This window comes from Drosophila simulans, chromosome X, assembly GCF_016746395.2.
Source record: "Drosophila simulans strain w501 chromosome X, Prin_Dsim_3.1, whole genome shotgun sequence".
Lineage (NCBI taxonomy): Eukaryota > Metazoa > Arthropoda > Insecta > Diptera > Drosophilidae > Drosophila > Drosophila simulans.
In genome coordinates, this window is record NC_052525.2 from 1 (window position 1) to 106,189 (window position 106,189).

Sequence of the window (106,189 nt, forward strand, 5' to 3'; positions counted from 1 at the left end):
ATCTCGAAGGGGAAATCGCCATCTTCTCCTCCACTCTCTTCACAAATACACAAGCGAAATTCACTCCCCACAATGACTCACACAAACACAGCCGCACTCACAAACACCCGCTCTACTCAAAGAGAGTTCAAATCCACCACAGCGACCTGCACTAACGCAGCTGCAGCCACTAATACGGACACAGAATTAAGAGGCCAAACCGAGCGACGCTATGGAAATTTTCCCCTCTCTTCCCACACACCGACAGCGCAGAGAAAAATCTCAGCTCATCCACCAAAATTGGACGTAATGCTTCTTCCCTCCTTCTTATACCACACACAAATAAATAAAGCCGCCGAAACAAATTTAGAAAGCTGCTCTAAATCTCCCGCGCTTGCCAATTCAAAAACTCAACCAACAAAGCCAATGATATTGACAGTGGTGAAATTGCTCCACCACTTATACAAATTAACGAAAGCAAGCAGGAGGAAAGACCAAGTACAACTGCCAAAGCTTTCTGGTCTATTTTTAACCCTAAACCGGACACTTCTAAACTCAGCCTAAGCAAAAAACCCACCATTCGCTCTGTAAATACTGGGAAAAGAAGCATTTCCCCTCATCAAAGGAGTGCTTCTTTACGCCCTGAAGCTCAGGGTGATTTAAAATTAAAATCCAGCAACAGATCCATGCCCACTGTGGTGAATTTAACAACAGCTCGCACCCTTAGTCGGCCTGCTGCCAAGCGGGACTTATTCAAATCTCCGTCCAGGAGCCCAGACGAGCAGCTCATGAGTTTCTCGGAAATGGTTGCTGGAACTGGTCCAATCTTTGTGGCACCCACAGTTCCGGCTCCTCTAACGAAAACTCCGGCCAAGAGGACAAACGATGACTTGGACTGCTCCAGTTTCAAGACGCCAAATAAACGATTATGTGTGACCACCAATTTCAAATCTCCCAGCATTTTTCCACCCCTCACCACACCCGTTTTCCAAAGCAAGGCAGCCAAATCTGTATACGAGGAATCCAAAACCAGGAATCGACTCTCACACCAGCCGTTACCCTGCAGCACCAATGCTCCTGCACGCAGCGCAACGACGGCACCTCCTCAAAATACAGAAGCTGAGCTGCCACCTTGGAAACTTGTGCCACTAAGCTGCAGAGCGCCACCCATACTCGTTGACGATGTCAAAGAAATTGTCCCGCTCCTGGAAAAGCTAAACTATACAGCAGGAGTCTCCAGCTACACTACCAGGGCAACTGAAGGGAACGGGGTCAGGATCCAGGCCAAGGACATGACCGCCTACCACAAAATCAAAGATGTCCTTATAGCAAACGGCTTTCCTCTATTCACCAACCAGCCAAAGTCCGAGAGGGGCTTCCGAGTTGTAATCAGACATCTCCACCACTCCACTCCATGCTCGTGGATTGTCAAGGAGTTGCTTACGCTCGGATTCACAGCTCGCTTCGTCAGAAATATGACGAACCCGGCTACAGGTGGGCCCATGCGCATGTTTGAAGTTGAGATCGTCATGGCCAAGGACGGCAGTCATGACAAAATTATCTCACTCAAACAAATCGGTGGGCAAAGAGTGGATATTGAAAGGAAAAACAGGACACGGGAGCCGGTCCAGTGCTACAGATGCCAGGGCTTCAGGCATGCCAAGAACTCATGCATGAGGCCACCAAGATGCATGAAATGCGCTGGCGACCACCTGTCATCCTGCTGCACCAAGCCAAGAACCACCCCTGCTACCTGCGTCAACTGCTCTGGAGAGCATATTAGTGCATACAAAGGATGCCCCGTTTACAAGGCTGAAAAACAAAAGCTTGCGGCAAATAACATTGACACAAATAAAATACGTACAATTAAAGACGCAACCAACAACTTTTATAGACGTCAAGGCCCTCCTCCACGCAATAACACCCCTCGGCTGCCACACAGCTCAGCAATCTTGAGCAGATCAATCGCTGAAGCACGCCAGGAGGCTGCCAGAAAGTCGGTGTTAAATCCTTTCCGACAAAATATGAACGACAGAAGGCCACGTTTTTCCTCCCACGACTCTGCCATTCAGATGCGGCTGAATAAATGGCGCCGAAACACAAACAACATACCCAAAAAGGGTAGGACAACTTCAAAAAACAACGCAAAGCCAAGACTGGCATCCAAGACAAGCAATCCAGCGCAAAGACATCTGGAAAATTACCAGGACAAGCTCCGAAAGCAAAGGAGTGAAGCAAATTACCAGGAACCTGAAAAAGGTACTTCAAATCCCATGCAAGTTAGCAACGACAGCCCTCCCACCACCAGCAGAGCTGCCAGAGCTAGCTTCAAGCCAAGAATTATTGATGAAGCCACACCAACGCTAATAAACTGCAATCCTGAATTACAAAAAGGCCTCTCGGACGACCACACAACAAACCTAACTAATAGAGTCGACAATTTAGAGAAGAAAATTGACATTTTATTGGCCTTAATCATACAAGGAAGAGATAACAATCATGACATGGAAACATCCAATTAATCCTACATCTACTTATAGTTATATTAACGATATCTATATTCGACGAAAAAGCGCACGTCTGTCTGCTCACAAACTCCTCCACTGTCATCACTTTCCTCGACGCAGCCAAACTCATCTGGAATAATAATTCAATTAGTGGATGGCACAAAAACAATAAACAATACTCTCACCTCAAAGTACCCGGATGAGCAAGCCCAAGACAATGCACTCCAGCTGATCCTGACTAAACGATGCGGAGAAAATCAACAGGACATAAAAGATGAAGCGGTAGATCGATATGAAAAGGATTAGTGTGGCAGAAACATGATGAATAAAAGGCGACTCGCTGCAGCAATTTATGCACAACGTCACTTACCTGAACATTCTTGCCACACGGTCCCGATTAGTATCCCTTATCACCGATGCAATCTACTTGCAGTGCTGCGCTGCAATAGACGGGCCATATAAGCTGCCCACGCTTAGTTCAGGGCACTTAACGCGGAGCTGCAGAATCTATCCTTTCCACTACTCTTAAATTCTCTCAGATCGACGAGCGCCTACATAAGAGACGCTAAAACCTGAAAACAAAACAATAACCCAATAAGAAAATAAACAAAGACAATTAAATAAAGCACTTACCTCAATAAACACAGCCAACTGGCGATCCAACGCAACCAACAAGAGAAGACGAGCCCTGCAAAGAAAAACAAAATCGCCATCTTTCGTGATTATAAACACAAATAATTGACAATCTTACAACGCCGTCTCCACTTCCTGGTGCCACTGCACTAAAAAGGATCACAATCCCGGAGCTGACATCATATTAAAAAGAATTAAAATCCGTCTCCAAATTGTATAAATTTCCTCAGTACCGTTTCTTCAATGATTTCCTGATAATCTGTGTGGAAAGGAAAATTAATAATAACAGAATACAAAATTAATCAAGGACACACAGAAAGATACAAACCGGACAGGCAAACCAGCAAATACAAAAATCCGGCCTCATCCTGCCGATGACGCACACGTAAACCAGGAGACGGGCCCCGTTAAAGCAAAACAAAATCGCCAACTTTTGCGATTATAGATACAAATATCTGACAATTTTATGATGCCGTCTCCACCTCCTGACGCCAATGCATAAATAAAGACCATCTGCGTGGCGCAGATGCCACACCTTTATGCTGCAAAACTTGTCCTCAAATTGTATATTTCTCCCCTGTTCTGCATCATCGACGAATTCTCTCCTAACCTGCAATGAAAGGAAAATAAATAAGAATGCGATACAAAAACTACCCAAGGACACATAAATAACAACAAACCGGACAGACAAAGTAGCAGACGATAACAGTCGGCTCCATCCTGCTGACGTCAAGCACGCAGCTCCAGCTTCCAAGACTTCAACTATTGAAACAAGGGAACACAAGCTATTACTGGGAAATATATATTAATAATATAATACTTATCTAATTGCAAACTTGATGACTCCAAAATCGTGGCATTCTAGCTGCAATAACACAACGACAAGGGCCTCCAATTTAGCCCATACAAAACGTACCTGAAAAGCAAATCAATCAACGCAATTAAAAAAGCAATAAAATACTCACCCCAGACTAGCTTCCTCTTTAAGTACCTGAAAAACAATAATAAACGCAACAATATAAACAAATATACACCAATATAATACTTACCTTAAATTAATTCCACTCAATGTACCTGAAACAACAAAAATTAATGCAATCATAATTAACAAATAGCATATATAATACTCACCAAATACTATTTTTGCATCCATTTCCATGACTATTCCGTTGCGGCGGCTCTCTGCTACAAATCTTAAAACGGCGGCCCCAAGCTGCCAATCCTGACGCTATGGCCACAAGACGCGGCGCACCTGGCTTCCTTCGGTGACAGACCGAGCCACAATCCTCTCTGACGACTTCTTCGCCACGAGACGACTCCACCACCATATAGACAGCAGCTCTCAAAAAATGCAATGACAGCTGCGTGGGGCAACTCATTGCAACTCCTCTTCCTGACGAACGGCAATTTTATCTGCAATATATTCAAACAATTGCATAAAACTGCCACTGACGATACAACTTATACTCACCAAATGACGGCAGCGATGGATGCCGATACCAAGAACAACTAACCTGCAATCGCCGGCCGGACAAAATTGTTGCAAGTGGCCCACTTCCAGCGGCCGCAACAGACCACTGCCATAATGCAACAAAACTTACCTGTGATGACTCCTGAGGCTCTCTGCGACGCGGTGCTCCTGTCCTTCTGATGGGGGTACCTGAAAAGAAATAAATAAAACAATGTTAGTCTAAAATTTTAATGTTTTTTGCAAAATAATTTCATTTTATAAATGTAAACAAAACATGCAAGCTGATAATGTTACCAATCATGTCAATGTCTGAAATCCATGCATATAAAATACTAACTTAAATTTAATACTAACAAAATATGTCCAAGCCCCAAACTCACCCCATGCTATGTTAAACTCAAAAATTCAAATTATTGTACCTACATATTGCATTTATTGTAATCAAAGGCAAAATAAAGTTGTGGATGCGGAACAGAATTCATTCTGTCTCCGTACCTCCACCTACAAAGTTAAAAAAAAATGATTCTCCTGGCGTGATTGAAAATCCATCTCTCCTTTCCAACTGAGGGATCTGCGACTCTTCGGCTCCTGATGGATCCATCTGCTGCTGTAATGGACGCCACACCGGCGGTCCAACCTAAAAGAAAGATAATAGGCATTAGTTTTCTTTCTTTTTTCTAAATATACTAAATCACCAAACCTCTACAACAAAAACAACAGCGCATTGGGCGCTTTAGCTCACCAAGGCAGCAACAACAACAGCAGCAAGGCCAGCAACAGTGGCGGCAGAGACCAAGCGGCGAGCTGAACATTTCGCTGGCCACACCCACCACTCCTGGAGGCCCTGAAAGAGGGAGCTGATTTTCCTTAACTCTGAAGATCCGACTCCAATGTGACGCTCTCAGCTTTGAGCTCAGCGCCGGCGTTGCAAATCCGGCTTTGTAAGGAGAGGATGCTTCAGCTCGTGGCGTTGTCTCTCTCCAGAGGCAGTAGTAGCAGCAACGGTAGCGGCAACGGGATCGGCGGCCAATGCTTGGTCTAGTAAATCCCAGTATCGGTCCTTTGGAGATGAGATGCCGAGTGGCGGTATGCGTCCATAGGGACTGCCTGGATTGATTGGGCAGGAGACGGCAGCGGGCCTGGACATGGGCGTCACCAGCAACATGGCAGCCATGCGCAGTCAATCTCCCGGTGGCAACAGGCTGGAAATGCAGCAACAGCGGCGCATGCAATCTCCGGAATGACGGCAACATCTTCTCACACCAGCGGCAGCAACCCACACACACACCAGCGGCAGCAACTACAGCAACATCGGCAGCAGCAGCATTTAATGTTTTGCAGCAGTCTCCATTTTACAACTTCCGACGACCAGACTCCTCGCTTGCCCCTGGCGACTTGCCCTGGAAGAAAGAAAGAAGCATGGATTAGTTTTTTCCCCTTCAGCTAGTGTATTAAAATTGCTTTCCTGGAAAACCGGCGTTTTCCTGTAGATGACGCTGGACTGTGGAGCATGCTCTCCCTCCCGCCACTGATGGGATGAGCGCATCAGGGCTGACGGGACAGACGACAGGACAGACTCAGGAACTCCTGAGTTAGGATACTGGAGCGCCGTGAGCTAGAGTATCCGCCAGCGGATGCTTACGCAGCGGCGAGGCGTCGGAAAACTGATGGACGGAGCAGCAGCTTGGGTATTCTTGCCCCAGTAGCAGCAGATGGGGCAGCAAAGGCAGTGGTAGCAGTGTTAGCGCTCCTGGCAAACCGGCTTTTCCTTTTGAAGACGCGGGACTGGCATCTGGCGCCTCACCAGCTTTTCCTCCCTGAAAGAAGAGAATATTAGAAGGAGCACGAGACCAACAACAGCCTTAACTTACCATGTCAGCGGAAACAGCAACAGCAGCAGCAAGACCAGAAACAGCAACAACAGAAGCCCGGCAACTTTCTGATAGAAACGGCGGCGCATGCATCTCTCAAAACAGCAGCAGCAACAGATGCGTTTCTTGGGCGCGAGCGGCGGTACTGGTAACAGCCCTCATATATGCAGATCCAATAGACGGCGACACAACCACCAGCATCAGCGTTAGCAGCGGTGGTGGCAGCAGCAGAGAGATCTCACTGCCGCAATAGCCAAATTGCATGCATCCTAGGACTCGACTCATGTTGGCCCTGGCTGTTCTTCATATACCTAAATTGGCGGCCGATTTCACCCTGTAAAATAGAAGCATCGATTATATCGAACTGCACTAGGTGGCGACACACTCACCAGCAGCAGCAACAACAACAACAGCGGCAGCAGTAGCAGGAAATGACCCACCGCATAATCCAATTGGTACTTTCCGAAGCCCGTACTTCTCGCCTGGTCCCTGGCCAGTTACAGGGGCCTGCGCGATGGAAATCATGATGTTCATCTGCCCTGTGGATGGCCACAAGATGGAATCGGCCCTATACTGCCCACCCGACCTGCGCCAGGATAGCAGCAACGGCAGCGGACTATGGACGCGCAGATATAGACGGCAGCAACAGTGGCGGCAGCAGCAGGAAATGTTTGTCTGCAGTCTCCAAATGGCAATTTCTTTCCCAGTTGAAATGGACCTGCAAATGTCAAAAAGATACAAACATTAGACTCGGCTCAAATTGGAACATCAGACAGACTGTACTCACGTATACACACAGACAAACCTAGCCTATAGATGACGCTGACTGCGGCACACTTTCTCCTCCACAAAAGTTTGTGCGTGCAACAAAGTTGACGGGCCACGCCGACCGATGAATGCAGCACACCGACATCTCTGCAGCATCAACGTTACCAGCACCACTGAAAGCAGAAACAGGTTTGACTATGGGCAATGCGCAGAAAAATCAAATATTACAATAAGAAATACACACACAATTTTTCTGCGTCGTTTCCGCTTGGAGAAGTGAGACCCTTTCCTGTATATGCCATTGACACTGACAAGCGCGGGAGAAATACTGGAAATCCAAAAATACTAACCTTAACAATTCCAGTATTTCTGCCCGATAGGCGATAGGCTGGCAGCCGATAAGCCCGCCAAAAAAGGCGCGAAATATCGATAATGAGCTGCAGGGAAATTGGTAGCATATCGATATCCCGCCGTGCTTTTTACTATCGAAAAAGCCTGCCTTCGCGCCTAGCCCACAATTTGCAAGTCAGTTGAGATTATAAAACCGACAGAGGCGCGCGCGCAACAGTAACCAAAAGTGAAGCCAGCAGCAACAACAACAACTAATGGACGGCCAGAACGGGAACCAAAGCGGAGGATGGGCATCGGTTTTATCCATCTCATCAGACGACAGCAACTGCTCATCCTCGCCGCCATCAGCTAGAGTCTCATCGCTGGATACCAAACCATCGTTAAACTTTAGCTTAAAATTACTTACCATAACTATTTTCTCCTATTCCATAAGATATTTCCTAAGTAACATTCAAATTAAATTCCACATTAGAACCATGGCGCGCAAAAACTGCCGCCAAATATTTCAAAAACATGGCGCGCAAAAACTATCGACAAATTTTTCAAAATGTTCTGCAAATTTAAATTATAAATTAATGTAAATCGCCGTCATCAGCTAGAGACTCATCATTGTTAAACATTTTTTAAAAAAATTACTTACCATAACTTTCTTCCCCCATTCCATATGCTATATCCTAATTAATGTAATATTCAAATTTAAATTCCACACTAGAACCATGGCGCGCAAAAATGCCGCCAAGTAATTTCAAAAATGTCTCCCGCAAGTTTTAATGATAAATTTTACTTTAATCTATGGCATGCATATCTGCAGCCAAAAAATCCTAAAATGTAATTTGCCACAAATTGTCACTATATATTTTTTAAGCAAAAATCAGAGGACAATAAAAGGTCAGCGTCATTTGACGTTGAAAATATATATATAAAAAAAAAAAAAAATAAACATACCCACACAACATAATGAAACCAATGCAACCAAATCATCAAAAACCGCCAAAGAAGCTTCTCCCCCCGACACATACTTACGTCAGACAAAACCAATAAAGCCCGCCATAAGCGCATCGCTTTCCGCCCAAGACTCAAACCCCAGCCCAACAATCAGTGACGTCACAGCAATCAGTGCTGTCACAGCTATCAGTGCTGTCATTCACGCAGGCAAACCCACAGCTACTCAGAACATTTTTCCTGTCAAAACTTTTGCAGAATTGGTTAGAGAAAATGCAAAACGCTCTCCAACTCCAATGCAAAATTTACCCAACGCAAAACATGACTCTGCCGCCCTCGGACGCTCACCGAGTGCAGCTAGAAAAAACCTAACAAAAACACTGAGTTCTCCCAAAACTCCTGGGAAGCGCCGTGGGGACTGTCTTGATGAGGGCCTAATTCAAACCTCCAACAAAAAGGTTAGAATACGCGATGACTTCTCTGATGATGATCTGGGGGTCACAAATCTACCTTCCGAAACACCCATATTTAAAAGCAAAGTAGCTATTAAAATTCGGCAAGACTCAAGAAGAGAATCCCTGCAGAAGTCAGCTGAAATGGACACAGCACCAGCAATCAGTCCCTCAAACACAGCAGCTGATCCCGTCCTACAGCCCTGGAAAATGGTTCCAGCTAGCAGAAAACCACCATCAATCTTCTTGTCCAATATACAGCAGATTATCCCGCTAATAGAAAAACTAAACTATAAAGCCGGGGTTAATAGCTTTACCACCAAATCTGAACTTGGCAACAATATTAGAATCCAAGCTAAAACGATGGATGCCTACAATGCAATTCAGAATGTTCTCCTAGAGGCAAACATTCCCTTACACTCCCACCAGCCAAAGAGTGCAAAGGGCTTCCAAATTGTAATTAGGCACCTCCACCAGTCAACCCCGACCAAATGGATTGAAAGCCAACTTCAAGACATCGGTATAGCTACAAAATTTATCAGGGCAATGCATTTTAGGGACACGAGAAATCCTATGCGCATTCACGAGGTGGAGGTTGTACCGAAAGCTGATGGCAGCCATCTCAAGGTCCTTCTACTAACATCCCTTGGAGGTCAAACGGTCAAGGTCGAAAGGAAACGGGCATCGAAGGATCCCACACAATGCCATCGCTGCCAATGTTTTGGGCATACAAGAAATTATTGTAGAAACCCGTTTAAATGTATGAAATGTGGCCAGCTGCACGCCACGGTTTCATGCACTAAACCCAAAAACCTTCCGGCTACTTGTGCAAACTGCAATGGTAGCCACGTAAGCAGCTATAAAGGATGTCCTGCTTTCCAAGAAGCAAAGCAAAGACTATCTATTAACAAGATTCAATCCCTACATTCACAACCCACGCACCTACAGACCCCGCGCAATAAACATCCCTACACAAAACCCACCCACTTACAAACTTCCCACAATAAGCAGCCCTACACACACCCCCCCCCTCAAACATCCGTAAACAACACAAAATTACCTGCCAAAAGAATCCAAGGAAAGAAGATATCGCAAAGGAACATATCTATAAATAAACGCTTAAATAGAATAAGGGCTTTTGACAAGAAACCGAGGAAGGAGACAAGCCCGCCGACAACTAGCAAAAAGGTCCTAGCGTCTCTAGAAGAAAGCAGGAAAAACCCAAACAGCGTCCTAAACCCGGCCAACACACATCTCACCCATTTCCGCCCACCTCCAATAGCACAAAACATCCCTAATGACGAATCCAAGGAGCCGAGTCAGGAACAATACCTACTAAATCGCATTGAAGGGATGGAAAAGAAGCTCAACAACCTCCTAGAAATCGTCACCAGCCTACTAAACCAAAGAAAAGATTGTCCAAAATCTCCAAAAAACCATTTCCGAGATCCAATCTTTGTCTAAGCGCTCTTTCTAGTATCAGCAGAAAGTGACGTTTTTTATGGCTCAGGCAGGAAACAGGGATATCCTTAAAATCGCTTTTTGGAATGCTGGTGGGATTAATAATAAACTAGATGAGCTCAAGCTGTTCATCGTAAATATTGATGCTCACATAGTCATAGTCACTGAAACCAGACTTGACAACAAATCCACCAAACTAGAGCTGCCAGGATTCTTCACATACTTAGCCCAAAATCCTGTCTCTAGCAAGAGAGGAGGAGCCGCCACTATAGTAAACAGCAGTATTCGACATATGGCCTTAAAACCAATTGAAAAAGAATGCATACAGAGTGCACCAATAGTCTTGCTTCCAGACAACAACAGACGCAGTGAAATGATAGTAATAGCATCTGTCTACTGTCCGCCCACACCAAAGTGGTCGTCCCACCACTTTACTGACGTTCTCAATTTTGCTGAGAAAACTTTGGGAGGACAGTCTAAGTTCATCCTATGTGGCGACTGGAATGCAAAACATAGGCAATGGGGCTGTATACGCGCCTGCCAACGTGGCGCTGCACTCTTCGAAGCAGTTAAAGCAGACTCCTTGGCTGAGATCATTGCTACTGGCTGTGCGACACATTTCCCGCACGACACAAGGAAAAACCCGTCAGCAATAGATTTCTCCATCTGTAAAGGGCTTGGAAGATTTGAAAAAAGAATTTCTTCAAGGGCGGATCTATCCTCAGACCATCTTCCCATATTACTAGAGATAAACCTAGATATAAACACTCTCTCCTTGCAAAAACAAAACCACAATATCCTCAAGAAAAACACTAACATTGAGCTTTTTAAGAAAGTCCTGGAAAGAAAGGTACTATTAAACACTGAGATAAGGGTAGCAGAAGATATAAACGACGCCATAAATATCTTCATGAAAAACATAAAGGACTCGGTTGCGGAATCAACTCCCACCCTAAGAACAACTGAAAACTCCAGAAGAAGGCAAGCTAACAGAAAAAGTCATACCCTAGCACTGGACGAAACCACAAGCAGACTGCTGGAGGAAAAACGAACACTAAGCAGAGTTTTTAAAGCTACTAGAACGGACGAGGACAAAGCAAAACTAAAAGCTGCTGAAAATCGACTAAAAAAAGCAATAAAAATCTTGAGAGAAAATAGAATCAATGAGCAAGTTGAAGGAATAGACACAAATAACCCGGACAGAATGAGAAAAATGTGGAAACTGCTAGACGAAGGCAAAAGGACAAATCAGCCTAATTTTCCCCTCAAATTAGAAACCCAAAACGGACCAAAATGGACAAAAACGATAAAGGAGACAACAGAAGCATTTGTCTCCCACTTGGAAGGAAGATTTAAGCCAAATAATAACGTACCTGATTACCACATAAATAGAGTTAATACTGAACTAAGAATAATTAAGGAAAGCATGCAAACCGAACGACATAATCTAAACAAAAACCCACATAACCTACCCATTACTCTAAAAGAATTGAATGACGAAATAAAAAACTTAAAGAACAGTAAAGCACCGGGAAAAGATTTTATAACAAACCAGCTAATAAAAACTCTACCGACTAAAGCTACCCTGTACCTTATCCTAATCTATAACTCCATACTTAGATTAGGATACTACCCTGAAGCCTGGAAGCATGCACAGGTAAAAATGATTCTAAAACCAGGGAAAAGTACTAACGAGCCAAAATCATATAGGCCGATTAGTCTACTTTCGGGACTCTCAAAAATTTTTGAAAGACTACTCTTAAAAAGACTTTTTAAGGTAGACCTATTCAAAAAAGCTATACCTTTGCACCAATTTGGCTTTAGAAAAGAGCACGGAACTGAGCAGCAAATAGCCAGGGTCACACAGTTCATTCTGGAGGCCTTTGAGAAAAAGGAATACTGCTCAGCTGTTTTTCTTGACATAACAGAAGCTTTTGATAGGGTATGGCATGAGGGACTATTACTTAAGCTAGCTAAGATACTACCTTACAACCTATACATCATTCTGGAGAGCTACCTTACAAACAGAACGTTCGAGGTGAAAGACCAAGCTGGAGAGACTTCGAGAACAGGACAAATAGGCGCAGGGGTGCCTCAAGGAAGCAATCTTGGACCACTACTCTATTCTATCTTCTCCTCAGACATGCCTCTTCCATATATCCACAGCCCTTCACCAACAGAAAGAATTATGCTCTCAACTTACGCAGACGACACTATAGTACTCAGCTCAGACATACTACCAACTGCTGCCACAAGAAACAACGAAAACTACCTCAAAACATTTTCGGACTGGGCAGACAGATGGGGTATATCAGTAAATGCTTCCAAAACAGGACATGTCATCTATACATTAAAAAACGACATACCTACAAACCTAAAGACTATGAAGATCAAGGGTCAAGCTGTAAAAAAGGAAAGCAAGCAATCATACCTTGGCGTTATCCTTGACAGCAAACTAACACTTAGTCCTCATGTCACAAAGGTAGTGGGTAAATACTTGACAGCCTATAGAAAAATGTCATGGATCTTAAATGAAAGAAGCAAACTCCCAGCTAATACTAAGATGCTGATCCTCAAATCAGTCCTATCGCCAATATGGCAGTATGCCATAGCAGCATGGGGTCCCCTTGTGACAGATGCACAGATAAGGCGGATTCAAGTTGAGGAAAACAAGAAAATGAGAGACATATGTAGAGCGGGAAGATACACGAAAAACCAAACTATAAGGGACCGCTTTTGTGTCAAAACAGTAGAAGAGTTCTATCAACAGGCTGTCCATAGGTTCTCAGAAACTACAAAATCGCACCCAAATATAGCTGTTCGAAGGATTTTCTCTAGGCACTATATCCCGAATAGGCTAGAAAGAAGCAGGCAGAGATACTTGAAAATGACAAGGGACCATATCACCCTAAAACAGACTGGACTGACTCTCTCACCTAAACTCTTAAAAATCCCTGATCTAGACGACTGCAGAACCCTAAAGAAGCGAAGCGAGAGAGAGAAAATAAGACAAACGCATCTAACTGAACTCCCTACGCTGCTAAGACTAGAGGAAGAGGAGAAAGAGCTCAAAAGAATAAAGAAACAGGAAGAGAGGGAAAGAAAAGAAAGGGAAAACCAAAAGTGGCCTCCAGATAGATGGTGTGAATCGGAAATAAACCTATATAATAGACAATATAGAAATGGCGATTTAACCAGGCAGGAAATTATAGAAAGATTCAAAGGTCAACCATTAAATGTACAACGAATAATCCTACCTGACTACGAAGGCGACTAAAATTAAATCAAAACAAACCAGGGTAGGAGCAGAAGGCAGAAGTAATTAAACTGGCGGAAGGGGTGGCAAAAATATTGAAAAGAAAGGAAAGAAATACAAAAAGGCTAAAGGCTAAGTTCAGGTTACATAAAAAGGGAAATGTGCTTATAGATATAATGGTAAAATTAACTTAACTAAACACCTACTGAATAACAAAATTATGATGGCTGGATGGCTGCGTATTTAAATGATTCTCCTGGCGTGATTGAAAATCCATCTCTCCTTTCCAACTGAGGGATCTGCGACTCTTCGGCTCCTGATGGATCCATCTGCTGCTGTAATGGACGCCACACCGGCGGTCCAACCTAAAAGAAAGATAATAGGCATTAGTTTTCTTTCTTTTTTCTAAATATACTAAATCACCAAACCTCTACAACAAAAACAACAGCGCATTGGGCGCTTTAGCTCACCAAGGCAGCAACAACAACAGCAGCAAGGCCAGCAACAGTGGCGGCAGAGACCAAGCGGCGAGCTGAACATTTCGCTGGCCACACCCACCACTCCTGGAGGCCCTGAAAGAGGGAGCTGATTTTCCTTAACTCTGAAGATCCGACTCCAATGTGACGCTCTCAGCTTTGAGCTCAGCGCCGGCGTTGCAAATCCGGCTTTGTAAGGAGAGGATGCTTCAGCTCGTGGCGTTGTCTCTCTCCAGAGGCAGTAGTAGCAGCAACGGTAGCGGCAACGGGATCGGCGGCCAATGCTTGGTCTAGTAAATCCCAGTATCGGTCCTTTGGAGATGAGATGCCGAGTGGCGGTATGCGTCCATAGGGACTGCCTGGATTGATTGGGCAGGAGACGGCAGCGGGCCTGGACATGGGCGTCACCAGCAACATGGCAGCCATGCGCAGTCAATCTCCCGGTGGCAACAGGCTGGAAATGCAGCAACAGCGGCGCATGCAATCTCCGGAATGACGGCAACATCTTCTCACACCAGCGGCAGCAACCCACACACACACCAGCGGCAGCAACTACAGCAACATCGGCAGCAGCAGCATTTAATGTTTTGCAGCAGTCTCCATTTTACAACTTCCGACGACCAGACTCCTCGCTTGCCCCTGGCGACTTGCCCTGGAAGAAAGAAAGAAGCATGGATTAGTTTTTTCCCCTTCAGCTAGTGTATTAAAATTGCTTTCCTGGAAAACCGGCGTTTTCCTGTAGATGACGCTGGACTGTGGAGCATGCTCTCCCTCCCGCCACTGATGGGATGAGCGCATCAGGGCTGACGGGACAGACGACAGGACAGACTCAGGAACTCCTGAGTTAGGATACTGGAGCGCCGTGAGCTAGAGTATCCGCCAGCGGATGCTTACGCAGCGGCGAGGCGTCGGAAAACTGATGGACGGAGCAGCAGCTTGGGTATTCTTGCCCCAGTAGCAGCAGATGGGGCAGCAAAGGCAGTGGTAGCAGTGTTAGCGCTCCTGGCAAACCGGCTTTTCCTTTTGAAGACGCGGGACTGGCATCTGGCGCCTCACCAGCTTTTCCTCCCTGAAAGAAGAGAATATTAGAAGGAGCACGAGACCAACAACAGCCTTAACTTACCATGTCAGCGGAAACAGCAACAGCAGCAGCAAGACCAGAAACAGCAACAACAGAAGCCCGGCAACTTTCTGATAGAAACGGCGGCGCATGCATCTCTCAAAACAGCAGCAGCAACAGATGCGTTTCTTGGGCGCGAGCGGCGGTACTGGTAACAGCCCTCATATATGCAGATCCAATAGACGGCGACACAACCACCAGCATCAGCGTTAGCAGCGGTGGTGGCAGCAGCAGAGAGATCTCACTGCCGCAATAGCCAAATTGCATGCATCCTAGGACTCGACTCATGTTGGCCCTGGCTGTTCTTCATATACCTAAATTGGCGGCCGATTTCACCCTGTAAAATAGAAGCATCGATTATATCGAACTGCACTAGGTGGCGACACACTCACCAGCAGCAGCAACAACAACAACAGCGGCAGCAGTAGCAGGAAATGACCCACCGCATAATCCAATTGGTACTTTCCGAAGCCCGTACTTCTCGCCTGGTCCCTGGCCAGTTACAGGGGCCTGCGCGATGGAAATCATGATGTTCATCTGCCCTGTGGATGGCCACAAGATGGAATCGGCCCTATACTGCCCACCCGACCTGCGCCAGGATAGCAGCAACGGCAGCGGACTATGGACGCGCAGATATAGACGGCAGCAACAGTGGCGGCAGCAGCAGGAAATGTTTGTCTGCAGTCTCCAAATGGCAATTTCTTTCCCAGTTGAAATGGACCTGCAAATGTCAAAAAGATACAAACATTAGACTCGGCTCAAATTGGAACATCAGACAGACTGTACTCACGTATACACACAGACAAACCTAGCCTATAGATGACGCTGACTGCGGCACACTTTCTCCTCCACAAAAGTTTGTGCGTGCAACAAAGTTGACGGGCCACGCCGACCGATGAATGCAGCACACCGACATCTCTGCAGCATCAACGTTACCAGCACCACTGAAAGCAGAAACAGGTTTGACTATGGGCAATGCGCAGAAAAATCAAATATTACAATAAGAAATACACACACAATTTTTCTGCGTCGTTTCCGCTTGGAGAAGTGAGACCCTTTCCTGTATATGCCATTGACACTGACAAGCGCGGGAGAAATACTGGAAATCCAAAAATACTAACCTTAACAATTCCAGTATTTCTGCCCGATAGGCGATAGGCTGGCAGCCGATAAGCCCGCCAAAAAAGGCGCGAAATATCGATAATGAGCTGCAGGGAAATTGGTAGCATATCGATATCCCGCCGTGCTTTTTACTATCGAAAAAGCCTGCCTTCGCGCCTAGCCCACAATTTGCAAGTCAGTTGAGATTATAAAACCGACAGAGGCGCGCGCGCAACAGTAACCAAAAGTGAAGCCAGCAGCAACAACAACAACTAATGGACGGCCAGAACGGGAACCAAAGCGGAGGATGGGCATCGGTTTTATCCATCTCATCAGACGACAGCAACTGCTCATCCTCGCCGCCATCAGCTAGAGTCTCATCGCTGGATACCAAACCATCGTTAAACTTTAGCTTAAAATTACTTACCATAACTATTTTCTCCTATTCCATAAGATATTTCCTAAGTAACATTCAAATTAAATTCCACATTAGAACCATGGCGCGCAAAAACTGCCGCCAAATATTTCAAAAACATGGCGCGCAAAAACTATCGACAAATTTTTCAAAATGTTCTGCAAATTTAAATTATAAATTAATGTAAATCGCCGTCATCAGCTAGAGACTCATCATTGTTAAACATTTTTTAAAAAAATTACTTACCATAACTTTCTTCCCCCATTCCATATGCTATATCCTAATTAATGTAATATTCAAATTTAAATTCCACACTAGAACCATGGCGCGCAAAAATGCCGCCAAGTAATTTCAAAAATGTCTCCCGCAAGTTTTAATGATAAATTTTACTTTAATCTATGGCATGCATATCTGCAGCCAAAAAATCCTAAAATGTAATTTGCCACAAATTGTCACTATATATTTTTTAAGCAAAAATCAGAGGACAATAAAAGGTCAGCGTCATTTGACGCTGAAAATATATATATAAAAAAAAGCGGAGGATGGGCATCGGTTTTATCCATCTCATCAGACGACAGCAACTGCTCATCCTCGCCGCCATCAGCTAGAGTCTCATCGCTGGATACCAAACCATCGTTAAACTTTAGCTTAAAATTACTTACCATAACTATTTTCTCCTATTCCATAAGATATTTCCTAAGTAACATTCAAATTAAATTCCACATTAGAACCATGGCGCGCAAAAACTGCCGCCAAATATTTCAAAAACATGGCGCGCAAAAACTATCGACAAATTTTTCAAAATGTTCTGCAAATTTAAATTATAAATTAATGTAAATCGCCGTCATCAGCTAGAGACTCATCATTGTTAAACATTTTTTAAAAAAATTACTTACCATAACTTTCTTCCCCCATTCCATATGCTATATCCTAATTAATGTAATATTCAAATTTAAATTCCACACTAGAACCATGGCGCGCAAAAATGCCGCCAAGTAATTTCAAAAATGTCTCCCGCAAGTTTTAATGATAAATTTTACTTTAATCTATGGCATGCATATCTGCAGCCAAAAAATCCTAAAATGTAATTTGCCACAAATTGTCACTATATATTTTTTAAGCAAAAATCAGAGGACAATAAAAGGTCAGCGTCATTTGACGTTGAAAATATATAAAAAAAAAAAAAAAAAAAAAGGCACACATATAAGCGATCAGCGCTTGGCCAGCGTGAGAACTGCTGACCATGCAATTATGTATGTTAGCCCTCAAGTGGGTGCTCGTATTACGCATACACTTGGGCTGGACTGTTTATGTACACATTGCAATATAGGTACAGTGGTTAACCGATATGTGTGCATACTACAATTCAAATTGCCGCTAATCAGAAAGAAATTTATCGCAACGTTAAATGCAGCACAAAATAGGCGCTCAAAATGGGGTTGAATTAATAATGCCTGCCTCTCATTCTGTCTTATATTACCGCAAGCCCAAAATGACAACGCACGACAAGGAGAGCAAGAGAGATAGTCAGATTGCCTCTAATTTTCTCTCCCATATTACCAAGAATGATCGCTTATGCGAGAGGAGTCCCAACATATTGTCCTCTTCGAATTTTTGGCAACCCAAAATGGCGGCGGACGAACGAGATGACAATATATTCTGTAGTTACGCCCCGGGTTGATGACAATGAGAAGGAGGAGGAGTGCTATAGGCACACATATAAGCGATCAGCGCTTGGCCAGCGTGAGAACTGCTGACCATGCAATTATGTATGTTAGCCCTCAAGTGGGTGCTCGTATTACGCATACACTTGGGCTGGACTGTTTATGTACACATTGCAATATAGGTACAGTGGTTAACCGATATGTGTGCATACTACAATTCAAATTGCCGCTAATCAGAAAGAAATTTATCGCAACGTTAAATGCAGCACAAAATAGGCGCTCAAAATGGGGTTGAATTAATAATGCCTGCCTCTCATTCTGTCTTATATTACCGCAAGCCCAAAATGACAACGCACGACAAGGAGAGCAAGAGAGATAGTCAGATTGCCTCTAATTTTCTCTCCCATATTACCAAGAATGATCGCTTATGCGAGAGGAGTCCCAACATATTGTCCTCTTCGAATTTTTGGCAACCCAAAATGGCGGCGGACGAACGAGATGACAATATATTCTGTAGTTACGCCCCGGGTTGATGACAATGAGAAGGAGGAGGAGTGCTATAGGCACACATATAAGCGATCAGCGCTTGGCCAGCGTGAGAACTGCTGACCATGCAATTATGTATGTTAGCCCTCAAGTGGGTGCTCGTATTACGCATACACTTGGGCTGGACTGTTTATGTACACATTGCAATATAGGTACAGTGGTTAACCGATATGTGTGCATACTACAATTCAAATTGCCGCTAATCAGAAAGAAATTTATCGCAACGTTAAATGCAGCACAAAATAGGCGCTCAAAATGGGGTTGAATTAATAATGCCTGCCTCTCATTCTGTCTTATATTACCGCAAGCCCAAAATGACAACGCACGACAAGGAGAGCAAGAGAGATAGTCAGATTGCCTCTAATTTTCTCTCCCATATTACCAAGAATGATCGCTTATGCGAGAGGAGTCCCAACATATTGTCCTCTTCGAATTTTTGGCAACCCAAAATGGCGGCGGACGAACGAGATGACAATATATTCTGTAGTTACGCCCCGGGTTGATGACAATGAGAAGGAGGAGGAGTGCTATAGGCACACATATAAGCGATCAGCGCTTGGCCAGCGTGAGAACTGCTGACCATGCAATTATGTATGTTAGCCCTCAAGTGGGTGCTCGTATTACGCATACACTTGGGCTGGACTGTTTATGTACACATTGCAATATAGGTACAGTGGTTAACCGATATGTGTGCATACTACAATTCAAATTGCCGCTAATCAGAAAGAAATTTATCGCAACGTTAAATGCAGCACAAAATAGGCGCTCAAAATGGGGTTGAATTAATAATGCCTGCCTCTCATTCTGTCTTATATTACCGCAAGCCCAAAATGACAACGCACGACAAGGAGAGCAAGAGAGATAGTCAGATTGCCTCTAATTTTCTCTCCCATATTACCAAGAATGATCGCTTATGCGAGAGGAGTCCCAACATATTGTCCTCTTCGAATTTTTGGCAACCCAAAATGGCGGCGGACGAACGAGATGACAATATATTCTGTAGTTACGCCCCGGGTTGATGACAATGAGAAGGAGGAGGAGTGCTATAGGCACACATATAAGCGATCAGCGCTTGGCCAGCGTGAGAACTGCTGACCATGCAATTATGTATGTTAGCCCTCAAGTGGGTGCTCGTATTACGCATACACTTGGGCTGGACTGTTTATGTACACATTGCAATATAGGTACAGTGGTTAACCGATATGTGTGCATACTACAATTCAAATTGCCGCTAATCAGAAAGAAATTTATCGCAACGTTAAATGCAGCACAAAATAGGCGCTCAAAATGGGGTTGAATTAATAATGCCTGCCTCTCATTCTGTCTTATATTACCGCAAGCCCAAAATGACAACGCACGACAAGGAGAGCAAGAGAGATAGTCAGATTGCCTCTAATTTTCTCTCCCATATTACCAAGAATGATCGCTTATGCGAGAGGAGTCCCAACATATTGTCCTCTTCGAATTTTTGGCAACCCAAAATGGCGGCGGACGAACGAGATGACAATATATTCTGTAGTTACGCCCCGGGTTGATGACAATGAGAAGGAGGAGGAGTGCTATAGGCACACATATAAGCGATCAGCGCTTGGCCAGCGTGAGAACTGCTGACCATGCAATTATGTATGTTAGCCCTCAAGTGGGTGCTCGTATTACGCATACACTTGGGCTGGACTGTTTATGTACACATTGCAATATAGGTACAGTGGTTAACCGATATGTGTGCATACTACAATTCAAATTGCCGCTAATCAGAAAGAAATTTATCGCAACGTTAAATGCAGCACAAAATAGGCGCTCAAAATGGGGTTGAATTAATAATGCCTGCCTCTCATTCTGTCTTATATTACCGCAAGCCCAAAATGACAACGCACGACAAGGAGAGCAAGAGAGATAGTCAGATTGCCTCTAATTTTCTCTCCCATATTACCAAGAATGATCGCTTATGCGAGAGGAGTCCCAACATATTGTCCTCTTCGAATTTTTGGCAACCCAAAATGGCGGCGGACGAACGAGATGACAATATATTCTGTAGTTACGCCCCGGGTTGATGACAATGAGAAGGAGGAGGAGTGCTATAGGCACACATATAAGCGATCAGCGCTTGGCCAGCGTGAGAACTGCTGACCATGCAATTATGTATGTTAGCCCTCAAGTGGGTGCTCGTATTACGCATACACTTGGGCTGGACTGTTTATGTACACATTGCAATATAGGTACAGTGGTTAACCGATATGTGTGCATACTACAATTCAAATTGCCGCTAATCAGAAAGAAATTTATCGCAACGTTAAATGCAGCACAAAATAGGCGCTCAAAATGGGGTTGAATTAATAATGCCTGCCTCTCATTCTGTCTTATATTACCGCAAGCCCAAAATGACAACGCACGACAAGGAGAGCAAGAGAGATAGTCAGATTGCCTCTAATTTTCTCTCCCATATTACCAAGAATGATCGCTTATGCGAGAGGAGTCCCAACATATTGTCCTCTTCGAATTTTTGGCAACCCAAAATGGCGGCGGACGAACGAGATGACAATATATTCTGTAGTTACGCCCCGCGTTGATGACAATGAGAAGGAGGAGGAGTGCTATAGGCACACATATAAGCGATCAGCGCTTGGCCAGCGTGAGAACTGCTGACCATGCAATTATGTATGTTAGCCCTCAAGTGGGTGCTCGTATTACGCATACACTTGGGCTGGACTGTTTATGTACACATTGCAATATAGGTACAGTGGTTAACCGATATGTGTGCATACTACAATTCAAATTGCCGCTAATCAGAAAGAAATTTATCGCAACGTTAAATGCAGCACAAAATAGGCGCTCAAAATGGGGTTGAATTAATAATGCCTGCCTCTCATTCTGTCTTATATTACCGCAAGCCCAAAATGACAACGCACGACAAGGAGAGCAAGAGAGATAGTCAGATTGCCTCTAATTTTCTCTCCCATATTACCAAGAATGATCGCTTATGCGAGAGGAGTCCCAACATATTGTCCTCTTCGAATTTTTGGCAACCCAAAATGGCGGCGGACGAACGAGATGACAATATATTCTGTAGTTACGCCCCGGGTTGATGACAATGAGAAGGAGGAGGAGTGCTATAGGCACACATATAAGCGATCAGCGCTTGGCCAGCGTGAGAACTGCTGACCATGCAATTATGTATGTTAGCCCTCAAGTGGGTGCTCGTATTACGCATACACTTGGGCTGGACTGTTTATGTACACATTGCAATATAGGTACAGTGGTTAACCGATATGTGTGCATACTACAATTCAAATTGCCGCTAATCAGAAAGAAATTTATCGCAACGTTAAATGCAGCACAAAATAGGCGCTCAAAATGGGGTTGAATTAATAATGCCTGCCTCTCATTCTGTCTTATATTACCGCAAGCCCAAAATGACAACGCACGACAAGGAGAGCAAGAGAGATAGTCAGATTGCCTCTAATTTTCTCTCCCATATTACCAAGAATGATCGCTTATGCGAGAGGAGTCCCAACATATTGTCCTCTTCGAATTTTTGGCAACCCAAAATGGCGGCGGACGAACGAGATGACAATATATTCTGTAGTTACGCCCCGGGTTGATGACAATGAGAAGGAGGAGGAGTGCTATAGGCACACATATAAGCGATCAGCGCTTGGCCAGCGTGAGAACTGCTGACCATGCAATTATGTATGTTAGCCCTCAAGTGGGTGCTCGTATTACGCATACACTTGGGCTGGACTGTTTATGTACACATTGCAATATAGGTACAGTGGTTAACCGATATGTGTGCATACTACAATTCAAATTGCCGCTAATCAGAAAGAAATTTATCGCAACGTTAAATGCAGCACAAAATAGGCGCTCAAAATGGGGTTGAATTAATAATGCCTGCCTCTCATTCTGTCTTATATTACCGCAAGCCCAAAATGACAACGCACGACAAGGAGAGCAAGAGAGATAGTCAGATTGCCTCTAATTTTCTCTCCCATATTACCAAGAATGATCGCTTATGCGAGAGGAGTCCCAACATATTGTCCTCTTCGAATTTTTGGCAACCCAAAATGGCGGCGGACGAACGAGATGACAATATATTCTGTAGTTACGCCCCGCGTTGATGACAATGAGAAGGAGGAGGAGTGCTATAGGCACACATATAAGCGATCAGCGCTTGGCCAGCGTGAGAACTGCTGACCATGCAATTATGTATGTTAGCCCTCAAGTGGGTGCTCGTATTACGCATACACTTGGGCTGGACTGTTTATGTACACATTGCAATATAGGTACAGTGGTTAACCGATATGTGTGCATACTACAATTCAAATTGCCGCTAATCAGAAAGAAATTTATCGCAACGTTAAATGCAGCACAAAATAGGCGCTCAAAATGGGGTTGAATTAATAATGCCTGCCTCTCATTCTGTCTTATATTACCGCAAGCCCAAAATGACAACGCACGACAAGGAGAGCAAGAGAGATAGTCAGATTGCCTCTAATTTTCTCTCCCATATTACCAAGAATGATCGCTTATGCGAGAGGAGTCCCAACATATTGTCCTCTTCGAATTTTTGGCAACCCAAAATGGCGGCGGACGAACGAGATGACAATATATTCTGTAGTTACGCCCCGGGTTGATGACAATGAGAAGGAGGAGGAGTGCTATAGGCACACATATAAGCGATCAGCGCTTGGCCAGCGTGAGAACTGCTGACCATGCAATTATGTATGTTAGCCCTCAAGTGGGTGCTCGTATTACGCATACACTTGGGCTGGACTGTTTATGTACACATTGCAATATAGGTACAGTGGTTAACCGATATGTGTGCATACTACAATTCAAATTGCCGCTAATCAGAAAGAAATTTATCGCAACGTTAAATGCAGCACAAAATAGGCGCTCAAAATGGGGTTGAATTAATAATGCCTGCCTCTCATTCTGTCTTATATTACCGCAAGCCCAAAATGACAACGCACGACAAGGAGAGCAAGAGAGATAGTCAGATTGCCTCTAATTTTCTCTCCCATATTACCAAGAATGATCGCTTATGCGAGAGGAGTCCCAACATATTGTCCTCTTCGAATTTTTGGCAACCCAAAATGGCGGCGGACGAACGAGATGACAATATATTCTGTAGTTACGCCCCGGGTTGATGACAATGAGAAGGAGGAGGAGTGCTATAGGCACACATATAAGCGATCAGCGCTTGGCCAGCGTGAGAACTGCTGACCATGCAATTATGTATGTTAGCCCTCAAGTGGGTGCTCGTATTACGCATACACTTGGGCTGGACTGTTTATGTACACATTGCAATATAGGTACAGTGGTTAACCGATATGTGTGCATACTACAATTCAAATTGCCGCTAATCAGAAAGAAATTTATCGCAACGTTAAATGCAGCACAAAATAGGCGCTCAAAATGGGGTTGAATTAATAATGCCTGCCTCTCATTCTGTCTTATATTACCGCAAGCCCAAAATGACAACGCACGACAAGGAGAGCAAGAGAGATAGTCAGATTGCCTCTAATTTTCTCTCCCATATTACCAAGAATGATCGCTTATGCGAGAGGAGTCCCAACATATTGTCCTCTTCGAATTTTTGGCAACCCAAAATGGCGGCGGACGAACGAGATGACAATATATTCTGTAGTTACGCCCCGCGTTGATGACAATGAGAAGGAGGAGGAGTGCTATAGGCACACATATAAGCGATCAGCGCTTGGCCAGCGTGAGAACTGCTGACCATGCAATTATGTATGTTAGCCCTCAAGTGGGTGCTCGTATTACGCATACACTTGGGCTGGACTGTTTATGTACACATTGCAATATAGGTACAGTGGTTAACCGATATGTGTGCATACTACAATTCAAATTGCCGCTAATCAGAAAGAAATTTATCGCAACGTTAAATGCAGCACAAAATAGGCGCTCAAAATGGAGTTGAATTAATAATGCCTGCCTCTCATTCTGTCTTATATTACCGCAAGCCCAAAATGACAACGCACGACAAGGAGAGCAAGAGAGATAGTCAGATTGCCTCTAATTTTCTCTCCCATATTACCAAGAATGATCGCTTATGCGAGAGGAGTCCCAACATATTGTCCTCTTCGAATTTTTGGCAACCCAAAATGGCGGCGGACGAACGAGATGACAATATATTCTGTAGTTACGCCCCGCGTTGATGACAATAAGGAGGAGGAGTGCTATAGGCACACATATAAGCGATCAGCGCTTGGCCAGCGTGAGAACTGCTGACCATGCAATTATGTATGTTAGCCCTCAAGTGGGTGCTCGTATTACGCATACACTTGGGCTGGACTGTTTATGTACACATTGCAACAGAATGCTACAATGTGCTTATTTAATCAAGCACACGGTGCCACTTTGATTTGGCTGATTTCATTTATACTGGCTTGCATTTCAAGCCTTTGGAAAAAGTGACCTAAGTCAATTATTCCATTAGTATATAAATCGCTAACATCATGTCTTGCAATAATTTTCTTACCATGTTTAAAGAAACATAGCATATTTTTTATATGCAAGGTGACTACTTTACGTAATTCGTCATTTTTGATGACTTCATATACGTTGGGCTCTGAAGCTTTTTCTATAGATTGCTTAGGCACTTCTAAGTCTTTATCTCCTGCGCAGGATTTTTGTCTACTTTGATATCTTGTAGTGACTTTCTTTATATTTTTTGTCATTTCTTGTAGTTCTTTGATGGTTATTCTTGATAACGCATCAGCTACATAGTTATCTTTTCCCTTTAGATACTCATTTGTAAAATTATACTCCTCTAATTCAAGTCTCATACGAGTTAGTTTAGAGATCGGATTTATCATAGAGAACAGGTATGTAAGTGGTCTGTGGTCTGTTTTGACAGTGAAATGTCTACCATAAATATATGGTCTGAAATGAGTTATTGCCCAATGAATTGCTGCCAATTCTTCTTCTGTTGTGCTTTTGTTACTTTATCCTTGGTAATCGCTCTTGATGCATATGCCATGGGAAGTTGGAGAGCATTTTTGCATTGAGTTAACACTGCTCCACAAGCTTGCTTACTTGAATCCGTTATAATGCAAAATTCTTTGCTGAAATTTGGGTATTGTAATAAATTGGGATTAACTAGTGCCGATTTGAGATGTTCGAAGACATGCTGGCATTCTTGTTCTGTTGTGCTTTTGTTACTTTATCCTTGGTAATCGCTCTTGATGCATATGCCATGGGAAGTTGGAGAGCATTTTTGCATTGAGTTAACACTGCTCCACAAGCTTGCTTACTTGAATCCGTTATAATGCAAAATTCTTTGCTGAAATTTGGGTATTGTAATAAATTGGGATTAACTAGTGCCGATTTGAGATGTTCGAAGACATGCTGGCATTCAGCTGTCCATTCGAATTTTACATCTTTTTTACATAATCTTGTTATGTGACGAGAATATTTGGTAAAATTTTGGATAAAACGTCTATAGAAATTGCAAAATGCAATAAATCGTCTAGCACTGTCCGCATCATGTGGGACTGTGTAATTTTTGATGACGTCATATTTTTCGTCATCTGGCAAGATTCCTTGATCTGTGCATTTGTGGCCCATAAATGTGACTTCATGCATGAAAAATGAACATTTTTCTGGATGTAGCTTTGGGTTGTATTTCCTACATTTCTCAAAAACATCAGTCAAGTTTTTAACCATATGTTTTTCGGAACAACCAATGACTTTTAAATCATCCATATACAGGAATGCTTGAGAAGGTTTAAGTCCAGAGAAAGCTATAGTCATCATTCTCTGAAAAGAATTTGATGCTATTTAAAAAAAAATAAAATGGCAATCGCGTGAAGCGATATGAACCATTGCTCGTTGAAAAAGACTACATCTCTTGAATTTTCTTCGAGTTTAATTTTATGAAAACCTGACATTAAGTCTAGGCATGAAAAATATTTTGCTCTACCTAGTTGATCTAAAATATCATCAATTCTAGGGAGTGGAAATTTATCGGACAACAATTTTTTATTAATTTGACGATAGTCAATTACTAATCGCCATTTTTTCTTGTCAGAACCAGGAAGAAATTTCTTTGAAACTAACAAAAGTGGGCTGTTATATGGGGACACAGACGGTTCGACTATTTTGTTATCAATTAATTGTTCTACCTGTACTTGAATTTCGTCAAGTTGACTATGAGGATTTCTATAATTTTTAATATATACTGGCTCATCATCTGTCAATCTTAGGTTTTGTTTGTAGAAATTATTTGTTGTGACTAATTCGGTTTCAAGTCCGAATACATCGCCATACTTGGTGCATAAATCGGTTAGTGTAGTTTTGAATTGTGGTGGAAATTTTTTTGTTAATTGAGACATGACAGTTTTTTCTCTCGCTTCGGAATTGGTCTGAACTATGTCATCGTTCGAAAGTGATTCATATTGTAGATCTTTTATATTTACTATTTGATCTTTACTATTTGTATTCAGTAATCGGACAAATGCATTTTTGGTTGTTGCAACATAAATGCCATTTTGAATTTAGTGGTTAGGTATTAAAACACTATCTTCATTTGAGGATAGTTGTATTTTTCGGACAACCTGGGATCTTGCTGGTAGAATTATTGAGTTATTACCAGAGTTGTATATTATTGGAACATATATTGGGAAATTCAAATTATTTGGTCTCATTTTGAGCCAATCTTCTGTTTGATTAAAATCTAATTCACAATTGAATGTCTTTATGAAATCAATGCCTAATATTCTATCACATGGGATTAAGAAATGTGTATCTACTATATGAAAATCGTGTGGAATTATGTAATTGTCTGTCTGTATCTCAATTGAAGTTAATCCTTTGGATTGAATTCATTATTGTCCTATTCCTTGAATATTAGTTTTATTGTTTCCTTGAATATCATTAAAGATATCCGAATTTTTTTTAGAAGAGTAATATCTGCACCTGTGTCTATTAAAAAGATAAGTTTCTTATTTGTTTCTACATTGACAAAACTAACAAATATGTTTTGGATAAGATTAATTGTGTGAACCTTGTAACTATTTATTGTTGAGCAGCTAAAGGTTGTTCGGAGTTTCCCGAGTTATTTTGGGCTACTCTTACATTTCCTTGATTATTGTTATTTTGGCCTGGGTTCGAGTTGCCACGGCCTCTAGAGTTTCTTCTATTAATATTATTATTGGAATTGTAATAACGATGACCGCCTCTGTAATAAGGGCGGCCCCTTGTATCATAACGACCGCGGAACACCGTTGGAATGTCTAGTTGCTTCTGTGCAAATGTCTTTAAATTTAGATATGGCATCGTTCATGCTGTTGAACGTGCCGGTTGCATGATAACTTTTACCTTATCAATTTCTCGTCATTGCTTGCGTGTAGAGGTTGTCTGTTTTCTTCTTTTGCGGCAGATTTAGCAATTTAGCAGAGAGTGCCTTAACAGATTCTCCCTTTACTGTTCGCGAGAGATTATCTTTAATTTCCTGTATTGTGTTTTCTGTGCTAATGAGATACCTAGCATGAACTTTTAGTTTGGTCTTAATGACATTGACTGCTAAAGTCTCATGTTCTCCTTTCATCGAATCTAACAAATTTAGAGCGTCTTTGAAACTCTGTAGGTTTTCGGCTTTGCCGTCGTACTCGATTAATAGAGACGAGGTTGTCTTTAGGAAATCTACTACTGATTGTGCCATCTTGTTTACTATCTTACTTTCTTTTGGCTTACTATTTCTTTCCTCAGCAATTACGTCTAGTAATCAGCTGAGAAATTTAGTGTATTCGGAACAAGTACTTGTAACTTGTGTCTTTGTGACACATATAATATGTTCTCTTTTAATCGAGATATTATATCTTTTATTTGTGTCTGCTGTAACGAAGATAGTTTCGTATTGTGGTCAAGTATTATGACACGGGCCTCGTTTTATTTTCCTAATAGTCTCTCTAACTGTTTTATCTTTGTATCGTTACTTATTAGTGCACTCTTATTGAGGCACTTAAACGATCTATCAAAGTCTTCACGCAGTTTCTTGATTTTAGCTATTATATTTAGCCAATCCATCAAGTTAGAAACTGGGTTGTTAATCAAAAGATTTATTTAATTATATTTTATATTCTGTTTTCATATTTATTTATATGTTCATAACTAGGCTTGTTTCTTGTTTTCTTTTTGAAGCTTTTGACAAGGCAGTTTTATGCTTGCTTACTAAGGCTAAATTTTTTTTGTTTTGTTTTTCGCTTTATTTATTGTCTTTCAGCTATCAAACCCTGTCCCTGTTACTATGCATTTTGTATAGTTTATAACATATATTTATAAACATAATTATTGTCATAATAATTAAACAAATTATTATGTAATCGAGGTTTAAAGGCACAACTTCGACCTTGTTATTTAACACTGACTTAACAACAACTAGACCCATATTTGAAAAGAAGTTTTCTCCTGATACAGTTTTTTCTGAATATATTGGGTCTGGATATAATTTACTTATAGAGTTGTTAAATGACATTTACTTATTGTTTATATATTAATTTTGTCTTTGATTCGTTTTTTTTTTTTAATTTTAAAATATCTATTTGTTGTTGTAAAGACGCCTTGCGGCGGTGAGAAATTTAAAATTAATTCATCCGTATGAATTTACAGGTTTCCTACCTAAATTTTCGTTTGGCTTTACAGGCCGAACTTCTCATCGGGCAGAAAAGGTTCCGCTCAATGTTACAATTGGTTTTTATAATTATTAAAAAAAATATGCATCGCAGTGCAATCAGAAAATATTTTGCACTATTTTTATATATATATATATATATATAGACATGTATATATATATACAGATATGTATATATATATATATATATATTTATAGACATGTATATATATATATATATATATATATATATAGATATGTATATATATATATATAGACACGTATATATACATATAGATATGTATATATATATATATAGATATATATATATATATATATATATATGTGTGTATATATATTCTGCATTCTGCTAAAAAACATTTACTTAATTGAGTGGTAATAAAATCCCTCTGTCCCAGAAATATATAAAATTTCGGCCAGGAAAGTTGCTTAACTCTTCGTGTTACACACATACACACATATTTGTATATATATGTAAGTATGATTCACATATGATTCACGTATGATTCACATATGTTCTTAAATCGGGCATTCTTGTTGAGAATTACGTTGCGCTTTATATTTCCGAGTTCAAAGATTTTCACCCAATATGTTGATGACAAATTACCAACTGAATAACGAAGAATGAGCTCCTTTGCTTTTATGTAGGATTAGCAATGCAATTCAAAACAGTCGTTGCACGCTCTTACTGAACGTGCAAAACAAGTTTTAATTGACATTAAATATGAAATTCTCCTAGGTAGCACCAAAGTCTAGATTTGAAATTGAAAATAATAAAATAATGGTGGGTATTTTATGACAAGACAAAACTGTTAAATTACCTTTTATAATAAAGAAAAAAATAGAGCACATTTGAAAAACGTGTCGATGTACTATTTAATTAATTAATTAATTGTTATTTGTGTGGTGTAAAAATTGGGCCAATATTTTGTAAACAAATAGGTTTTTAAGATAGATAAACATATTTAGTTTAATTTGTTTTAGAAATATCTTATATACAAGGTTTTGGCACCAAACAATACTTCAATAATTATTTTGTAAATAGGTGACGGTTATATATATTTAAGATTCAAAAAAGATTTCCAGAAGGATTAAGTTAAAAAAACAGAATTTATAATTACAATTAAATGACTTTTACTTACATTTAATTAATCAATTTCACAAAAAAATATATATGTACAGCACATACGCGTCGTTACATTTTCGCAATACTTTTTTTCCCGAAAAAAGACAGAGCTAATCAGCACACTTCCGCCTCAGTCAAGAACCGAAAAACAATTGAAAGCCAATACTTTTTTCCCGAAAAAAGACAGAGCTAATCAGCACACTTCCGCCTCAGTCAAGAACCGAAAAACAATTGAAAGCCGATCAACTGGACTAAGTTCTAGATCGCAAAAAGACGACAACGAGCTATGCCCGAAAGCAGGCAGAGAGAATCGTCAAGCACACACATTTCTAAGAGCCCACATTCGTGATATACCGTTTGTTATTACTTGTTTTTCTTTGCGACTTCGTTTTGCACGAAGAGCAGGCCCGAGAGCAGGCAGAGGGAATCGTCAAGCACACAAATTTCTAAGAGCCCACATTCGTGATATACAGTTTGTTATTACTTGTTTTTCTTTGCGACTTCGGGTTCTACATCACAAAAAGACGACCACGAGCTTTGCCCGAGAGCAGGCAGAGAGAATAGTCAAGCACACAAATTTCTAAGAGCCCACATTCGTGATATACCGTTTGTTATTACTTGTTTTTCTTTGCGACTTCGTGTTGCACGAAGAGCAGGCCCGAGAGCAGGCAGAGGGAATCGTCAAGCACACAAATTTCTAAGAGCCCACATTCGTGATATACCGTTTGTTATTACTTGTTTTTCTTTGCGACTTCGTTTTGCACGAAGAGCAGGCCCGAGAGCAGGCAGAGGGAATCGTCAAGCACACAAATTTCTAAGAGCCCACATTCGTGATATACCGTTTGTTATTACTTGTTTTTCTTTGCGACTTCGTTTTGCACGATCTCAGAGAGCGTGCAACGACTTTTTAAATTACATTGCTAATTCTGCGTAAATGCAATGAGCGCATTATTCGATATTCCTTTTTTATTTTGCCATCAGCATATTGGGTGAAAAGCTTTGAACTCAGAAATATAACGCACAACGTAAGTCTCAAAACAAGGATGCCCGATTTATGAACTTATGTACAAACGTACATATAAAAATATGTGTGTATGCGAGGCCAACATGAAGAGTTAAGCAACTTCCATGGCTGAAATTGTATTTATTCTGGGACAGGGGGACAATTTTGTTCGTGATTAGGGCGTTAGAGTGGGCGTGGCAAAACGTTTTTTGGCAAGTCGATAGAGATTTTCAAGACTAGTAAAACTATTAAAAAATATCCAACAAGTTTTCAAAAATGTGGGTGTAACAGTTTCGGGCAGTTGTAGGGCGTTAGAGCAGGCGTGACGAAAAGTTTTTTGTATATTGAAAAAAAATTTACAAGACTAATAATACTATATAAAAATATCCAAACAGAATTTCAAAAACGAGGGCGTGGCAGTTTTGGGCGGTTTGTGCAGTTAGAGTGGGCGTGGCAACATGTGTCAATAAACCTACGCTGCGTCTATGTCTCAAAATCTGTACGCTGAATCACAACCATCTAGCTTTTATAGTTCCTGAGATCGAGACGTTTATACGGACATGACCAGATCGACTCGGCTATTGATCCTGATCAAGAATATATATACTTTATATAGTCGGAAACGCTAAAATTGCATTTACATCATTTTGATGCCATTATTAATATGTTTTCCAATGAAGATTCCAACATTTTGATGCCAGTATTAATATGTTATTTCACAAATATTAATATATATAGTTATACATATATATATGTATATAAATAAAATTAAATTTCTAGTTACGACAAAATTTTTATTATGGAAATGTTGTTTATCTATAAATTTGTTATATTTTTTTCTATATAAATAATCGTTTTGTTTTTTCCGGTGTATAAAAGAAAGAAATTACGTTTGCTTTTTTGAATTTGTGTGTTTTCCTTTGCCTGCTTTTGGGCAGAGATCGTCGTTTTTTTGTGAACTAGAACTTCGTCTAGTTGATCGGCTTTCAGTTTTTTTTCGGTTCTTGACTGGGGCGGAGCGTGAACGCTCAGCTCTGTTTTCTCGGGAAAAATTACAAGCGCGAACTCCGCGTCGTGTTAAAGACATCTATTTTTTTTTAATCTCATTGATCTTTTTTTGCTGTTCTTTGCTTGCGGTTCTCTTAGGAATTAATTGGATTGGAAGTGTGTGCGTTCGGTTCTCTGTTCTCAGTTTTGCGTTTTGTTTTCATTCTCTAGTTCTTTGCTGAGATTGCCAACAAGAACATATTGGACTTTACCGTTAGTTCTCTAACACCAATGTAATTTGTTTCTGGATGTTCATCAGTTCTACACTACTAAAAATATTTGTAAAACTGCATTTACAACATTTTTATGCCATTTTTAATATGTTCTCCTAGGAAGAGTGCAAATTTTTGTAGCCATTATTAATATGTTATATCAGAAATATTAATATATGTATTTATACATATATATATGTATATAAATAAAATTAAATTTCTAGTTACGACAAAATTTTTATTATGGAAATGTTGTTTATCTATAAATTTGTTATATTTTTTTCTATATAAATAATCGTTTTGTTTTTTCCGGTGTATAAAAGAAAGAAATTACGTTTGCTTTTTTGAATTTGTGTGTTTTCCTTTGCCTGCTTTTGGGCAGAGATCGTCGTTTTTTTGTGAACTAGAACTTCGTCTAGTTGATCGGCTTTCAGTTTTTTTTCGGTTCTTGACTGGGGCGGAGCGTGAACGCTCAGCTCTGTTTTCTCGGGAAAAATTACAAGCGCGAACTCCGCGTCGTGTTAAAGACATCTATTTTTTTTTAATCTCATTGATCTTTTTTTGCTGTTCTTTGCTTGCGGTTCTCTTAGGAATTAATTGGATTGGAAGTGTGTGCGTTCGGTTCTCTGTTCTCAGTTTTGCGTTTTGTTTTCATTCTCTAGTTCTTTGCTGAGATTGCCAACAAGAACATATTGGACTTTACCGTTAGTTCTCTAACACCAATGTAATTTGTTTCTGGATGTTCATCAGTTCTACACTACTAAAAATATTTGTAAAACTGCATTTACAACATTTTTATGCCATTTTTAATATGTTCTCCTAGGAAGAGTGCAAATTTTTGTAGCCATTATTAATATGTTATATCAGAAATATTAATATATGTATTTATACATATATATATGTATATAAAGAAAATTTAATATCTAGTTACTACGAAAGTTTTATTATAGAAATGTTGTTTATCTATAAATTTTTTATATTTTTTTCTATATAAATAATCGTTTTGTTTTTTCCGGTGTATAAATGAAAGAAATGACGTATTTTTTTTTGTATTTGTGTGTTTTCCTTTGCCTGCTTTTGGGCAGAGATCGTTGTCGTTTTTTTGTGAACTAGAACTTCGTCTAGTTGATCGGCTTTCAGTTTTTTTCGGTTCTTGACTTGGGCGGAGGTGTAAGCGCTCAGCTCTGTTTTTTCGGGAAAAATTACAAGCGCCAGCTCCGCGTCGTGTTAAACACAACTTTTTTGGCGATGAGTGCCTATGTAATCTCGTTGATCTTTTTGTTTGCTGTTCTTTGCTTGCGGTTCTTTTAGGAATTAATTGGATTGGAAGTGTGTGCGTTCGGTTCTCTGTTCTTTTCGGTGTAAAAATAACGACGCGTACGTGCTGTGCATATATATTTTGATGAAAATGTTTATTCATTAATTAAATGTAAGTAAAAGTCATATAGTTTTAAATTGGGTTTTTTTAAACATTATCCTTCTGGAAATCTTTCCTGAACTTTGATTGAATGTAACCATACAAAAACAACCAACAAAAAACTAAACTAAAATTTTAAATATTAAATTAGTGACGTTTAATACTAAAATTTACAAAAAAAAATTTATGTATTTTTTTTGTTCAAAACCTTTGTTTATAAGATATTTCTAAGACAAATTAAATTCAAAATGTTTATACACTCAAATAACAATAAAATAATAAATTAATTAGTACATCGACAAGTTTTGCAAATGTAGGTTTTTTTTGTTTAACATTAAAGGTAATTGAACAACTTTGTCATAAAATATATATTTTTATAAACAAAATGATTCTTTCAATCAGACTTTATTATATTTTTGTTCATTAGTATGTTGTTAATTAATAATTATCAAATTTAATTTTAATAATACTCGAATTTCAACAAAATTCTCTGTTTTTTTATCTATGTATTTTCATGGCAACTCGATTTCCATAGCTCAAAGAAGCTGGGTTCGGAAAAATCGAATTTTTAAAATTTAAAAGCTGGAATCGTTTGCCCATTTTTTGCCCATGTTTGCCCACCAATTAGTTTTTTTTTGCCCACGTCCAGTTTTTGAGATATGAATTTTCGAACAAGTTTTGTCGTTTACGTTTTAAAAAAATTTTTTTTTGTTTGCCCAATTAAAAATTTTAAAAAAATTTCAAATTAGATTTTTACGTTTGCCCATCCTTCAAAATTAGATTTTAACGTTTGCCCATCCTTTAAAATTATTTTTTTTTTCGTTTTCCCACTCTTAAAAATAAATTATTTCGTTTGCCCAACCTTTAAAATTAGATTTTAACGTTTGCCCATCCTTCAAAACTAGATTTTAATGTTTGCCCATTTTTCTAATTTTACATTTATGTGAATTGGCGCCACAACTTACAGTTATTACATACATATGTACAAATTTAGTTTTAACAGGTGGAAAATCGAAAAAAACACTTCTAAGGGGTGGGCAAACATTTTTAATTGAAAATATTTATTTTTAAGAGTGTGCAAACTAAAAAAACTAATTTCAAAGGGTGGGAAAGCGTTAAAATCTAATTATAAAGGATGGGCAAACGTTAAAATCTAATTTTAAAGGGTGAGCAATCGAAATTATTTATTTTTAAGAGTGAACAAACGAATTTTAAAGGATGGGCAAACGAAATTATTTAGTTTTCAGAGGTGGGCAAACGAAATTATTTATTTTGAAGAGTTGCAAACGAAAAAAAATAATTTTAAAGGATGGGCAAACGTTAAAATCTAATTTTGAAGGATGGGCAAACGTTAAAATCTAATTTAAAAGGGTGGGCAAACGAAATTTTTTAGTTTTAAGAGGAATTGGTTTTAAGTGTGGGCAACAAAAAAAAAAATTTTCAAAGGTATTTTTAAAGGTGGGCAAACGATAAAAACTAATAATAATGCTTGGGCAAACGTTTTTCATGGGTAATATTTCGTTTTATTAGATCGTCAAACGCTTTATTCTCTTAGTAGACCGAGGTAAACTTGAATGTCTTATATTTTTTAAAGTATAATTTTTTTCAACATTCTAAAGGGTGGGCAAACGATGTTATTGCGATTTAAAAAAATTAAATACTGGATGTGGGTAAAAAAAAGTAATTGGTAGGCAAAAAATGGGGAAAAAAATGGGCAAATGATTCCAGCTTTTAAATTTCAAAAATTCGATTTTTCCGAACCCAGCTTCTTGATGAGATGATTTCAATCGCCCATAAGCCGCTCAAAATTGTCGCGCCCCGCTGTTACTAAAACTTTAAAATCAAGGGTGCATGTCAAATTTGTGAACGCTTCACGTGTGGATGGAACCCAATGCTGACAATTTAGTTACCATTATTCCTTGATGTGATCATATAAGCTTTACTAGCTTATATACCCGTTACTCATAGAGAAAAGGGTATACTATATTCGTTAAAAGTATGTCACAGGCAGAAGGAACTGTTTCCGACCTTATAAAGTATATATATTTCTGATCCGGATCAAGAGCCGAGTCGATCTGGCCATGTCTGTCCGTATGAACACCTCAATCTCAGGAACTATTTAAGCTAGGAAAATTAGACATGAATATTCCAGAGGCATAGGCGCAGTTAAAATTTTTGCCATATTGCATGTGTCGCAATTAATATTCACCGACATATTTTTAACGTCCATGCCAATTACTAGCTCTTTTTCCTTGATTTCTTTTAAACATTGAACATTTAAATGACCAAACCGATTGTGCCATGTTGCCATGCGAGAAGAATCATTCAACAAATGAACCGCACCGTTTTTAGAGCTACTTGTAAATAAATACAAATTGTCTTCTTGCATTGCTCTCATCATCACTTCACCTTGTTTGTTTTTTTATCACCGCCGCCTTTTTATCAAAAGTAGTTATGTTTTCGTACTCCGCGGACTTGCTCACTGATAAAAAATTCATATGCAATGATGGAACGTAAATTACATCTCGTAATTCAATGATTACATTTTGTGATTTAAGCATAACAGTCCCGATGCCGCTCGATTTCACGAACTTATCAGCTGCTAGCATAATCGATGTTTCCTTATTAATGAAAGATGTAAACAATCCCTTGTCACAACACATATGCGACGTGGCACCACTATCAACACACCATATGTTTTTCCTTTGAGTGATAGCACTATATGCATCAAGCAGTTTGATTTCTCCTTGCTTTCCCCTAGTTTTTTATGCCTCTCTTTGTTCGGGCATTCTCGTGCTCGGTGACCGAATTTCTCGCAAATGTAGCATTTGCCCTTGAAACTATGTTTTTCAAGGTTATTTTCTTCGCGTTGTTTTTGCTTTGCAGTTCCATGTAATTTTGTATGTACATACACGGCTTGGACAGAACCTTCGCGATCGTCCCTCTCTTGCTTGCGCGCTCCTTCTTCCAGAAGCTTCACTTTTACCGTTTCGAACGTCGGCAGCGTGTCGCGTTTTTCGATCGCTACAACGAAATTTTCCCACGAATTTGGTAAACTGGATAACAACATGATGCTTTTTAATTCATCATTAATTGTTATGTCCATCTCAGCTAATTTGTTGACTGTTTCAGCAAATTTATTGACATATTGAACAACGTTATTCCCTTCAAGCATTCTCAGCCTTGATAGTTTTTGATATAACTGCACTTTTCTGATCGGGCCACCTGGCAATTGTACATCACACAATTTTTTCCATGCGTATGCTGCTGTTGTGCATGCCTTTATATGCATTAACTGCGTTGCTTTTAAATTTAAAAACAAACTTGCCAGGGCCTTTTGATCGAGCATATTCCATCTTTCGGAATCTTCAGAGCCATCTTCTGGCTTTACATATTGGCCACAAACGACTTTCCATAGATCTGCTGTTATAAGCACACTACGCATTAAAATGCTCCATACGTCGTAATTGTCGTCGCCTAATTTTTCTATTTGAATTGACACACTCATTTTGTCGAATTCCGCAAATTAGTTTTTATTTATTTCGAGTTTCAACCGGACGCGTGTTAGTCCATTTAATTACTTTGAATTATTCAAACCGAAAACTTAGCTTGCTGAAGGCCTATAACCAACTGTTAGTTGTTTACCGTACGATCAGGACAACCGTTATGTGCTTCTAGACCGACCGAGCAAATAAACACAAGAACGTAGTGGTGTAGTTGACGGTTTAATTGAAACTGAGTAATAGGAATTTCACAATGACTTCTTAAGCTATAATTGAGCGTTCAGATCAAAACATATAAAGCTTATTTAAATTATAACGTAATTTCAACAGTTAGAGGCGTTAGAGTGGGCGTGCCAAAAGTTTTTTTGAAAATCGATAGAAATTTACAAAACTAATAAAAATGTGAAAAAAATATCAACACATTTTTCAAAAGTGTGGACGCGGTAGTGCTTTGCGGCTTGTGGGCGTGGCAACATGGTTCAACAAACTTGCGCAGCGTCTTTGTCTCCAGAATCTGTATGCTGAATCTCAACCTTTTAACTTGTATAGTTTCTGAGATATCGACGTTCATACGGACAAACGGATATGTTTAGATCGACTCGGCTATTGATCCTGATCAATAATACATATACTTTATATTCTGAGAAACGCTTTCTTTGGTTGTTACAAAATTTTCAAAGAATCAAGTATATCCTTTTACTCTACGAGTAACGTGTATAAATACTACTTAAAATGTGTTAAAGCTACTGAAATTTTAGTATTGCGCGTACTTAAACCATCTTACAATTGTTTCGGAGACTCAAACCATGTAGAATGAAATTAATTTTTTACCTATGAAAGTGATTTTACGTAGAGGCCTTGACAACCAAACCTTTTTATACCCGTTACTCGTTAAAAAGTATGTACCAGGTAAAAACAAGAGCTTCTGACCCTATAAGCATATAAGCATATATTCTTGATCAGGATCGCTAGCCGAGTCCATCTATTCGTCCGTCTGTCTGTATGAACGCCTCGATTCTACAAACTATACCAGCTAGTTGTTGAGATTAAGGTGGCAGATTCCAGATTCATATCCACAGCGCATGTTTGTTTTCAAATATTGCTACCCTAATCTATCGCCCACAAACCCATAACTCCCACGCTTACACTTGTGAAAAATGTTTTGATTATTTTGATTTGGTTGGATTTTTTCGTATTATTATTAGTCGTGTCAATTTCTATGGGTATACCGAAAACAAATCGCCCAAAATTGTGATCGCCTGTGAAAAGTTCGAAACGAGCTACGTTCTAATGGGAGACGTAGATAATTCGACATCAGTGGGATCGCCTATACCTACTTTGAACAGGGAAAATGGTTTGCTGGCAATTTTGGAGTCGCAAAATCGAAATTTTTCTGAACTTTTTAAACAAGTGCAACACTCGCAAAGAGAGCCAAAAGAATTGTTTGCTGTGGTATTGCCCAGGCTTAATCCTGAACGGGCGAGATCAGCCGCGCAATCCTGGTGTTCAACGGTGGACTACATCTTGTCTGAAAACGACCGAGCCACCTTTCAAACGATGGTACATCAGAGCCGCCAGGAAAACGAGCTAAGTCCTACTTCGAGTGTCACAACTGCGGAAAGCCTGGTCATTAATTATTTAAATAAAACCATAATGAGAAAGCACTACTTTTATTTGTGCATTTAATGCTCAACAATACATTTTTTTATACACATTTGTTTTTTATTATTTTTAAAAATATTTCAAAAACTTTAATATGTATTTTACAAATATTAAAAAAAAATATCAGATGGTGCCTTTAGATTTCTAAAGTAATAAAAATGTATAAAATAAATAAAAATATGAAAACAGTTTGTTGCAAAAGTCATATCATGAGGCACGAAGTGCGGACACAAGCACTCAACAATCATTGGCTTATTAATTTTTCTCACGTCGCAAGCTGAATACTCTAATGACAAATATTCCAATATATAAAGTCATTTGTGAAATTTATTTTGGTATATTATGTACATAGATTCGGCTATTACTATTTCTAAGCTATATTTGAATAATAATAACGTTAAGGCAATGCAAACCAAGAATTTTTCACATGGTGTCAATTGATCAAAAATAATATAGATTTAAAGTCTAAGAACTTTTAAGGTGAAGGGCATATCTTGTTTACGATGCATGAGCATACGTGTGCCCACATACAGTTGTCTGCTATCACTGTATGCGCAGAAAAGAGCTGTTCGCTGTAGCGCCATCCGCTCTCTCGCTCTCGAACAAAAACTCGAGAGAGCCTGGAGCCACCTCTAGAGCCACGGCCAAAAAATCGTGTGCCAAAAATTCGTATGGCGTTACGCAACTTGTTATTCTAGTGTCTTTGGTTGATCCGTTGTGTTAAGAAGGAGCAGCGAATAATGAAATTCACGGAAAGCGTTCCGTTATTGAGTGCGCATCATTTGTGTGTGTATCAAATGAGCATGGCGCCTGTTGTTGTTGTTGGTGGAGTTTCGTGGAAACAAAGGATGATGAAGAGAGCGAAAATGAAAATGTTGAAGCCACTGAAGAAAGTGAAGCACACCAATAAAGGTGATGAAAGATTTACTGCTGGCCAAAGAAAATGACAGAGTAACAAGGCCAGATAAATAATGCAAGCACAAGTGCAAAACAAACTGATGTTTGTTTTGATCATGGCGTGTGGGGCATTGAATTTGTAATGTTGAATGAAGAAGAATATTTGATTTTGTTAAAAATTACATTATAGTAAGAATTATGTCAAGATATTGGTTAAGAAGGCTTGATACTGTTTTGTGAAATTAACTTGATAAGTTTGTACGAATTGAAATGGAAATATTAAATCTTTTGTTTATAAAAACACAATTGAATGGAACACGAGGTCGTGTTAGAGTCAGGATGGCCGTGTCGGAGTAGTAGTAGTATTAGTAGTAGAAGATTACGCATGAACTCGAATTATTTCATCATATTATGTTTTGCGTCTTTGCATTGTGGTTGTCCGTCGTTTTTCTGCAAGTACCGTTGGAGCGGGGCGACAACGACGCGTCGCCTGTTTAGTTGCACGACGATGCGTCGCGACGTTGCCGCCGAGTGTGGTTCGAGGGTTCGTATAGGCTGTTAAAAGACGAGCGGGACAGTATGCTTGAGTGATCGCCTGTGAATAGTTAGAAACGCGCTACGCTCTAATGGGAGACGAAGATAATTCGACATATACTTTATATAGTCGGCAACGGTTCCTTCTGCCTGTTACATTCTTTTCAACGAATCTAGTATACCCTTTTACTTTACGAGTAACGGGTATAAAAACGGTGTATTATAAAAGAAAGCATCTAGAAAAGATCTTCCCCGACATTTATTTAATTCAGATTAACACCACAAAAATATTCTAACGGGCTTTCCTAAAACTTAAGATGAAATGAACATCCCTTACATCTATTCTAATCTATCTGGTTCGACTACCACCGCGCTCCCCACTCTTCTACGATCGCAGACGGGGTGTGGTTCAGTGCCCAAGATTCCAATGGCCGTCTGTGCGGAATATGCCTTATCATCTTCCAGAAATCTGATGTCGTGTCCAATAGCACTTAAATAGGCGACAGTATGCCTGGGAACATTTGGTTCCATGTCAATGTGCATTGGCGCCAGTTGGTGATGCAATCGTCCTGAATTCACCGCCTTCTCAATAGGTTCGTGGAGTACAAAGTACCTTAGAATAGTCTGCGCAACAGAGGTGGTAATTTTTGACCCACCGGCACCACCCACAATCAATTTAACATTCCCATGGGTGTCTAAAACGATGCTGGGACAAGTTGAGGACATCGGCCGTTTGCCTGGTTTGATAAAGTTTGCGGGACTGGCGGGTATGCCATAGGCATTTACCTTTCCGGGCGTACTAAAGTCGTCCATTTCGTCGTTGAGTATAAAGCCTGTTTGGCGAGATCTTACTTTGGCTCCCAAATGGCTGTTTATTGTACTGGTCACTGAAATGGCATCGCCATTTGGTGCCAAAACGGATATGTGTGCTGTACCATGATCCTCCTCATTAGCAAAATTGGCTCCGTAGTACGACATGTCCTCGAAGGTCCTGTCGTCTAAAATAAGTTTACGGATCTCTGCGGCAAAGGCCGGATCGATAAGGTTTTCGTACATCTCCTGCACATCTGGTTCATAATGGATGTCGCCCAAATTGGTACGATGCCCGTAAGCGTGCTTAAAAGTCTCGATTAAACGCTGCCAGTACTTGTCCGTATTGCTCGTATACAGCGGTTCCATTACATTCAGCATAAAGGTTAACACGGCCCCGCTCGTGGGCAGTGTCGAGGTGAGTAACTTGTAGCCACCACTGAAGTGGGAGTGGAGCGGCATTTCCCAGCGAACACTACAAAGTCATATATCAATTAAGTTGACTGGTATTCAAATTGATATTCAATATCAGCTAATTAAGGTATTCACTCCATACTCACTTGTAACTTTGCAGATCCTCTTCGGTAACAATGCCACCCATAGCCTGGATATCCTCCACCAGTTTTCTCCCTACCCTGCCGCCGCCATAAATAGCTTTGGCGCCCTCATCCGCTATGATTTCCAGAGTTTCGGCCAAAGTGTGACGGTACATGACCTCGCCCTGCTTGTAGACCTCATCCGTTTTCGGATTAATAAAAATCTCGGCCATGGAGGGTTCGTTTCTGATACGCTCTTCTTCGCGCTGAAGGACTCCGGAGAGATACCTGGAGACCAGGATGCCACGGCGGCAGAGATCAATGGTGGGCTGGAAAAGCGTTTTCCAGGGCAGGCGGCCATATTTATCGTGCAGCTCGGAGTATCCATAAATTTCGGCGGGAACGGCACAGGACAATGCGCCGGTGATTTCTGTTTTGACGAACATGTCCTGCGTGGCCGCAGCTGGAGCGGTTTCTCGGGCAATTAGAACCTCACTAAATTCTGTCTCTCTTGAGTAAATGGTAGCAACAAACCCACCGCCCACGCCCAAGCTGTGGGGCAGCATCACGCCTTCGCACAACATGGTGGCTATAGCCGCATCTGCAGCAGATCCTCCGATATCCAGAATGGAGCCTCCAACCTCCGCACATCCCACGCCATTCGATGCCACGGCGCCAATGCGACGTGGTTCTTCCGCTTTGCTCCGGAGTCCAAAAACCAGACCCAAGGTCACACCCAATGCGGTCACCACCAGGATAATCCAGCATACGGCGTACTTCTTGCAGCACCTAGAATTAGATTGCGGATTGACGGTATGCATTAGTGTTCCCAAATATAGAATACTTAAGTTGGTAAGTGCGATTAATTTCGGGGGGACACTTGCCATCATACCCGACAAATAGGTCACCAAAGGCGTCAAATAGTTCCCCATAAAACATGTTTAAGTGAACTCTGACAGCTTCCGGGCTCACCTTCCATCGGGTACTGCGATCGAAAGGCCCATTCCGTACATATATCATAGACACCTTAAAATAATAAGATTTACGCGTTTTGGCAAAAGAATTAAGTCAAAAAAATATGTACTTTATATTTTCATCCTCTCGCAGTATACTTAATAATAATTTACAGCTTTTTTTTTTATTCATACCATTAGGAACTTACGACATTTATTGTGTGTATCCTTAAACTAGGAACTTAAATTGGAACAAGCTAAAAATTATAAGAATACCAAGAGAAGAATTAATTAAATGAAAATTGCGCGGTATAGGGCGCTTTATATATCCATCCCGTTATCTAGTTTTTATTTGGAGATAAGACAAGAGTCCATCCATCGCCTTAATGTAAGCCGTTAGAATCCATATCCAAAACTGTGAAGCGTCAGAAATAGAAAGTTTGGTGTGACTAAGAGGCCGGCAAGAACTAAAGAAGTAAAGTCAGAAGTAGCGACTTAATTGTATAGCGTATTATTTTATCTGGCAGCTGGTGATAAGCCGACTTAAGGTCGATTTGAAACGTTTTCTTGGCTAAAAATAGGGAACCGCAAGGGTAAAACCGATTTACATAAATGACCAATGATGTCTGCTGGACTTTAACCTTGTATTTAGATTGTTTAATTACATATAATTAATTTTACTTATTATATTATTTATTTAAAAATCTGTTCGAATTCTGGCAACTTTAATTAATATTAATGCCATAAAGAGCTTATCATTAATTTGTATTCAAGCAAGAACTTTTAGGATTAGTTAAATACTAAACCTAAAATTAAGCAATGGTTATTAGGGAAATTTTTTTTCCATTTATGTTATAAATATTCCGGTGTTTTAGTATTTTTTCTAGCATACATCGATACTGGCGATAGTTGCTAGTCCATCTCTAGTATCCACATGCAATCGATAAGCGATATTTTTTGTAAAATCGGCTTCGCTGGAAATCTGCGAAAATATTTCTGTTTTGTCTAATTGTTAAAGTCCAATCAATGTGAAAGTAAATTGTGAGAATGGTGAATAAAACTCGTGTTCGAAAATGAAACGTAAGTGGCGATTTGGAAAACAAGAAATTCCAAAGGAAAAGCAAAGCCGAGTTTTACGCACACCAATGCCAAAACCGCTTATGCTGTATATATGCAAATGTATTTGTGTGTTCGCTTTGAAGTAAATTAAATAAAGTTGTGTATCCAAATTTGTTCTGAGCGGAATTTAATTGTATATAAAACGGAATAGAACACAAAAATACACCTTTGCGTGTATTAAAGCACAACTTTATTTAAGTGGAACGTGTATAAAATGAATTTTTTGCGGCTGCAACGCCCACTGATTTTGTTTCTAAAAAGAGAAAAGACAAAAGAAGACAAGTGTAATAAGGAGTAGGTTAAATATAAACCACAAAAGAAAAACAACATTTATCAAAGGAATCACTTATTTTCTGTGCGTCTGTGCGCTATATGTTTGTGTTACGCTTTTGTTGTAGTTTTGATAAATAACAAAAACGAAGAATATCTCCTAAACTCTTGTGACTGCACGCGTAAACCATTTGTATAAATATCAAGGAGAAAACTATTTAGATATAAGGAATACAAATAAAAACAAATACAAGGGAGCGAAACACGATAGGATTGTCAAGGATTCAGAAAAGCAACAGTACTACTATTGCATCTGCAACTGGACAACAATAACAAAAAATAAGACAAAATAATAAAAAAAATAAGCAAGTGCAAGAACAAACTGATACAATTTTAAGACCACTTTTCTTTATTTCTAACCCAAACTAGAGAGCGTTAACTACCTTTTAATCCCATTATAATTAAAATCTTACATTTTAGATTCTCAAAACTCATCCCATTTTTGAATTGGAAATCTTAATATTTACCTATTCTGATTAAACATTATTTTAATATATATTTTTTAAAACCACTAAGAATATATTTATCTGTCTTTCCCATGTTAAATACGTCTTGATAAAATCAAAATATATATATCTTTTATTGTTAGTATTGTAATGATCCAAAAATATTTAAATATTATACACCATCGAACGACTTATGCCTCGGATAATTAAATTTCATAACATCAAGCAAAGACCAAAACTAGATTTCGAGTTCTTTGACTGTCAGATACCCCTTACACAGGTAGTAGGATAAATTTAGGTTGCTTATTGCTTTAATAGTAACGTGTACAAAGAAACGCAGTTCAGGGTAGGATACAAACTTAAATTCTCATTGCCGCTTTAAAAGGGTATTACAAATAATTTGTGGTTCATGAAGTACTTTAAACATTTATATAAAAGCCCGAGAAATAAACTTATTCTAACGATGTTTCGATGCTTAAATCAATATAGTGTGCTTGACACACGGTTTTTATGACACCTTAATTATTGGTAAGTTATTCACAGTTATTCAATGGAACTCATAAAGGTACTCTTCCTGTGGTTGTATGTGTCTGCTTATTTGAGAGTATATTTAAGATTTCTACTGTGGAAATTAAAATACGGACACATTTACTTAACTTAAACATTTTTTTGCAGGGGAAAAAGGCGACAACGCACAGCTGGTGCTTGTTGTTACATAAAAGGCAACAACGGCCTCTCCGCGTCATCATCTTGAATAATCATCATCCGCATCTTTTGAATTAATAAAGAAAACGGTTATAATAAGAGCAAGCACCTGAAGGAGGCGCTTGCACCAACATGAGCGTTTTCGATGACTTCCAGCGTCTGTGGATGCAGCGATTTCCGCAAAGCTCTCTATCCGATGCATGGGAACAGGATGTTCGGGCTAGTCTCGAGCGGCACAAGGTGCGCATTATTGAGCTGAGCAAGGAGCTTGAGCAGGAGACGCTCTATGTGGAGTATCTAGAGCGACTGCTGTCCGACGTGGAACGGTATCGCGATTCTGGCGGGGATCCAAAGGCACTCTTTGAGGCTGCTAGCGGTAGTTGCAATAACAGCAATAACAGCAATTGTAGCAGCAGCAGCAATGGAGCTCCACAAGAAGAAAGCAACACTAATTTAGACAAAGATTTTGTGAGTATATATATATATATTAATTAAAACTTATTTAGAAACAAAATAAATTATTTAGATACCTATTAAACAAAATAAATTATTTAAGTACTTATTAAATGAAATAAAATACTTTTTAACGAAGCAAGAAGCTAGTGTCCACCAATTCAACAAGTAAATGTTCTGATATCCATTTTTGCCACCAAGCATAATTATTCCTTTGTAAGTTAATGTTGAATATTTGGACAAAAAAGTGTGTAAAGCGTGCTAAATGTATTGTCAGCGACATACACAAGTCTAGCTTCAGGGGTTTATAAGCTATTGGGAAATTAAGATATTTAAAGTTGGATTGGTGTGCAATCTTTTAGTTCTGTAATAAATTCCGATTGGAAGGAATTCCGACTTCTAATCGAGGAACTCGACTATAGCTCTCTCTTTTTTGCTTATTTTTTATTTTATCATATGTTGTTTTAATTTCTTACAATAATTGTTACAATAACACTCACAAGCAAAAAGCAGGCACTCGCTAAATTTGTAAAAATCATTTAATCTTTTTTTATTTAAAAAAATTTAATTTCACCTTTTCACTCCCACTCGTTCACTAACGGGTATCTGATAGTCGTGGAACTCGACTATAGCATTCTCACTTGTTTGTGTATATATACTAGTTACCCTTGCACAAACTACTGGTTCGTTTCGTTTCTACGTAGATATTTGTGGTTTTGGATGTGGGTATTTTTATACCCGTTACTCGTGGAGTAAAAGCTGTGGAGTAATAGGTCGGAGGAAGCGTTTCCGACCATATAAAGTATATATATTTTTGATCAGGATCAATAGCCGAGTCGATTTGGCCCTGTCCGTCTGTCCGTATGAACGTCTCGATCTCAGGAACTGTAAAAGCTAGAACGTTGAGATTAGGCATACAGATTCGAAAAACATAGACGCAGCGAAAGTGTTTTATATTTTTTCATATTTTTATAAGTCTTGTAAATTTCTATCGACTCGCTAAAAAACTTGTTGCCACGCCCACTCTAACGCCCTAAAACCGCCCAAAACCCACACCCACTTTTTTTGAAAAATGTTTCGATATTTTTTCATTATTTTTTTAGTATTGTAAATTTCTATCGATATGCTAAAAATCTTTTTTGCCACTCCTATTCTAACGCTCGAAACATGCCAAAACTGACACGCCCAGACTTTTGAAAATTTTTTTAATTTTTTCTCATTTTATTCACCAATATTTATCGATATCCCAAAAAAATTATGAAATTTCTCGTTCGCGTTCCCACTAACGGGTATCTGTTAGTAGGGGAACTCGACTATGGCATTCTCTCTTGTTTTTCCTAATAACGTGACTGTCATTAATTAATTAATTTTAAAACGACTCAAACATTAGCTGAGTTCAAGTCAGAACACTTTTAAACATTTTATTGAGGTACAGTATTTGATTTATTTAGTTAGAAAAATTGCGATTACGTGTGCGTTGTCCATGGGCTCTACCACTTTTAGCACTCGTTTTGATATCTCAAATGGTGACCCTTATCTACCCACACCAGCATTTTTTTTATACAGAGGGCGGGATTGTCGGGCGTGTGTGAGTTTTATTTTTTTTAGGTTTCTAGCGTTGCTGCTGGCGTCGCTTCATTTATTGTCGTCAGTATAGTTTTTGGTGAATAACAGTGACGGGATGGACGAACGGACGTATACGGATACGCGTCATTCATACATTCATAATATACATAAAATTTAAAAATATCAGTAAATATTGTTAAAGAAAAAATTTCATTTATATTTGTGTTACGGACAACCGCCTGTTTAATAGCCTAAATTAAAAAACACAAGGGCTACAATAACAAGGCATTACGTAAACTATTAAAATTTTTTGTACGTTCAAGAGCTCGGTACTTCGTTTTTCATTACCGCGCAAGTGTGTGTTAACGTGTTTTCGGTTGAATCAAATCCTACCTCCCAGTCATAGACACTTCGTCTTTGTTATCCTCTTATTTTCCTTCCAACTCAATCAATTTTTAAACCATATCAAAGGAAAAATAGCCCAACAAAGTGGCGCTGAATTTAAAGCATGGCTTCCTTTAAGGAGAAGTTTAAATTATGGTCCAGAGGGGTGCGTAAGAGTAATTGGTTAAGAACGAGATCTGTACTGCAATAATATACATATATTCAATATAGCGAAATTAAAAATGGAAAATGCTACATAAGCTACAACAATTTTAGCTGTATTATGACAAGTCGAAATCAATAAAATACTTATCGCAAAATTCTTTATAACTACGCGCATACACGTAGAATCCGTCCATATATCTGTAGGTCTCTTTTATCTATAAGTGTATATACTATCTTGTAACCAAAGAATTAAGAAATACCACCAAAAAAAAAGAGCTTCCAATTTTCTCTACAGCTCTAGCGCTGTCGACCTTTTGGGCTTCAAATTGCACGCTTTCTTCATTTCTCTGCTCTCATTTAACCAACCACCCACTTAGATATCCATCCGGTAACCATACAATTTTAAGTTGGACATTTTTCACTTCTTGGTAATAAGCGCCTTGTATGGCTGCTGCTTTCTCAGTTATTTACTTATTTTTTGTTTGGTTATCGGTTTGTTTCTGGTGCTCACCCGTGTAATTTTTAAACCCAAATAATGAGGAAAAAACTATGTGTCAGATTCAACGCACGCAACGGTGTTTGAGATTCAGCCAAGTTTGTTGGCGTTTGCACATTTAATGTAAAGAAAAGCTCGAATTGCAATCAAATTAAACGAAATTAAATGCTCTGTGCTCCCGGAGTCTAAATAAAAAATAACACAAAAATTATACAGACGAAGAGAGAACTCTATAGTCAGTTTTCTTGACTACCAAACAACCTTCACTCAGTCAATACGCGTGGTAAGAATTTAAAAATTTAAAGACATTTGAAAAAAAAAATTCAATTAAAAAAGGAGCACATTTTTAAACTTGTAGGCGTGATAGCATGTTGCAGTGTGTGGGTGCTAGAGTGATCCTGATTAATATTTTATTTACTTCTTGGGGTCCGAAATACGAAATACCAAATTTTAGTATTAATTCTTACTCTACAAGTAACCGGTAAAATAATGTAGTTCCAAAGAGGAGTTTCTACTCTTGTGGGAATTAAATATTTATTTACCACCATATAATATCCGGACAGAGGAAACTGACCAAAATTGTCTCCAATCCTAATTATTATTTGAGGATATAAGTATATCTTAGCCTATTGTCAATTTTCGCATAGTCGAAAATTCCATACGTAATGTTTTTATATATGTATTCGAATTTTCATACAGGCTACTCCTCCTTTTGTATAATATTGAACGCATTTTTTTTTAAATAAAGAGCCCTTTCCCCCTCATTAAATTATTTTGAAAATAGCAAACCACCGCCTACCTTATTTCTTAAGTCATTCTGTATCTTTCTTTCTTAAGATGCAAATTCAATGAAATTCACTTCTCTAATCAAGTTAATTAATATCTTCTATTCACTTCCTCTTATATTTATTCACAGAAATCTAGTTTAAATCTGCGCGAGTCTTCTTTAACTGGCGCCAAGGACAAGGATCGCCTGTCGCTCAAGCCAGACAACAAATACACAACACACAAAAATGCCGTTATAGGTGGGAGTTGTAGCGGATCGGAAAAGGTGAGCGGACCGCTTCACTCCACTCAGATCACGGCGGACGGCAAACGAACAGGGGAGCTGTATTTAAAGCGGGAAGAAGACAGAGACAAGGATAGTAATAGTGAGGACACCGATGGGGCCCTGCAGCAGTGCATCACTGAATTGGCGGCGTCTATAAAAGCCCAGCCGGATAACGTGGCAGGAGGGCGTCTAGGAAACGATGTAGATATCGATAAACCGTTGCGCAAGTCGACGTCGCAATACGTTACAGTCATTCAGGTCAAAGAGGCCAAAGACAAAGAAAGCGATGATGGAACTACCTCGTCATCGGGGATCAGTGAACCGCAGCAGCAACCCACTCCACCATCCACATTTTCTCGATATTCGGAAGCCACCGCTCCCCCGCTTTCGCCATCGCTCACATCGTACGCTGCCCACGTAGATGCCAAGAAGAAAATGCCACCCAGGTGAGAAAAAGTAGAAAATTAAGCATATCGCGCAAGGACAAGTATTAAGTAAAGTTATAGTTCCTATTATACTAGGAATACTGCATTCTACTTATGCCTCTTATTCTTTTTTTCCCAGACCTCCGCCAAAGAACATTCGGCGAGTTGAGCCCCCTACCATTCCCAGCCAGCAGCTATCGTCTTCGCCAAAAAGGGAGACATATTTGATCAACACGATACCGAGCAGTTCAAGCGGCAGTCTCTCCATTGACAGTTTGGGCAATTCGCTGGAGCGGAACATCAAGCCGTCTGATATACTGCGTCAGAAATCATCTGATAATTTGGATTCCAAGCACTCGGCAAATCGGAAAACCACACCGGAGCTTAGTAAATTTGTGAACGTAAACAATCCTGAATTAATGGAGGAGCTCGGTCGTAAGATGGTAAGCAAGGCAGACAGCCTGGAACAAACGAGGAGGAACGACTCCTCGCCTTCTGGAGGTGGTAGCCTAGGACGCACTTCCTCCACGCCCGGGCGATCATTGACTCCTGGACGAACCGGAGTCGGTGCCTCGCCAACTGGTAGTCTAAGTAAAACCGGAAAAATGGCAATGGCGGACAGCAGCTCACTGCTCAGCACTAGCAGTCTGGAAAGGAGATCGCGCCTGCAGGCTATCGATGCGGACAATGGAACGGAATCGCGGGAATCGGGTGCCAACCAGCGTAGTGTAGGGTCCAAGGAGTCGCTGACATCACAAGGCATACCGGAGGTGGTAAGCTGAGACTTTCTTTAATAGGTTTGAGGAAATATCGTTTCTTAATTGGGTCACACCCCCACAAATTTACACGTTGTACGGAATATGAGTTCTCTGTTTATAAGTAATCTAACGATTGCCGGTTTTTTATTACAAGCAGATCAAGAGCTACGAAAGCGTGTCTTCGCTAAGTTCGGAAAGTGCAAAGGCGGTGGCTTCCCAGCAGTCAGCGGCAGCCGGCGGAGCTTTAGCGGAGTGTGAACCGTACTATGATAGCGTACCCCTCGACAATGGCGATGGAGAATACGTTTTCATTAAGCCCGGTCGCACCGGATCCTCATCCAGTCGCGATGATTTGTCGACGCCTGGCAGCAGCATTTTGCCTTTGGCTAATGTAGCGGATCCCGAATCTCCAGGCAGGACCTCTAACTACGTCAACATCGATTTCTTCCTACAGTGAGCTTAAGTTTCAGATAAAATCTAATCAAATTATTGATACTTATATTTTGTATAATAATTTTAAAGGCAAAGTAATGAGACGCGCTCCAGTTCGCTAGACAGTGACGGGGAGTACGAGGGTCCGCCCATATTACGCACCATTTCGCACGACGATCAAACCACAACACAAACTACTCCGGGAGCAATTCGCAAGGTTCGTTGTCAGTTCATTGAAGACCGCCCCTGCCCCAGTCCTCTGTGACCGTTATCCGGCTACTTAGTGCCCAAGCAACCCTTTTTATTTCTGTCATTTTGAGTTTTTAATCATCTCCCAATCGTAGTCAACATATATTAGCAAAGTGTCTAAAAGCTAACAAGTAGGTTAATGCATTACCAGCCCAAATGACTTAGACGACTTTGCTTTCAAAATGCATGTGCTAATTTACAGTGCCCTGAAATCCAGCGCTTCAGAACAAAAAATTCATATTTTTATACCGTAAAATACAGTACAGTACAGTAAAATAAAGTATATATATTCGTGATCAGGATCAATAGCCGAGTCGATCTGTCAATGACCGTCTGTCCGTCTGAACGTCGAGATCTCAGGAACTATAAAAGCTAAAAGGTTGAGAATTAGCATACAGATTCTAGAGACAATGACGCAGCGCAAGTTTGTTGATCCATGTTGCCACACCCACTCTATCGCCCACAAACCAAACAAAACTGCCACGCCCACACTTTTAATAAATGTCTTGATCTTTTTTCAAATTTGTATTAGTCTTGTAAACGTCCATCAATTTGCAAAAAAATGATTGCAACGACCTAAAACCGCCCACAGCTTCCGCGCCCACATTTTTGAAAAACTTTTCGATGTTGTTCAATAGCTTTATTATTATTAGTCTTGTTAATTTTGATCGATTTCCAAAAAAAATGTTTGCCACGTCCATTCTAAAGCCCTAGAACTGCCACGCCCACACTTTTGAAAAATTGTTGGATATTTTTTATAATGTTATTAGTCGCTTAAATTTCTATCGACTTGCCAAAAAACTTTTTTCCACTCAAACGCCCTAAAGCTGCCAAAACAGTCGAGCCCCACTTTTCAACAATTTTAAAACGTTTTCTCATTTTATTCCCCAATATCTATCGATATCCCAGAAATATGATGAAACTTCGTGTTCGCACTAACACTAGCTAAGTAACAGGTATCTGATAGTCGGGAAACTCGACTATAGCATTCTCTATTGTTTTTAATAATATTATTTTTGTTTCGCTTAATTAAGATTTCATTTCAATTAAAAATCCTTAATGAAATTCATAACCATCAACACTCTAAGAGTTAACTTTATAACTAACACTGAACTAACGAAGATTATTCGTTTCTGTTTTCTTTTCCCAACAGAACTTAGTTTCGGCGATACTTGTAAGTACCGGATACGGATAATCAGTCAAAGGTTCTTACTTCGACTTTGTAGCTTTAATTTACCAACAGTAGATGCTTATTAATGTAGTATGGCTACTATAGATCTTTTCATACATTTGGATATATCTGTACATTGTTTTTTCTTGTTTTTAATTTATATAGTTTGCATGTTTCTCAGTTAAGTTTTACCATAGTTTGTGCTTAAGCTTTCGCCCACAATTAAGCCAACAATTTTTACAGACACTAATGATCGATTTTCCTACATCGCTTCTGACTGGTTACTCCTATCTATTGTTCATTAATCACAGTATACCTTTCTCTGTCTCATTCATGCAAATTTGGGTTTGTAGCCAGTGTGTATGTAGTCTTGCAAAAATGTTATAATTTTTTTACAACTAACTGTATCGGCTCGACGACACCATATATAATATATAGTTGTGAAAAGGCATCTGTAGCGGGTTTAGGAAAGTTTTCACCTCATCTAACACGTTTTATGTGTTTTTATACCACTTACAACTACACATCTCATCCAAGTGATTCGCTTTTTCACAGGTTTGTGGAAATGCGCGCGGTGCTAAAATACGATCCATACTTAGCTCAATTATTCAAAGTGAGACTATCTACGTTGAATGCCTCAATAAAATGATGCAGGTAAGTAATTCGGATCTTATAAACTTCGTTTTGTGGGAAGGTATAGAAATCGGTTTTCTCAGGATATTAAAATTAAATATAAAAATAACGATAAATTATATGCTGTTTAAATTTCAGTTTTAAACCAAAAACTAGTTAAAGCAGGAATGAAAAAAGTTATTATTAATACATTTTCGTACTGCTCATATGACAGCTTTATGAATTAGTTGTCCGATTTGCATCAATATAAAATAAAAAACAAATTTTTTTTCGATTTATCCTATGGCAGTTGTGTGATATGGGTCCGTTTCGGCCCGTTCCGGCACGCTCCGACCTATATACCTCCTGTTGATATTGATTAAAAAAATTTATTTTTTGCGTCACAAGCTTCTGACTGAAATTAATACTCTAAAAGGGTATTAAAAAGTGGGGGTCGTGACGGAGTTACAACGTGATTTAATGATAAGGTAAAATTGCTAATATGGCTAATTCTTATTCTTACCAAATGCAGTACAAGAAGGCCATCCACGCAACCCTAACTACTTCGCAGCCTGTGATCAGGGAGGAGGAGGAGAACACAATTTTCTTCAAAATTGATGAGCTTTTTGATCTGCATACCGCTTTCTTATCTGATTTAAAGACTATTGTGTCTCACGAGGGTGGTGATGTGCTGATCGGTGAGCCGTTTCGTAGACTGGCAGAGATGTTTGACTTATACAGTGCCTTTTTGCACAACTACAAAAATGCTATTGAGACTGTGAAGAAGTGCAGTGCCAATAACCCCCAGTTCAAAAAGATCGTCTCCACTATTGTGCTTAATCTGCAGACGGAACAATCGCTAACTCTCGAGGATCTATTGCACAAACCAGTTGCGAGGGTGCAAATCAACGCGTTGGTCTTCAACGACTTGCTGCGCGAAACCCCAAATGCGCATCCGGATCACCAGCCATTAAGGCAGGCGCAAAAGATTATTCAGATGTTCCTAAATCAGTTCAATGTGGTCAATCAGCGGCTGCCCATTGAATCAAATCGAAATTTAAGACGCATGGTGCGTAATTCGTTTATTGTGGAACTTGTCGATGGGCATCGTAAGCTGCGTCATCTCTTTCTTTTTAATGATGTCATCGCATGTGCCAAATACAAGGCATTAGGCCGTGATCGAATCGACTATGAGCTCAAGTGGTTCATTCCGCTAAAGGACGTATCCATTTACGAGGAAGCAGATCCGGCGGTCGAGCTTAAGGAATCTAGTCCAGCGAACATTTCGCAAGTAAAACGCAATTTGCGTTCTGTTCGAGATCAATTGGCCATGGAGGTGGCTAACAGTGGAAGTGGAGCCTTTCGTTCCGGTGATAAGTATCGCCGTAAGCTGGCGGATCTGGAATCACAGCTGGTGCTGGCAACGCCCAATTTAGTGTTGCGCCTGGGGAACAAGGCAAATAATAAAACCATAACCTTCTTTCTTAGCTCGGATTTTGAGAGGACCCAGTGGATGGACTCAATCTTATCCCTTAAGGTTAGTTTCTGTGACCTACATCAGCTTAATAAGGCGATAAATCACGTACATATTTATGTAGCAAAAATGCAACCTGCCTGGAGCAAATACTATTAATTCCTTGGAGGTTACCGCTTTCATTGTGGCCATGCAGAAGGGCATGAAAACCGAAATGGGTTCATATCTTATGCGTAACACTAACGACGAGAGCCTGCTGGTTGGAGACCTGTACATGGGAGTCCAGGGATTGGAAGGACTGGAGCAAGCGAACGACCTGTACATATGCGTCGAGGTGGACTCCTATGGCCACTATTTTCGCAAGGCCACCACCAAGAAGATATGTCGCAGTCAAATGCCGCTCTGGAACGAAAGTTTTATGCTGGAACTAGAGGGCAGCCAGAATGTGCGCATTCTTCTATATGAGGCTAAAGAGCGACCGGTTCTTAAAGCCAAGCACATACTTAAGGTGGGAGTTAATAGTTAATCTTTGTTATTAAATTTTACATTAATAATTCCGCTTGATTCCATAGTTGAGTTTAAGTTGGTTGACAGAAACAACGCAGCCGAAGTCAATTAAACTTACTGAGACCTTAGAGCTCGGCTGTAGCTTCCGTTTTATACCAGGCGAGCTCTTCCGCGGCAACACAAAGCCAGGAGCCCTTTTCGGTGCCAAAATGAGTCAAGTATTAAAGTAAATAATAGTTCCATATATAAAATAACAGCACCACCTTTCGTGAAATGAAAATAGTGAAGATCTTGATATCAAGATATAATTCAATATATTAATAAACTTTCTGAGTAAATATTATTAAAAAAGGAATAATTATATATTTCTGTTTATTCAGACGTGAAAAACGCGACATTCCGTTCATCATAGGCGCCTGCATTCGGGAGGTAGAGCGGCGTGGGATGCTGGAGGTTGGCTGCTACCGCGTCAGCGGTTCCGCTTCAGATTTGGCGAAGCTGAAGAAGGCCTTTGAGTCTGGTGAATATATGGCTTTGATGGGTAACCATGTCTTATTACTAATTTGGACCTAATTTTATTTTCTTTAGATGCCTATGAGGCGGAGCAGTTGCTACGAGAGGTGGACATCCATTCGGTCACTGGCATTCTGAAAACTTTTTTAAGGGAGCTCCCCGAGGCTCTTTTCACGGATCAACTTTATCCACGATTTTTCGACACATTCAGCGCCTTTAGCAACAACAACGAATCCACACGAATCAACGAACTTCTCAAAGTTTTTGAGGAGTTGCCACAGGCCAACAAAGCCTCCATTACTTCGATATTAGATCATTTAATAAGGTTTGTTTTTTATAGCAACATGGACGTTTAAAATACACTTATTTTGGTCACTACTTATTGTAGAGTCCACGAAAAGGAGACAGATAACAAGATGTCGTTGCACAATCTGGCCATGGTGTTTGGACCAACCTTGCTGAGGCCGGGCCAAACGCAGGTGAAGCAGAAGGATCCACTGGCAGCCAGCACAGTCGACGTTATGGCTCAGGCAGGAATCCTATACTGCTTTCTTCAGGCACGGATCAAGAAGGATTAGGATTTCGTGAGCAGTTTACACAGATACATATGGAAATATATATATATATGTACAAAAATTATATTTTTTTTACAAACAATAGTAATAATACGAACGAAGTTGATGGATAGCCTACTCATACGCCACGTCTCGATCTTAATGACAACCCCTTATATTATATATAAAACCGCCCAACTACCTTGAAATTACGGAAAAGGCCATGAAATTCCGAAAACACCATAAAATCCTGGTGCTGCCTACTGTATATACCAGAATCCGTAAAAGCAAATATAAACCGAATATGATGATATGACGAGGAAAAGGGAAACACCAGGATCTATGTAAGGGTCCAGGGATGTCACATATCAGCTCATTGTCGGGTCATCCATGCACATCGCACATCTGGAATTAGCAAGTGTTTAACACTTGTACATCGCTGCTTCTCCGCTTACTGAAAATTACTCCCATATATACACGTACTTCACTAGATATGTACATTTGGATGCGACTTCTGCTTACCGCAACAATTGCAAAAAAAAGGGCAGAAAAATGGCAAATATTTTAAATAATTCAATAATTAACGTATATATCTACAAACATAGGTATATATTTAACTATATATTTATAATATATATAAATTATTACTTATTAAGTTATAATTATTATAATAATCAATAATGCATAAATATATTTACAAGTAATAATAATATTAATATTATATTATATATGTATATATATATATATTTATATATATATATATATATATATCTACAATATATATAATTATATATATGCATTATTGCTTATATATATAATATACATATAAATGCTTATATAATTATTAATTATATTATATTATATTAATAATTAATATAATATATTAATATAATGTTATATAATATAATACAATATTAATATAATATTAATATAATATATTAATATATATATATTAATTTACAGAAGTAGTGGTAGCGAGTTTTTTCGGCTGATTGATATAAAATATGTATGCCTTTAAAATTCCGTTTTTTTTATTTTTTTTTTAATATTTAGGTTTTATATAAAAAATTACTTAAAATAAAAAATAATCTATTTAGATATTGCTATAGGGCTTCGAGATTATTATTCAGGCATTGTAATTATATTGCAGGGATGATTTTTATATTAGTATTTTAAAAATTATATTGTGAACTTTATACATTTTCAAGCTAGGCCTGGATATTATTGCCTTTCCTCGTCCTCTTGTTTTGGCTGCACATATTCCTCTACAACGAAGAGGGATTTATACCCTGGTTTCGGCGAATGGGATGCCCGACTGCCGCCGAATTAGATCACCGTCTGCTTGCAATTCTCCTCCACGTCCAGGTTGTTTCGCGCTTTCGGGCTGTTCTTGGAGATTTAGTCAACAAATCCAAAGTCACGATGCGAGTACGTAAGGAATGGAGTTCACCAAAGGCTCTAGGAATTAGAAATAGTAATTGAAATTTCTTAACAGGTATGACCACAATGTACTCGAATATGTCTCAAACGTCTCGAATTTTTTATCTTGAGTCCTGAAAACGATCAGAGCGTTAACCAACTGAAATAATATTTTTGGGACCTTTGGATTACTTTAGATCACTGCGCTTAAATCCGCTGGATTGCTATCAATTTGGGCGAACTGCAAGTTCTTATAAGTTCATGTCGTCATTTCTGTCACTGAGGAAATCGTCGAGTTAATGAAGCCGTTGGGTTAGGAAATTTAATTTTATGGGATTTTAAGGAATCTTTAACTTGGCAATTTAAGCGGTGTGAATGCTACCCAGATGTCGGAAGTGTCTTCTTTAACTTCCAGTTTTTCCGTATGCTTGTTCTGTTTTCGAAATCACTGGCTCTCCAGTCCAACAAAGTTAGATTATTTTTGATCTTTTTGCATGTCAACTTGAAAATTTTGTTTTCATCTCATTTTCATACTTTCGAAATGCGTTAATATCCTCCAATCCCGTAAAAATCAACTACAGACTGCCGGCAGATTTTTAATAGTATACCATCTGACAAAGCTGCAAATTAACCACAGGCACAGGTCCGAATTGCTGAAAAAAGTTGCGCACCTTTTCAACAGATCTTTAGGCCACTTTTCGAAAGAATATCATCCCGAACTCGATATTATTTTCTCTGGATAAACTGATAATGCGTTTACTTTTACTACTTCGCATTACGCCTATCGACGGGGACTGGAGACACTTGTTGTTTACTAATGCTTGCTTTAATCGCCTTGTTCTTCTCGGTGAAGTTCACTTTCAAAGAGCTGCTTTACAAAAATTCGACACATTTTCTGTGGGTACTTCAATGACTATAATTTAGTTCAATTGAAATAACGGAAATGATAGAGCCGTGCAATAGAATTGCAAAAATACGATAGTATTATCGATAGTACCTCGGTCACCAACATCGATATGTCTAAGATAATCACTATAGTCGAATGCTTATTACGTTGTATGCATGGGGTTCAATACCAAAATAATGTAAGGAAAAATAAAATACATTGTCTTACAACCAGTTTATTATAAATGGATTAAATGGAACAAATTAAAATATTTAAAACATTTTTTACTTAAACATTTCAAAATGCGCCTTGCAAATTGGACTTATTTTCATTTTGGATACATTGAGTGGGGGAATTCAAGCTGGTTTCTCCAACCTTTTCAATACATATGCAAGTTATCTAGTTCTGCACCGTAATCTATCCTGGTCAAGTCTAATCGCATCATCGAGGCTACTGAATCAATAGCTTTCTGTTCCTCCTGCACAACTATTTGTACTTCGAACTGTATTTCCTTTAACTTATTGGTATACGGCCCATTTTCTCTTGCATGTATGTACATAAGTACAATGATTACCATGGTACACATCGAAACTGTTGTGAATAGCAACACTGAACATTTTCTACGTATAAAATATATGTACATATTTATGTGACAATAGTGTTGACGTTGACGCACAGACTATGTATGTATATATTGTCGTGAACTAAGTCAAGTTTATTTAACAGAAAACTCCAAGCCAATATAATGCGAAACCCCGCGAATATCATGTAGAATACTTCTATACAAATTATATGTTGATTATCTTTGGTTTAAGGTATATTTTATTAAAAAATGCTTCTCTCCCAGTGAGACAGCTCACTTCATTTATAAGAATATATAACATTTTTAAGTCTATAGTATAGATATTTATAAGCATCAGATGCCATCTGATTGTGCATTACTTCGTTGCAGACACGAAAAAAAGGAAGAAGAACCAAGTACACTTCGAAGATACATATATGGGATATTAATCAACAATTCACAACTCGACTGCCAAAAGGTTACAAAACCAATTGACTTTGACGTACGAAGGTATTCAGATTCCATCACTTTTTAAAGCATATTTTAAGTATTCGGATAACGGGTGCCTCAAAAAAGGCGGATATGACAAAGGCGGATCCGAACGACACGACGGCGTTGCCTAAAAACAAGGTCAGGATGAGAGGATTGCTTAGGTGAACAGTGCCGCTCATGTGCGAAGAGCAAATGAACATTATGATGGGATGGATCAGATAGGCACAGTATGTGAGTCGTGAAAGTGGCCACATAACACGATACGACAGTATTGCATTTACGGTTGGCACAAGGCCCCAACAGCAGGATAACACGATCCACACTAGCCCACATCCGAAGGCTGTGTGGGCCACGCCCACGTAAAAGGCACTGCTGGTGGTGCCTAAATGTCCTTCCCAAACCCCAAAGACCACGATCAGAAGTACGAAAAGACTGCATGCCCAAAGGAAAAGGTTTAAACGCCTGGAAATTAGCGGCGGAGTCTTCACCTTATACAAAACGTATCCGGTGCACATTCCTGTAAAATAAATGAAGAGGTGCATAATTAGGGTAAGTCAAGAATTAAATTCACATTTTCAAGTATATATGTACATATATACCTATATTATTGCTATGTGTTCATTGAAAATATTATTTTAAACATATTTTAAACATACAATATATGCCTTTGAACTGTTTTTATATTATTTATGGTTTTAAGTCAGCAATTTGCAACGCGTCATCGATATCGATATGGCCACGTTTGTCCGTCTGTCCGTTTATCTCTCAGTTTTAAAACTTTCTTCATGCAAAATTTTCGAAAAGTCACCTTTCTATTGCAGGTATCAAGGGCGTCGCCAGGGTAAGGCAGCAGCCTCCCCTGGACCTAAAAGCAATGTTCAAGAAATTTCAAAATTTGCTGCCTATCACAAAACCTCCCTTTGTTTATTTACACTATGTACTGTTCTTATTCTCTTAGTCAATCTGCCTCCACTTCTATCGATCTGCTTCCCATACATATGATGTTTGCTAGGTGCTTTCACTAAGAGTTTCCAGTGTTGGAAGATGAATTCTACTATATATTCTATTTAAATATATACACATAAGTACTTGAAGGGTATAAAAACATTCTCTTGGCAAAGCTTTCTATCTCGTTTTTAATGTTTTTAAAACCACGATGATCTATGAGGGTTCCGTACCCTCATTACAAATTGTAAATTATAAATTATTAAAAAAATGCTGTTTCTCACCCGTTATATAAGGGCCCACTCGTTGCCATGGTTTGTCATATAGGAAATCGAAAGACTCGAAGGGCAGAGAAACTTTGTGGGTGTACTGATATGTCAAGGATATTATACCAGAAATGCTCCACGAGCTGAGTAGAAAAACGAAAAGTGTAATAGCCACGGCTTTGAAGTACCTGAAAACGGTAAGTTTTAAGTTCTAGGAAAGTAATCTAGAAAAGCTTTCACCCACTTTCTGGCCAAAGCTAAAAGCAGAGCAGCCATCACATAAAACTGCATTTCGTTGGCCATATACCAGCTCCACATCATGCACATTTCGGTTTGCGGAAAGTAGTTGTTTATATACAAAATATTGCGCCACCAATACAGGCGGCAAGTATTGTGCTCTATTTTGGCCGGCTGAAATACCGAAGTGTCTAGCCCTTGCCTGAAATAATAAATCCATGTTATGACAAAGTATAATAAAAGAATACAATAAATATAGCTTACCTTACGGCAAAGTCATTGAAGATAACTACAAACAGATAAACTGGTGTTAGTCGTAGGTAGCGATAGAGCAGCATCATAAGCGATTCCGAAAAGCAGCTTTTTATGAAAAGGCATGTTTCCGTCGAATGTTTGCGATCCTGCTTGAGGTAGAGCATTGTGACAAGCAGGCCGCTGATAAAAAAGAATGAGTCTACAGAGAAAGTGGCATTGCCAATCACCTGATACCAAAAAGAGCGCTCTGTGATGATCCTTTCAAACTGATGTTTCGCTTTGTTAATTCGATTCGTTTAATTTGGTTTTTATAGCAAAGCACTTACTTTATTTTCACCAATGGCAAACATCTGAAGATAAGTGTGCACCATCATGGTCCAAAGCACGGAGAATACTCTTAATCCATGTAGGCAGGCAGTGTGGGTCTGCTTAGGGAAGCCAGCAGTAGCAGATGAATGGATTAATTGTAGATACTTTACCTCTAAACTTACCTCCTTGGTCTTCTTGATGTTTAGAATTGCCTTGGCATTTGTTTGCAATGCGAAGCACAATAGTATTTGTTGATGGAAAGCTGCGAAGGGTAAAGCCGATTAGGGACAGAGTGACTGGTATTAGGTAAATGAATGCTCAGGTATGGTTTAATGCTCACCAACAGATTGCTTCGCCTCATAAGTTCCAGTGCCTCCAGCACAACTCCCACTTTCCACTTGGTAATCGCCCATTTCTGACTTTTCCCCAACTGACGTGGAAGTGTTGGGGTCAGCGAATTCTTGTTGAACACCGTTTTCCACGTCAGATAAGTCCCCACACCTTTGTCTATTTCCATTCACATCTACTTCGGGGCTCTCCGTTGAAGAGCTAGTGCAGCCCAAGGGGCGCATTTGAAATAGCTCGAAGGACTTGCCATAAAATACGTCGTTTTTGGCAGAGGTTCCATCGCATTTGCCACTAATGGCTGCAATAGGTGCCACAACTAAACGACGTTCGTCGATTTTGAGCTGATAATAGGAAGCAACCAAAATCACCAGAACGAGAGTGAGCATAAAGCTGCTACAGTGGGATAACAATTTGAATAAATTTATATTTGTTTTTAAGATGATAACCTACATGAAAACCTGAAACTTTAACTGACGCCAGTGGGAATAAAGTCCGGGCACAGTGCGAACATGGAGGATCTGAAGCGGAGGTTGTTGCATCGAGGTATTGTGCGCGCCCAAAACAGTCAGCATTCGAGCATATGGATCAAGGGACAAGATGGATTTGACATCAATGTCAGAACAAGATTTGGGTAAACACTCTCCCAGACTCAAAAGCATCTGAAGAATGAACGGGATTTGTGGTTAATAAATGTTGGAAATCTGAAATTTAAATCAGGAACCAACCGATCGATTTAGACTGGGCAAATGAAGCGCAACATCCGCTACATAGAACTGCAAATCAAAGTGCTGGCGCTCTTCAGTTAAACTCTGTCGGTTGAGCTCATAACAGAAAGAAAGCTGACCGAGCCACTTGTCGTTTCCAAAGAGAAGCTGGCCACGGTAGCGCCCAGATGAATCATAAGCTAGAAGAGTTAAGATTGGAATGGAATTAAAAATTTAGAAATGGATATTCTCATGCAGTGACTTACCCTTTTGGGCCCACTCGTAACTAGAATGAAGTGCCGTCAAATACGCTTGCATTTCGAGCCCGCAGCCTGTGCGAACATTTGTTCGAATCTCAGAAATCTGCCAGTAGAAGTGGTCATAGAGATTTGCCACCAGTTGGAAATAGTTGGCCTGGCCATAGAGACTCTCCACTGCGCTGCCGTTTCCTGTTCCATTCGCGGTCGTCCCCAGATAACGATGAATGCTATTAATGGTACTGCCCAAGGTTTTTAGCTGCATTTCATTGTCTCCACTTTGCTTAAGCAGGTCGCGACTCAGTTTTGGTGCCATTAGCGGCTTACTACCCAGGATCTTTAGAATGTGAGTATTGGAAGTACTGCTGGTCATCGCCGAAAGAGTAGACGACGTTCCCGGCAAAGTGGCTGTGTTGGGCTCTGTGGAAAACTCGCCGATGTGGACATCCACAGTATCGTTCTCATCGGGATTGGAGGGATTGTAGCTAGTGTCCAAGGTCAGGACATGCTGATTCTGATTGTTCAGATCCCCCTTCTTAATAACCTCGTGTTCCAAATCCTCTAAATCTCCCAAATTGAAGTCAAAGGTAACCGGATGCAGTTCGAACTCCTTTAGTGGTTGCGGTGGCTTTACATACTCAATGGTGGGCAATATCTTCTCCAGGGGCAAATAAGGTTTCTTCTTCAGCGGCTTGAGCGGCAGGATCTCGTGAGTGTTTAAAAATAGCGGTAACTCTGCTTCCGTTTTCTGCACTTCATGCAGAATGGTGGTGTTACCATCCCTGCTTACAAGCCGATGTCCTGTCAAGGGCGCAGGTTCAAGTTTTTTCGTCTCATTAAGGCACTTGCTGATACAATTGAAGTTGAGCATTAGGACAGCCAATACGGCTATGCTTAGGTATGACATATTTGCCACTAGGTAAGGGACACTGTTTTGCTTTCCCCACAATTTTCCACTTTGCCACTTTAAACTAATTTCCAAAAATCTAGTGGTAAGCTGCGGGTAGATGTATCTCTCTAGCTATATTTGACTAGTCTCTACCCTTCATTGTTTTAGGTATTTTTTGTTTATCCGTGGATCGCAGTTCTGCGCACTGTTGAATACTGTCTCGTATTCCTCCGCTGACATTGTCGCAGTATTATATTTTGATCAGTTCGTTCATTGGCATAACTGTGGTATACGACTGAACGATAGCTTATTCTGGATGAGGGCTCGAAGGATTTCGGTGACCGCGAACAAACACCTTGGGCTTGGATAATCTAAAAGTTTTGTTTTCGTAGTTTTCACTTATTTATGGTTCGATATTTTTTATATTTATTTTTGCAGACCGGCTAAATCTGCAACAACTTCCTGAAAATCAAAAGAGAAAAACTTGTTAAACGTGTTGTGCCCACAACCAGTCGTGGTTGTGGCCAACTGGAAAAGCGTCGATGCAGCGGGAGGTTATTGGTACCATTGTTTATATAACTTCCGCGTATCATTTCGCCAAGATGGTGTGACAATGATCACAGCCACTACCTGCTTACTTTCCACCACATTATGCAATTCGGTTTTGACTCAACAACGCGAATCTAAAGCGTGCCAAAAAGATTTTAGGCATACGGATATAAAAAGGCAAATCAATTAATAAAAAAAAAAGTGTGTGACACGTTTTGATGGTTGTGAGCGTTAGGAGGGGTATTCTGAAACAATCTTTCACAGCGTAGGCGTCTCTTTTATAGTTTCACATAAATTTCTATTTCGGATACTTAAGGTATTAAAACAACTAACATATTGAGTGTGTCGATAACCTCCCCATTAGAAGGTAGGTCAGCCCCCAATATGCATACATATCAACACATTCTTCTCTTAGTTGGTGCCATTTCAATTCCATGTTTCCAAAAAAAAGGGTAGCAACCGAAAAAAAAAAAAAATAAATAAACACAAAGTGGCAATTGGATGGATAAACATTTGTGTCAGGTCAGTCAGGCCAATTCAAGCGAAACCAAGCCTATGCAAAGAAAAAGCAAACCTAAGTGTGTTTCGTTGGGAGGCAGATCTTTTCTGATATCTTGGCCCAAACTGCGACGACAACCGAACCGATGAAAGTAAAAACCGCAACTGATCAAGCGCCGCCAACGTTGGCTTCCATGAGTGGAAACTCTGGTAGTTGCAGCTCGGTCTGGGATTCGGACTCGTGGCTATATAATGTTTAAACCATTAGAGTAGAGACTTCCACAGTCTCTGATTCGTACAGCCGAAGTGTGTGAAATAGCGGCATGAAGCAAACAAGAGGTAGTCATATTATATGCACTTGCAAAAACCTAACAACTGCAATTGCAACCGTCCAACTCCAAATGAAACCAAACGAATGCTTACGATGATCAATTGTAAACAGCAAAGCTGAAAGTTTGTGTCAGTGCCGCAAAAGAGAGGTGATCTGGACTTGGATTTTGGATTGCTCTGCAGTAAAGCCTGGTCAAGAGTGGGGTAACCGGATCGGATAACTGGCAGAACTCGCTTGCATATGCATGGCATAAAAAGTACCCAAATAATAGTGGCTACACGGTGGCAAGCACCTGGTATAACTGTCGCAATAATCAAAACTCCATTCATTCGGACTAAAATCGATATCAATTGGAAAAACTGAGATACACGCTTCTTGAAACATATGCGATTGGCTAGAAAATGGGATACTGAATATTGAATTAAAATACATTATCAATTAAAGAAATAATATTATTTTTGAAACCTTCAAGATTCAAAATATAGAAAAGTTTTTCGATTTGATATTTTGAACTTTTGGAAGTTTTTTCATTTATCATTGTTTCACGCGTTATGGGACTTGGTACTGAGACTTTCAGCCCGAAACGGGACTCAAATATGAAATACTTCCATTAAATAGAGATGCAATATATCAAAACATGTTTTCTTGGCTTATGGAAAAGGTTTTGCGAAATTTATAGTTGAGATTACTGAAAGATTCCCTAAACAAACCAAAAGTGAAACCGAAACGATATTTGTTGGGGAATATGATCGCAAATGTAGTTTTAATTAATCATCAACTAAGTCGTTATACCGTTCTTTTGTATCTTTGCGCCCTGGATGTGTTAATCCCCGAATTTCAGATCAACATGAGCCAATAACTTTTCTGTTTCAGGTGACATCAGGTAAAAACATCCAGCCCAAGAAGAAAAACGGAATGAATACAAAATGTACGGCCGAAACAATTTTTACATTTTCTTTTGCAATACCAGTACAAAAAATTGATTTTTTCTTTGTTGAAGGTCACTTTAAAAGTCCTCGTTTCAAATTAATCGACAATATTATCTATGAACCCAGCTTCATAACCTATTTCATAACCTAATACTTTTAAAATATTGAAGTTATTACTGTATGTTATTAATGTTATGCTAGTAATATAGAAGTATGAGCCTATTTACAAACGTGTTGATATTTGGAGTTGCTCACTTTTGGGCAGTGTGGGGAAAAAAATAGGCATATTTAAGGGCTCTATATAAAATAATTTGTATAATATCGAGTAAGCATTTGATTAACATTCATAAGTTCAATACTGATTTTTAGGTCTAAGTCTATTTTAAACAATCTAAAGCGTAATTATACCCGTTACTCGTAGAGTTAAAGGGTACACTAGATTCGTTGAAAAGTATGTAACAGGCAGAAGGAAGCATTTGCGATATAAAGTCTTGATCAATCTTGTCTAGTCAATTTCTATCGGTAAACAAAAATATTTTGGAAACGCCCATTCTAACGCCCACAAACCGCCCTAACGCCACAATAATTTAAAATTAATAATGAATTTATTAGTACTCAAGCTTAGGACGTGCTACATTTCTGTTTGCAGAGTTCACAGATCAGTTGATTACTTCCCTTGTACCTCTTGTACAGAATGCTTTTATCGAATTTATAGCCATACCCCTACGACTCATTTTCTTGCAATATAAATCGATTTCAGTGTTTTTGCGTTGAACATAATTCTGTAATTTGCAAAGACTACTTTAACGCTGACTTCCAGTATTTATGAATTAGAATTTCAGTCAGTTTAATAATTTTACTAATACATTTACCAAATGATAAATGTTTTAAAATTCATAAAATTATATTGTTTACAACTTAAATCGATTTTTTAACAAAGTGGAATGTTGATGTATAATTTTTGATTGTCAGATTCCTAAATCTTGGTTTCTCCGCGTATATATTTAAGCTGTTGATTTTTGATTACCCGATTCTTTAATTTTGCGGGATTTGCCTTTAGACGGAATATAACCCTTGAGCTTGAGTTCGGTTATATTTTCTGAATTTTTTCCCCGTTTTGCTGTGGTTTTCCCTATGACCATAGAGAGATGATTGCCAACAGACAGACAGACTAAAGAAAACAAGAGCGGAAGACAATAATTTAATATTGAAGGAAAACGAGCAGCCGCCCAGTGCTTTCGGTCTTTGCACACGGGCCATCATATTTTCTTTGACCCTTTTTGGTATTGTAGCTATATGGGTCGTTCGTCAAGGTAACTTTCATTTGTAAGATAGAAAAATTAAATGCGGAACGCTTGGATAGTGGCCGCGTTTCATCGTAATCCATATCGCATTCCCATTTCTTTTCCCATTACCTGGGGAATCTTCACTGATTCTGTTTTACTTGATTGTGCATATACCGGCACAGTCTTGTTTAGGCCCTCTTTCTGAACCCGGTAATTAGACCTAAGTTGTATGTAATTGTTCGGAGTTTCAGAGTCAAAGTCAAGGATAGGAAAAATTAAATGCGGAACGCTTGGATAGTGGCCACGTTTCATCGTAATCCATATCGCATTCCCATTTCTTTTCCCATTACTTGGGGAATCTTCACTGATTCTGTTTTACTTGATTGTGCATATAGCGGCACAGTCTTGTTTAGGCCCTCTTCCTGAACCCGGTAATTAGACCTAAGTTGTATGTAATTGTTCGGAGTTTCAGAGTCAAAGTCAAGGATAGGAGGTGACAAACAGATGTAATGCACAAGCGGAAAAAAAAATCGATAGAAATTTACAAGACTAAAAAAAAAGAATAAATTAAAACATCATTACATCATTGTTGGCGTGGCAGTTTTGGGCCGTTTGTGGACGTTGTAGTTGGCTTGGCAACATTTAAAAACAATCTTGTGGTGCGTCTATGTATCTGAATTCTGAGATCGAGGCGTTCATGCGGACAGACGGACGGACATGGCCAGATCGACTCGGCTTTTGATCCGAAAACGCTTCCTTCTACCTGTTATATACTTTTTAACGAATCTAGTAAACATTTTTACTTTACGAGTAACGGGTACATGAGATATCTATAGTTGAGTTTTTCGACAATCACATATTCTTTACTCAACGAGATACAATTTCAAAATGATTTGACCATATCGGTAATCATTCCTTTCCACTCAAGCTGTTAAAATTTAGAATTTTATTCACGAGTTATGGTTCTTCCGAAGTCTACTAATAATATTTAAGATGCGTAAGGGGAAGACATTGTTTTTGTACTATGAAGCATTTTTGGTGTCGTCGCGTATGTTTGGTATGCCAAGGATCCAAGCTAGGGCCTTTCTGATCCATTTTTTATATGACTGATTTCGTCATGACAAGTGGTCAGCCGGTCTAGACTTCAGGTTACCCGTGTTCGCCGGCTAGCAAGACTAAAACATGTTAATCATGTCGAGCATAAGGCCATGTCAAAAGAAGATCATACTGGCTGAGCTCAGCTTCTCCTGCTCTTCCTTCTGCTGTTTATTTTCTGGCCAACATCAGCCAACCAATCGACAAATCAAATCACTAGCCAAGGCTTTCCTGATCTTCATCAACTGTGCAAACGCCCCGCGGGGCTTGTTACAAATTTTGATGGACGGCCAGCGGATGAAATTGATTAGCTTTAATGGTGACCAAGTTCTCTGCCCATCTTCTTAGCAGAATGTATGCGAAGAGGTTGTTGCCTGACTCAATCAGAATCAATCAAATTCCATCTAGACAGACGTATAATTTGAAAAGCCTACTGATTTTGATGAGTATCTTAACTGGAACTGTCATAAGTGAAATGGCTGCGGAGTTCAAGGCTATTTTTAAGGACGGGGGTTTTCTTTTCGTCTAATTTACTCAAAATAATGGAAATCCATTACAGAGATTTGTCTATCAGCCCGTTTTTGACTTTTACAATCGAATAAAATGATGGGACGGACAGACACTGAGATTTTTATCTAGAGCGTCGCTCTTGCATCCTTGAGGTTATCCAATTAATGAAGTTGATGAACTTTATTGTAAAAACCGCAAGTAAGTGTAGGATTCAGCCTGAAATATTTTGGGGAGTTAGAGTGGGCGTGGCAACGTTCCTCTTTTAGTGTCCAAGATCACAGCGTCCATATGGACACGCAAACGGAAAGGGACAGATTAATTCGGCTTGTTAGCCGGTTTTAGAATATAGGATCGGATTCGTTTTATTCTACCTCTTGAATACATACTTCTTAACGATTCTATATTACTCTTTTACTCTAGGAGTAAGGAGTATTATTAACCAAATTATCATCAAAGTATCTGACAACTTATTTGCTTCTGGAAATATAGACCCATATTTCTGAGATATTCAAGCAGAAAACAAAGCCGGTAATCTTTCCTAACCAGACATGAAAGCTGGCTACTTTGGACCCTTATTATTTGCAGTCTAACCAGTAAGCCCAATCAAAAAGCCCTGGGCCAGTATCTAGAATGATTGCGCAGAAAATCAAGACATCATATTGATCCTGAGGTCTTATTTTTCAACCTCAAAGTTTGAAGTCCAGACCAGAAAACGGCTAGATATCACATCTATCAATATCTTCTAAGTAATCTCAACACTACTTTCCCTGTTCACTGACTCTTTCGCAATTTAATTTATTCCGCAACCAATGCAAATTCGAATTATCCTTAGAATTTATCAAACATTTGGCAAATGCAGCCTAATCCCTTCTGTGATGCAACTACTGTGTTAAATATTTGTCGCTCTTCAGTGTGTCTGGTATTATTGTTCATTGTTATTGTCTACATTGAATTTGTAGTGTTTTGTTATCACTCTGTCTACTGCTTGTAAGCGTTCTCTGGCTTACGGATACCTGTATACTTGTTGAATAGGGTTGGTGTTTCGATTTGTTATCGATTGTCATACAAAATCACTGTGGATGACAGTCCACGTAATGACGAAGCGCATTAGGAGAGTGCGAAAGTGACTACTATATTGTCTGATCTTAGGAAATGATACAAAATTTAAAGGGTAGCGCAGAAATCAATACCTGGCAAATTGTCTAAAATTATTTTATTAGGGCAAAAAATGTGCAACGGCAAATGTCAAGCCCTTGTCGCAGCGCCTCTAAATCCGAAACAACAGTATTTCTTTTGCTGGGGTCTCCAACCTGAAATTCCCAGCTCCACCCCCATTTCCACCTTTGTCTCATTTTGTCCCGTGCAGTTTTTTGTTCCATTTCCGTCACGGTTGAAGACTGTAATTGAGCCAATTGAGACCCACAACTGTTGCGGTTTTTTGAAGCTGCTGCCCTGAAAGCTCCTCTAATACAACAGATAAAATGAAAAAAAGAAGATCTAAAGAAAATTAGCTTGGAGTAAAGATCTCGTTGTGTTTAAAACGTTTAAGTGTGTTAAATGGATTTTTATACGGTATTAGAAGTCGCAAGAGAAAAATTATGAATCATTGGTCGCAATTCTAATGTATTCGTAGTTTTTTGATAAAAAATAACATATATATTTATATTTAACCATTTTAAGCCAATACCATTTTCTCAGTGAAAATGTCTGGAGGCGTGTAAAGAACGGGGGCTTCAACTTAAACAAAGACAAGCAACGAGATAATAATAATACACATAATATTAAAACGAGAACAACGACACTATGCCAAGTTAGCAGAGAGACTTTACAGCAATGGTGCGGGAGGTGCTCCATGAAAATTACTAATTACCTGTTGGCAAACGGCCCGAGGTTCCGAGTGGGTTAGTGGCAAAGGAAGGGGCTTAGCGGGGCTAAGGGAATTACCCGGAACGGGGTACTGCGACATCAGACTATCCGCGAACGATCCACATTAGCAGCGGGCGCTGCTCGAGCTGCTCGCCTTGGTAGCGGTGAATGGTAATTGCGGACCGTTATAATACAACCGCGCATAATAAGATCAAGAAATGTATTTGTTGCGACACACAGCAAAAAGTTGTCTAGCCATTGTAAGCTATGAGTGTGTTAGATAAGATGTCCTAAAATCCATTCGGCTCCAAAGTTTTTATTCACAGAGTTCTCCGTCAATATTAATATTTTTGGACTTTTTGGATTTTTTTCTTAAAGATTTAACTTTGTAATCATGTTTTTCCTCAGTGAATCGTGGTGCTCATGAGATCAGGAGGTAACCAGGAGGCAGTCTGAATGCCCTAATGCGCATATTTGCTCAAATTCCGACGCTCACTATATGTGACACCCGAAGTGCAATCAAATAGGATTACACATGGTACCCCTACACCCGACCCAAACCCGTTGTATACCCGTTACTTTTAGACTAAAATAATATACTAGATTCGATAGAAGTATGTGGCAGATTAAAGGCAGTGGTTCAGAACCTTTAAAGTATACAATTTCTTGAACAGCAAGCTGACTTTAGTGACGTAAATGCAGCGCCAGTTTGTCTTACTACTACTACCTCAGTAAAGGGTATCAAATAGTCTAGGAAATCTACAATTATGTTCTCTCTCGGGTTTTACTTTACATCTTACTTTAACATAAAAAACAGTGATGACGACTATGACCCAGTTCGGGTTATGTTTTACATGCAACTGGTACGCAAATGGAAGTCGTTGCGGAATTCATTATTTGTTACCAGCAGTTGAACCTTAACCGTCGGCCATCATTAATAATCTATAAATATATTAGCTCTGGGCTTTTTTTTAGTGTAGATAAGGCTCTGTATAACGTCGGGATGTTTTTCAAATTAAAACCTGGAACTTGAATAGGTACATGAAATAGCATTTGGTCATTGATATGGACTTTATGGACTCTCGCCTTTGACATACAAGATTTGTGCATAACAATTATAATCTTTAAAGGCATAATTTTTAGGGGCCGATACTGCTGTCCTCTTCTCTGCCTTAATTATACCCGTTATTCGTAGAGTAAAAGGGTATATTAGATTCGTTAAAAGGTATGTAACAGGCAGAAGGAAGCGTTAAAGTGTATATATTCCTGATCAGAACCAAAAGCCGAGTCGATCTGACCATGTCAGTCTGTCCGTATGAACGCCGAGATCTAAAGAACTATAAAAGCTAGATGGTCGAGATTCAGGAATCAGATTCTCTAACGCCCACAAACCGCACCAAAGTGTCACGCCTTTTAAAAAATGTGTTGATATTTTTTCACATTGTTATTTGTCTTGTAAATTTCTATCGATTTGCAAAAAAATATTGGCCAACGCTCTAAAACCGCCCAAAACTGCCACGCCCACACGTAAAAAAACTTTTTAAATTTTTTCTCATTTTATTCCCCAATATCCTAGAAAAATGATTAAATTTTGCGTACGCGTTCACACTAGCTGAGTAACGGGTATCTGATAGTCGGGGACTAGAATATAGCATTCTTTCTTTGTTTTTTTTTTTTTATCTTTAAAAGGGCTGATATTCCCTGTAAATTTGTGTCAGTAGAAATTGTTCCCCATTTGGGCGGTGTCCCAAGAACTGTCAAGAGATGTCGGCACCAAAAGGTGTTTTTGCCATATTTAGTTGCCGGATAAGCGAAAAAGGGGAGCGAAATCGGGAGGTTGGAGTTAAAATGGGTCATGGGTAAAGACTTTGCTGTAGCAAATGTGGATAAATCGCACAAAACTAAAACCATGTATATCACAGACAAAATTTTTTATGACGTCGTAACCGTTGAAAGAATGAGAATGAGAATATGTTGAGTTATTAAATTGATAATATATCTTTTCAATTCATCATTATATTTAAGTGTTAGTGCTCCGATTTAGTTAGTTAACTCTAACAGTTCATAAACACTTCTGCTCTGATTGGAGGACAGGAAATGTAAGGGATGGCTTAAATACCACCTCAATCTTCATGCTTCAAAGTGATCCAAAGTGTTTTTTCTTTTTCTGTCATTTATCGCAGATCGCAACAAGATTCGACTCAAAGCACAAGAAAATTGTTGGAGGGGACCCACAAAGAGATAAGATGCACCGCACACAATTTCAAGTTTACCTAATACTAATACATTTGAGACGAAGTCAAACATATTTATTGCTGTGTTCTCATCCTGTCTGTGAGGTATGTACCATAAACTAAAACCGCAAAGAATCTTGGGGTTTTTGTGTCTTATTTTCGAATGAAAGTCGCTGATACTGTTTTAAAAGTTATACGCCATACATTTAAAATTCGCTCTTTTTGTTTTTTTTTTTGCTTTATTTAACTTGCCAATTTCTATTGTTCCGAGAACATTTTAAAAAATGTCGATATGACAGAAAAGTGTAGAAATTTCTCATTTCCGCTTTCACCAGCTGAGTAACGGGTATCTGATAGTCGGAGAACTCGACTATAGCGTTCTCTTGTTGCCCTTAGACTTCAAAGTAAAAATAAATTTACCGAGCTTTAAAGTCCAACCAAATTATGTTTTAGAAATCACTTTCATTTGCCAATTGCTGATCAGAGACTCTTTCTTCTCGTGGCTCTTTTCCCAACTTCAGCTAGTTATCTAGCATTGTTTGTGCCTATTCCTCCTTCTACAAGTGGTTGAAATGTGATGATGGGAAAATCTGTTTAACAGAATGCAAAAAAAGTGTGAATAAAACGTGATTCAATGACGAGAGTTCGTTAGCCACCAATCGTTTTTTTTTTTTAGGTATTGGGTATTGGTAGCTTTATGTATTATTTTATTTTAACGCACTATTTTTAACGCATTTTGTTTGGACTTAACACATTTCTGTCCATAAATAAATATTTAATGTTTCGCATCAAACTGTTTTTTTTTTTAATTTATAATTCTAAGATTAATTAATAAAAGCTTTATCAATTTCTTTTGTCAAACTGTAGTCAAAAATTATAGAAGTTATATTTAGTCATAATTTATTAAATTTATAAAAAAAAAATGTACAATCGGAACCTACTCGAGCTTTAATATACTCCGAATATTTAAAGCTCAATTAGGATTGATCCTCCCTGTGTCAACGGAAATAGAAACAATTACAAAAATCAAGCTATTTTTCTTTAACTTAGAGAGATGGAATCCGAGCGCCGATGGCGACAGATGCTGTTTGTGGGAGAAAACTTTCGTCAGAGGACTGCGTAGACTTATCTACTCGTTACAAGTATCGCTTTTTTGGCTTTTTTATTGGAAAAGAAAGTTTAACCCCCCAAAAATATGGCCTATAGATTTGGACAGTGTTGGCCTTGTGTTTTTCCTTGTTATTATCCTGTAAATCTATACGTCACACGTACAGTATGCTAAATTCGGCGAAAAAATCCAAACATAAAATTGAATTTAATGTTCATGCTAATAGCAAATAGTTTTTTGAGGAGTCACCAGATAGTCACAAGACTTATAAAAAAATATCAGAACATTTTCAAAATTGTGGGCAAGAAGTTTTCTAGCAAATCGGTAGAAATTTAAAAAAAATAAGGTAAAATAAAAAATACTGAAGCATTTTTGAAAAGAGTGGGCTTGACAGTTTTGGGCGGCTTGTGTGGGCGTGGCCAACATGGCCAAATAAAGGCATGTATAACATATCACGGCGTAATATAATTGATTATCTGACGGGTATCTCGTAGTCGAGGCACTTGACTATAGCACTCATTATTGTTGTTGTTTCCGGATTTCGGTTATGGATCTAAATCAGAGTTGGGAGCTATCTAACGGCATCGGTTACACTACATAACTGTTCTCACTTTCTTCACAGACGTTTTGCCGCTCTCTTTGGATTTATAGTTCTTTTCGTTCTGTAATTTTTCGTTTGCCGTCTTTTGTTGGTCTCGCATTTCCGGTGTTCAAAGTCCAGAACAAGAAACTGGAATTCTGCTATTACTTAGAAGCCATTACTTCGCAGAAAATTCAAGCTGACTTAAGGGAAAGATTCCTAACAGGGTTTAAATAACATCAAACAATCGATTAATTTGGCCCTTTATTTGTGGAACATATATATATAATATATATATAATATCTACTTTATCTGCATTTTCGAAAAGAGTCTTGATTTGTCTGTCCAGCTTAACCACTTTCGCCCATTTACTTGAAACTCTTCTTTGAAGAACCCCAACTTCGAGCTTCGAGTTAGAAATCAATTGCCCTTCATAAGCCTTCCGCTTTTAAAGCTTTACGATGTTGATGGGAAGATTATCTTAGCCAAAAAAGAACCTTGTATTTCGGGCCGAAACACGAAAAACTTGAGTGAAATCAGTTGGAGAAGCCATTAGTTATATTTGGCATTTTGGCGCAATGAAAGTAAGTCTGGCTGGTTGCGGAGATGACCGTGGCAAGAAAGCAGGTAAACACGCCAGACATTAAAATAAAATCAAGTGCAAACAAAAGCTTAAAAAAGAAATAATTGTTAAACGAAGAGAAGCTCCGAAAAGAAAGGTAATAGAAAAATAATGGAAGTCTGAGCACAAATCCAAGTCGTAAAAGCGGCCTGTGCCCATTTTTTGAAGTGAAATTTTCATCAATACCACTAAGTCGACAAAACAGGCCATGTCCACAAAAAGGCGAGCAATTTTACCTCCATTAACAGATGAAAACCACCTGAGCCCAACAATTAGTTGAAGATATTCTTGATAAGACCTTCCCCGAACATTGAATGTTAGTATTATTAAATAAAACACAAAAATCTATCTTCATTTTTCTCAAACTGACACTAGCTGAGTAACGTGTGTTTGTTTTAAGTAGTCTTCAATACACGCATAAAAATCTTAATTTTAATGTAATACATAGCTTAAATATATGTTAACATTGTTTCTACTAGTTTGATCAAAAGAAAATACATTTTATACCTTTTTTAAGTGCTACATTTAGTTTCTCTTTTTCTGTCCGTCCTCCTGTCCGCAGCTCAAGTTTGTTGACCCATGTTGCCACGCCCACTCCAACGCCTACAAACCGCACAAAACTGCCACGCCTATATTTTTGAAATTTTTTGGAAATTTTCACTTAATATTATAATGCCTGTAAAAACTGCCACGCCCACATTTTAACTAAATTGTTGAATATATATTCATAATTTTATTAGTCGTGTAAATTTCTATCGATTTTCCAAAAAACTTTTTGTCACGCCCACTCTAACATCCTAAAGTCAAACAGGTCACGCCCACAGTTTTGAACAGTTTTTAAATTGTTTCCCATTTTATTCCCCTATAACCTGGGTATCGGGTATCTGATAGTCGGGGAACTCGACTATAGCGTTCTCTCTTGTTTTTCATATTTTTAATTTAATTTGTAAAACGCCCACAAACCGCCCAAAGATGCCACTTAATGGTGATTCCAATCCAGTCCAATCCAGGCAAAAGCAAGTCGGAGCGATTGAACAAATAAAAAGTTACTGGAAATCGGGGGAGAAACGGATCACAATAGCAGACAAATTTTAGTTTTAAACTAAAAGCTAATGAAAAGGTTAGAAATGCCGTTACTTGGCATCAAGGCAGTCGCCATTAAGTCAGAAATTACTGTAAAGTACAAAGAAAGAAAAGTCAGAGAAAGAATTCCATCATGGGACTGCGTTGCAGTGGTACAAAAATGACAACCATGCGGGCACACTGAAAGTTAAGAAAATGTTTGAGAATTTTTATTCCGTTTTATCTTATTTATTTATTTTTTGTTTATACACATGTGTATTTTGACACAATTGGGGGAATAAAGAAAAGTACCTACATCAAAGAAACCAAAAACTATTTCCCCCTGTGAAACTCAAAGGCAGCAAGCCTCTACGCTTTATTTGGTTAAGATTTTTCTAAGTGCCCGACAGTTCGCCTTCGCACGCCAACCGGCTAGGCAGCAACCAGCGAATTGATGCCGCCGATGATGAGCTGCCAGTCAGTCGTAGTAAGCCTACGACGTACACTAAGATTCTGACTAAGACCGTAGCCAAAACCCCGGCTTGCCAAGACTCTAAACCGGCAGGCATAATGAGAGACCCCGGCAAAAGAGATGGCAATGCCTGAGATTATGTTAATAAGTTAGATCTGCTGTCGCGTTTTTGCTAGTTGAAACGGTGGTTGGTAACCAAAGAGTTGGCCTAAATGACCAAAGTTTGTAATACCCTAAAATACGAAATATATTAATAACAATTTATGAAGGATTGATAATTGTCCCTACAAACTTCCAAAATTATTTCTTATCAGGTATATAGGACTTACTTATAAAATATACTGCTCTGAAATCAGAATAATATAAGCATATTAATTATTAGAATTTAGGTGATGTTAGTCAAACTCTGTACTAAAATGAACAAAGCTTCGGTGATAGATTTGACCACAACCATTCCTGCGGACGTTTTATACCACATAGGCCACAACTACGTAGTCAACAAACACAACAGCAAAAGCTACAACTTGCAACAGTTTGCAGAACAGCAACAACGGAACGTCAGACACAATAAGACAACAGTAAAAGCTGAAGTTGAATTCAAGTCCTACTCCGATGCTGCTGAGACGTCGTCGCAAGTTAAAGCCGAGTTTGCAATTTAGGTCATTACCTACTGGGAACAGGCCAGGCCAAATCGCAGCATTACGAGCACTCATTTTTTAATTTAAAAACTTTATATTCAATAATTATTTATCCATAATTAGGTTTAAATGAAATTACGCAAAGCCAGTATTGTTATCATTGGTACTCACAGTAATAAAAATTTCGCATACGTATAATTCTACAACACAATATTTAAAGTCAAATCAGAACTAATCCAATGAGAATTTTATATCAACTTTATTTTTTCCTGTGTTTTGTATGTTGCATGTTGTTGGTCAACGTCTCATTCAGTTATCAGTTGTCTTGCCGAACAGTGAAACCCGGGAGCGGGGTGTTTTGAATGTTGAGTACTGCAGCTGGAAAATAAAGATAGAGATTGGGGTGGATGGCGGAGGCTACAGTAAAATGGAAATCGGTCAATTGTTGTCGCCTGGTCAAACTGTCACCCAAGAGGTTTTGTGCCAGTTGGTCTTCCTGGCCTAAATGGCATACCGAATGGGTTAGCCAGAAGTCTAGCAATGATAAGCTTACTTATTTAGAACACTTTCCCAACCACTTTCTTCTAATTTTTTCTGAACTTACATTTCTGCAATATTTGTTTTTTTTCTCATTGTTCTGTTTTAAAAGGTACAAAATTTGTACAAGAATGGAGGAAACCCTGAAATGTGAAATATAATAAAGTAAAAGGTGTACTACATTTGAAGAGTATGTAACAGATAAGGGGAAAGTAATTGTATTTGTAAATAGGGTCACTAGCCAAGCCGATGTGGTGTCCACGCTTTTGAATTTTTTTTGCGCATTTTTATCGATTTGCCAAAAAGTTGTAACAGTTCTTGTTTGCAATCCCCCTATCTGAGTAACGGGTATCCGATAGTCGGGAAATTCTACTATGGCGTTCTCTCTTGTTTTTTGGCTGTCTTGCGAGCTATGCATTAAATTTTGTTGCGAAGTTACAGCTTAATTCTAATGCCCAGGGTGCGAAAGACCGTCTCTGCAATTCATGGTAAAACATCATCATCATTATCTTTTCCATTAATTGACCAGCGAGCTTCTTCCTGCTCCTTCTCCTTTCAGCCCCGCCTCCATGAATTCCAGGGCATTTCACTTTTTCCTCATATTATGCTGATTTTTCTTTGCGTTTAAGTTTTTTTTACCATGTCGCAAATTATGATCGATGTGCGCTTCGCATGTCTCCGGAATTTTCATTATAATTGGAGCAATGTAAAACTGCAATCACAGTTTTGCCATCCTTACTTTAATCATGTGGGACTCTGTCCAAGAAGTGATATTTAAAATATAAAGATAATTGGCCAAACAAATTGGTAAAATTCCTAAATGGTCCATGTCTGCCACTCAGACCCCCTCAGTGATCTCCGGTTTAGATAAATCCAAGTTCCTAATCCATGCTAATCACTTGTATTGGATTATACACAGGCTTGATAAATGATTCCCAGTTCCTTAATTTTGATCCTCGCAGCCCACCATTCGGGCGTATTCTTCGCGCTCTCTGTAAGCCCTGAAAGTAAATGGCTTTAATATGCCTGTAAACTTGGCCAGTACTGATTGTAACTTTCTAAGCAGAAGTATTACTACACTACAGATCAATGGTTAGGTGTTTTCCTTTTTTATCCCTTTTATATTCAAAACCACTTAGCCTAATTTTTCCCAGTGCATTCATGCTTGTCCGTTTTTTCAGTTGCCTTTAAAGGCGCTAATTAGCCACGATGCCTGATTGTGTTGGTAATGGCTTTTTGGCCGTTTTGTTTTCGGAAAAACGGAATTGCCGGTTCTTAGCGCAAAGGTGTGAGGAATGGCAAAGAAAGTGGTAACCGACAGAGGAAGACTTGAGCCCTGTCTTGGTAGACACCTGGAAGCGGTCTACAAACAGAAATTCCATTTTCGACGCAGATACGCAATGATTGTGGGTATTTTTAAGCATTATTAACTTACATTAATCCTGTGAGTTCTTCTTAAGAGGACAAGATTAAGCTCTGTTGTAGTTTTGAATCCTAGAAAAGGCGAAATATGCACAAAAGCAAAATATTACACCCCCTAATAGACAGCTGAGGATCATATATGAATCATTGAATGGTTCCCGAGATCTCATACGGATAGACAGGCGGATTATCAGGATTTTTTATTTTCTATTTCTTTCAAGCTTGATTTTGAAAACCATTCATGTTGCTTGATTGTTATAATTATAAGTGCTGCTATAATTAAACACATTGAGAAGGGGAGTGAGTAATTTTGCGGAAAAGAAAAGGCGAATGAAATTTTACTGCTAGGTAACTCTTAGCGCTCACTTTTAGCAGTTGTACAAAGTTTGGCAATCACACCGTGGCCAATCACCTGAAAGGTGGGGGACTTTGGATAAGTTCCTACTGCTCGTTGTTTAATCATTAAAACAGAGAAAGAAATATTTAAATTATATATGTATAGTGATGATATAATACATCGACATGCCGAAGCTAATATTATTATTATATTCCGTCTGTTCCTTTGGCTGCTCTACAACAGCATTCTCTCTATCTATGCTAGAAGGAAGATTTTTGAGAAAGATTCATGCAAACCAATAGACGGATTTGCCGATATCGACTCGACTGCTGATACTGATCTGGAATATATATACTTTATATAGGAGCAAATGTCTTCTGTACTGCTTTGCAAACTTTTGGCTGAAATCATTATATCCTCTGGGAGGGTGCTATCTTCTTGTAGTGTATTCTTCTCCTGTGTATTTAATATAATTGGACATATAAGAATTATACAATTTTATTTTATTTTCATTAAGATGTTTAGTTATTACACGTTATTAAATATTAAAAAAGCTTTTTTTTATTATTTTTGGACAAAGATTTCTATAACCGAAAAATATTAATAAATAATCCAACGCCATAATAGCCAGTTTAAATATTTATTTTCTTTATATCTCGCTTTACCAATGTAGATGTTCTTCATTGCCCCTGCTCTATCGGCTCTGGCGTCTGATAATGTATAATGCAAATATGTGCTCCTAACGCCAAATAAGCATTTTAACCGAACGAGTTTAAATATAATGCTGTTTGGTTTAGCTTCATTCCGTTTCGCACTTTGGATCAAAATCTGTCCATAATGACCCAGTTTAATGAGCGCATTGAGCTCATGCTAGTGCCATCCCAAAAAACATCGGTCTGGCTGGTTTTAAGCTTTTTATAGAACTTGTGTTGTATTAGCCTTCTTATGGAAGAATAATTTTCCCCAGTAATTACTAAAAAAGCACATTATATATTCTGTTATATTCTATTATATATATATTATATTAACAAAAAAAAGGTAAAATGATAAAAAATCTTTGAAATAAAACACTTTAAGATTAAAATATAAATAATAAAACTAAGGGCTTTCACCTTGCTAAATGTAGTTACAGAAGAATATAAACAACGCATATTTATAGCCGTTACTCGTTTAATTTCAACTTGAGCAGAATTTAACAATATTTTCATATGTTTGTTTATGAGCGTTAGTCACTCTAAAAAGAAATAACTCTGTGAACAGGTGCCGTTGTAAAAGAAGAAGAAGGTCGCTCTGTGCCTGCCTCTCATTCAAGTTCAATGCTACAAAGCCTCACCCATTCCCCTTTAAACCTACCAGCTCACCGCTTGCTTACCTTACAAGTGAAAAGAGAGTTTAAACATTCGAGGGGCTTCTTTCAAATCGGTCTCTCACTTCTTAAATACACAGAAAACAATTTATTATTCTATTTTTTTTTTCAAGTGGCTTTTAAAGAACTGATTTGACTTAGATAACCTGTTTAGGAGATTTAAATGTACATTTTTGTAAAAGCTATAACATGTAATTTTTTTACATTGATTGACTGTCATCAAAACTGCAACATCCAACTAATCTTCAGGCTTATATGGAAAATTAAAGAAATATGTATTGTGTTTTAGTGTACGATCGCTGAAGCGTGTGAGTGCACTGTTTTGTGTATGTGTGAGTGCCGTGGAAATGGGGTTTGTGCTATGCTGTGCTGCTGCTTTCTCCATCCGTTCTTTTCCGCTCTTCGTGTGTCGGATTCGTATTCGGGTTTTTTGTATGGGCTTGGGTGGTTCTTCTTCTTGGATGGATCGGACTGCTGAGAAAGGCATAAAAGTGAGGCTCAAGCGTCAACAGCAGCCATTGCGCGTGATGCAATTGAAGTGCTAACACCTCGCACCGCTCGAGTTTTTAGCTAGAAGGTCATCGCCAATCACCAGCGGAGCATCAGCAGCGTAGCAATATTCTGTACTTCTTTTTTTTTTGTTAATCGCGTGTGTGAAAAATTCCACTCCTTGCAGCTGCGATTTTATCAAGTGAACACCATCCCAAGTGAATAACCACAATAATAATACAAAACACAAACTGTGAAAGTGCAAAACACACTAAAAAACATTCGTTAGAGGATTAAGGCCACGAGCCAGATAATTTGTGCAATAAATACTGAGCATATACGTATATATTACAGAGGTAAGATCAGGAACGAATGCAAAAAAGATAAAAGGGATATATTTTCAACAAAAGTGAATAAAAACATTTAAAAGTAATAGACAGATTATACAAAAATTAAAATAAAATCAAACAGAGAACGGTATAGTCATGTACCTTGACTTACCAATTTAATCCGGCCATGTCTGTCACATATATGTAAACGGCCAAATAAAAAAAATTATGAACTTTTGTAACGTTCCTTTTTGTTACATCTACTCCATACACATATTTGTCAGGTCAATGAAAGGTAAAAAATTAAAAAGCAAAGAAGAAAACGCTAACGAAACTGATATCGGAGTTTCGTTGAAAGAGATTAAAGGAAAAATTAATACATACATATGTATAAGTAATTTTTTATTATGATAGTTTTAAATAAATATTTTTTAAAATAAAAAATATTTTGAATAAATTGCTTGTTACGATAGGATGCCCATCTAATATATTTTGCTGGGGATTTCAGTGGGACCAACTAATTGAGATGAGAAATAGAACTATTTAAGATTGTTCGAATTACCAAATTATATACATGACAACACTATGCAAAATGAAACTTTAAAATGGTACTAAATTGTATAAAAGACTATGTAAATCTGAAATTTTAAGTGGCAAGTGGCGTGTAACCTCTTCGCTTCTAAGATGTTGACGGTTTTTAGATTTTCTGGTAAAGCCGTTAACGCAGTTAACCGTTATTACCCAGCGGTATGGTCACCCCATTCATTAAGCAAGTGTTTAGTGGCCCATGTTCTTGTGCGTGTGGACAGAAAAAATAAAGCAACGGCCAGAGAGCATGAGAAACGCATTAAAAGCGCAGCCAAGAGAAAAGCTGGAAAAACGTTTGGAAATTTTAAGAAACAGAAAAATATACCGGACACAACAAGAAAACCCAATCCTCATTTCTAGTGAGCTCCCAGTTACTTGGCGTTTGTATTAATAGGTTTCTTAGTAATAAAACAAACTCGGCTCGAATGAAAACTTTGTTGTTTCTATCGTTCCGGAAATAGCGTATTAATCTGGCATAAGAGTGACCCTCTACTGTACTAATAAATATGTGAACTAGAATCGCAAAAAAACAGAAAATACAGAACTTCATATGTTCTATGGAGTGGAATGGAGTCATTAAATGTGATTTCGGAAATGGAACCTAGAACCTGTAGGCAGAAAAAACTTCGGCACTTTGGTAAAGAAAAACGGCAATCAAAGAACCGAAATGCAGACCCCAAGGGGTAGACATTAGCATCCAACATCATTTAATGTCTTGCCGCGATGCAAATCAGCGACAGCGCCATTAAACCAGTCTTGCAATCCATCAATGGAGGCAGGAAAAAATTTCTCCTCATTAAAGACGGATTTCCACTTTAAACCCTCAACTTACTCGGCACATTTCTCCTTTCCAATGCGTGTTCAAAGTTGACCCAAAAAGAAAAGAAAAACAAGAAAAACGCCGAAGTCAAGTATCTCGACTGTAAGATACCCGTTAACCATTAAACTATTTTTTCCTACAGATATACTTCAGGTGATATTCTACATAACGACGTATGTAGATATGTATTCATTTACAAGCAAAAACGTTATTGGTCATGCAATGACATTAAAAGCACCTTATAACAATTAAAAAAAATTGTGACGGTTTTGCGTGTTTGTAGGTGGTATTTGCGGTATGTAAGCAAGCGTTGCGCGAGAATTATCTAAACTATCATAATTTTTTTTTAAAGGTTTAAAATGGCTTAATCAACTGAGTAACGGGTATACAAAAAAAAAATAATGCAAAACATAGATCTAACACTAAACGCTTACTAGCTAAGCCCAAAGTGAAAATAGTGAACAAGACTTATCGTGTTCTTGACTTCCCGCACTAGCATCTTAGATTTCATTAGTGCCCCACTTTGATGGCCTTCTTTTTGGCTTGCTCCGCTTGGCTTGGCACAGATTTGCTCTTCCCCATATTACCTATGTGGGTCGTCTTATATTCAATTGGAGGCACTTGTTCAGCCCATACGCATGACACTACACAAATGGAGTTAGAAATTTTCTATGCGAATGGGCAGAGTGTACCTTTTCATTAAACACTTGATGTTTTGAGGGGCTGTTAAAAAATGATGAAACGATACAAGCTGGAGTGGGTATTAATGACGAAAGATGGCGCAAGTGGATTCTGAAGAAATTGGCTTTTGTGTACTTAGACTGGCGAAATCCAGCAAAAACGGTTTCTAGGGTGCTATGTAAAATGTTTAAGGGTATTGACATTTTTAAAGTTGTTCTCTAAGGGTATATTCACACCACCAAATCCTGGTGCGCATCAAATTCATTCAGGCCTATGAAACGAAATTCTTAGCAACTGGGTCTGTGGTCATTCGTATTTTATATTTTCTTTCTATATAGAAAATACCACAAAAACTGTTCCAAATCTAATTGGGCCCGTCGTTTGATCCATGGTAATATCACCAAATAAACGCGTGATCATGATGACGATGACGTCGATGACCTAGCACTTGTGCCGTCGATCCAAACGAATTTTTTTTTATTTTTTATGGAAATATAACGAAAACACTAATAACTGTGCTACATCAAAGGCAGCCAAGACCTCGTTAAAGAATCTGTCTTATTTTAACGGTTATTTTTGCTTAAGGGCCCAAACCCATATTTCGCGTTTTGATTAAAACGAAATAATTTTTAGTTAGAACACATACAGCTGTTTCGTTGCGGCACGAAAAAAAGTTAACGATATGTGTGTTCGGATCTTTATTTTTTTGATTTGATACAATTACATGTATTACATGTATGTACATACACACAAAAAATATTGTCAAAATACCTATGAAGAGGTAGTGTACAAACATTAAATACAAAACACGTTCTGAAGATACCATTCGTTTTGTAAAAAGAGACATATTCTAATATACGAGTTAATATCAATGTCCGTTTTCTTCTACGCAAACTAATCTCCCAATTTCTAAAAGTCCAAGACCGAAAGGGTCTATTCTTGTTATTGCAGGTTAAACAAACTTCAAAAAGTGACAAAATGTAGCTTTCTTGTTATTTCTCATGAATAAACTTCACTTTACCATTCTCTTTTTTTCAAAATATTTACCTTTGGGTAAAGGGTATGTAAGCTTCGGCTTGTCTAGCTTTCATTCTAGTGTTTTTTTCGGCGTAAATAAAACTTTAAAATTTAAATAATTGGGCAGATGCTGAAAGAAAGATTTTATTTCCATAATAAACAAAAATGTAACCGGTGAACGTGTGAAAGTGTTCTCATTTTGTTTTTCTGGTCTTTATTATAAATTTCAAGTTCTCACTTCGACGCATTCCAAATGTTTTTCGGTGTACTGAACGTACAGGGCAAAACGAGTTGGGTAAGACATGAGTTTTTCTTGGGTGCGTGAGTGCCGCCGATAAGGTTCATACACCTTGTTCTCTGTTCTTTATTTTCCGGTTCTGGTGGGCTGGGCTCCAGTTCACTATTCTTGGTACTTGTTTTAATGAGTTCACAACGAATAAGAGTTAATTACAAGCGTCATGCGTATGCAAATGGCTATTGAAGAAGGGTAAAGCGATGGAAAGTGTGTTTCTGGAGTGCGCGAATGATTATTCCCTTTGGAAGATGAGGTTTATCTCCATCTGTATTATACGCTCCCCCGGAATCCAAAAAATACGATAAAAATACAGCCATGCAGGGCACTTGCTTTTCCATAGCAATAGCCGTTTAGTTTAATAGGAAAATTTTTAGTTACTGCTTCGCTTTCTCAAGATATTTTAATTCGCGTTTGTGTTTGGAGTATTTTGTTTTTTGTGTCTTAAAATGGCGACTAGGAATGCGGTCAATTAATTATTTATTTTCCACCTTAATTGCGAGCATGTTACACCGCTGACTTTTCGCCGTTCGCTGTTGCTTTAATTACTCAGCATATTGCATGCAAATCTTTTCGTCGTTGGAAAATTATCAACCCGAATGATTTTAACCCACAGGTGGGTGTGGCAACATGCTATATAGTTCTGTGTTAAGGCCCCCTAACATTAACATTCTATGTATATAAGTCGAATTAGCAAATGTAGTATATCTTTGTATCTGTGTATCTACCTCCTAGTAGTTACCGTTACGTAGCTGAAAGATGCCAAAGGAAACATGTTTTTATAGAACCAGAATCAGAGAAGAGAAAATGATCACTGAGAAGCGCTGAATGCTACAACTTGAATTTTTAACTATTTCAACTATATTCTCTTGTAAACGGCCACAAGAAGAATCTAAAAGAAAATCGAATGAAAACTATTAAGATGATTTGACTGGAAATGGAATTTTTTGTGAACAACATTTTTTGGGGAATAAAATGAGAAAAAAAGAAGAGAGAATGCTTTTGTCGAGTTCCTCAACTATCCGATACCCGTTACTCAGCTGGACGTGTCATGCAGAAACTCCAATACTTTTTTGAATACCGGTAGAAATTGGGGGAAAAAATGAAAACAAATTTAAAGTTTGTCTAAAAGTGTGGGTGTGACTGTGCGCTGCTCTTATACTCATACTCGGCTATTGATCCCGATCAAGAATATATATACCTTATATAGTAAGAAAAGCTTCCTTCTGCCTGTTACATACTTTTCAACGAATCTAGAATACTCATTCAATCTACAAAAAAAACGGGTATAATAACAAAGAGATGAAAAAAAAAAACAAAACAAAAAGTTAAAAGGCAAGCTAAGTAACAGTAAAGGTTCAACAAAGCAAGCATTGTTCGGTACAAATTGTCACACAACGTCACATCTGGTTCCCCTTTCTCAGATCTAACCCATTTTTTAAAGACCTCTGTAACAAAAAATTTTCTTAAGACGTAAATCAGCAATATAAAGCAACATCAACATAACAGCGTCAAAAGAAATAACAAACAGCTGAGCACGAACGTAAAGACAGACGTAGAGAGCAGAGAAAACATTTTTTGATGAAACGGTGCTTATGACTATGTTATGAGAGCGTTGTCTACGGCTTTTTTGATTTAAATGATTTTAAAAACAGTGCCATTTTTAGTATGAATGGCACAAGATTCATACTGCGCGTTTGACAACAGTTTCAAATCTCTAACTCTTAAACCAATGTTAATATTTTACAACAAAGAATTGAGACAAAATTATTGAACCTTTTGCAATCTTTTTGAAGGAAGGGGTAACACAATATTACTCATGATCAGAATGTTGAATATAGTCAAATTTAGCAATTAGACCATAATAGACGGACAGAACTGGAATTCTTATTTATGAATAGAAATAAATCCTGATGCATATAAAATTATTGCATTGCAGCTGTTACTATTTTCAACGATGTTAAAAGTGCACTCTACGATCTCAGACCCATATCAGGTTTCCAAAAAGGCGCCGTAGCTATTTTACAAATCAAATTCGGCTAAAGAACATCATCATCGTCTGAGATGGGATCGCCATTTATGGATCTCCCCACATGGGTTGGCCACTCCAGAAACAAAGACCGACATCGCCTAGCATTTGCATTTTTCATGCAGGCCATCCAGCCCACTGGTTTCTCAGACTGTAAGATTCAGTGTAATTGCTATTTATGTTTTATGCTAAAGTGGCAACCAATACTAAGGTACCACCGACTGAATATCCGAACCCCTATAGAAAGTGCACTTGGCAAATGCTCGACAAAAACAAGACAAGAAACATATTTATAATTTTATTGGTCCTAAGAATAAAAGATGGACTAAGTTAATGCCTACAATTTATAGAATACGAATACTTAAACTGAAAGAATCTTTTTTTTTCTTAAGCTCAAACATGTGAAGGAAATTATTTAAAATTTAATTTTGAGATTTTTATTCCTTTAGTGCTAAGGGCGATTTTTCCATTTCAATGTGGACCAAAGCCAACGTTATATCAATTCAAGTTATAAGACTAAACCCCCCTAAACCCTCTACCAACTAGATTGTAATTGTGGCCGATCATCTTGAACTACTTAGTAGAATGAATTGCTATGTCCTGTCATTAAGGTCTATTTCTCTTCTATTCCCATTATGTACTCGCAAATAGTATATCAAGCCATCCCATGCTAGCCAGTATCTTTAATAGATCTTAGCAGTACTCAAAAGGAAACATAAAAGAAGTCGTTGCGTGATCAGAATCGTTTCGTAAATAAAATGTAAAGGCTTGGTTTTCTAGAATGACGGTAAAATGCTTGGGGCTTATAAAACGTATGAAAACATTAACTTCTGCAATTCTGCAATTGAATAAGTTTACTATAGATTCATACTCAGATCGCCCCAACGTTTTAAATCCTTGACGCCTTCTAAAAGATTTATTTCAAAGTTTTGCCATATCAACTACCTAACGCCCACAAACACCCATAACGCTGAATACTGTTTGGCATTCTTTTCAGGTGACAAACATTCATTTATGGGTCTAAGATTATAAGAAACCAATTAAAAGTAAGCTAACAATCAATTAGACAAGTTTTTAAAGTCAAAGAAAATAAGTATTAAAGATGTGTCCATCTGTCTATAAAAGGTAGAAAGATTAAGAAAGCAGATTAGGTGCAACGCAAGTTTGCTTGAGAAGATTGCCATTGTGTGAAAAGTATGGAACAGGTAGAAGGAACCGTTTCCGCCATATAAAGTACATATATTCCTGATCAGGATCAAAAACTTTTGATTCTGATCAGGAATATATATACTTTATATGGGTGGAACCGGTTCCTTCTGCCTGCTACATACTTTTCAGCGAATCTAGTATACCCTTTTACTCAACGAGTAACTGGTATAAAAATCAAAGGGAAAGCGCATGCACCATATACCCCGCATTAAAACAAATTTGACTTCGGTTAGTCAAAAAACTGCGTGGTCTGTAGTCAGCGGTCTCAATGTGGAACATCAGCGACCACAGACAAACAAAGAAGTTTTTCTACTAACGCTTAAGAAAGAGAAAGAGACAACAAGAATACAAACCGGTCAAAATTAACCTACTTAAAAGTGGAGGCCGACTTGGAAGACTTGACTTTGGCCGACTGTTGTCGTTCTGTGCCTTCAAATTTTATTTTTTGTTAATTGTTAAAAAAGAACGCATAGCATCGGATGCTGTGGTACACGCCATATAAAATTAAATAATGAAGAAAGGTGAAGAAATGCGAGTTTACGTTAAAAATTCATAAAAGGCAAAACTAATAAGAAAAAACCCTATAGTTGAGATACTTAGCTAGTGGGTGAGCAAGGGAGTAATTTCAATATTATTTTGAAGAATAATATAATAAACTTGCGGCCTGTGCGCGTTAGAGTGCAATTTTCTGAAATAAACTTTCCCTTTTTACATGTCTCATTCTAACTTTCTAGCTGATGTCAAGATGTCCCAAGATGTCAGCGTTAATGCAGACACGGCCAGATCAACTCCGTTAATCCTGATCAATCGCTTCTTCTTCCTGAATCAAGTATACCTTTTTACTCCACGACTAACCTGAAAACCCATCGCCTACATGTCAATTTATCTGGTCTTTTTTTCAAACACTCAATCGACCCATCCATCGACTATGACTATTTATATGTATTCGTTAGGAAAAGAGGTTTAAAAGAACGCACAGCGTTTTATAGAATTTTCGTAAACCTACAAAAATATACAAATTTTGAAATAAGAAAGGTACACAAGAAATGTAAATGGATTGTGTTTTTCGCTCAATTTTCTTTGGACCTTCTTTTGCGGTTAACCGCAAATTAGAAAAAACCAAGTCGAGGCGATGAAAATGCAACCGCAATATTAGACAGTGGAAAACGTTCAGCATAGAAATCTCGTACACAGGAGACGCCAGCGGTGGGTCCATTGGCTACTATCGTAGCCACGTATGATGTGGAATATAAACAACAGCAATATCTCGGCCGCATCCGATGGCGTCTGCCCGGGGAGCCATGTTAATTAATTATTCCTGACATCTCTGCCAATTTGAGCACAGGCCCCCCTTGGTCTAATTTTATTCTCTTCTTTTACTCCTATAACCTCTCTTTTTCCACATTTAAGTGGTTCAATGACAAGCGTCACGAGATCGCAGCATAAAACCAAATTAAATCCATAGACAACATTAAATCCTCAGAGGGCACGAACTGGTTCGTCATGTTCACTAAGAAAATCTGGGGCCATAACAAATTCTTTTTATTTTTATCAAAAAAGGCTGACTTATATTTTATTTTACATATGCAATGCCGCAATGTTTTTAAGCCTGTTACTTTCAGATTAAATTGTATACCAAATTTGATGAAAAGTATGTAATCAGTAGACGATCCTATATATTCTTGGTCAGGTCGCTATCGGATTCGATTCTGCCGTGTGCCTTTATCCAAAAACAGAGTATGAAGATGCGATTTTATGAACACGATTTTTTCGTGCAGCTTTTAGACCTGGCTCCAGGCTCTCTCTGTATTCAAAAGCCAGCGGCTCTTTTGTGCACATACAGCCATATCCGATGTGTATGTGTACACATATGTATATCCTTAAGTATTTTATCCTTGTATTTACTAACACAGGCATGTGCTTTCTATTTTTAGTTCTTTCTGCTCTCAACATTGTGCGAGCAGAGTAAACGCAACCAAAAACATAGCTGCTCAGTGCAAAACCAAATCATGGCGGCAACGGATCTTAGGGATTATAATGGTTTTTGGTATTTGAAATTTAAAGGCTGGTCGAGATAAAGCCAAATTGTGGTAACTTAACTAAATGAGAAAATTTATATGGTGTATTGATATGTCAAGAACTAATTAAAGTCTAGTTACAAAAAATGTTATCTGATTTTTTCTAAGTTGAAGTTTCGTTTGTCCCTTGTTTTTTGCCTCGATCGAGGTGTTTTTGTAAAATTTTTTTTTAATTTTCAAAGTAAAAAAAAACTTATTATTGATTTTTATTTTTGTAAACAAATGAATTTTTTTTTCGTCCCGACAATTTTAAAACGAAGCTCTATATATGAACCCTAAATAACACGCCATAGCCCATTGAAAAATTCGTGTTCCAGCTGTTGCTACCGTGATCTTACTTTTGTACTTGCCTAACAAGATTTGTTTGCCATCTTGTTGCTTCTTTTAGTAGCACCATTTGGCCAAGGTCTGTTGACCAACCAGTTGGCCGGCTTTTCGTGTCTCATCTGGTGGTAGCAGCAGCAGCAAGAACGGCTACACAAAGAGCAACTGGCAACTAGCCACTTCTTGGGACAAAAAAGCCGCTTGTGAAATCAAGTGATTACTGTCTGGCATCACGAGTAATGAAACGTGACTCAAATTGTAGTTAAACACCCAAACCGAAGGAGCCAGAAGATCTGATGTCATTATATAGGCATACGTATACATACCCGACCCGTCACACACGCAAACGCCGAAACAACAAAGAAAAGCTAAACTTTAAAAAAGCCAAAACAACAAAGAACAAAGATATCGCGCAAGCTTTACCTAATGGAAATTTCAATCAGGGACCTCTTATTTTGGTCTCCAGATAATAAGGTCCACATGAACTCATCAATGTCGCGAGCACGTCAGCCATTTAGATAACGTCGTCGCTTCTCAAAATACATGCTTAAATTAAATTTAAAAAAGAGAATGCTATAGTCGAGTTTCCCGACTATCAGATACCCGTCACTCAGCTGGTGGAAATGCGAACGCATTTCACCACTTTTCTGGGGTATCAATAAATATTGCGGAATAAAATGAGAAAAACTTAAAAATTATTCAACAGCCTGGGCTTGGCAGTTTTTTGGTTTTAGAGCGGGCTGGGTAAGTTTTTTTTTATAATCGATAGAAATTTAAAAGACGCGTAAAAATATGAAAAAATATCAAAATATCATACGAAACGCATCCGCATATAAAAATCAAAACCTTTGGTAAAAAGGAGAGCCCAATGTGTACGACAACCATTTGAATTATTTGAATCTTTTCATATTCTTTGTGGTGAAATTAAACTGATTCTAATACATAAAACTTTTTAGCCATCTTTAAATGTGGCCATTTAATCTGCAAAATTTGCATACATGAGGTGGCCGAAAAAAAAAAATCCATCTTTTAGGCAAGTTTGCATTGCGAATTATGGTTATTGCCTATTGCAGCTGATCTCCATACCACCTACTGCTTATTTATATCTCAAGCAAAGCCAGGATTTGGTGTTTTAAATATTTTACTAACGTTTTGTTCACAAAAAATGTGGCCTTAGCGTGGATTCTGTTCTTCAAAGTTTTTTTTTTCACCTATTCACGAGTTGTACTTTACATAAGGAGAAGTCAAGGGAAAAGTCTACTTGCTCTAACGTTTGTTTTTTTTTTTTTTCATTCAGCCAATCTATGTACACTTAATAAAATTTAGATTTCTTTTTTTTCTTTCCTTCGACGTGGCAAACGGAAAATGTGGTAAATACAAGGTTTTGGATGAAATTTGTATTTTAGTTACAGCAAGCAAACCCATGTTGTAGTCAATGGGTTTTGAGAAGATCATAAGGTCCACTATTTATTAAGTTTAAGTTAAGTTTTTGCTATCTTCATAAAACTTTTTTCATAGCACAAACATATGTTAATTATACATTTTATATTGTTATTGGTCATATGGTAACGCGTAATGCAGATGCCTGATTTGCATGCATATATACATTCTTTTCTTTTTTTCATTGATAAAATTAAAATTCTTTAAATTAAGCATTGGAATTGTATACCATTTATTTATTTTGACTCACTTATCAAATTATTCTTTATTTTTTTCTATTGTCTGCTTACTATTACTTTCTGTTTGTTCTTTCAGTAGAAGACGTTAAACAAAAGACTAATCGAAAAAGAAATCAGGTAAGGAAGCAAACATTTTATTGACTTTTAGTTATTGTTTTGCTTGAAGACGCTTTGTCTTAATAGAAGTCAATTTTTTTGTGAGTGTTTTATGACAACCAGTTTTTCGGCGAAATGAGATCAATAGAAAAGTCCGAAAGAAAAACGATGACGGAATTGTGAGTGGCGGAGGCAAGGCCAAGCAGCAACACACCTTTTGCTGGGGGCAACGAATCCTCACTTTTCCGCACCAAAGATCTCGCTTTCACCAAATTTATTGTATTTAACTTATTGAATTCTTAGCATGTCGCTCACGCTTTCACGAACCAAGGCAAAACATGCTTATCGATATGTGTATAGCTAACTGAAAAGGTCTACTCTGATTTCTTTTTTGTATTTATACATACATGATACTCTTTGACTTATAGGGTATACTGTTCTCGTTGAAAAATATGTGATTAGTGGATGAAAACGATTTCAACTTCATAAAGTATACGAAACCTGTCAATTTTACTATGATTACCCAAATAACGGATTTTTAACAACCGAGTATTTTGACTATTTGTTTCTATTTTAATTAATTACATTTCTATAATTTTCTATGATTAGCCAAATAATGGATTTTAACAACTAAGGCTTTCGACTGTTTGTATTTATATTAAAAAAATATATTTACACATATTTGGTTTAATGCAGTAACATCTGACCTTCATGTACATATACTATCTGCAATAAAAAGATTTTTGGGAAAGTCTTATGCAGACAGTTTTATAAATTTAAGTCGTTTTCGTAGAAACGGACGGACTGCAAACGGACATGGCTATATCGGCTGCTGGTAATACAGAGACGGCGTGTACATATATATTTTTTATATTGTGTCAAATTTGTTATACACTGCAAGCAATTTTGCCGACATAAGCAAATTAATGTTTTCTACATTTTCTGCTAAGCATAAACATTTTAGTTCAAAATGCGTCCGATGTTATAAAACAAACCACTCACTCTATATTAATGAAAATCTATATAGCCTTACATATTTGATATATTAATATTTCTTTCTTACCTGTACCATATTCGCCTTTCGTAAAGTAAAAGGCTAGTATATCTATAAAGAATATATATTCTTGATCAAGATCGCTAGCCGGGTATATATTGCTATTTCCGTCCTTCTGTTCCGGTATCTAATAGACGATAAGCCCGATTTAAGCGTTCTCTCTTATTTACAAATGAAGAGAGAAGAAATTTGTTGTACTGTTAGGCCCAAAGTTACAGCTCTTGAAGATTGCGGTCGTATGTCGGCTTCCTGCGATTTCACCACATCCAACCATCCCCTCCCGTTCTGCACCTCCTCTGGCCATGTCCAACGCCAAATCGAATTTCAAATCCAAATAGCCTGAGTGGCATGTGAATGAGGTTGTTCCTCGGTTGGAAATTTTGTACTCAGCGGTCTCTCTAGGCCAGATTGTCTTAGGTCGTGCAAACAGCGGTGAGCATAATAAATGAAACGGAAAAAAATTTCCAGCTACAAATGTGGTGGAAAAATGTTGACAAAGCACGTAGTTGGAAGGTGAACTGTGGTAGGACAGTTGGCATTATTTTGGATTAGGTCGCCGGAAAACAAGAAAATTTAATGATTATTCTAGACATAAAATATAATATATATAGAACATAGTTGAGGTGAAAATGTTTCATATAACAAAAAGGGTTTAGGTACTGATTGCCGTGATCCGATCGTTTTTTGGCCGAATACTAACTATGTACGCCTAAAAATAAACCTTTTGTGAAATGGAAATATTCCAAGCTTCCCAGCCTCAAAAAGAAACAACATTCAGGTGAACAAATGTCAAAGATCGGCAGACAGAAGTAAGCTCAATTGAATATATCCGTCTAACCCAACTCAAATGCCCAAACGGCACAATGTTCTTCCAAAACTGAATCCGCCCCTAGTGAAATGTTGGTATTCACGATAGATTTGTGTGTATGTGTCCATGTAACTGCGTTCCCGTCCCATGCACCAATTTTTACGCGCTTCCCGGCACTCAAGATCTTATACAGCTATTGGGTGTGATTTATCAAAATAACCGCATTGATAACGGCAGAAGGAAGCTTCGAAGGTTGGCAAACCACTTTTCCAATCAGATACCCAAGTTTTCTAAAACCTAGGTAAAATGTGATAAAGTTTAACATGCATTATTTGATCGAAACTTGTTGGTGGTTTTTAAAACAACGAATTGACATAGATTAACTTGTCATTGGTGAGCTTCAAATGTATTTTTTTAGCATAGTGGTTTGTGCTGTTTGCGGAAAGAAATATATGTACTTTGTATCAGTAAAATTATGGTTACCTCAGGCCGCAACCTTACTCCATTGCTCATACAAATGGTAAGTAATCAGGTCAACTAACAGCTCGCATTCGCATGCGGTTATAGTCTACTTAAAAAAATAGCTCTGCCCGTCCGACCTACTTAGCATGCTGAATTCTTTTGGGCGTCATGTTTTTGTTTGACTTGTTTATTTATCTTCTTCTTCCTCGAATGAATCTTATTTTCACCTGCAACGCAAAAATTTGCATTTACCTCGCGATAGCGTTTCAGTTCGACGCTGGTATCTTTCCAATAATAGTCCATAATTAATGGTAATTTGGCCTAATCGCTATTAACAGTTAGCAGCGGGACAAAAGTAACGTTTGACGTAGTTTTTCTCCGTTAGCGAGCAATGAAGCTTAGCTTCAATGAACAGTATTATTATTATTAATTTGACACTGATTGAAATTAAACAATCTAGCCAATTCTAGACCATTTAAACTCATAATATTTTTAAGTCAGTACCGACATTGGCATTCAATTAATTTTATATCCTCTTTGTCTTGCTGTGCAAGTTGCCCGAGTTCCCCGACTATCAGGTACCCGTTACTCAGTTAGTGGAAGTGCGAACTAGAATATCGGTTGAAAAAAATATCAAAGGTCTGAGCGAGGCAGTTTCGGGCGGTTTGTGGGCGTGCAAAAAAGTTTTTTGGAAAATCTATAGAAATAAACTAGAGTAATACAAAATTGAAAATATATTAAAACATTTATCAGACGTCATACCCACACGTTTGGAAACAAATTTGCGCTTGTCTATGTCTCTGAAATCTGAATATTTATTCTCAACTTTCTAGATTTTATGATTCCTGAGTTCAGACATACATGGCCATATCGACTCGGCTATATGGTCGGAAACGCTTCTTTCTATCTGTTACATATGATCTTTTCAACGAATCGAGTATACCCTTTTATTCTACGAGTAACGGGTATTAAAATAGGGCGACGTGACCAGCTGTGTGCCTTGTTTTCCTTTAAAGCTAAAACTATTTTCAATCCTGACCGATTGTGATTCCGGGCTTGTCTGCCGCCAGGCTTACATCCTAATATGTTATCCATATGCAGATGTGTTTGCACATGTTGACATAAGATAATGAGCACGAGCCAAAAATAATTGGCTAATGCAGCATACTAGAAAACTAAACGGGGAACGTAGAACAACGATGTTCACCCACTTAGATTCCCAACCCATCTGTTGGGTAACTTCGGTTATAAGGTCTATTTTATTTGGATTTCTCTCTGTATTCATCGGGCATTCCAGTGCTAATTTTCCTAACCATGCCTACATCTTAGGTCCCACAATAGCAATTACTTGTAAAATTTTAAAACTCGCGCTTGGATTTTGCTGTTTTCTGCTCCTTTCTCCTGTGTCATCATAATTTTTTCTCTAGCGTGGTTGTTCCTCATAATTGCCATAAATCATGCAACGTTCTTAAACCAGCCACTAGAAACCTGATTTTAAAGCTGCAGATGAGGTTGAAGTTTTCAGCTTTCGGTCTTCCAAGAGAGAGTTACTTGGGCTTCTTCGGATCAGACACATTCCAAGGCCTCAAATGCGCCTCTAATGACTCCTGCTCTTTGTTGCCAACCTCAATTCTCTACTCCTCCTCATTCTCATCTTTGGTTTCTGACTCTCAGCCTCTTTCTACAAACCTATCTTCCCATATCCGTCTTTCCAGCCAACTTGAATTCATTCCCATTCTCTTTGGCTAATAGCTTTTGTTGCTTAACTTCCGCGAAAGACCCGAGACCAAAATGCCCTCTATCCCATCCTGATTCCAAGAATAAAAAGTCTCTTGCCCACTTGCTACACTGTTCGAAAAATGTATCAAAGATACTAGAAAAGCTGAGGGAGAACTCATGTTTTAGATTCGTAAAAATTTTCAGAAGTGATTATACTTGAAAAGGCTTTTAATTTTAGATTTTATTCTTACAATTTTCTAAGTCTCTTTTTACCTATTTAGGTATTCATCCGTTTTATGTTCCCATTTTGTTTTTCAGTAGTTTCTGGCGAAAAAGCTATTGATGTCAAAATGAGTGAGGCCAAAGACGGAGTATATGTGCTCCTATTCTCTTGGAGTGGGATAACTAAAATAGAACAAAAAAAATCTATATGTATATACCTTGGCGAAGTAATGTTTGGGATCTTTGGATTTCTTTTTGTATTCCGCTGAATGTTGCACGTTACATCGGCTGACTACGAGGTTTTGAACCGGGTGCCATCCATGGCTTCCCCGAGTCTTCTAAATTGCATATCTTGTTGCCTTCATCGGCGATTGAGCAGCACTTTTAAATAACTCTTCACATGTTGTTATGTGTGCGCTGCATCAACCTTGAGGCAGGTTCTCCAGAATGGGATATCGTTTCTGCTGACTTGTTATGCAATAAATATCCGGTTCTAACCAAAAGAAATGACAACAAGGGGCAACCACCAAACGAAGAGAAAAGCAGCTGCAACTATTTTGCCCATACCTTAAGAATATTGCGAAAATTCGCAATCGCCTTTGTCTTATTGCTACTATTACGATCTTTGTTTGCCCTTTTCTCAGCAATGAGGCAGTGATTTTAAACTTTACAACTCCAGTTTAACAACAATGTCAAAATAGTTTTTTTTTCTATATTTAAACGATTAAAAGTACTTAATTAAAATTAAAAACTGGATTAACTGCACTAACTAAGAGTAGGAATGAGAATGCCCTGGGAAATGGGGAAACTCTTGGGTAAATTCAGCTGGCCACGGAAAAGATGGACACCACTTCCATTGTTCGATAGTAATTATTGCCCCTTCGCACATCTATTAAAAAAAGCATTATCATATATACATAAATATACACATAGAGATAGAAAAAATACATAAAAAAAGGTAAGTTGCGGCACGCATAGTTCATGCCAGGTGCTTCAACTTTACTTGGTTGCACATTTGCAGACGGCATCTATAAGACAACGGGTGATTGAAAGTTACATAATTGCAAAATAAAGGGAGAAAGGTGCCACCATAACGTAAAGAAATCGAGAAAGAATTTTTAAAATATTTACTTGTCGACCCGGTCATTTTCTAATGAAGCCTGTCGAATGAGTAAACTTCTTATAGTTATAGCCATATATCAAGTGCAAAATCGTTTTTCGCATATGTAAGTTGATATCCAATCTTTAATCAAGCGACTGTCATATGTTTTTACCTCATCAGGAGGTGTTTTTGTTTGATCTAATATAGTATAAACGATATGTAGATACTTTTGCAGAAGAAAATTGGAACAGGGAAGAAAAGGAAAAAACGTACCCGTGGAGTCAATTGGTATAAAAAGTATACAATACGTAGAAGGAAGCATTTCTCGCCATATACAGTGTATATATACAGTCTGCCCATGTCCGTTAGTCTGTTCGTCGGTTTATCCGTATGAAGGTCTCAGGAACTTTTCAAGCTAGAAAGTTAAGTTTAAATATGAAAATTCTAGAGGTGAGGTCTTTGCAAGTCTGTTTAAAAAAGTTGGCACTCTTATCCCACGCCTTAAACTGTTGTCCCTGTGACTGATATTTTAGATGCTCTTGGAATTGGCAGTCTCTTATTGCATATTTGGCTAAGCTACTTTCACTGACCGTTGTCCCTTTGATGTGTTTTTTTTGCATACACTCTAAAATTATTCCATTATTATTATTTGTAACTGCCCATGCATACGTTGTTCTCCGATTTCCCCTTGTGTTGCAATTAGGGGTCTTAACCAAGAATAAGAATGGACAGATTAAGATGGTAAAAGTCGGCGCGTCTAATAATAACCCTTCAAAGATCACTGTACGAGAGACCTCTCTTCCCCTTCATATACGATTCGATTCAATTCCATCTCATTCCCGTTCCTCTCATTCTTCTCTTCTTTTCGCGATCTCTGTCGTAACTGCAAATTTTCTTGATTACTGGGTAGTCAAGTACGCGCCACTGGCCCCAAGAATAAACCGAAGAACAGCAGAGAAGACGAGATGGCCCAACCACCAGCTGATGAGAAACAGTCCTACAGTCCATCGATCTCCAGTACTCTACCATATAATTATAATTCGTAGTAAAAACGGAACAGTTTTCATTGTAGAGTTGTGACCTTTCTAAACTTTATAAATTCTATACCATACCTACAGTAAGCAAAACGAAGAAATATTTAGACACTCAAAATTATTTGTCATCTTTTACTGTAGGACTTAATCTATATTGTGGATTCAGATGTGGTATCTACACGACAAATTTCTTAATGCAGATGGGATTATTTTTTCGGGGAACTTGACTATAGCATTCCCTCTTGTTTTTATTTTTACAATCACCCATTGACCCAATCATGCCCGCCGTCCATGCATCTGTTGGTGAGCGGTCCAATTTGTTTGCTCACCCTTGCCTCACTCACTTTAATGCCACAAAAAAGGCCATCGACATGGCTTAGCATTTTAATCGCTTTGTTGCGGATTGGAAGAGCGATTTACATATGTACATTTGCCCCCATACATCCAAAGTTGTTCTAGTTTTAAAATTGATTAGTTAAGTAACGGGTATTTAATAGTCATAGCACTCGACTATATAGTTTTCTTTTTCATTTTTTAAGCAAGCAACAAGAAAGCAACCGCTTATGTTGCTGCTGCTGCAGAAAACTACTCGTGTTGCAGCTGGTGCAACGACAAATAGCTCCCATTGGGTAGCTGCTAGCAGTGCTACTGGCTGCAGCGGCTGTTATTGCTCTTGTTTCAGATGCTCTGGTCGCTCTGGCAGTTGTGCTTTCGAGGGGATCTAATGTTGCAGCTTCAACGGGCATTCCTCGCTGTCTTTGCCACCTATTTCGTACAACTTGGAGAAACTTTCTTGTCTGCTGATGTTGTTGTCGATGTTGCTGCAATCGGACCGGCCGACATCGGGCAACATCTGACACTGGCAAAAAAGAATTCGTTGCTCTGACATCGTGTTCCATTCCAAATTCTCTATGCACAGGAAGAAATAGTTGTTATGTGTTATAATAGAGTATTAATAATGTAACACAAAAAATTTAATCTTATGTTGAAAAACATGGCTTGATCCCAATTGAATCCCCTGAAAAAAACTATTTTAACAGTTTCCATCTGTTTTTTTTTTTGGGTATCGGCACTATACTCAGTGCCGAGAACTACTTGCAATCAAGGTCCTGGTCTTGAGTGTTCCGTATAGCTTAAGGATTTTGTTAGTAGAATTCCTATTGTTAATATACCTGCCCAGAGAGAGAAGGAGGACCTGCACAAGTCTATTTCATAGGAAAACGGTGGTCATTAGCTTTAGCCAGACTGACCAGACTGGAAAATAATTCATGACTTGGTGTGTGTGAATCAATTTGATTTTGTCCCAAAGGTTGCCAATTTAATATTTGATTAATATGTAAGCAAATTTGTAGACCATTAAATGAATAATGCTGCGTGAAAACCAAATTATTAATTATAAATATTATAATTTATGCTTACGTGTACAGAATTAACATATGACAACTATCTTCGCTCCCACACTGAAGACCACCGACTTATTTGCAAATGACAATGTTCCATATTGCACCAAAGTTCCTTGTACACCTGAATGTCCATCCCCTGAACCGCAATAGGCATCATCCGAACTTAATTGGTTGGGATTTCTGATGATGAAGATTAACTATTTGCCCGCAAAAAGCAATTTGCTGCTGCCTGCACCAACGGAAACCACAAGAATGCTAAAAAGTTGTTTTGCCAGAGACTTGGATTGGAGTTGCTGCTGGTAGTCCAAATAATAGAATTTGCGAAATAGAGTCGGCTGTTTGGAGCTCTAACCGCACCTTGGCAATAAGATGAATCTCTTTTCCCCGCGTTCAGCTCATTTAAGTCTCTAGAAGGTTAGAGTTTTATGTAGTCGGGGATGTGGGATGATGTCTGGTGCAATTACTTGAGTCAAAGTACTGTTTTAGCTGTGCATAAAATAGGGGAAAAGAGTTATTGAGGCTTACATTTTGTTGGTTCGGTGGTTCAGTGGTTTGGCGCTTAGTTAAGCGTGTAATGGGTCAGTCTGAGGGCGGAAGTAGTAGTCACTGCACTACGTTAAAAAAAAGGTACTAACTACTGTGCCCCTCCATTAAGTATAATCCCCATTCTTGATCTATGGATTCACCATATAAGTGAAGGCTATCAGCACTCTGAGAGATGTGAAACAAAAGAGTCGGGGATTGTGTCCAGAAAGGTGAGAAAATGCAGAAGTACCAATTACTTAACATTGGGGAATAAAAAATGTATGGGAACAAGAGAACTCAGTTCTACGACACATTTTATAAAAAATCTTCCTTTTCGATGTAAAATATTCCCCATTTTTATACCCGTTATTCGTAGAGTAAAATGAAATACTAGATTCGTTGAAAAGAATGTAACAGGCAGAAGGAAGCGTTTTCAATCATATAACGTATATATACTCTTGATCAGGATCGATAGGCGGTCGAACTGACCGTGTCCGTCTGTATGAACGTCGGGATCTGTGGAACTAAAAAAGCTTTAATGTTGAGAATAAAATGATAATTAAAATTATTTGTTTATTTAATATTCATATCATTTATATTAGTTACGGTTATCTGATAGTCGTTAAACTAGACTATAGCATTCTCTCTTGTTTTTTATAGATCCGTTTAAGCCCAACATTTTTCATTTTACAGATCGCAATGCAGTCAACCCAAAGTAAAGGTGATCGATCTTCGATGCACAGGGGCCCCCTACTTCTCTGCGCCGTGGTGGTCGTCCTGGTGACTTTGCCTGAACAGATCAATGCCCGTATGGCATTTGAAAAGCTAACGGACTTTGATTTTCCGGGCAACACGTATTACAGCGTGAAAAACCTTTCACTCTATGAGTGTCAAGGATGGTGTCGCGAGGAGGCAGATTGCCAAGCGGCGGCCTTTAGTTTTGTAGTTAACCCTTTGTCGCCTTCGCAAGAGACCCACTGTCAATTGCAGAACGACTCCTCCGCAGCCAATCCTTCGGCAGCTCCGCAAAGAAGCGCAAACATGTACTACATGGTAAAATTGCAGCTGCGCAGCGAGAATGTGTGCCACCGACCGTGGAGTTTCGAGAGGGTTCCAAACAAGGTGATCCGCGGCCTGGACAATGCACTAATATACACCAGTACAAAAGAGGCCTGTTTATCAGCTTGCCTCAACGAAAGGCGATTTGTATGCCGATCTGTGGAGTATGATTATAACAACATGAAGTGTGTGCTCAGTGATTCGGATAGACGCAGCTCTGGACAGTTTGTTCAACTAGTGGATGCTCAGGGTACGGATTACTTTGAGAATCTGTGCTTAAAGCCGGTTCAGGCCTGTAAAAATAACCGTTCGTTTGGCAATTCCCAAAAAATGGGGGTCTCCGAAGAGAAGGTGGCCCAATACGTTGGTCTGCACTACTATACTGACAAGGAACTCCAAGTGACCTCAGAATCCGCCTGCCGTTTGGCATGTGAAATTGAATCTGAGTTCCTGTGCCGCTCCTTCCTGTACCTGGGTCAACCCCAAGGATCCCAGTACAACTGTAGGCTATATCATTTGGATCACAAGACCCTGCCTGATGGTCCATCCACGTATTTGAACCATGAGCGCCCACTGATCGATCATGGTGAGCCCATTGGTCAGTACTTTGAAAATCAGTGCGAGAAGGCCGCCGGTTTGGGAGCTGGATCACCACCGGGAACTCTTGATAAAATCGATACTCTACCCGTTAGCCTAGACACCATTGAAGATCCCAACCTGACCAACTTAACCCGCAATGACGTTAATTGTGACAAGACCGGAACTTGCTATGATGGTTAGATTTTTTAAATATATTAAGACATGTTTAACTGATAGTATCTTTTCCTCCCTAAGTTTCTGTGCACTGCAAGGACACTAGAATTGCCGTGCAGGTCCGCACCAACAAGCCGTTCAATGGACGCATTTATGCTTTGGGACGCTCGGAGACCTGCAACATCGATGTTATTAACTCAGATGCTTTTCGGCTGGATTTGACCATGGCTGGACAGGATTGTAACACGCAGAGTGTGGTAAATGAGTTATTAATCATATGAACGATTTAATATGTTAACGACATATTCGCGTTATCCAGACCGGTGTCTACTCCAACACAGTGGTTTTGCAGCATCACAGCGTGGTAATGACCAAGGCCGACAAGATCTATAAGGTTAAGTGCACTTACGATATGAGCTCAAAGAATATCACCTTCGGTATGATGCCGATCCGTGACCCGGAGATGATCCATATAAATTCGTCTCCGGAGGCTCCACCACCAAGGATCCGCATCCTGGACACCCGACAACGTGAGGTGGAGACTGTGCGTATTGGAGATCGACTTAATTTCCGCATCGAGATTCCTGAAGACAGTAAGTGTTGATTAATGTGGCTTTTCCTCACCTGCTTTATTTATTAATACCTATAACGCATAGCTCCCTATGGCATTTTTGCTCGATCTTGTGTGGCTATGGCTAAGGACGCCCGCACCAGCTTTAAGATCATCGACGACGACGGCTGCCCCACTGATCCCACCATCTTCCCCGGCTTCACCGCTGACGGTAATGCTCTGCAATCTACATACGAGGCATTCCGATTCACGGAGAGCTACGGCGTGATTTTCCAATGCAATGTCAAGTACTGCTTGGGTCCATGTGAGCCGGCTGTGTGCGAATGGAACATGGAGTCATTCGAATCTTTGGGCAGACGGCGTCGTCGCTCTATCGAGAGGTATGTGGGAACTTAGGAATTATTCGCTAAATTTTTTATGAACCAAAATGTATGCAACTTCACATTAAAAATGTTTTTTTTTTTACAGCAACGATACCAAGAGCGAGGATGATATGAACATCTCGCAGGAGATCCTCGTTTTAGACTTCGGCGATGAAAAGCGCGAGTTCTTTAAGGCAGATCCCAGCACAGACTTCGCCAAAGGTGAGTGTGAAAAAACGAAATCGTTTTGTCAGCGCCTTACGTACCTTATATTACATCTAGACAAAACTGTTACCATTATCGAGCCGTGCCCCACGAAGACATCAGTCCTAGCTCTCGCGGTCACCTGCGCGCTGATGATCCTGCTTTACATTTCAACTTTATTCTGCTACTACATGAAGAAGTGGATGCAGCCCCACAAGATCGTAGCATAAGTTGAAGGATCAAGAAAAAGTAGGGAAAAAAAGAAAGAAAACAAAAAGAAAGTACACAACACGATTGTCACTCACATACGCTCTCTTCGTTTTCTCTCATACACACACACATATATTTCAATGTCTTTGGCTCACTCACAAATTACTGACAACCGTATAATTTTTTGTTTTTTTTTTTTTTTGATATTCATATAAATTATTAATTTTAAATACAATTTATTTTTTAATATTTATTTAGACTTAAAGCATAAAATATAAAATTCTAGAGAGTCGTAGTAGAGACACAATCGCAGAGGAGCACACTTTCGTTGCGAATTAGTAAACGGAAAAATGAAAACAAGAAGGAAATAAGCTGCGAGCCCGTACTTTCTATAAAGTTGCGAAAGGGTAAAACAAAAACGGTCCTTGGCAATGAGTGAGAGAGATAGAAAGATGGATCATGATCCCTTTTGTAACTTCTATAGAGACTGCAGCCGCACACACTCGCACTTAAAGACACTCACTTATACACTCATCCAAATCCACAATTATTTACGTACTCACATGAGCCCACATTTATTTAATTTTAAACTGAACACAGTGAACATCAAACAAAAGCAAAAAAGCGCAACTGATGAAAACCAGAGACAAGAAAAATTTCATCGATGACATATTAATAAAATTGTGCTTAATTGTATTGCATTTATTTAATTTAAATTATTTTTGATAATAAAGAAAAAAAAACATATTTAAACAAATTTCGTGATACTATTTCGAATTTTTTTTTGCCATTTTTCCAAAATTTTAATTATAGTATATATAAAATCCGAAAATGTGTTAAAATTTTTATTTTTGATAATAATAAAAAGAGTGATAGGGATAGTTAGCTATGTTTATTGGCAGTAAAAATCAGTTTTCACTCTAGCGGTAATATCTTTTTTGGCCAAGTTATGGAGAAAACCCCGTTTGTAAATATCAGAATTTTGGCAATTTTTTCTCTGTTTATTTTTAGTAAAAAAGAATCTGTATTTTCTCAATAGCATTAAAAATAGTTGTCCAAAAGTGAAATGCCCTACCTCGTTGAATTCGTAACAAAATTCCCTATCGACCTGTGTTCGGAAACGGAAATTCTATTTTTTTGCCATTTTTCGCAAATTTTAATGATGGTACCAAGTGATCATAATCAGTAACAGGTGTATACTGAAAACCAACTGATCGTTGGTCACCTTCTGGAATTTCAGTTCGCCTGGTAATTTAAACCGAAAAATCAAACAATTTGCATT

General features: G+C 38.7%; 4 protein-coding genes and 1 long non-coding RNA gene across 18 annotated transcripts; 2 read left to right on the forward strand and 3 right to left on the reverse strand.

Moving 5' to 3' along the window:
* Positions 1–41,305: 41,305 nt before the first annotated feature.
* Positions 41,306–43,955, reverse strand: LOC6726640 (scoloptoxin SSD14). Of its 3 annotated transcripts, none has more exons than XM_016173223.3 (3): positions 43,577–43,955; positions 42,439–43,203; positions 41,306–42,353 (listed from the first exon to the last, which is right to left on the reverse strand). In XM_016173223.3, the coding sequence occupies exons 1-3, from the start codon at positions 43,579–43,581 to the stop codon at positions 41,408–41,410; spliced, it is 1,716 nt and encodes a 571-aa protein (XP_016037471.1). In that variant the 5' UTR covers positions 43,582–43,955; the 3' UTR covers positions 41,306–41,407. The 3 variants fall into 3 exon arrangements, with proteins under 3 accessions (XP_016037471.1, XP_044779703.1, XP_016037472.1); XM_044923768.1 differs by lacking the exon at positions 43,577–43,955 and adding an exon at positions 43,259–43,530; XM_016173224.3 differs by lacking the exon at positions 43,577–43,955 and adding an exon at positions 43,307–43,529.
* Positions 43,956–44,276: 321 nt separating this feature from the next.
* Positions 44,277–57,331, forward strand: LOC6724754 (active breakpoint cluster region-related protein). Of its 5 annotated transcripts, XM_039297900.2 has the most exons (15): positions 44,279–44,447; positions 45,938–46,435; positions 49,948–50,528; positions 50,647–51,280; positions 51,420–51,718; positions 51,788–51,914; positions 53,100–53,120; positions 53,673–53,771; positions 54,262–55,266; positions 55,328–55,711; positions 55,776–55,936; positions 56,091–56,230; positions 56,299–56,548; positions 56,612–56,807; positions 56,884–57,331. In XM_039297900.2, exons 2-14 carry the CDS (start codon positions 46,100–46,102, stop codon positions 56,799–56,801), a joined length of 4,227 nt encoding a protein of 1,408 aa, XP_039153834.1. In that variant the 5' UTR covers positions 44,279–44,447; positions 45,938–46,099; the 3' UTR covers positions 56,802–56,807; positions 56,884–57,331. The 5 variants fall into 5 exon arrangements, with proteins under 5 accessions (XP_039153837.1, XP_039153834.1, XP_039153833.1 ...); XM_039297899.2 differs by having other exon boundaries at positions 56,612–57,331; XM_039297901.2 differs by having other exon boundaries at positions 51,423–51,718; positions 56,612–57,331.
* Positions 57,332–59,886: 2,555 nt separating this feature from the next.
* Positions 59,887–65,575, reverse strand: LOC6724755. 6 transcript variants are annotated; one of them, XM_039297908.2, is made up of 11 exons: positions 65,470–65,575; positions 63,467–64,808; positions 63,222–63,400; positions 62,947–63,155; positions 62,489–62,886; positions 62,331–62,410; positions 62,166–62,264; positions 61,849–62,105; positions 61,592–61,786; positions 61,366–61,535; positions 59,887–60,653 (listed from the first exon to the last, which is right to left on the reverse strand). In XM_039297908.2, the coding sequence occupies exons 2-11, from the start codon at positions 64,362–64,364 to the stop codon at positions 60,169–60,171; spliced, it is 2,970 nt and encodes a 989-aa protein (XP_039153842.1). In that variant the 5' UTR covers positions 64,365–64,808; positions 65,470–65,575; the 3' UTR covers positions 59,887–60,168. The 6 variants fall into 6 exon arrangements, with proteins under 6 accessions (XP_039153842.1, XP_039153839.1, XP_039153841.1 ...); XM_039297905.2 differs by having other exon boundaries at positions 62,319–62,410; XM_039297907.2 differs by having other exon boundaries at positions 62,489–62,889.
* A 3,295-nt stretch (positions 65,576–68,870) lies between these two features.
* On the reverse strand, positions 68,871–69,452 carry LOC27207648. Its single transcript, XR_001600505.2, has 2 exons — positions 69,168–69,452; positions 68,871–69,105 (listed from the first exon to the last, which is right to left on the reverse strand). It is a non-coding gene; the product is annotated as an uncharacterized LOC27207648 (long non-coding RNA).
* A 12,821-nt stretch (positions 69,453–82,273) lies between these two features.
* On the forward strand, positions 82,274–105,636 carry LOC6724752. 3 transcript variants are annotated; one of them, XM_016173232.3, is made up of 7 exons: positions 82,274–82,633; positions 93,400–93,440; positions 102,442–103,582; positions 103,642–103,817; positions 103,880–104,153; positions 104,217–104,511; positions 104,600–105,636. In XM_016173232.3, exons 3-7 carry the CDS (start codon positions 102,448–102,450, stop codon positions 104,925–104,927), a joined length of 2,208 nt encoding a protein of 735 aa, XP_016037484.1. In that variant the 5' UTR covers positions 82,274–82,633; positions 93,400–93,440; positions 102,442–102,447; the 3' UTR covers positions 104,928–105,636. The 3 variants fall into 3 exon arrangements, with proteins under 3 accessions (XP_016037484.1, XP_016037482.1, XP_039153844.1); XM_016173230.3 differs by having other exon boundaries at positions 93,403–93,440; XM_039297910.2 differs by lacking the exons at positions 82,274–82,633; positions 93,400–93,440 and having other exon boundaries at positions 104,600–104,715; positions 104,776–105,636.
* The last annotated feature ends 553 nt before the right edge of the window (positions 105,637–106,189 follow it).

Coding starts and splice junctions, on each gene's coding strand:
- LOC6724754 (XM_039297899.2), top strand. CDS start 46,100: ATGAGCGTTTTCGATGACTTCCAGCGTCTGTGGATGCAGCGATTTCCG. Junction 50,529..50,646: donor AAGAAGAAAATGCCACCCAG/GTGAGAAAAAGT, acceptor TTTTTTTCCCAG/ACCTCCGCCAAAGAACATTC. Junction 53,121..53,672: donor ACTTAGTTTCGGCGATACTT/GTAAGTACCGGA, acceptor GCTTTTTCACAG/GTTTGTGGAAATGCGCGCGG.
- LOC6726640 (XM_044923768.1), bottom strand. CDS start 43,434: ATGATATATGTACGGAATGGGCCTTTCGATCGCAGTACCCGATGGAAG. Junction 43,204..43,258: donor AATCGCACTTACCAACTTAA/GTATTCTATATT, acceptor ATCTAATTCTAG/GTGCTGCAAGAAGTACGCCG. Junction 42,354..42,438: donor GAGGATCTGCAAAGTTACAA/GTGAGTATGGAG, acceptor ATGACTTTGTAG/TGTTCGCTGGGAAATGCCGC.
- LOC6724752 (XM_016173232.3), top strand. CDS start 102,448: ATGCAGTCAACCCAAAGTAAAGGTGATCGATCTTCGATGCACAGGGGC. Junction 103,583..103,641: donor GACCGGAACTTGCTATGATG/GTTAGATTTTTT, acceptor TTCCTCCCTAAG/TTTCTGTGCACTGCAAGGAC. Junction 104,512..104,599: donor CGTCGTCGCTCTATCGAGAG/GTATGTGGGAAC, acceptor TTTTTTTTACAG/CAACGATACCAAGAGCGAGG.
- LOC6724755 (XM_039297904.2), bottom strand. CDS start 64,364: ATGTCATACCTAAGCATAGCCGTATTGGCTGTCCTAATGCTCAACTTC. Junction 63,401..63,466: donor TTACGAGTGGGCCCAAAAGG/GTAAGTCACTGC, acceptor TAACTCTTCTAG/CTTATGATTCATCTGGGCGC. Junction 60,654..61,365: donor AGTGGGCCCTTATATAACGG/GTGAGAAACAGC, acceptor TTTATTTTACAG/GAATGTGCACCGGATACGTT.